General features: G+C 44.8%; 1 protein-coding gene across 1 annotated transcript; it reads left to right on the top strand.

Annotated features, from left to right (window-relative positions):
* Positions 1 to 45,541: 45,541 nt before the first annotated feature.
* LOC134929594 (general transcription factor II-I repeat domain-containing protein 2-like) lies at positions 45,542 to 110,335 on the top strand. The gene is made up of 5 exons (XM_063925182.1): positions 45,542 to 45,731; positions 46,038 to 47,960; positions 66,401 to 66,797; positions 104,281 to 104,356; positions 110,286 to 110,335. Exons 2-5 carry the CDS (start codon positions 46,351 to 46,353, stop codon positions 110,333 to 110,335), a joined length of 2,133 nt encoding a protein of 710 aa, XP_063781252.1. The 5' UTR covers positions 45,542 to 45,731; positions 46,038 to 46,350.
* The last annotated feature ends 33,844 nt before the right edge of the window (positions 110,336 to 144,179 follow it).

Below are 144,179 nucleotides of genomic sequence, written 5' to 3'. Positions count from 1 at the left end.
AGTCAAAGAGATGGACGAGGACAGTCTCTCGGTGGGTAGGGACCACCGTTTAACATAAGCTTCGGTTATGAAATTCCCAGCTGCTCCGGAATCAAGGAGGGCAATGACGTTCCTGTAACGTTGAGAAATTTGGAGCGACACTGGGAGGTTACAGTCATGAGGAGATGGAGAGGAGATCATTACTCCTAGCCGGCCCTCTCCTTGGCGAGCTAGGATCTGGAGTTTCCCGGACGTTTGGGACAGGCATTGATAGTGTGCGACGGAGCTGCACAGTAGAGACAGAGAGACTCAGAGAGACGTCTTCGGCGCTCAGCGGGAGATAGACGGGAACGACTAATTTGCATAGGCTCATCCCTGAATGGAGATGGTTGACGAGGAGGAGGAGCAGAAGATTTAGGAGTAGATGATCTTCCTCGCTCAGTTGCTCTCTCTCTGAAACGTAGATCAACCTTCGTGCAAAGAGAAATTAGCTCATCCAACTTAGAGGGCAAGTCTCTGGTAGCTAACTCATCCTTGATGCGTTCTGATAAGCCATGCCAGAATGCAGCATACAGGGCCTCGTCGTTCCATGCCAGTTCGGATGCCAGGATTTTAAACTGTATAAGATACTGTCCCACAGTACGTGTTCCCTGGCGTAAACGGAGAATCTCAGATGAAGCAGATGTTATCCGGCCTGGCTCGTGGAAGATGCGCCTGAATGTAGCTACAATGTCAGTATAGGAGGATAGCAGGAGATCAGACTTCTCCCATAAAGGTGATGCCCAGTCAAGGGCTGAGCCACTGAGAAGGGAGATGATATAGGCAATTTTGGTACGGTCACTGAAGAAATTGCCAGGTAGAAGCTCAAAGTGGATTTCACATTGATTGAGAAATCCCCTGCAGAACCTTGGAGATCCATCAAATTTTGCTGGCGTTGGAAGATGAAGATGTGGACTGGTAATGGGTAAGGTGGGTGGGGTTACAGCTGGTGTCACTGTAGTGGACGCACCGGACGTGCCAGGTCCACGGAGGGTCGTTTGAATCTCATCCAGCCGTGTAGAGAGATCCTGGAGACAGCGGATGATGTGGCCCTGTGCAGCCTCCTGATGTTCAAGTCGGGCTGCCAGTTCTTGCATTGGCCTTGCCGCTTGATCCTGGTCTCCGGCTGGACTCATTAGGTCAGTGCTTACTGTCACAACTGAGGGCCTGAGCTGACGGGAGGCAGCCTCAGTTGTAGGGGCTGAGATGTAACGGAACCTGGGAGGTTGTATTAGACCCCTAGACATGTAAGTAACATGTAAAATAACTGCCCAAAGGCGTGACCACGACAACCAGGATAAAAGTCAATGATGTTTATTATGACAAACTCCGTAACACAGCAGCAGTAAAAGGAAACATAAAAGTCAACAGAGGATAAATACAATTCCTGGGTACTACAGGGTGGCAAGGGCCACAGGCACTGGTAGTGTGAGACAGTTCTTATAATCTTCTAGTTGGAAAGTCCTTACCAGGCCTGACTGTAGCAATGGAGAGAACCCAGGATCGTACCAGCCGGTGTTCCAGGAAAGGCTGGGCTGCTGAAGATAAAACGGCTGCTGTGGATACTGGCTGGAACCAGGCTGTTGTTGGTACGGAGTGGATACTGGCTGGGACCAGTTAAATAATAAACGAACTTGAGAGCGATGAAATAATAATACTGGTGGAGAGTGGTAAACTGCAGAAAAGGACACTGGCCCTTTAAGAGAAGCTGTACACTGCTGGAAGCTAGGCTGGAAGCAGGTGATTGTTTGAGAGCGGTGAAATAATAATACCGGTGGAGAGTGGTAAACTGCAGAAAAGGACACCGGCCCTTTAAGAGAAGCTGTACACTGCTGGAAGCTAGGCTGGAAGCAGGTGATTGTTTGAGAGCGGTGAAATAATAATACCGGTGGAGAGTGGTAAACTGCAGAAAAGGACACCGGCCCTTTAAGAGAAGCTGTACACTGCTGGAAGCTAGGCTGGAAGCAGGTGATTGTTTGAGAGCGGTGAAATAATAATACCGGTGGAGAGTGGTAAACTGCAGAAAAGGACACCGGCCCTTTAAGAGAAGCTGTACACTGCTGGAAGCTGGGCTGGAAGCAGGTGATTGTTGTAGCTGGAAACAGGTGAGTCCAGAATGGATCGGAGAGTCAGGCTACACCGCAGATGGAATGCTGGTGCGGGTCTCTAAAGCAGAAGTCTGGAGACAGGAGCTGGAACCTGGAAGACAACCACAGGAGAGAGACAAACTGGAACTAGGTTAGACAACCAAAGCACTGACGCCTTCCTTGCTCAGGCACAGCTTACTTATACCTGCAGCAAGGAAGGGGTTGGCTAGGCAATTATGCAAATCAACAATACAGACAGCAGATTGGTGGAAATGATCAGATGACAAAATCTAAGATGGCTGCGCCCATGCAGACACTTGGAGGGAAGTTTGGTTTGTAATCCATGTGAGAATTGAAACAGTAATGGCGACGCCGGCCACAGGAGACCGGAGACGCCAGACTGACAAGCGCACATTTAACCACGCGGGCACAGCGGAGGCCGCGGCTGATGAAATCACCACTCTGACATTCTGCATGTGGAAACTCAGGAACAGCGGGATCCGGTCCTGGAACGCTGAGCCAGCCTTAGGAGGCATCTGAAGGGTAAGTAATGGCGTCCAGATACCCGGATCGTGACATTAGGTATGTAATAAAAGCAAATTACTGTTAGCAATGTGGAGTGGATCATACCAGAAAGAAAGATGAGGAGGAGGAGGGTAGTCTGGATTTTACCCTTCTAATGGCTCCTGAGCGTTTCTAGTGGTAGAGTCCAAAAATAAGAATTTACTCACCGGTAATTCTATTTCTCATAGTCCGTAGTGGATGCTGGGGACTCCGTAAGGACCATGGGGATTAGCGGCTCCGCAGGAGACTGGGCACAACTATAAAGAAAGCTTTTAGACTACTGGTGTGCACTGGCTCCTCCCACTAATAACCTCCTCCAGACTTCAGTTAGGATACTGTGCCCGGAAGAGCTGACACAATTAGGAAGGATTTTGAATCCCGGGTAAGACTCATACCAGCCACACCAATCACACCGTATAACTCGTGATACAATACCCAGTTAACAGCATGATAACAACTGAGCCTCTCAACAGATGGCTCAACAATAACCCTTTAGTTAAGCAATAACTATATACAAGTTTTACAGACAATCCGCACTTGGGATGGGCGCCCAGCATCCACTACGGATTATGAGAAATAGAATTACCGGTGAGTAAATTCTTATTTTCTCTAACGTCCTAAGTGGATGCTGGGGACTCCGTAAGGACCATGGATATTATACCAAAGCTCCCAAACGGGCGGGAGAGTGCGGATGACTCTGCAGCACCGAATGAGCAAACTCAAGGTCCTCCTCAGCCAGGGTGTCAAACTTGTAGAATTTAGCAAACGTGTTTGACCCCGACCAAGTAGCTGCTCGGCAAAGTTGAAGAGCCGAGACCCCTCGGGCAGCCGTCCAAGAAGAGCCCACCTTCCTCGTGGAATGGGCTTTTACTGATTTAGGATGCGGCAGTCCAGCCACAGAATGTGCAAGCTGAATCGTACTACAGATCCAGCGAGCAATAGTCTGCTTTGAAGCAGGTGCACCCAACTTGTTGGGCGCATACAGGATAAAGAGCGAGTCAGTCTTTCTGACTCCAGCTGTCCTGGAAACATAGATTTTTAGGGCCCTGACTACATCCAACAACTTGGAAGCCTCCAAGTCATTTGTAGCCGCAGGCACCACGATAGGTTGGTTCAGATGAAAAGCTGATACCACTTTGGGGAGTAACTGGGGACGAGTCCTCAATTCTGCCCTATCCATATGGAAAATCAGATAAGGGCTTTTACATGACAAAGCCGCCAATTCTGATACACGCCTGGCCGAAGCCAAGGCCAACAACATGACCACTTTCCACGTGAGATATTTCAAATCCACGGTTTTCAGTGGCTCAAACCAATGTGACTTTAGGAAATCCAACACCACGTTGAGATCCCAAGGTGCCACTGGAGGCACAAAAGGGGGCTGAATATGCAGCACTCCCTTAACAAAAGTCTGAACTTCAGGTAGTGAAGCCAGTTCTCTCTGGAAGAAAATCGATAGAGCCGAAATCTGGACCTTAATGGAACCCAATTTAAGGCCCATAGTCACCCCTGACTGTAGGAAGTGCAGGAAACGGCCCAGCTGAAATTCTTCCGTTGGGGCCTTCCTGGCCTCACACCACGCAACATATTTTCGCCATATGCGGTGATAAGGGTTTGCGGTTACTTCTTTCCTAGCTTTAATCAGCGTAGGAATGACTTCCTCCGGAATGCCCTTTTCCTTCAGGATCCGGTGTTCAACCGCCATGCCGTCAAACGCAGCCGCGGTAAGTCTTGGAACAGACAGGGCCCCTGCTGCAGCAGGTCTTGTCTGAGCGGTAGAGGCCATGGGTCCTCTGACATCATTTCTTGAAGTTCCGGGTACCACGCTCTTCTTGGCCAATCCGGAACAATGAGTATAGTTCTTACTACTCTTCTCCTTATTATCCTCAGTACCTTTGGTATGAGAGGCAGAGGAGGGAACACATAAACCGATCGGTACACCCACGGTGTTACCAGAGCGTCCACAGCTATCACCTGCGGGTCTCTCGACCTGGCGCAATATTTTTCTAGCTTTTTGTTTAGGCGGGACGCCATCATGTCCACCTGTGGCCTTTCCCACCGGTTTACAATCATTTGAAAGACTTCTGGATGAAGTACCCACTCTCCCGGGTGGAGGTCGTGCCTGCTGAGGAAGTCTGCTTCCCAGTTGTCCACTCCCGGAATGAACACTGCTGACACTGCTAACACGTGATTTTCCGCCCATCGGAGAATCCTTGTGGCTTCTGCCATCGCCGTCCTGCTTCTCGTGCCGCCCTGTCGATTTACATGGGCGACCGCCGTGATGTTGTCTGACTGGATCAGTACCGGCTGGTTTTGAAGCAGGGGTTTTGCCTGACTTAGGGCATTGTAAATGGCCCTCAGTTCCAGAATATTTATGTGCAGGGAAGTCTCCTGACTTGACCATAGTCCTTGGAAGTTTCTTCCCTGTGTGACTGCTCCCCAGCCTCGAAGGCTGGCATCCATGGTCACCAGGACCCAGTCCTGTATGCCGAATCTGCGGCCCTCTTGAAGATGAGCACTCTGCAGCCACCACAGCAGAGACACCCGTGTCCTCGGAGACAGGGTTATCAGACGATGCATCTGAAGATGCGATCCGGACCACTTGTCCAACAGGTCCCACTGAAAGGTTCTTGCATGAAACCTGCCGAATGGAATTGCTTCGTAGGAAGCTACCATTTTTCCCAGGATCCGCGTGCAGTGATGCACCGACACCTGTTTTGGTTTTAGGAGGCCTCTGACTAGAGATGACAGCTCCTTGGCCTTCTCCTCCGGGAGAAACACTTTTCTCTGTTCTGTGTCCAGAACCATCCCTAGGAACAGCAGGCGTGTCGTAGGGACCAGCTGTGACTTTGGAATGTTTAGAATCCAGCCGTGCTGTTGTAGCACTTCCCGAGATAGTGCTACCCCTACCAACAACTGCTCTCTGGACCTCGCCTTTATCAGGAGATAGTCCAAGTACGGGATAATTAAAACTCCCTTCTTTCGAAGGAGTATCATCATTTCGGCCATTACCTTGGTAAAGACCCTCGGAGCCGTGGATAGACCGAACGGCAACGTCTGGAATTGGTAATGACAATCTTGTACCACAAATCTGAGGTACTCCTGGTGAGAATGGTAAATGGGGACATGTAGGTAAGCATCCTTGATGTCCAGTGATACCATGTAATCCCCCTCGTCCAGGCTTGCAATAACCGCCCTGAGCGATTCCATCTTGAACTTGAATTTTTTTATATATGTGTTCAAGGATTTCAAATTTAAAATGGGTCTCACCGAACCGTCCGGTTTCGGTACCACAAACATTGTGGAATAGTAACCCCTTCCTTGTTGAAGTAGGGGCACTTTTACTATCACTTGTTGTGAATACAGCTTGTAAATTGCCTGTAACACTGCCTCCCTGCCTGAGGGAGTGGTTGGCAAGGCAGATTTGAGGAAACGGCGGGGGGGAGACGTCTCGAATTCCAGCTTGTACCCCTGAGATACTACTTGAAGGATCCAGGGATCCACCCGTGAGCGAGCCTACTGATTGCTGAAGTTTTTGAGACGGGCCCCCACCGTACCTGGCTCCGCCTGTGAAGCCCCAGCGTCATGCTGTGGACTTAGAGGAAGCGGGGGAGGACTTTTGCTCCTGGGAACTGGCTGTATGCTGCAGCTTTTTTCCCCTACCTCTGCCTCTGGGCAGAAAGGACGCGCCTTTAACCCGCTTGCCCCTATTGGGCCGAAAGGACTGCACCTGATAATACGGTGCTTTCTTTGGTTGTGAGGGAACATGGGGTAAAAATGTAGACTTCCCAGCTGTTGCTGTGGAAACGAGGTCCGAGAGACCATCCCCGAACAATTCCTCACCCTTATAAGGCAGAACTTCCATGTGTCGTTTGGAATCTGCATCTCCTGTCCACTGCCGAGTCCATAACCCTCTCCTGGCAGAAATAGACATTGCACTAATTTTGGATGCCAGTCAGCAAATATCCCTCTGTGCATCCCTCATGTATAAAAGTGCGTCTTTTATATGCTCTACGTTTAGCAATATAGTGTCCCTGTCTAGGGTATCTATATTTTCTGACAGGGAATCTGACCATGCAGCAGCAGCACTGCACATCCAGGCTGAAGCTATAGCCGGTCTCAGTATAACACCTGTGTGTGTATATATAGATTTCAGGATAGCCTCCTGTTTTCTATCAGCAGATTCCTTCAGGGCGGCCGTATCCGGAGACGGTAGTGCCACCTTCTTTGACAAGCGTGTGAGCGCTTTATCCACCCTAGGGGATGTTTCCCAGCGTGACCTATCCTCTGGCGGGAAAGGGTACGCCATTAGTAACCTCTTAGAAATTACCAGCTTTTTATCAGGGGAAGCCCACGCTTCTTCACACACTTCATTTAACTCTTCAGATGGAGGAAAAGCTACTGGTAGTTTTTTCTCTCCAAACATTATACCCTTTTTTGTGGTACCGGGGGTAACATCAGAAATGTTCAACACATTTTTCATTGCCTCAATCATGTAACGTGTGGCCCTACTGGAAGTTACATTAGTCTCATCATCGTCGACACTGGAGTCAGTATCCGTGTCGACATCTTTGTCAGCCATCTGAGGTAGCGGGCGTTTTAGAGCCCCTGATGGCTTTTGAGACGCCTGGGCAGGCACAGGCTGAGAAGCCGGCTGTCCCACATTTGGTATGTTGTCAAACCTTTTATGTAAGGAGTCGACACTATCACGTAATTCCTTCCACAGCACCATCCACTCAGGTGTCGACCCCGCAGGGGGTGACATCACATTTACAGGCATCTGCTCCGCCTCCACATAAGCCTTCTCATCAAACATGTCGACACAGCCGTACCGACACACCGCAAACACACAGGGAATGCTTTGACAGAGGACAGGACCCCACAAAGCCCTTTGGGGAGACAGAGAGAGAGTATGCCAGCACACACCAGAGCGCTATATAACACTGGGATCCCACTATCAATGAGTGTTTTCCCTTATAGCTGCTTTTTTATATATATCTTATATATATATATCTATACTGCGCCTAAATTTAGTGCCCCCCCTCTCTTTTTTACCCTTCTGTAGCGTTCAGACTGCAGGGGAGAGCCAGGGAGCTTCCTTCCAGCGGAACTGTGAGGGAAAAATGGCGCCAGTGTGCTGAGGGAGAAGCCCCGCCCCCTTTTCGGCTGACTTTCTCCCGCTTTTTCTGGAATACTGGCAGGGGTAATTTTACATCTATATAGCCTCTAGGACTATATATGATGTAGATTTGCCAGCAGGTGTCATATATTGCCCTCAGGGCGCCCCCCCCCAGCGCCCTGCACCCATCAGTGACCGGAGTGTGAGGTGTACATGAGGAGCAATGGCGCACAGCTGCAGTGCTGTGCGCTACCTTGGTGAAGACCGAAGTCTTCTGCCGCCGATTTTCCGGACCTCTTCGTTGCTTCTGGCTCTGTAAGGGGGACGGTGCCGCGGCTCCGGGAACGAACACCAAGGTCGGGTCCTGCGGTCGATCCCTCTGGAGCTAATGGTGTCCAGTAGCCTAAGAAGCCCAAACTACCACCTGTTAGGTAGGTTCGCTTCTTCTCCCCTTAGTCCCTCGCTGCAGTGAGTCTGTTGCCAGCAGATCTCACTGTAAAATAAAAAACCTAAATATACTTTCTTTCTAGGTGCACAGGAGAGCCCCTAGTGTGCATCCAGCTCAGCCGGGCACAAGAATCTAACTGAAGTTTGGAGGAGGGTCTTAGTGGGAGGAGCCAGTGCACACCAGTAGTCTAAAAGCTTTCTTTATAGTTGTGCCCAGTCTCCTGCGGAGCCGCTAATCCCCATGGTCCTTACGGAGTCCCCAGCATCCACTTAGGACGTTAGAGAAAGGATAATGACCACACAATGTGGGTCATTCCAAAATGATCATAGCTGTGCTAAATTTAGCACAGCTACGATCATTCACACTGACATGCGGGGGGACGCCCTGCACAGGGCTATCCCGCCCCACATGTCAGTGCCGCCCTCCCTCCCCGCAGAAGTGCAAAGGCATCGCACAGTGGCGATGCCTTTGCACTTCAAGAGTAGCTCCCGACCAGCGCAGCTTTAGCGTGCTGGCCGGGAGCTACTCATCGCTCCCTGGCCCGCAGCGGCTGCGTGTGACGTCAGGAAGCCTCTGCGGCCCGCCCCCCGTTCGGTCCAGCCACGCCTGCATTGGCCGTCCCGCCCAGCGACCGCCTCTGCCTGTCAATCAGCCGTCTGGCATGCGCCGGCACACTGCAGCGCATGCGCAGTTCTGACCCGATCGCACCGCTGCGATAAACTGCAGCGTGTGATCGGGTCAGAATGACCCCCAATGTTCAGATATGGTCCTGTGGTGAATAAGCAACGTGTTTCGTATCCACTAGATACAGGGTCCAAACTGATTGAATGATTGAAGAAACGGGTTGTTCATCCTACACACCACTTCAAGCCCATATCGTTTTCTTTTAGTATACCTTTCTATTCAATAGTCTTTCATTATATTGTAATTCAAATCATGCACCGCTCCAAAAACATTTGTTTTTCATCATAGTTTCCATTTGAATTAACTTTTCCTTAAGGGGAATTTTTTTTAGGACACCCCCCTTTTTTTCACATGAGATCCAAAAACATGTCAACTTAAAAATAAAAAAAACAACCTTTGTCTACCTTATTTTATGTCGACCATTTTCATGTCGACCTTTCGACCCTGTCGATTTTATGTCTGTCTAACATATGGTGTCTATCTATTGACAGTCTAACTAGACACTGTCTATCTATCATCTGGATACCATACATCTGATGGTAGTGATTCTCAGACATCAATATATATATATACCAAAGCAATGTCCTGAACCGTGCTTAAAACTGCAGAGCAGCTCTTCTATAAGGACACTCTGTTAGGAGGAACCCAAATGTTCAAAATATGTAAAATACTGTAGATCTTATTGAGCACTAGCTGACCACATCCAATAATTAGATATCTATTAGTGGATTGTTAGGATATATAAATTCCTATACTTGAATTACATATAATAATCAATAAAAAAATAAAAAAACTTTTGATTAAAACCTATTATGTATTGCTTCCTTTGCTTGAATTATTAATCTATTAAACGTATGATATTTAGTTGGTCCAATAGGTCTTCCCACTCGCCAATTTCACCCGACACAAAGTGACCAAATGCCTCACATTAATTGGAATCAGGTTTAATTTTTTCTAAATATTTTAGTCTATATTTCTATATAAATGCGAAAGCACTCACTCAAACGGACAATCGGATCAACATTTGGATTGCACCTCTAGTGTCTATAATTTAATAAACTACAAAAATGCAAAAGCCCTCACACTCTCACTGACTGACTGACTCATCATTAAGGGGCCTATTTATCACCATCAGCATCCAGGATGCGGATGACAGGTGATAAAATCGCCCCAACTCGCACTGCGATAATTGACTACATCGCAGGGATGTAACATAGTATCTGAGGTTGAAAAAAGACAATTGTCCATCGAGTTCAACCTATTTGTGGTCTCCTATGCATGATGATTTGACTAAAATTTCTGACTGATGCTGCTGTCAGCCGTTGCATTTTATCCCTATTTATAGTAACTATAATGCATGACTATGCACCATACCCCTGGATATCCTTATCCATTAGGAATTTATCTAACCCATTCTTAAAGGTGTTGACAGATTCCGCCATTACAACTCCCTCGGGCAGGGAATTCCAAACACGTATTGTCCTTACCGTGAAAAAGCCTTTACGCCGTATTGTGCGGAATCTCCTCTCCTCTAACCTGAGCGAGTGTCCACGAGTCCTCTGTGTTGATCTAACCAAAAACAGGTCCCGCGCAAGCTCTGTGTATTATCCCCTTATATATTTGTAGATGTTGATCATATCCCCTCTTAGTCTCCGCTTTTCCAATGTAAACATGCCTAGTCTTTCAAGCCTTTCCTTGTATTCCATCGTCTCCATGCCCTTAATTAGTTTGGTCGCCCTCCTCTGTACCTTTTCAAGCTCCAGGATATCCTTTTTGTAGTACGGTGCCCAGAATTGTACACAGTATTGAAGGTGTGGTCTCACTAGTGATTTATATAACGGGAGTATAATACTCTCGTCCCTAGCATCAATACCCCGTTTTATGCATGCTAATATCTTATTAGCCTTCTTTGCTGCAGTCCTACTTTGGGTACTACTGCTTAGCTTGCTATCTATGAGGACACCTAAGTCCTTTTCCAGTACAGAATCCCCTAATTTTACCCCATTTAGTAGGTAGGTGTAATTTTTGTTGTTGTTACCACAGTGCATTACCTTACACTTGTCTGTGTTGAAGCGCATTCTCCATTTGGCTGCCCATGCTTCTAATTTAACTAAGTCGTTCTGAAGAGACTCGGCATCCTCCTCTGTATTTATAGCCTTACACAATTTGGTATCATCTGCAAAAATTGACACCATGCTCTCTAGACCTTCTGTTAGGTCGTTAATGAAAATATTGAACAATAGCGGTCCTAATACTGAGCCTTGCGACACACCACTTAGCACTTCAGTCCAAGTTGAAAAAGATCCATTAACCACAACGCGCTGCTCCCTATTATCTAACCAGTTTTTGACCCAAGTGCATATTGTGCTTCCTAGCCCTGATTCTTGTAGCTTGTAGATAAGTCTCATGTGTGGTACAGTATCGAACGCTTTGGCAAAGTCTAAAAAGATTACATCCACGTCTTTACCCTGATCTAGGTTTGCGCTTACTGTTTCATAAAAGCCAAGTAAGTTGGTTTGACAGGATCTGTCCTTCATAAACCCATGTTGATTCCTTTTAATGACCTTATTGGTTTCAAGGAACTTCTGAATACTATCTCTTAGAATACCTTCCAATACTTTCCCCACTATAGATGTAAGACTAACTGGTCTATAATTACCTGGTTCAGCTTTACTTCCCTTTTTGAATATAGGCACTACTTCCGCTATACGCCAGTCTTTGGGAACCATACCTGATATAACTGAATCCTTAAAGATCAAAGATAGCGGTTTTGCCAGTTCAGAGTGAAGCTCCATTAGAACCCTTGGATGAATGCCATCGGGCCCTGGTGATTTATTAATCTTTAAATGTTTTAATCGGTCACAGACTACTTCCTCGCTTAAATAAGTACCTATCAGTGTGATATTCTCATTATTGAGATTGTGTGTCAGTCCCTGAATTGGGTCCTCTCTAGTGAATACTGTTGAAAAAAACTCATTTAGTGTGTCCACTATGTCATTATCATTTTTGCTTAAGACTCCCAACTTGTCTTTTAAAGGGCCTATACTCTCCTTCTTTAATCTCTTGCTATTAATGTATTTAAATAATTTTTTGGGATTCGCTTTGCTTTCCTTTGCTACTAGTTTTTCAGTTTCTACTTTAGCCGCTCTTATTTCCTTTTTGCAAATTTTGTTACATTCCTTATAGTGCTGAAATGACTCTGCTTCCCCGTCAGATTTGTATTTTTTAAATGCTCGCCTTTTCTTGCCCATAAGTTCCTTAATCTTTTTGTTAAGCCACATCGGTTTATGATTTTTATTTCTTTTTTTGCTACTTATAGGAATACATTTGAGTGTATTTTTAGCTAGCAGGAATTTTAGTACCTCCCATTTCTCCGTAGTATTTTTTCCTAAAAACAAACCTTCCCATTCAATATCCCTGAAAAATACTCTCATCTTTTCAAAATTTGCTTTGCTAAAGTTTAAAGTCCTAGTTGAGCCAGTATAGGGCTGTTTATAGAAACTGATATTGAATGTGACCATATTGTGGTCGCTGTTTCCTATGGGTTCCCCTACTATAATACCTGATACCAAATCCCCATTGTTTGTTAATACCAGGTCTAAGATTGCATTGTACCTAGTTGGTTCCTCAATTAGTTGGACTAAGTAGTTATCATTAAGTGTGTTTAAAAACATATTGCCCCTAGCAGTATCACATAAGTCGTTTTTCCAGTTTATCTCTGGATAGTTAAAATCTCCCATCACTACTATGTCTCCTACTCCTGCTGCTCTTTCAATTTGCTTTAGTAACAATTCATCATCAGATGTGTTGATACCAGGCGGCCTATAGCATACACCCAATACTAACTTTTTTATTCCTTTTTCCCCGCATGCAATTTCTACCCATAATGTCTCGACAGTGTCTACAGTCCCCTCCTGAATATCTTCCCATATATTAGGTTTTAAAAACGGCTTTACGTAAAGACACACCCCTCCACCCTTTTTATTTAGTCTGTCTCTCCTAAACAGTGTATAGCCCTCTAGATTGACTGTCCAATCATGAGATTCATCCCACCAAGTTTCAGTAATGCCTTTAATATCATACTGTTTGCTTGCTGCAAGTATTTCTAGTTCCCCCTTTTTACCAGTAATGCTTCTGGCGTTTACATACATACAACTAAGATAAGTATTTTCCCTTGCGTTAGGGACATCTTTCACCTTATGTAGCAAGGATGACCTGTAATCGTCATTGGTTGGTGCTTTGGTAAAATCCCTTTTAGTACCCATGTTAGTAACCTTACCGCCTGCTCTTACCCTCCCCCCAACTTCTCCCCCATTTCGTTTACTACCGCCATCCCCACTATTCTCACTGCATGACCCGTAGTTTCTAGCTAAACCCTCCCCCCAGGCTCCTAGTTTAAAATCTCCTCCAATCTTCTAACCATCCTTCCCCCCAGCACCGCTGCCCCCTCCTCAGTCAGGTGCAATCCGTCACGACAAAAGAGATGGCGCCTGACTGAGAAGTCCGCCCAGTGTTCCAGGAACACAAACCCCTCTTTCCTGCACCAATCCCTAAGCCACACATTTACCTCCCTAATCTCCCTCTGCCTCCCTGGACTAGCGCGTGGCACGGGTAATAATTCCGAGAATATTACCTTAGATGTCCTTGCCTTCAGTTTCTTTCCTAAGTCCCTATAGTCTATCAATTATTGTGTGCAGGAACAGAGCTTATGGTCAAGCTCTGTCCCTGCGATGCCTCTTTGCAGCATCATCGAGGTATAAATACCCCAATGACCTGCTGCGCATGCGCCGACATCGCCGCTGCCCTGTCGACCCGTCCCCCCCCGTCGTGACTACCAGCGTGCCACGGACCCCCCTCCCCCCCCCCCCCCCCCCCGAAAATCAATATACACACCTGTCCAGGGAGCCGGTCCGCGCTGCTTCAGGAGGCTGCCGGGCGCCGGGTCCTTCTCCTGCACTGTGATTCCCCGATGCTGTAAAGTGCGCTGCCGTTTTGCAGCGTCACTTTACTGCATCGGGGTCACAGCACAGCATATGGGGGACCCAGCAGCGGACACCGGCTCCCTGGACAGGTGAGTATGTTTTGGGGTTTTTTTTTTACTTTTTTTTGTTTTTTTGCACTGTGATCAGCTTGTGTGTCCACACATAGCTGATCACTCTGCCAGGTCCCCGCTCAGCTTTCTCTGCCAGGGACAGAGAAAGCTGGGTAAAAGGGTGCATATCGCAGTGCTGCCCTGTGAACTCGCCGGCCTGAGCTGGAGAGATTATCACAGGGCACACTGCGTTATTTTTTCACTTTTTTTTTTTTTTGTAAATTTGGCCACATCACATTTCCCATTATAAGTATGGGGAATGCGAGGTGGGTTACTAAAAAAAAAAAAAAGTGAATTAAAGGGTTTGGAGCAGTTTTTCATGAAAACTGCTCCAAATGCCCTTTAATACATTCAGGTGATACTAAAATAATGTGAAAAAGGGTGTTTTCACACCCTTTTGACATTTTTAGTAAAAATAATTTTAATAAATAGACCCCTAATTCTCTTGCTTCCCTATATGTTAAGAAGATGAAATTTAGCATACAGTAGATATTCTGCAGGTGGGAAATATAAAAACGATGTAATTAGAATTTTAATAAACCTCCCCTAAGGGAATAAAAAATAGGATTTTAATAACCTACCGGTAAATCCTTTTCTCGTAGTCCGTAGAGGATGCTGGGGTACATTTTAGTACCATGGGGTATAGACGGTTCCGCAGGAGCCTTCGGCACTTTAAGACTTTTTTACAGTGTGAACTGGCTCCTCCCTCTATGCCCCTCCTCCATACTTCGGTATAGGAACTGTGCCCAAGGAGACGTACATATTCGAGAGAGGATTTACTAATAAACTTGTGGCGAGATTCACACCAGCTCACACCATACACAAGAAACATGTCGGCTAACATGGCCTTTAAAATAACTCATGCCAACCAGCATGTATAATTCAACAGCAACAGCTGTCAACATGTAAACACGTGTGCAAAAAATTAAACGTTAGCAGGAAAAATGGAGCACTGGGCGGGCGCCCAGCATCCTCTACTGACTACGAGAAAAGGATTTACCGGTAGGTTATTAAAATCCTATTTTCTCTTACGTCTAGAGGATGCTGGGGTCCATTTTAGTACCATGGGGATATACCAAAGCTCCCAGTACGGGCGGCAAAGTGCTAATGTTCCTGCAGAACTGACTGACCAAATTTTAGGTTGTCAGCAGCCAAGGCGTCAAACTTATAAAACTTAGCAAACGTGTTTGCACCTGACCAAGTAGCAGCTCGGCAGATTTGCAAAGCTGAGACACCCCGGGCAGCCGCCCAGGACGAACCCACTTTCCTAGTAGAGTGGGCATTCACCGAAGTCGGTAACGGCAATCCTGCCGTGGAATGAGCGTGCTGAATGGTACCCCTGATCCAGCGCGCAATAGTCTGCTTAGAAGCAGGACTCCCAATCTTGTTGGGGTCATAGAGGACAAACAAAGATTCTGTTTTCCTTATCCTAGCCGTTCTTGCAACATAAGTCCTCGATGCTCTGACGACATCCAAGGACTTTGGGACGGCTGAGGTGTCATAAGCCACTGGCACCACCACTGGTTGGTTGATATGAAAAGAAGACACAACTTTCGGAAGAAAGTGCTGACGTTTTCTCAGTTCAGCCCTATCTTCATGAAATATTAAGTAAGGACTCTTGTGTGACAGAGCTCCTAACTCAGACACTCGTCTGCCTGAGGCCAAGGCCAACAGCATGACCACTTTCCAAGTGAGAAACTTCAACTCTACCTCTTGTAGAGGCTCAAACCAGTCCGATTTAAGGAACTGCAACACCACATTAAGATCCCATGGCACCGCAGGAGGCACAAAGGGAGATTGGATGTGCAGAACCCCCTTCACGAACGTCTGGACTTCAGGAAGAGAAGCCAATTGTTTCTGAAAGAAAACTGACAAGGCCGAAATCTGTACCTTAATAGATCCTAATCTCAATCCAGCATCCACAACCGCCTGTAGAAATAGGAGAAGTTGTCCTAATTGAAACTCCACCGCAGGAGACTTCTTGGATTCACACCAAGATACATATTTTCTCCAAATACGATGGTAATGTTTGGACGTTACCCCTTTACTGGCCAGAATAAGTGTGGGAATATCTTCCTTGGGAATATCCTTACGGGCTAGGATCTGGCGCTCAACAGCCATGCCGTCAAATGCAGCCATGGTAAGTCCTGATAAACTAACGGCCCCTGCTGAAGCAGGTCCTCGCGAAGAGGAAGAGGCCGAGGATCTTCCAGTAATAACTCTAGAAGATCTGGGTACCAAGCCCTCCTTGGCCAATCTGGAGCAATGAGTATTGCTCAAACTCTTGTTCTTCTGATGATCTTGAGATCTTTTGGAATAAGTGGAAGTGGAGGGAATAGATACACCGACTGAAACACCCACTGGGTCACCAGTGCATCTATCGCTATTGCTTGTGGGTCTCTCGACCTGGAACAATTTCTGAAACTTCTTGTTGAGGCGTGATGCCATCATATCCACTTGAGGAACGGCCCAACGACTTGCCACCTCCGCAAAGACTTCTGGGTGGAGGCCCCATTCTCCTGGATGTAGATCGTGTCTGCTGAGGAAGTCTGCTTCCCAGTTGTCCACTCCCGAAATGAAAATTGCTGACAGAGCTTTTGCATGTCTTTCTGCCCAGAGGAGTATCTTTGTCACCTCTGCCATTGCCGCTCTGCTTTCTGTTCCGCCTTAACGGTTTATGTAAGCTACTGCCGTTACATTTATCAATAAGGTGCAATGAATAAAGTGCCAGCTGCAATTTAGAAAGACCAATGTCCCTTTACATTCACAGACAATTCATGGCAGGCAGAGAGATATATTTCTCCAATGAAGGTGTATTACCGGCTGTGTGTTCCAATAAGTGGGATCCTATAGCGGTAGTCCTTAAAGCAATAGGGCTTCACGCAGATGGTATTAGAATCCCTGGTCCACATTAGCTTGAGTCAGCCTGGTGAAAGCCTGATCCTCGAACTTGTCCAAAAACCCTCGGGTAGCTACCGTACGGGAAGGTTCAAGTCCCTGATCAGCAGCGTGTGCACTATCTTCTGATGCGTTTCGCTGCGTCCATGCAGTTTTATCAAAGGTGGATGATTTGTGTCCTTATCCCATCTTTTATATGACACATATTAGCATTATCACATCCTATTGGCTGCTTGTTAATAATTTAATTAAGGAACAAACAATACCTAGAAATCATCAAATACAATAGAAGCAAACCGAGGCATTACAATTATTTAAAATATCTATTCTAGCTGGACCGCCCTACCTAAACGGTCACATGATCGGAGGATTGCATGACACTTAAATGAATTAAAGACTCCATAGATCTACAACCTTAAAAATATTTATTATAGGCGACTGAAATATTCCAAACTTACATTAGAGTAATTTACAATTTTATCATTTGACACTAGTATGATATATAGAAAAAGTACTTCCTATGTGAATAGCTGGCTATAGAAACATCAAAGAGTCCTCAAGGAGACATCATTAGTGTTGGCTAATTTGCCCACACCTATAATAATAAATAATAATAAATATTATTAAGGTTGTAGATCTATGGAGTCTTTAATTCATTAAGTGTCATGCAATCCTCCGATCATGGTAGGGCGGTCCAGTCTTTGATGACAGACAATTTAAGTGAACAGCCTTATACAATTTCGTGACCAATTCCGATCACGTGATCTAAACCGGGAAGTGAGTTTCCGGAAAAGAAAACAAACACGTGTCAAAACATACGATCACGTGTTCAGTTTGCTATTGGTCGATAGGAGGACACATGTCCAATCTAGGATTGGCTGTCAGAAAAGTGTGTCATTAGGCTCGTCATAGAAGATGAGCACGTGATAAAAACAACCAATAGATTGAATGAAGTGTGTTCCGATACTTGATAATAAACACACTACCGGTCACATGATCGGGTCTGTATAGAAATATAACTTGTGCTAATGATTGTTTTCCTTATATCGCTATCCAGCCAGAATAGATATTTTAAATAATTGTAATGCCTCGGTTTGCTTCTATTGTATTTGATGATTTCTAGGTATTGTTTGTTCCTTAATTAAATTATTACCAAGCAGCCAATGGGATGTGATAATGCTAATATGTGTCATATAAAAGATGGGATAAGGACACTAATCATCCACCTTTGATAAAGCTGCATGGACGCAGCGAAACGCATCAGAAGATAGTGCACACGCTGCTGATCAGGGACTTGAACCTTCCCGTACGGTAGCTACCCGAGGGTTTTTGGACAAGTTCGAGGATCAGGCTTTCACCAGGCTGACTCAAGCTAATGTGGACCAGGGATTCTAATACCATCTGCGTGAAGCCCTATTGCTTTAAGGACTACCACTATAGGATCCTACTAATTGGAACACACAGCCGGTAATACACCTTAAATCGAGAAATATATCTCTCTGACTGCCATGAACTGTCTGTGAATGTAAAGGGACATTGGTCTTTCTAAATTGCAGCTGGCACTTTATTCATTGCACCTTATTTATATATCCCCTATCATTGAGCTTGTGATTTGATTTAATTGCATGAGATTTGTATTTTTTATTATATTAAATTGTGATTTAATTTAGCGCGGTTTTCTTGTCCTATAATATACTTGTATCTTTTGGGGAGACCTACTACCTCCCATCATACAGCAGCTAGAGAAACCCCCATTCCAGCGCTTGAATATATATACATTTGTTCAGGGGTGTATCTAGGGGTCCGAGCGCCCCTGGCAAAGTAAGGGCCTGGCGCCTCCCCCCCCAAAAAAAAAAAAAATTTGAAATAGGGGGGCCACACCAACTGCGTCCCACAAATGCTGCCAAACATTGCTGTTTGGGACTCACTGTCAACGGGAACTGGCTGGTAGCAACAGCAGACAGGAAACCAAGCAGCATTGGATCATGAACTGCCCAGTGAGGTGCGGTGAGGTCAGTGGCTGAGTAGAGGCACTGGCTAGTATCAGAGCCAGAGTTACATACACATATATGAATGGGTGTGTTAGGAAATGGTGATGTTCGGGATGCTGGCGGTCAGTTGACAAACTGCGACATCATGATTTTTAGAATGCTGACAGGGGACAAGGTAATTAATTTACCCCTCCTCTGCCCCCTACCCTAACCACCCTGGGTAGGTGGCTAGGGCTAAAACTCAGGGGGGGCAGCTATGGCTAATCGCAGGGGGAAGATGCTAAAACTCACATCCCATATGAACCGTAGGGTTCATGTAGGCATTAAACATGGTTGTACATATTTTGTTACCCTATATATGTTATTTATAGTAAAAGAAAAATGGAGAATACTCGAGTATAACAGGTGAGGCTCTGCCTCCCCTGCCTGCCTCCCCTCACTGGATCAGTCCACCCCCCCCCCCCCCCAACCTCTATCAACAGACTTCTATAGGCTAGCTAACCTGCCTGCCCCAGACTATGTGTCATGGTGTCCCACCCACCCCAGACTATGGAACATCTCAGTTTAACATAATGCTATGTGGCGCAAGGCATGGCGTTGGTCACTCTTATTAACCTCTGCCTTTTCCTTTTTTTCTTTGACCCAGATTGCATACTTTTTCCTGCAGTTTGTGTTTTCATTTATTAAGTGTAGTAAGTACTTGGGATTAGTATATTTACTGACCCCTCTATATCCTACACTACATCACTGACCTCTCTACACCCTATACTACATCACTGATGCCTCTACACCCTACACTTCATCACTGACGCCTCTACACCCTACACTACATAACTGACCTCCCTACACTACATCACTGACGCCTCTACACCCTACACTACATTGCTGACCCTTCTATAGGTTACACTACACTGTAAAACATCACTGTACTATCTCTCTGCACTACATCAGAGACAGAGAAATACTGCGAAAAATAAGACAAAGGGTACAGTGGATAACAGACACTGACACGCTAGACCAGTGGTTCCCAAACTCGGTCCTGAAGGATCCCTAACAAGTCACGTTTTCCAAGTCACATGGCATGTGTACTGTGTATCACCAACTGCCACATTTTAAAAATCCACAGGTGACCTGGAACTGTCGAGTACCGAGTTTGGGAACCACTGCAGTCTAGACAGAGGAGAGAGTCTAAGGCAGAGGTTCTCAAACTCGGTCCTCGAGGGCACACACAGTGCATGTTTTGCAGGTCTCCTCACAGAATCGCAAGTGAAATAATTAGCTCCACCTGTGGACCTTTTAAAATGTGTCAGTGAGTAATTAATACACCTGTGCACCTGCTGGGTTACCTGCAAAACATGCACTGTGTGTGCCCCCGAGGACCGAGTTTGAGAACCTCTGGTCTAAGGGGTACATTTACTAAGCAGTGATAAGAGCGGAGAAGTGAGCCAGTGGAGAAGTGCCCATGGCAACCAATCAGCACTGAAGTAACATCTATAATTTGCATACTATAAAATTATACAGAGCTGCTGATTGGTTGATGGGGAAATTTCTCCACTGGCTCACTTCTACGTGTGTGTGTGTGTGTGTGTGTGTGTGTGTGTGTGTGCGCGCGTGTGTGTGGAGGGGTGGAGGTAGGTGTCTAGTAGCGAGTGGTAGGATAGGGAAAAAATACTTTAAGCAGCCTTAGAACTGAGTTGGGAAACTGGTGCTGGCATTGTAGTGTCGACATAAGGACTGTTGACTTGCTGACTACATTCAACAACCCATTATTAGTATAACAGCTGTAACTATCTCCCTCTAGGAAGACGGAGGTGGGTGCAATTACATTTGGGGGTGGTTCAGTGATATGTGGCAGCCCAACCGGCAAACATATGCACTGGAAAAATGCCGTACTGTACAGCTCTCCCTTAAAAGCAATAAGCGTTTTAAACTTTTTGATAAAGATTATTAACATCTCCAGCCCGCTGCAGATGCTGGGGGATGTAGTTCTCCTTGTCAAAACAATTATGAACAATGTGCCCTCCCCCTGAAAACTCTCTAACACACATTACCCTCATACGCACAAATCTAAACACAAACATACCTCCCCCACTGACAACTCTTACCACACCCACACTGACACCTCCTTCACGCCAATCCCCCCTTCCCCCCCTCCACACTGACGCCTCCATCACACCAATCCCCCCTTCCTCCCATCCATGATGACACCTCCATCACACCAATCCCATCTTCCCCCCTCCACACTGACACCTCCATCACACCAATCCCCCCTTCCTCCCCTCCACACTGACACCTCCATCACACCAATCCCCCCTCCCCCCCCCCTCCACACTGACACCTCCATCACATCAATCCTCCCTTCCTCCCATCCATGCTGACACCTCCATCACACCAATACCCCCTTCCTCCCCTCCACACTGACACCTCCATCACACCAATCCCCCCTTCCTCCCATCCATGCTGACACCTCCATCACACCAATCCCCCCTTTCCCCCCCTCCACACTGACAGCTCCATCACACCAATCCCCCCTTCCTCCCCTCCACACTGACACCTCCATCACACCAATCCCCCCTCCCCCCCCTCCACACTGACAGCTCCATCACACCAATCCCCCCTTCCTCCCATCCATGCTGACACCTTCATCACACCAATCCCCCCTTCCTCCCCTCCACACTGACACCTCCATCACACCAATTCCCCCTCCCCCCCCCTCCACACTGACAGCTCCATCACACCAATCCCCCCTTCCTCCCATCCATGCTGACACCTTCATCACACCAATCCCCCCTTCCTCCCCTCCACACTGACACCTCCATCACACCAATTCCCCCTCCCCCCCCTCCACACTGACAGCTCCATCACACCAATCCCCCCTTCCTCCCATCCATGCTGACACCTCCATCACACCAATCCCCCCTTCCTCCCCTCCACACTGACAGCTCCCATATACACATGCCCCAGTACCAATACTGATAATTCTCTCAGCCGTCCCCCCCCCCCCACACACACACACACACACACACTGACAGCACACATACTGTGCAGAAGAAACGATTATTGTTATGTGGATGGTATTACTGTAATGATGGGGAGGGGTGTCTAAAATGTGGGATATTTGCAGGTATTGATGTACTGTGTATGTCACATATACAGATCTCCCCTTCCTCCCTTGCCCACCAACAGCTCCCTCACAGGCTCACACACATCCATCACCCACCCCCATACTGACATCTTTCTCACTCTTCACCTACTTCCCACCCACACAAATCTCCTCCTCCAGACAGACAGACAGCTGTCACGGACTTCTTGGGACATGGACTCACCATGGTGTCTCAGCACTTCAAGGGGTCTTTCCATCAGTCTCCAGCCATAGTCTCTCCTCCTCCCGCAGTGTGATTCCTTGCAGGCATCCCCAGTAATCCTCCTCACACTGCCCTGGTAATCATGGGCCTGGGCCGGATCTCCGCCTCCAGGGGGCGGGGCTAACTGCTTAGAAAGGAACAGAGGAGGAAGGGAGTGACTCAGAGGTGCAGGAGCTGAGGGGAGCGATATGCTCAGCTGTAGCAGAAACTGCTGCAGCCAGGACTTTAAGTCAGGACTCGGCAGCACACAGCTTCTGTCTCCTCCCCTTGCCGCTGATTAAACTCTGTGTAAGTTGTGCAACCTTTGCTTCACTCCCTGCCCATCCGGACTGCTCTATCACTTGGCCGCGGGTGGCACCTCCGGGCGGCGCCCCCCTTCTACGGGCGCCCCTGGCGAGTGCCATCCTGGCCAAATGGTAGATACGCCCCTGCATTTGTTATATATTCTTCTGCATCTACTGCCATTACATTGTCTGACTGGATCTGTATGGGACGACCTTGAAGAAGGTGTGCCGCATGATGAAGACTATTGTACACAGTTCTCAACTCCAGAATGTTTATGTGAAGGCAAGTTTCTTGACTTGACCACCTTCCTTGGAAGCTTTCGCCTTGCGTGACTGCTCCCCATCCTCTGAGACTTGCATCCGTGGTCACCAGGATCCAGGTCTGAATCCCGAACCTGCGTCCCTCCAGGAGGTGAGACATTTGTAGCCACCACAGGAGCGAAATTCTGGCTTTTGCTGACAAGATTATCTTTTGAGGCATGTGGAGATGCGACCCGGACCACTTGTCCAGTAGGTCCCACTGGAAGACCCTGGCATGAAATCGGCCATATTGTAGCGCCTCATAAGCCGCTACCATTTTCCCCAGCAGGGGAAACCAGCAGGGGAAACCATTCTTGGTCTTAAAAGTTGTTTGACCATGCTCTGGATCTCCTGAGCCTTTTCCACCGGTAGAAATACTTTCTGTACCTCGGTGTCCAGTATCATTCCCAAAAATGATAACCTCATTGTCGGTTCCAACTGAGATTTTGGAAAGTTGATGTTCCAACCGTGCTGTTGAAGTACCGTCAGGGATAACGCATGTTCTGGATTAGCTTGTCCCTGGATCTCGCTTTTATGAGGAGATCGTCCAAGTATGGAATTATGTTGACTCCTTGTTTGCGAAGGAGAGCCATCATCTCTGCCATCACCTTGGTGAATATTCTCGGAGCCGTGGAGAGCCCGAACGTTAATGTCTGGAATTGGTAGTGGCAATCCTGAACTGCAAACCTCAGGTATGCTTGATGTGGCGGGTAAATGGGGACATGCAAGTAAGCATCCTTGATGTCTACTGACACCAGAAATTCCTTTTCTTCCAAGCTGGAAATCACCGCTCTAAAGGATTCCATCTTGAATTTGAATCTTTTAAATAAAGATTCAGAGATTTTAGGTTTAAAATCGGCCTGACCGAGCCATCTGGCTTCGGTGCTACAAACAGGCTTGAATAAAAGCCTTGATTCCTTTGTTCGGCAGGAACCAAGGCAATTACTTTGTCTTGACATAATTTGTGTATTGCATTCAGGACATTTGCGCTGTCCTGAGCAGAAACTGGTAAGGCTGATTTGAAAAATCGGCATGGGGAAGGTCTTGAAATTCCAACTTGTAATCTTGGGATATTATCTGTAAAATCCAAGGATCCAGGTCTGAGCGAAGCCAGACCTGGCTGAAAAATAGTAGATGTGCCCCCCCCCCCTCCGCTCGCACTCCCGCAGAGGAGCCCCAGCGTCATGCTGTGGTTTTTGCAGAAATAGTTGCTGACTTCTGCTCTTGGGAGCCTGAGGGTGTTCTACCTTTTCCTCTCACTTTTCCTGTGAAAAAAGGGGTACTTTTAGCCTTTTTGTACTTGTTGGGCCGAAAGGACTGCATAGTATGAGAATTATATACTTTTTTAGCCGGTGTAGTTGCTGACGGCAGAAATGCTGACTTGCCAGATGTAGTAGTTGATATCATGGCATCTAATTTCTCTCCAAAGAGGGCCTCACCATTGTATGAGAGTGCCTCAATATTTTTTTAGGATTCTGCGTCAGCATTCCATTGGCGTATCCAGAGCGCCCTGTGGGCCGAAACCACCATAGCAGAGGCACGTGAGCCCAGTAAGCCTACATCCTTCATAGCCTCAACCAAATAACCTGCCGAATCTTTGATATGACCTAGAATTTGCAGCATGTCATCTTTATCGACCGTGTCAATATTAACAATCAAGTTATCTGCCCACTTTTCGACTGCGTTACCTACCCACGCAGAAGCAATTGTGGGCCTGAGTAACGTACCCGTAGCAACATAGATGGACTTTAAAGTCGTCTCTAATTTGCGGTCAGCAGGTTCTTTTAAAGAAGCTGACCCTGGGGCAGGTAAAATGATTTTCTTTGACAACCTAGAAACTGAGGTGTCTATCATTGGGGGTGACTCCCACTTACGCCTATCCTCTTCTGGGAAAGGGTACGCTACCCGCAACCTTTTAGGGATAGCAAATTTCTTTTCCGGGTTAGCCCAGGATTCCTCAAAAAATGTAAGTCCTTAGACGGAGGAAAAGTCACCACCTGTTTTTTATTTAATTTAAAATAATCTTTTTCCTCAGGTGGAGGTGTTGTGTCAGGAAATTCCAACACCTCTTTTATAGCGACCATCATACATTGAATGCTCTTAGCCAGTTTAGGGTCTGCCCCCCTCAAATCTCCATTGTCGACTTCAGTGTCGGAATCTAATTTGTGCCAGGGACCTTTTCTGGTAACTGGAGGGGTCCCGAGTGGATGATGTGGAACAATCAGCAAATAGAGCATCTTCCACAGACGGTCTCCAATGATTTGTCTGTTCCTCAGACTCAGAGAATTTCTTTGCTACTCTGCAGCTTTCTCACCCACACAGACTCAGAACACTCTTGTGCCTCTAAAATGGGTTACTCTGGGGAAGAGCTTTTTCTAGACATGTTACATGCGTGTACAGTCACACCACTCACACACACACACATGGGAGCTAATGGGGACAGACCTACACTAATGTCTGTCAGGGAATTGCCAGTCCACACTGTGATGTTAGTGTATTAGAATGCTTAATATTTGTAGACACTCCCTTACTAATATGTGTAAGCCTGAATCTTCAGTGATGGTCCCTGGGACCAGGGGGATGCTGGGAAGTGGGTAGTCCAGTGTGCAGTGTGCCTGGAGTTGGTTATGGAATAAAACAGCACAGCAGTGAACTTGCATGTCTCTGTCCTTATGACTGGATTTACAAACATATGAACAAAACATGGTGTCAGAAGAAGTTTAACTTGGACTGCTAGTGCTCTCAGAGTGTGACAGAATCTTGCAGAAGTCTGTAAGGCTGTGATACTCAGTGTCTGCAAAGCCTGCCGTGTGCTCCTCTCTTCAAACAGTGAGTAACCATGGATAAACTAGCTCCTCCAACCGGCATTCTGATGTCTGGTAACTTGTCTGAAAACTGGAAAAGATTTAAGCAACGGTTTAATATATATCTTGCTGCATGTGGAGCTGATACAGAGGCTGACAAAACTAAGGCATCCATTTTCCTCCATGTGATAGGAGAGGATGTGCTGGACATTTATAATAGTTTTCAGTTTGATGAGGGGCACAAAATGTTCCTATCTTCTATAATGCAAAAGTTTGAAGATTACTTTGTGCCAAGGAAAAATGTGACATATGAAAGATATGTTTTTCACATGTGATCAGAAGTCTGTAGATGGATTTGATCAGTATGTTACAGAGCTGCAATCACTCAGTAAAACCTGTGAGTTTGGTGATTTAAAGGATTCACTGATTAGAGATCGTATTGTCTGTGGAATACCTGATAATGGACTCAGAGAGAGACTGCTGAGAGAGCAAGACCTAACACTAGACAAGGCAGTGACTATGGGGGTAATTCCAAGTTGATAGCAGCAGGAAATTTTTTAGCAGTTGGGCAAAACCATGTGCACTGCAAGGGGGGGGGGCAGATATAACATTTGCAGAGAGAGTTAGATTTGGGTGGGTTATTTTGTTTCTGTGCAGGGTAAATACTGGCTGCTTTATTTTTACACTGCAATTTAGATTTCAGTTTGAACACACCCCACCCAAATCTAACTTTCTCTGCACATGTTATATCTGCCTCCCCTGCAGTACACATGGGGGGTAATTCCAAGTTGATCGCAGCAGGAATTTAGTTAGCAATTGGGCAAAACCATGTGCACTGCAGGGGAGGCAGATTTAACATGTGCAGAGAGAGTTAGATTTGGGTGGGTTATTTTATTTCTGTGCAGGGTAAATACTGGCTGCTTTATTTTTACACTGCAAATTAGATTGCAGGTTGAACACACCACACCCATATCTAACTCTCTCTGCACATGTTAAAGCTGCCTCCCCTGCAGTGCACATGGTTTTGCCCAATTGCTAACTAAATTCCTGCTGCGATCAACTTGGAATTACCCCCATGGTTTTGCCCAACTGCTAACAAAAATCCTGCTGCGATCAACTCAGAATTACCCCCAATGTGCAGATCTGCAGAAATAACTAGATTTCAAGCCAAAAAAGTACACAAGGACGCTGATGGTGCTGTCCATGTAGTGCAGAAAACAGAGCCAAGCAAACCTCCATTCTCAAGAATGAAGCAGTCTAAGCCACAGTCTAATAAGGAAATGTGTAGTAGATGTGGAAATGCTCACAATCCTAAAATGTGCCCGGCTTATGGTAAAACCTGCATGAAATGTTGTAGACTTAATCACTTTGCCAAATGCTGTAAAATGAAAAGTGAAACAACCAATGTTCATGCTGTTAAACAAACAGAGGAATTCTTTGTGGATTGCATTGAACTTTGCAGTGCAGATAAGAAAGAATGGATTGTCCCTTTAACTGTGAACGAGATTGTCATTCCCTTTAAGCTTGATACTGGCGCACAGGTGAATTTAATATCGTTTAAAGACTATAAAACTTTTAGAGTAAAACCTAAAATTCATCCAGCCAAAGTGAAAGTTACAGGGTACACTGGGGAGGAAATTCCTGTGAAAGGTACATGCTTAGTGACACTGAAATATAAGGGACAACAGTTTAAAACATCTCTACAGATTGTGGATAAAAATGTGCAACCGATTCTAGGATTAAGTTCCTGTGAGAAACTTAGCTTGCTAAAGAAAGTTTTTATGGTGACATCACAAGTAGAAGATGACTGCAAATTGATGTTTACAGAGACTTGTTTGAAGGTCTAGGTTGTTTGCCTGGAGAGCATAAAATAAATATACACACGCAAGTTTCTTCAGTGATACACCCCTGTAGAAAAGTGCCGTTTGCACTGAGAGAAAAACTGAAACAAGAGTTAAATCGCATGGAAGCCTTGGGTGTGATACAGAAAGTTGATGAGCCTACTGAATGGGTAAGCTCCTTAGTAATTGTTGAAAAGAAAAATGGACAACTCAGAATATGTCTAGACCCCAGAGATTTAAACAAAGCTATTAAACGAGAACATTTCAAACAGCCAACCAGAGATGAAATCATGTCGCAATTTGCGGGAGCAAAATGGTTCAGTAAATTGGACGCATCTTCAGGATTCTGGCAAATGAAGCTAGATGAGGCCAGCTCAAAGCTTTGTACATTTAATACACCAGAAGGTCGATACAGATTTCTTCGACTACCATATGGAATATTGTCTGCTCCAGAAGTATATCACAAAAAGATACACATGATTTTTGAACATATTCCAGGTGTTGAAACAATGATGGATGACATTATTGTCTTGGGATCTACAAAGGAAGAACATGATTCTAGATTGAGACAAGTAATGGAACTTGTCAAGAAAGTGAATCTAAAATGTGAATTTGGCGTGAATACACTTACCTTTATGCGCGACATGGTCTCTGATCAAGGTGTAAAACCAGATTCAAGGAAAATATCAGCCATAGTGAACATGGAACGTCCTAACAACAAAGACGACATCAGAAGATTCCTAGGAATGATTACTTAGGAAAGTTTATTTCTCAACTCTCTGAACGAACAGCCTCTTTTAGATGGTTGTTGGACAAAGATAACGAGTGGATGTGGTCACATGAACAAGAAGAAAGTTGGCAAAACTTGAAACAGATCATTACAGAGCAACTAGTGCTAAAATTCTTTGATCCTGCGAAAAGAATAAGAATTTTAGCAGATGCTTCAGTATTTGGCCTAGGCTCAGTGCTGTTACAAGAACATGAGGATACATGGCAACCAGTAATCTATGCATCAAGAGCACTGACAAGTGCTGAAACAAGGTATGCTCAGATAGAAAAAGAACTTCTAGCGATCACATATGCATGTGAGCGATTTCATCAGTTTGTGTATGGTCAAACATTTACAGTGGAAACTGACCACAAGCCATTGGTAGCTATCATGACTAAATCATTACATGACTGTCCCATGAGAATTCAACGAATGCTTATCAGACTACAGAAATATGATTTACACTTGCTGTACTGTCCCGGCAAATACATGTACATTGCTGATGCACTTTCTCGTGCTGTGGACAAAAGTGAAGGTTCCAAAAGTCTGAAGGATGAAGAGGTAGAAGCCTATGTTAATTTGATCGTAGCTTCTCTACCAGTGTCTCTTGCAAGACAAGAACAGATTAGGAAAGAAAAAGAGACAGATGACACAATGAAAGTGTTGAAAGATATCATTCTGAAAGGTTGGCCAGCAGAAAAACATGCGTGCCAGCGGTCTATCCATGATTATTGGATGTACCGCAGTGACCTCACAGTTGTCGATGGTATTATTTACAAAGGCAATAGGTTTGTCATACCTGCACGACTAAGAAAAATTATGCTATGCAAGATACATGAAGGCCACTTAGGAGAAGAAAAATGTAAGCGGAGAGCGCGTGAAGTTATGTATTGGCCAAGAATGAACCAAGACATAGCACAGACTACAGCTACATGTGAATTATGTCTTATGTATAGACCAAAACAACAAGTCAAGGTACTGAGTCCTCACGCAGTGCCAGAGAGAGCGTACCAGAAAGTTGGCGCAGATTTGTTTGATTGTAATGGGAAAACGTACATTGTCGTGACTGATTATTACTCTAACTACCCTGAGGTGAAGACACTACATACAACTACTAGTAAAGCCGTAATCAATTGCATGAAGTCAATCTTTGCAAGGCATGGTGTTCCTATGGAAGTGTTCACTGACAATGGTCCTCCGTTTTCCAGTGCTGAATTTAGACAATTTGCTGATGAGTGGGAATTTGTCCATACTACGTCAAGTCCCCACTATCCACGCTCAAATGGGTTGATGGAAAGTTCAATAAAAACTGTAACGAGTCACGTGAATAAAGCTCAAGAAGGTAAAGAAGATTTCTACAAAAGTCTTTTAATCTACCGCAGTACACCTTTACAGAATGGACTTTCTCCTGCACAAATGCTGATGGGAAGGAGGATTAGAGCAATCTCCCGATACATGATGAACTGCTTAATACACATAACTCAGCATTGGTCAGACTGAGTAAGGAACGTCAACAGGTGAAACAGAAACTGTTCCATGACAGGCGAGCAAAAAGCTTATCTGATCTAAAATCGGGTGACCAGTTCCGTCTCAGAGATCAGGAGAAAGGTATTTGGGTGCAGAAAGGTATTGTGCAAGCACAAGTAGCACCAAGATCTTATACTATACGTACAGAGCGTGGAACGGAAGTAAGAAGAAATCGGGTGGATTTAAGATCTCAACCTAACCATAATGAAGACAACATGACTGAAGAATACCCTTCATCTGACATGGATGATGATCCTGATAATGGTGAACAAACCACGATTCTAGAAAGGTCCAACATGGTTGATGAAACACAGACTGTGTATGAAAGACCCAAAAGGGAAATACGCAGACCTGAGAGACTCATTGAAACGCGTTAGTTGATGTTCTTAATATGACGTTGTTAATTGTTGCATTGAAGCGTACAGGGCTTATCTTTAAAGAAAAGAGGATGTGATGTTAGTGTATTAGAATGCTTAATATTTGTAGAAACTCCCTTACTAATATGTGTAAGCCTGAATCTTCAGTGATGGTCCCTGGGACCAGGGGGATGCTGGGAAGTGGGTGGTCCAGTGTGCAGTGTGCCTGGAGTTGGTTATGGAATAAAACAGCACAGCAGTGAACTCGCATGTCTCTGTGTCCTTATGACTGGATTTACAAACATGAACAAAACACACACCACGCGCCCTATATGTATTACATACAATTAATATACATATATACCAAAACAGCGCTTTATATCCAATGTGAAGCCAGCAGACTTCAATAAATGATGTGCTCCCCTCCCCTTCTATAACTCCCTGGTACTTGTATCAGCAATGTGTGAGGAGAAGCAGTCTGCAGGATCAGCGCTCCGGCGTCTCTGTGAGGAGAAAATGGCGCCAAATGAGGTTACAAGCAATTCTGAGGTGAAGCCCCGCCCCCTGTAATGATGCGGTTCAGCCACAGTAATATTTATACTGGCGGGGGTAGTGTACATCAGCAGCTCACATGTATGTACATTTTGCCAGTGAGGGTAAAGATTTCTCATGTCCCTCAGAGCGCGCCCCCCCCCCCCCCCCCCCCCGCGCTCTGCGACATGTTGCTGCGCAGCGTCCCACGCTGCGCTGGTACCTTTATGCCGCCACGATGACCGGAGGGCCTCTCTCTGCAGGTCTCCGGTAAATACTCACCAGCCTTCTGACTTCTGGCTCTGTTAGAGGGTGGCGGCAGTGCTGTGGGAGTGAGCAGCAGCCAGGCAAGGGCTGTGTTCAGTACCCTTCAGGAGCTAATGGTGTCCTGTCAGCGGAAGCAGAGCCATTAAACTAACTGAGAAATTGGTTCCTCCTCCCCCCCCCCCACCCCTAAGTCCCACAAAGCAGGGAAGCTGTTGCCAGCAGCTTCCCTGTAAAATAAAAAACCTAACAAAGTCTTTTCCAGCAGAACTCTGTAGAGCTTCACTGGTGTGCATCCAGTCTCCCAGGCACATTTTCTAAACTGAGGTCTGGAGGAGGGGCATAGAGGGTGGAGCCAGTTCACACTGTTAAAAAGTCTTAAAGTGACGAAGGCTCCTGCGGAACCGTCTATACACCATGGTACTAAAATGGACCCCAGCATCCTTTAGGACGTAAGAGAAAAGAGGTTGACATAATTACGTTATTACCGATGTGTGGCTTGTGTTGCATGAACGATAACGCCCAAACGGACAATCGTATAAAAATTTGAATTGCACCTCCAGTGTGTAGAATTTAATCAACTATAAAAATGGCCCTGTCACTTTTTATCGTATCTGCTACAGGTGCTCCTCAGGTAACACCAAGAACCATGGATTAATATTTACTTACATTAAAATGTCTAGAATTTACATCTCAATAGATTTACCAAATTTTTAACACTCCTTTATATTTACAATCATGAAAATCTGAAACTACCGTGCAAAGAACGGGTAGAACAACTGGTGAATTATAAAAATGATCAATTCAAAAAAAAATATTGTGTGGCTTGCAAATATAATATGGTGTCTATGAAACTGCCATTAAAGGAGAGAGTACATACAGTATGTAAATAAAAGAGTTTTTTTACAAGAGACGTAAAAAAAGAAACAGACTATATGCCTATTATACACTTATAAATTCATTATTAAAAATAACCTTTTAATGATTTTAATATTAAAAATACTAGGCTTTATGTGACATATAAATGTTAATTCTTAACCGGGTAACACATCTAGCATCAAATTGCTATCTAATATGGCGAAAATATGAAATTGGGTATCTGGTAATGAATTTCCCACCATTCATCTATCAGTAGTTTTAATATCAGGAAATGGGGACGCTCTATTTCCCACCTTTTGTTGTAGATATACATGCAGTTTATCAATTTCTATTACATGAAAAAAAATGTATATGTTGGAGTTTGTATGCACTCCCTTTTTTGGGTTTTGCCACTTTAAATAAGTTTCTGCAGCGGGGTACACTGGTATTCCACAGGGAATAACATCGGGGTGTAGAGTTGGATCTTGAGCCAAAGCACCAACAGGCTAAAGCTTTGACTTTTCCCAGGATGCCTTGCACCGCCTCCTCTATAACCATGCCTCCAGGCACTGGAGCTCAGTTTGTAAGTTGGTGCCTGCAGAGCAGGCAGCTAATAGGTGGGGCTGCGCTAGGCAACACTGAAAAGAGCTTTTTTTTTTAGAAGAATTCAAGGGCTGGAGCACTATTTATGTCAGTCTGACATTCTGTGCTGTGGCTCCATCACCTCCCCCAGCAGTGCTGCATACTCCCGCGGCCTGGTTCCCGGGTACATGCAGCAGAGGCACACCGGACTTCAGGCACACACCACTGACGCTCTCCTGGATCACATGGCTGCACATCAGAGAGGAGGTAAGAGGGTCCTCCAGGTGGGACCCGCCGGTAAATAGCGATCCGGACGGGGCCCCAGGAGACTGACCGCGCCGCTGGCATGGACACTGTACTGCACAGGGACCCCACTATATCCACCAGGGCAAGGGAGCACAGGACGGATTAACTAAAATCCATTTGTTATAGGCTCCACAGTACCCGGTGGTAAGGACCAGCATAGGGGATAAGGCCCCTCCCCCAGCTCTGGACGCCATCTACTGCTGGTGTTCCTGCTCTGGAGCTGCATTTCACTCTCCCTCACTTCCTGACAGATTTTGGCACCATCTTAACTACTAGATGGGCTGATCTCCGGGACTGCAGGGCTCTGTCTCCTCTGTAAAGCCACCTGCCTCATCATCGCTGTGCTTTTACAGACACTTAAGTATTCTACATGTCATTTAGACAGTGTTAGTGAAGAACAAGTGTACTGCTATCTGAATATATGGTACAAGTATTCTGCGATCTACATCCAGTATCTACTGTGCATTGTTATATATATACTCATACGTAGTTATATGTAAATTACCAGTCCAATGCAGTTTTATTGTTTATATGTAATAACTTCTGCATTGTACATGTGACTGAGTGAGCCTGTAGCTGTTGTGTGCGAATCCATCCTCCTGTATCACATATTGCTATCACTATATTCTGTACCCTGAGGGGCTATGTGCGTCAGGGTTCCATATATATATATATATATATATATATATATATATATATATGTATATGTATATATATATATATATATATATATATATGTATATATATTGTTACACAGAATATTCAATTTGGTATTTTTGCTGTGTGTTTCAGTCACTTCATATCGCTTAATCCTCTGTTTTGTGTCCTGTGTTTACTGTCACATAACATAAGGTGTTTTTGCAGATATTGTGTTTGGCTATATTGTACCGTTACGCCCTTCGGCTATGTTCCCTATAATGTCTGCCACACAGGGCGGGAAATCCGCGGACGCTTCTGCATCCTGCAGTACTGGCACCACGGATTTACCTGAGGGGGAACCACCTTGGGCAGCGTTCTCAAGTATGCTGAGTACACGTGTGACACGTCTTGCGCCCCCTGTGGGACCTCCTGTGCCATTGCAGCCACATATTGTCCCTGTAGTTAATCCGCCCTGGGCGGATACTCTGTCTACCCAATTACAACAATTAAATCAATCTTTGGTTAGACAAAAGTCTACCCCATGCCTCTCTGGGCCAAGGGGTCATCTAAGCGGGCCATTTCTTCCTCACAATCCACTAATATTTTGGATAATTCTTCCGAGGAGGATGGGGAATATAATGATCCGTCGGACACTGATGCAGTTGCTTCTGATCAGGAATCTGCAACCCAGGTTGATGTTCCTGACCTGGTGGAGGCTATTAAGTTAATTCTTCAAATAGATGATGACATTGAGCCTACTACTGCGTTTAACAAACCTGATGAGTTTAAACGTCAGAAGGCTGCTAAGGTAGTCTTACCGCATTCTGACAACTTAATTGACATACGTCAGGAATCCTGGTCGTCGCCAGGAAATACATTTTCCCTATCTAAAATGATGCTAGCTCATTATCTTATCCCTGCGGAGTTGAGTAACAAGTGGGAAACTCCACCGCCGGTGGACTCTCATGTCGCCCGTCTTGTGGTGTCATCTACTCTGCCTGTCACCACTGTCACCTCACTGAAGGAACCAATGGATAAGTGTGTGGAATGATGCCTGAAGTCTATTTACTCCCTTACTGGCGCTGTACATAGACCCACTATGGCAGCCTCCAGGGCTGCGAAAGGCATTAAAGCATGGGTTCAGGCAATTGAGGATGAGCTGCCTCAGGATTTTTCTGACACCGCCAGACAATATCTGTCTTTTACTACCACTATATTCAGGAGGTGGCCTCTGATGCAGGTGTAATGGCGGCCAAGGCATCTACTACATCCATCCTGGCTCATCGGATTCTGTGTTTGAGGTCCTGGAAGGTGGACCTGGACTCCAAAAAGACCTTGGAGGTGCTCCCTATTAAGGGAGACATCCTATTTGGGGAGGGTCTGAACAAGATTGTAACTGACTTGGCTACTGCCAAGACTGCGTGTTTCCCAAATACTAATCCTTCTGTTCCGAAGGCTAAGAGTACCACCTTTCGTTCCTTTCAACCTCTAGGAAAAGCAAAGGGTCAGGCGTATCTGCTTCCAAAACCACTAAACCTAAATCTAAACAATCCTGGGCCGCCCATCAGCCTGCTTCCAAACAAGACAAGCCTGACAGGGCAGGCCTCCCCCTGGGGGACCCCAGGGTGGGATGCCGACTTCTGCAGTTTGCCTAGGCCTGGTTAAAGACCACTTTGGACACCTGGGTGCGGGAAGTTGTCTCTCACGGGTACGCTATCTCTTTCAAGAGACGTCCCCCTCGCCAGTTTTGCACAACAGTTATCCCTGCAGATCCATTAAAAGCGCAAGCTCTATACTTGGTTGTACAATCCCTCCTGGATGCAGGAGTGGTGGTGCCGGTACCCCTGTCTCAGAGAGGCAGGGGATATTATTCGACACTGTTTCTAGTTCTGAAACCAAATGGGTCCTTCCGGCCTAAACTCAACCTCAAATCATTGAACAAGTTTGTGAGAGTATCCAAATTCCGCATGGAAACTCTACGCTCTATAGTACTGGCCATGGAACCCGAAGATTATAAGGTATCCCTGGACATACAGGATGCTTACCTGCACATACCTATTGCCATGTCGCATCAGCAATATCTGCGGTTTGCTATTGGCAACCTACATTATCAATTCCAGGCACTGCCTTTTGGATTGGCCACGGCCACTTGGATCTTCACCAAGGTCATGGCCGTGATGACGGCTCTGCTCTGCCATTGGGGAATCAGGATCCTGCCATATCTGGACGACTTGCTGATCCTGGCGAACTCCCAAGAGATTCTCCTCAGTCATCTGGAACTGACGGTCCAATTACTACAAGCCCACGGGTGGCTCATCAACTGGAAAAAGTCCTCGCTGGTCCCTGCTCGTAGCATGGTGCACCTGGGGGCACTCCTGGACACACACAATCAACGATTGTTTTTGTCTCCAGAGAAAGTCCTGAAACTTCAGGACAGGATCAGATGTTTCCTTCCTTGAGGGAGGCCTTCGTCTGGCCTCCCTCAAGGTTCATATTTCTGCCTTGTCGGTGTGGTTTCAGAGGAAAATTGCATCTCTTCCTGGCATTCATACTTTCACTCAGGGGTTTTACGGTTTCAGCCTCCCTATGTCCCTCCTGTGGCTCCATGGGATCTGTCTGTTGTTTTGAATGCCCTACAAAAGTTCCCATTTGAACCTCTTGAGTCTGTGGACCTTAAATACCTTACGCTTAAGGTCATGTTTCTGCTGGCTATTGACTCTGCTAGGAGGGTGTCGGACTTAGGCGCTTTGTGCTGTCGTCCACCTTTTCTGATTTTTCACCGTGACCGAGCAGTTCTTAGGACTCGCCCTGGTTATCTACCTAAGGTGTTGTCATCTTTTCATCTTAACCAGGAGATTGTGGTTCCAGCCTTTATCTCTCCTGGTTTGTCCTCCAAAGAGCGGTCTTTGGATGTGGTACGGGCTCTCCGTATTTACGTAGAGAGGACTGCCTCCCTCAGGAGGTCAGATACCCTTTTTGTACTTTTTGGTTTTCACAAACGTGGCTGGCCTGCGAATAAGCAAACCTTGGACAGATGGATTAGAATGGTGATTGCACAAGCTTATGCGCAGGCTAGTCTCCCAGCTCCTGCTGCTATCAAAGCACATTCTACTCGGTCTGTTGGACCTTCTTGGGTGGCCCGCTGAGGCACGTCCGCAGAACAATTGTGCAAGACGGCTACGTGGTCCTTTGTGAACACGTTCATCAGGTTCTATGCCTTTGATACTGCCGCCTCCCAGGAGGCTTCCTTTGGACGCCGGGTTCTTGTACTCACTACATTGCGTCCCCACCCATGTGGAACTGCTTTAGGACATCCCCAATGTTATTCCCTGTGGAATACAAGTATACCTCGCTGCAGAAAAGGAGATTTATGGTAGACTTACCATAGTTAAATTTCTTTCTGCGAGGTACACTGGATTCCACAGGGTGCCGCCCCTGATGCACTTAGCTTCTTTTGGTTTGTATGGCATTAGCCGCTAGTCCCTTCTCCTCTCGTGAGAATGTGGTTCTATGTGATTAACATCTACCGTCTCTTTTGCCTGCTACTGCATTGGACTGGTTATCGAAACTGAGCTCCAGTGCCTGGAGGAGGGGTTATAGAGGAGGCGGTGCAATGCATCCTGGGAACAGTCAAAGCTTTAGCCTGTTGGTGCCTCGTATCAAGATCCAACGCTACACCCCGATGTTATTCCCTGTAGAATCTAGTGTACCGTGGGTGTCTCCGTGGGTGTTCCAGTCAGTGTACATGTTTCCACCACTCCCACTCATCCCAAGAATCCTAAAGCTCCTAAGGAGAACAAGGGTTCAAGCGATCCTCATTGCTCCAGACAGGCCAAGAAGGGCTTGGTACGCGGACCTTCTGAATCTACTGCAAGAAGAACCAAGGCCTCTTCCTCTTCGGGAGGACCTGCTGCAGCAAGGGTCGTTTGCCTATCAAGACTTACCGCAGCTACGTTTGACGGCATGGACGTTGAGCGCCTGATTCTTGCTCGGAAGGGCATGCCGAAGAAGGTAATTCCTACCCTGATACAGGCTAGGAAAGGGGTAACGTCTAAACATTACCATCGTATTTGGAAGAAATATGTCTCTTGGTGTGAATCCAAGAAGTTTCCTACGGTGGAGTTTCAACTCGAACGTTTTCTCCTCTTCATGCAGGCAGGTGTGGATATGGGCCTGAGGTTGGGATCTGTGAAGGTCCAGATTTCGGCCCTATCCATTTTCTTCCAGAAACAATTGGCTGCCCTCCCTGAGGTTCAGACTTTTTTTTAAACTGAGTTCTGCACATCCAACCTCCCTTTGTACCGCCTACGGCACCTTGGGACCTTAACGTGGTGCTGCAGTTCCTCCAGTCGGATTGGTTTGAGCCTCTACAGGAGGTTGAGGTAAAATTTCTTACATGGAAGGCGGTCACGTTGTTGGCCTTAGCTTCTGCTAGACACGTGTCCGAATTGGCGGCTTTATCCTGTAAAAGCCCTTACTTGATCTTCCACGAAGATAGAGCTGAGCTCCGGACACGTCAGCAGTTTCTTCCGAAGGTTGTGTTGGCATTTCATATCAACCAACCTATTGTGGTGCCAGTGGCTACTGACTCCTCAATCACATCAAAGTACTTGGATGTTGTAAGGGCTCTGAAGATATATGTGAAGAGAACTTCTCGTCACAGAAAGTCGGACTCTCTGTTTGTTCTATATGATCCCAAGAAAATTGGGTGTCCTGCTTCTAAACAGACTATTTCTCACTGGATTTGGTTCACTATCCAGCATGCTTATTCTACGGCAGGACTGCCGTGTCTGAGATCTGTTAAGGCCCACTCTACTCGTAAGGTGGGGTCTTCCTGGGTGGCTGCCCGGGGTGTGTCGGCACTGCAACTTTGCCTAGCTGCAACTTGGTCTGGGTCGTACACGTTTGCAAAGTTTTACAAGTGCGATACTTTGGCCACTGATGATCTGAAATTCAGTCAATCAGTTCTGCAGGATCCTCCGCGCTCTCCCTCCCATTCTGGGAGCTTTGGTACATCCCCATGGTACTAATGTGGACCCCAGCATCCTCTAGGACGTAAGAGAAAATAGGATTTTGCTTACCTGCCGGTAAATCCTTTTCTCGTAGTCCGTAGAGGATGGTGGGGGTGCCTTCCCAGCGCTTCGTTTTCCTGCAACCGTTATCTGGTTTAGTACAACTTTGTTTAGTTATGTACTGCATTGTTACTTGGTAAGTAATGTTACAGCAGTTGCTGAGTTTTTCAAGCTGGTTAGCTTGATGTGCCTTGTATGTGTGAGCTGGTATGAATCTCGCCACTATCTGTGTTAAATCCTTCTCTCAAAGATGTCCGTCTCCTCGGACACAGTTTCTAGACTGAGTCTGGTAGGAGGGGCATAAAGGGAGGAGCCAGCCCACACTCTCAAACTCTTAAAGTGCCAATGGCTCCTGGTGGACCCATCTATGCTCCATGGTACTAATGTGGACCCCAGCATCCTCTACGGACTACGAGAAATGGATTTACCGGTAGGTAACCAAAATCCTATTTTTTCCTTTCCTTATCTCTACCGACCCATCTTTTTGAGGATGATAAACTGAGGTTCTCAGGTGAGTAACTTTAAACAATTTGCATATTTCCTTCATAATTCTAGGCAAAAAGTGTTATCTTGGTCAGGCAATATTTCTTTTGGAATTCCCACCCTACTAAAGACATGCACCTAGGGAGGCCAATCCTGAACCGGTTTTTCAATCCCGGGATTGAAAAATACTCAATCCCAGGATTCCCGGGATCCCCAGGATTGAGTTGGTCAATGAAAATATTATTTATTCTGTACTTTTTCTAAGATAAAAATGAATAAACAGTATAAATAAAAAGGTGTGAAAATTACTTGCTTTTATTAACCTTATAAAAATAGAAAATACAGGTATTAAATCCTTAAAAGGCAAGCTTAAATTATTCAAGTATCAACAGAATGGTGAATGGACCTTGATAGGAGCCAGACTATCAAATATCTAAATCAGACACTGAGCACAGCAGCAAGTATTAAAGGCTATTATTATTTTATTATTAGCCTTTATTTATATGGCGCCACAAGGGTTCCGCAGCACCCAATTACAGAGTACATAAACAAATATTAAAAACAGGAAAACAGCAGTTTACAGTTGATGACAGTATAGGACAAGTAAAGGGTATATAACATAGCTACAGCATCAGATGACACTGAAATAAGTATCAGGGTGGCAGAAAACCCGCAGGATTTGTGCCATCGAAGATGGTTTAAGTAAGAGAAGGATATGCACATGAGGGTTGAGGGCCCTGCTAGTGAGAGCTTACATTCTAAAGGATATAGGGCAGATGTACTAAGCCTTGGAGAGTAATAATGTGGTAGTTAGGAGCTGATTGGTACTTTATATCTGTCCATTCTCTCCAAGGCTTATTACATCTGCCCCTATTTGCCTTTAAAAGTCAAACTTAACAGAATGGCGTGGACCCACACTCCTTGGCCTGAGTCTGACTATTACTATCTGGCAGTCAGCACTCCAGGCTGTCACTGCGTCAGCAGCACACAATATAGTATTATTATCCACAGGAATAACATAACATTTACGGACCAGCAGCACAGGTCCACAGAAAAATAATAACTCTTCAGAGACCCACGGCCGTGCCTAGGGTTGTTGTCACCTCATCCCCTTAATTCTGGACACACAATAATTACACAGGTTCTGTGGCTGTTTAAAAGCAGGTGAAATGGAGTCTTTAAGTCATCCAGCCACAGAACCTGTGAAATTAATGTGTGTCCAGAATTAAGGGGATGAGGTGGCAACCCTAGCCGTGCCCCAACTACATCACAGAATAAAACAGCATTTATGGCCCAGTGCAGCACAGGCCCATACAAAAATCTAAAACTATATATATTTTTTCTTGTGGGCCTGTGTTGGGCCATGAATGATATTTTATTCCTGTGGTGTTAGGGCTCAGACTGGAGCCCCAACACCACAGGTATTAAAAAATAAAATAAAAAAAATTCTTGGCCCAACAAAGGCCCACAGGAAAAAAATATAATTTTCATGGTCTCAGCCAGGCCCCAACAGTACCCACAGGAATAAATTAACATTCATGGCCCACACTTACCCCAGACCCCCACAGGAATAAAATAACTTTCAGGGCCCCCAGTCGAACCCTGTCCCAGCCACCCCTACACACCACAAGAATCAAATTAAATATACATGGCCAGCCCCACAGTAAATAAAATTGTCATGCTGCACCATTGCACTCCCTTGGAATAAAATAATTTCACTGACTTGCCCTCTTCCAGTGTGACTCCAGTGCCAGTCTTTTTTTTTGTTCCCAAAAGAGCAGCAACAGGGGGGTGCCCACAGTGTGATGGAAGCAGGACCCAGGCAGCGGGCACTGTCTTACTGAACGTGGGGGTGAGCGGTGTGGTGCTGGTCACTGCAGGCAGAAGCAGGGATCCCTCCTCCTCTCATCCCTCAGGGTCCCGACTCCATCCTATCTATAGTCTCCAGTCCAGGGCCGGCCGGGCCAACCCAATACTGATCTTGGCAGGGCAGCAGTGCACAGACGGCTGGCATGAGTGAAGGGGCGTCCCATCGCAGGGCTGCGCTGTGCGGCTGGCATGGCTGTAGGGGCGTCCCAGCGCGGGGCTGTGCTGTGCAGATGGCGGGCTGGTAAGGCTGGAGGGACGTCCCGGCGCGGGGCTGTGTGCGCAGTGACCGCTGACATCACGCGGCGCCGTGCACGGCCGTGCAGCTTCTGAGCAGAGTGCTCAAGATACTCAGCGCTACCCGGCAGAAAGAGAAACCACGCATGCGCAGCTCAATGCCAAAATCCCGGGATTGGAAGCTCCAATCCCAGGATTGAAATCCCGGCAATTTTGGCCCCAAATCCCGGGATCCCGATCCCGGGATTGGCCACCCTACATGCACCAGCTCTATAGCTATTGACTGGTTGACATATTATGCAAAGGGGTTACCTCAGGATATTGAGTACCATAATCCACTACTACAAGAATACACTGATGACCCCAAACAGACCTTAACAAGAGCCCAACCAGATCCATGGCAATTCTGTCAAAGGGGACCTCTATAACAGCCATGGCTACTAGGGGGCTTTGGAAATAGGGTCTTGGAGTATGATACTGGCACTCGGGCAGGAAGAACAATATTCAGACACATCTTTATACACCCAGGGCAAAAAGAATCTTTGCAAACTCCTCTCAGTGATCTTTTCAGCCCCTAAGTGTCCTTCTGTTATGTGACAATGAGCTAGATCCAACATTGTTCTCCTATATGGTTTGGGAACCATGAGCTGTTCTACCACATTGTCACCCCTTTTAGTCATTTGGTAGAAGAGCTCATTGTGGAGGGCCATGTGTGAGTTCATAAGTCTATTATCAGCATCTACTGGTTCCCTATTGATAACTTTCACATTTTCTCTGGCTCTTAACATGGTGGGGTCCCATAACTGTTCTGATGCAAACAGATCCTTTCTTACTTAATGATGATGCATACTTTCAGCACCATCTACAGCTTCTCTTTCTCCTGGAAGAGGTACCTAATTTACTTCCTCAGCCATAATAGCAAAAGGACAAGGGTTTGAGGTCACACCTGTGGCCATCAATTACCTATTTGGTCTACTGACTCTATACCATTCACACCTGTGACCATACGGATTTTCCATAATTTCCAAAAATGGGGAAAGTCCTTATTATAGCATCATGTACTAAGAAATGGACCACTCCCACATTAACAATAGCTGAACCACAAGGAGTCTCAATATTCACTTCAGCAGTATGATAGTGGTGAGTGTCACCATGTATGTAAGTTACACCATCAGTTGTTCACTGGAACTTTAAAATATTTGCCAACCCATTTTTCACAAGGGTAATTAAGTTCCCAAGTCTAACAATGCCTCTTTACGGTTACCTTTCATAAATATTTCACACATTTGTTTTTCGGACTCAGCCAAAGGTGGAAAAGTACAGGCTAAACTGGCAAATTAAAACATTCTGCTACATTCAAAGACAGCATTACATTGCATGGGTTCTTGAACAACTGGGCAATTAGCAACAACATATCCTGGCATACCACACTTAAAACATTTAATCACATGTCTGTCAAGTCCTTTAGGTGGTTGAAGCCTTCCTGGCCCACCTTTGGATCAAGCACTCAGTCTCTTAATTTTTGAGTTCTCTTAATAGTCCAGGACCATTTTCCCACAGAGCAGTCTTACCAGGTTTCACAGGATCAAAGCATCTACAATGCTTAAATCAAAATAAGCTTTTTGAGGCTCGCTTGAGAGAAAGGGTGCCAGCAGGCCAGCACACTGGGCTTTAGGCCTACTCTCCCGCTCGGCCATCCTCTCAAAGGTGGTCAGATAACCCTTTACATCAGTCTCTCATTTTTTAAGAAAATTACTTGTCCATATGGAGGTGGAACTGGTTGGGACATTTGGGGAAGCATTTCCAGGCTGTGCTGCGAGATACTGCACCATCTCTTTAAGAATCTCACAGTCCTGGTGCTGTTGCCTCCTTATCTCCTCCACCTCCGATTGATGTTGCCTTGTGTCTTCTTGCTTTACCCTGGTGGCTTCCTGCTGCACTGCTGTCACTTGTAGCAAGGCCTTAATTGTGCCCTCCATGTTGTCAGGATTTTCCAGCAATTTTGTAGCCACTTTCACACAGGACTTGTATCCGTAATGGTTTCCAAAAGGGTGGGTCTGGCCCTTTAACTGTACATATTTCCAAAATCATGCAGACAAAGCACCACTTGGATTTGCTTCTGTGTGTGAGGCAGCACAGTTTTCAGCATGTCCCACTGTGAAAAAGCCTCAGCAGAGTATTGCACTTGCAGTTCTACTCACTGTCCTATTTGTAACTTCAGTCATGAAATTTCAGTAAGCGTGTTCATGTGTGGATGGCATGGATTTTTGCTGAAATTTGGTGAAAATTTCATTATAATATCCCCATTACAAATATATTTACTGAGAAAAATGTTGATATGTTCAATACTTATTTTACCTGCTGCATATATATACAAAATTGGTATGAGAAGGCACTCAAATGTTTTATGGACAGTCAAAATCAATGTTGCATGGTGCAGAAGCAATGGATATAGCACTCACCTCATCCAGACAGATAAAGTAGAAGACCAGCACTCGCATTCGGCTTAGGTATTTATTCACATAAGAGACAAATACATATCATGGTGTGTTGGCAAATCTGACAGCCATTTCAACTGACTGTCATATACCCCTGTTGAAATACCAACATGCCATGACATTTACAATGCTTCTGGAAAGTATTCACAGCACTTCACTTTTTCCACATTTTGTTATGTTACAGCCTTAATCCAAAATAGAATAAATACATTTTTCCCCTCAAAATTCTACACACAATGCCCCATAATGACAACGTGAAAAAAAGTTTTCTTTGAGATTTTTGCAAATTTATTAAAAATAAAAAAATAAAAATCACATGTACATATGAGGCATCTGGACACGAAAGGTTTACACATAGATCTAGAGCAGGGGTCTTCAACCCGTGGCCCGCGGGCCACAGGTGGCCCGCTGCTATGGTTTCCATGGCCCGCCGACGCGCCCGCCCGCAGCGCACATATGAACACAAAAAAAATAAAATAATTTTTTTCCCTTTCCCGGAGTCATGTGACTCCCCCGCACTGTCACTGGTTGCCTGTGAAGAAGGGGAGTAGCTCCTCTTAGGCTGGTCAGTGGTCTGGTCACCCTTACTGTGTCTCCCTCCCTGTGTCTCCCTCCGCCTGCAGTGTTGAATAGGTGGGTGAGAGCGGCGGGGACCCGGCTGGGGGGGGTGCGGCAAGTTACCATTGAGAGCAGGGGGCAGTGCGGGAACCCGGCGGGCGGGAGCGGAGGGGGTGCGGCAGCATGTATGCAGCCTGAGCATGGCTGTGTGCGGCGGGGACCCGGCGCGGGGGGGGGGGGGGGGGCTGCGGCAGGAGAATAAAAGTGTATAAGTGTTGAGGGCAGGGGGCAGTGCAGGAACCCGGCGTGCGGGAGCGGCGGGGACGGGGGTGCGGCAGCCTGAGCATGGCAGTGAATAAATTAGTATTGAGGGCAGGGGGCGTGGCGAGGGACCCAGCAGGGGGTGTATTAAGTATTAAGAGCCGAGATGGCAGGGAGCATGCTTTGACAATGCTGCTGTCTGTCTGTGATGGGGAGGAGGGAGGGTATGATAGCACCTATGTCTTGACATAGGCGCTATCATACCCTCCCTCCCCCCATCACAGACAGACAGCAGCAATATTGTGAAAGCATGCCCACATTATACCCACCAGTCCAGTGATACTGCCGTATGAGTCCAGTTCAGTGATACAGCCGTATAAGTCCAGTGGTAGTGCCATATAAGTCCAGTGGTACTGCCGTATAAGTCCAGTCCATTGATACAGCCGTATAAGTTCAGTGGTACAGCCGTATAAGTCCAGTGGTACTGCCGTATAAGTCCAGTCCAGTGATATAGCCGAATAAGTCCAGTGGTACAGCCATATAAGTCCAGTCCTATTCTGGACTATATATGGATTATAGGCCCTATGTGGTGGTGGAGCTGGGGAGAGAATGATAATGGCAGATTTAATGTCTGTATGGGGGTGGGGTTGGGAATAATGGGGGCTGTGATTCCTGTATATGTGGTGGGTGCTGGGGTGGGAATGACAATGGCAGATGTAATGTCTGTGTATGGGGGTGGGGATGGGAATAATGGGGGCTGTGATTTCTGAGATGTGTTTCTACCACCTATGATACATTGTGTGTGTGTATATATATATTTAAAAAAAGGCCAGCAAACATCCATTTATCATGCAAAAGTATTTTAGTAGCACAAAAGTACATTTATATGTGCATAAAAACAGGCATAGACCGGTAGATAGAATATTCAAAATGTAGAAGGGGTACTTAGCCACAAGTGTCATCATAAGAAAGGTCCGATCATAATGCCAAACAGATTCACAGCACACCCGACAGCTGTTTCGGTGTTACTCCTACACCTTACTTACTCACTCACCCATGACTAAGGTGTAGGAGTAACACCATCGATGGGTCTGGTGAATATTGACAATGTTATCAGTCTGGCAAAAAGTGTTCAGTTAATCTCGGTTGGTATTTCTCTGTATTAACTACTGCTATCTATGCTCTTTTTATTATTTCTGTAACTATTTTCATTGGTGTTTTGTTTATATTATAGCCCCCACCTATATTGTCCCCAGCGATTGTCAGCCGTCAGAGCGGAACTCCGTGGCTGGTCTCTCGAACGCGGAAGTTGGATCCCTGGTGGAACGCATGCTATGCGTTTTCCCTGGTTACCAGCTCTGTAATGACAGAGACACGTGATGTTTCCAGCTGTACAGGCAGGTGACGCAAGCAGGAATCAAGGTGGCGGGTAAGTCAGTGTGCGGGGGGTATTTAAATTGGATTTGTGTGTGTGTCTGTTGTGGTCTGTATTGAGGTCCTGAGGAAGGGGGAGACCCTGAAAACGTTAGGTTAGACCTACATCTTGAAATACAGCGTTTTTATCTGCTGCATGTCTCCTTGAGTGCCTCATTTTGGATATATATATATATATATATATATATATATATTGTCCCATCTATAGAATGTATTCTGTGGCTGTACCCATGCTATATGCCCCAGTAACCTATCAGGATTATTTTATATATGCTTACATTTCTTTATTGATTGTTTTTAGCTTGACATAAAGCTACACGCCAGAAGCCTCCATACCAAAGAACTAGTGTTGAGTTGGATTTTGTTTCATGCTTCAAAATGGCAGCTTCCATTGTGAGCTGGTGACAGGGGAATTTTAAAGGCAAGCTCACAGGGATCTGAGGAGTACTTCTCATACAAATCTGTCCTACAAGCACACACGGGCTGGAGTGTATACTTCATTGAGTCTTTATTACTTATTTTTTCTATAGTCAGCTATAAATAGAAGCAGATTTTATTCTACAGTCACTCAGTCGTGAACAGTGGGATCATTGTTTAGGTTCATCTGCTTTGCCATGGCGTCTACAAGTAAAAAGCATAAAACAAGTGAATGTTCCCGGCTTTTTAATCAAAGGTGGACCAATTTGTACTTTTTTGTGGAGATTGACGATAAGCCAGTGTGTTTAGTTTGTCGTGAGTCATTGTCAGTATTAAAAGAATACAATATAAAGCGACACTATGAGACAAAACATGCGTCCAAGTTCAATCACCTTCAAGGGCAACCTCGTGTGGATAAAGTGAACGATCTCCAAAAAGATCTAAAACGCCAGCAGGGTACTTTTAAAAGGCATATGGAAGAGAGTGAAGCGTGCGTCAAAGCAAGTTATGTAATAGCTGAAAAAATTGCTAAAAAAACAAAAGCCTTCTTGGACGGTGAGTTCGTAAAAGAGTGTCTCATCGCTGCTGGGGAAATTCTCTATCCAAAGAATAACGAACTGTTTAAAAAATTGAGTTTGTCTGGTGTAACTGTAGCACGACGTGTCGAAGAACTTGCCAATGACATTGAAGGAACTTTAAAAAAACGGCTGTACGCATTTAAGTCATATTCACTTGCTTTAGATGAGAGCACAGATGTGAAGGATACAGCACAACTGGCTATCTTTGTCCGTGGCATTGATCAACACTTCAATGTGACAGAAGAGCTGCTAGCGCTTGTACCTATGAAGGGAACGACGAAAGGCACTGATATTCTGGAAGCCACCAAGAAAACACTCCAGCGTTTCGACTTCAGCTTATCCAACCTTGTGGGAGTGGTAACTGATGGTGCCCCTGCTATGGTGGGAAGGAATGAAGGGTTTGTTGCACTTTTAAAAAAAGAACCGGAACTAGAAGGAAAAGATCTCATCCAGTACCACTGTTTAATCCACCAGGAGAATTTGTGTGCGAAAACGATTGGATTTGAGAATGTAATGAAAGTTATTGTGTCTGTAGTCAACTTTATTAGGGCACGAGGATTGAATCATCGTCAATTCCAAGAATTTTTGACACAAGAGTGCCAAGCGGATCACGGCGACGTGGTTTATTATAGTGAGGTGCGTTGGTTGAGCAGAGGGAAGGTACTTAAGAGAGTCTTTGACTTAAGAAGTGAAATAGAAGAGTTCATGCAAACCAAGGGGAAGCCGATTGCAGAATTTAATGATCCAAAGTGGATTTCAGATTTTGCCTTTGTGACCGACATCTCCTTGCATATGAATGACCTAAATACGCGGCTACAATCCAAGGATCAGCTGGTGCACGCTCTGTTTGATCACATTAAAACTTTTGTAGAAAAGCTCAAACTTTGGGAGGCACAACTCACGAAAAAAGACTTTACACATTTTAAGCTTCTCGGTGAGTCCAACTGTTTGTCTCCTGGTGATTACGCTACAAAATTAAGCATGATGCGAAGTGAGTTTGAAGACAGATTTAGTGATTTCCGTAATCAACAGTCTTTTTTCGATTTATTTTCTGTGCCTTTTACTGTCAATGCTGCCAATATGCCAGGCTCAGTACAAATGGAGCTGCTTGATCTCCAAAACAACTCATCTTTGCGAGAAAAATTCTTCAATGTGCCCTTGTTTACGTTTTACAAAGACTACATTTCTCAGGACATATTCCCTTATCTCTGGCAGCACGCTTTGAAGATGTGTGCTTTGTTAGGAAGCACATACTTATGTGAGCAATTCTTCCCAAGGATGAAGAACGCAAAGTCCAAGACAAGAACTCAGCTTACAGACCAACATCTTGAGAATACTCTGCGCATAGCGACTTCTAACATTGATGCCAACATCGACAAGCTGGCCAAGCAAAAACAATGCCAAGTTTCCCACTGATATGAACTTATTATAATAACAAAGGTAAAGTAGACCATGTTTCATTCATTAAATTACAATAATTATCTTTTGAAGTCTTTTTTATGGTCTTATGAGTCTAGAAAAGGTCTCATTACAATCATAAATTAAAATTTAGATTCTAAATACCGCAGTATAGCTTAGTGGCCCTCGGCTTCGTTTCATTTTTTTATGTGGCCCACACTGTCTTAAAGGTTGAAGACCCCTGGTCTAGAGGGACCCTGCTACATTATCTCAAGAAGTGGGGCAGGTGGAACACCTCCCGTCTAGCTACGGCGATTCCAGCTTAACTCTCTCTGATTGATATTACTATATGTGAGATTAAAGACCACAAAACCCTTGTGTATTGATATAAACATGGCACTCTTTATTGATATGTATATGACATTGTGACATGGATTGCATATGTTTATTCATTGTATGTTTGTGTTTTTTTTCCTTGTTTATATGTTTTTTGCTTTCCTTGAAAAAGAAAATAAAAAAATTAATCAAGTAAAAAAAGAAAAAAAATCACATGTACATAAGTATTCACAGCTTTTGCCATGAAGCTCAAAATTAAGCTCAGGTGCATCCTGTTTTCACTGATCATCCTTGAGATGTTCCTACAGCTATTTTGGAGTCCACCTATGGTAAATTCAGTTGATTGTACATGATTTGAAAAGGCACACACCTGTCTATATAAGGTCCCACACTTGACAGTGCATGTCTGAGCACAAACCAAGCATGAAGTCAAAGGATTTGTCTGTAGACCTCCGAGACAGGATTGTCTCAAGGCACAAATCTGGGAAAGGGTACAGAAAAATATCTGCTGCTTTGAAGGTCCCAGTAAGCACAGTGTCCTCCATCATCCATAAATGGAAGAAGTTCGGAATCACGAGAACTCTTTTTAGAGCTGGCTGGCCGTCTAAACTGAGCAATCTGGGGAGAAAGGCCCTAGTCAGGGAGGTGACCAAGAACCCAATGGTCACTCTGTCAGAGCAGCATTCCTCTGTGGAGACAGGAGAACCTTCCAGAAAGACAACCATCTCTGCAGCAATCCACCAATCAGGCCTGTATGGTAGAGTGGCCAGACGGAAGCCACTCCTTAGTAAAAAGCACATGGCAGCCTGCCTGGAGTTTTCCAAAATGCACCTGAAGGACTCTCACACCATGAGAAAAAAAATTCTCTAGTCTGATGAGACAAAGATTGAACGCTTTGGCTTGAATGCCAGATGTCATGTTTGGAGGAAACCAGGCACGGCTCATCACCAGACCAATTCCATCCCTGGTGGCACCATCATGCTGTGGGGATGTTTTTCAGTGGCAGGAACTGGGAGACTAGTCAGGATAGAGGGAAAGATGAATGCAGCAATGTACAGAGACATTCTGGATGAAAACCTGCTCCAGAGCGCTCTTGACATCAGACTGGGGCGACGATTCATATTTCAGCAGGACAAAGACCCTAAGCACACAGCCAAGATATCAAAGGAGTGGCTTCAGCACTACTTTGTGAATGTCCTTGAGTGGCCCAGCCGGAGCCCAGACTTGAATCTGATTTGATTGAACATCTCTGGAGAGATCTGAAAATGGCTGTGCACCAACGCTTCCCATCCAACCTGATAGAGCTTGAGAGATGCTGCAAAGAGGAATGGGCAAATCTGGCCAAAGATAGGTGTGCCAAGCTTGTGGCATCATATTCAAACAGACTTGAGGCTGTAATTGCTGCCAAAGGTGCATCAATAAAGTATTGAGCAAAATCTGTGAATACTTATGTACATGTGATTTCTTAGTTTCTTATTTTTAATAAATTTGCAAAAATCTGAAAAAATATTTTTTCACGTTGTCATTATGAGTTTATTCCATTTTGGAATAAGGCTATAACATAACAAAATGTTGAAAAAGTGAAGCTCTGTGAATACTTTCCGGATGCACTGTATCTGTCTCGGGTGTGCTATACAAGTTAGACAGTCATTAGGTCGACAGTCAAAAGTCCATCAGGGTCAAAAGGTAGACACAAAAAATATTTTTTTTCACAAATTTGTTAAAATTTGCTGCCCACACGGGCAAGGTTACTAAAGGTAATAGTTTGTGACATGGATGGTAAATGAAAAAAAAAAGTTGTAAAAGCATGAAAAAACCCAAAAAAACATGTGTCGGCCCTGTCAACCTAATGACTGTCCATCCATCAACCGCCTCCCGTCTGTCTCTTATCTGAATAAATACCTACTGTACACTGAATGTGAGTGCTGCTCTTCTACTTTATCTGTCTGAATGAGGTGAGTGATAGATATATATTGGTCCGCAGGTGGTCCGGCACCATTCTTTTCCTCAGAGCGGCTGCGTGTGGCATCACGCAGTCACCCCAAAAACGTTCCTGACATGTCCCCATTTCACCCGCTACACCTGCGAAATGCCATGTTGACGCCAGCCCCCGAGGGCCACCACTGTCAATCACCTTGCAGCCTCATCCTTCTGTGATGCGGCTGCATAGTGAAGTGCGCTGAAAGTGCGCAGACCCCCTGGATGAGGCTGCTGCATGCAAACGCGTGGCTGCATCCATGTCTGAATAGACCCCAAAGTCCGGTGCCCTCCATAGGTGCTCCAAGCTTGGAGCCCAAAAATAGCAGAGAAAATCGGCGGCACTCGGTATCAACTTAAGCAGACATTATGTAGATATCAATATTTTGATTATTTATTTTATCGTCATCAAGACATAAAAACATATAAACCAGCTCACCCTTTTAAGCTCCCACCATCCCGCATGCATCCCCGGCATCCGGAAACTGAACACTCCCTCTCCTCTCCCTCAGGGGGTAACACTCTTGTGCTGCCTCTGTTCAGGCCCCTTCACCAGAGGCGGATTGGCCACAGGGCTTACAGCGAAAATCCCCGGTGGGCCGATGCATCTGTGGGGCCTGTTTTGTTTGAGGACATGTGGTCCTTTTTATAGACATAATGAATAAGATGCAAAATAATTTGCATATATGAAAATTACTTTGCCACTTAGCCTGTGATTGCAGATGATCTAGTGTATGCTCAGTCTGCCTGCTTGGCTGACATATAAGATTGAGTGAATAGTGATTGGGATACGGTTGGTGTAATAAGCGAGAAAATATATCTTTCTAAAGAATAATATAGTTTCCTAAATTCTGAAGGTGTATCATATAATGTGCTCATAATATTTAATTTTATTTCCCCCTTGATGCTGGACATGCCCACTATCTGGAAAGTCTTGGTGGGAGGGTGCTGCTGCCACGGCCCATGGCTAGACGTTACACCTCTGGTACTGCCCATGTGGGGCCACTAGTACAAATTTTTCCAGGGCCGCTTTTTATTCCCAATCCGCCCCTGCCCTTCACTAAGTCCTTATGTGAAGGTCTGGCTACTTTATTTTGGCCTCCTTCATCACCTCTTTGCCAGCCAACATTCAGCTCCAGCTGCAGACACACAGCAATGCCTCATCTTTCCTAGTGAGAGCACGGGTTTCTGTCTCTCACTTACAGGTATCTCACAACTCTCCCTCTGAAGAGCATGGTAGTCTTTTTATAGAGTCATCACAGGTACCTCATACTTTTCTCTTCTCTCTCACTTCTCCCCACTTTCACTGACTGGACAAATCGCTCCGAGCTGTAAGCGGCTCTACTGTGGCGTAACATGTATAAGCGGCTCTACTGTGGTGTAATGTGTAATGTAATGGTGTAATGTGTAATGTAATGGTGTAATGTGTATAAGGGGCTTTAGTGTGGTGTAACATGTATACATTTTACTTTGGCATAATGTGTAAAAAAGATTCTATTGTGGCATAACATGTATAAGGGGCTCTACTGTGGTGTAACATGTATAAGGGGCTCTACTAGGTGGTGTAACATGTATAATGGGTACTACTGTGTGGTGTAATGTGAATAGCGGACACTACTCTGTGGTTTAATGTGACTAACAGACACCACTGTGTAATGTGAATTGGTAGTATTCTGTGGCCAAGCCCCTTCCCCATGAAGCCGTGCACCTATATATTCCACTAAGGGGCGCCAAAGTATATATTTGCTTACCAAAAAAAATTGGCTCAGACCAGCTCTGTATACATGTTTAAAAACATGCACATTCATTATATTTTGTTTATACATTTACAGTTAACATAGGGTATGATATTTTAATACAGGCACTTTAACCAGGTGTTATATACAGAGGCGTAGCTAGGGTTTTCGGAGCCCAGGGCAAGCTGGAAAATGCCCCCCCCCCCAAAAAAAAAAAAGAAGCATGTGCGCGCGTCGAAAAAATGGGCGTGGCCACGCTCCAGAAGGGTTGTGGCCACGCTCCAGAAGGGGTGTGGCCACTGAAAATGGCTCACAGTGCAAGTTACAATGCCCCACAGTGCCAGTTACATTGCCCCACAGTGCCAGGCCCCACTCAAAGCCAGTTACATATGCCCCATTTGGTGCCAGATACATGCCCCACTGTGCCGCCAAGCCCGCCGCCACCCCCGCCCCCCGTCACTCACCGCTTGCTCTATATGAGGGGAGGAGAGCGCAGCGCAGCGCCTCTCCTTCCCCTCACTGCTCCAGGTCTCCGGCGGCTGTCTGGCGTCTGTTCGCTAGCCAATCAGAGCTCGCGGACCGGCAGCCAATCAGGAGCCGGTCCGCAAGCTCTGATTGGCTAGCACCGGAGACCGGACACAGCAGCGCTGCTAGTGCTGTCAGCGGCGGTAAGGGGAGGGAGAGACGCTGCGCTCTCCTCCCCTCACATTTAGGGTTGACGGGGGCGAGTGGGGCATGATGCCCTGGTCGCCGGCGGCGCCCCCCTCTCCTGGGCCTGCCAAGGCGCCCAGGGCACGTGCCCCACCCTAGGTTATATAAAGGGCATTTTTTGTCAGTTTCAGCATTTAATGCAGTAGTGACATGCTGATGGTAGGTCTGTTCATACTATAAGAGAAAACATTGATATAGGGGCATTGTCCGCCTCAAGGGCATGGCGATTGACCTTTCTTTTCTGACAATGGGAGGAGTAGAAGGCAAATCCACTTCCCCAGTATCACCACCCTCTCTGGTTGGGTAGCTTGTCCCTCCTGTCTCATTTGTTTACACATCTCAAAAAGTTCAGTTGTTGGTAACCCATCTAGTTTTTTTTCTTGGGGGTACCACATTTTGATGAATAAAAAATATATATTTTTGTGTCAGTATTATCTGTTGTCTATTTACGTGATTGCAACTTGTACCATCCTTTACATTATATTTCCAATTGAACTAATTCAACAATATTGCCAATTTACATTTTGATGTGGAATGAAATAACATTATGACAAATACTTCCTGCTCCAATACATTATACAGATTATTCTCATTCCCCAATTTCTTCACTCTCCATGTGGTCACACATTCTTATTCTGTACCCCCTAGGGTTACAGTATATGCATGTAGTCAATTGGATTAGTTTGCTCTCAGTAATACACAGTGGCTCTACTCTATTTAATAAGCAAACATATGGCTTTTCTCCAGCACTTTAGCTGGAGAATGCCATAGTTTTTTTTTTTTTTTCCCGTCTGTATTTAGTTACATGAAAGTGTGGAGAAATCACTGACTTATCTGTCCTTTCATTTCTACTTACACATTCCTGCGGTCCCCATTTGATAAACATGATGTCATGTCATCTATAGACAGTATTATGGGGGTTATTCTGAGTTGTTCGCTCGCTAGCAGATTTTAGCAGCATTGCACACGCTAGGCCGCCGCCCTCTGGGAGTGTATCTTAGCCATACTTGCCTACCTGACCCTCTTCATGAGGGAGAAAATGCTCTGTTCCTGGTCTTTCCTGGTAATGTATGATTGCCATCACCTGTGGTGAAACACCTTTCTTCTCAATTACCCAGCTCACCACAGGTGATGGCAATCATACATTACCAGGAAAGACCAGGAACAGAGCATTTTCTCCCTCATGGAGAGGGTCAGGTAGGCAAGTATGATCTTAGCATAGCAGAATTGCGAACGAAAGATTAGCAGAATTGCGAATAGAAAATTCTTAGCAGTTTCTGAGTAGCTCGAGACTTACTCCTACACTGCGATCAGCTCAGCCCGTTTCGTTCCTGGTTTGACATCACAAACACGCCCTACGTTCGGCCAGCCACTCCCCCGTTCCTCCAGACACTCCCGCGTTTTTCCCTGACACGCCTGCGTTTTTTAGCAAACGCCAGGAAAACACTGAGTTGCTGCCCATAAATGCCCCTTTCCTGTTAATCATTTACGGAACACCAGTGCGACTGAAAAGCGCCGCAGACGCTACAGCAAAACTGCTAAGTTTATAGTAAAATAACTAAGCGCATGCGCTCTGCGTACCATGCGCATGTGCAGTTAGCGACTAATCGCAGTATAACGAAAATCGGCAACGAGCGAACAACTCGGAATGACCCCCTATGTGCCTTCTCATATGTAGAAATGGAGATAACATGGGAAGAGGCATTCTCTTCCTGCTTTCCTCTGACGCTATGGCTGTCACTTTCACCTCTGTTCCCCCTATGGCTCCCTCTCACACTGCTGGCTTCTTCTCTGCTCCCCTTGCCACTTCTCAGATAAGTGTCGGTCTGACATTACTAGCGCTGATCAGTGCATGAGCAGACCATGCAAACAGCTTTCTCAAATTCAAAAGATGTTTGTAGTCTCATCACAGGGACACCCCTTGCAGTAAAGGGCTGTCCTCCGGCATTAAAAAAAAAAAATAATTATTATATACAGTATCTATCCATCTATCTATCTAGTAGAGAGAGAGAGAACAGATAAATTTTTTGGGCTGCACTTTTATTTTTTATTTTTTTTAATAGATGCCTAGTTGTATAGCCTCAGTAGGAGGGGTACTTTGATTATCACCTGCTGGATATACAGCTTGTGAATTGTTTCCAATGCTGCCTCCCTGTCGGAGGGAGCCGTTGGTAAAGCAGACTTCAGGAACCTGCGAGGAGAAGATGTCTCGACTCTCCAATCTTTACCCCTGGGATAATACTCGTACGATCTAGGGGTCAACTTGCGAGTGATCCCACTGCGCCCTGAGACTCTTGAGACTACCCCCCCACCTTGAGTCCGCTTGCACGGCCCCAGCGTCATGCTGAGGACTTGGCAGACGCGGTGGAGGGCTTCTTTTCCTGGGAAAGGGCTGCCTGCTGCAGTCTACTTCCCTTACCTCTATGTCTGGGCAGATATGACTGGCCTTTTGCCTGCATGCCCTCATGGGAAAGGAAAGATTGAGGCTGAAAAGACGGTGTCTTTTTTAGCTGAGATGTAACTTGGGGTAAAAAAGGTTGGATTTCCCAGCTGTTGCTGTGGTCCCCAGGTCCGATGGACCGACCCCCAATGGACCTGCTACAACAGGGTCCCTGTCTCTTTCAAGACTTACCGCGGCTGCGTTTGACGGCATGGCGGTTGAACGCCAGATCCTAAAAGGGAAAGGCATTCCAGAAGAAGTCATTCCTACCTTGATTAAGGCAAGGAAGGAAGTCACCGCGAAACATTATCACCGCATTTGGCGAAAATATGTCGCGTGGTGCGAGGATCGGAGTGTTCCGACGGAGGAATTTCAACTGGGTCGTTTCCTACATTTCCTACAATCAGGATTGTCTATGGGTCTCAAATTGAGATCTATTAAGGTTCAAATTTCGGCCCTGTCAATATTCTTCCAAAAAGAATTGGCCTCAGTTCCTGAGGTACAGACTTTTGTTAAAGGAGTACTGCATATACAGCCTCCTGTGGTGCCTCCGGTGGCACCGTGGGATCTAAATGTAGTTTTAGATTTCCTCAAATCCCATTGGTTTGAACCATTGAAAAAGGTGGATTTTAAATATCTCACATGGAAAGTGACTATGTTACTGGCCCTGGCTTCCGCCAGGAGAGTATCTGAATTGGCGGCTTTATCTTATAAAAGCCCTTATCTAATCTTCCATTCGGATAGGGCAGAACTGAGGACTCGTCCGCATTTTCTCCCTAAGGTGGTATCAGCGTTTCACCTGAACCAACCTATTGTGGTGCCTGCGGCCACTGGCGACTTGGAGGACTCCAAGTTGTTGGACGTTGTCAGAGCCTTAAAAATATACATTTCAAGGACGGCTGAAGTCAGAAAATCTGACTCGCTGTTGATACTATATGCACCCAACAAGTTGGGTGCCCCTGCTTCTAAGCAGACGATTGCTCGTTGGATTTGTAACACAATTCAACTTGCTCATTCTGTGGCAGGCCTGCCACAGCCTAAATCTGTTAAGGCCCATTCCACAAGGAAGGTGGGCTCATCTTGGGCGGCTGCCCGAGGGGTCTCGGCATTACAATTCTGCCGAGCAGCTACGTGGTCGGGGGAAAACACGTTTGTAAAATTCTACAAATTTGATACCCTGGCAAAAGAGGACTTGGAATTCTCTCATTCGGTGCTGCAGAGTCATCCGCACTCTCCCGCCCATTTGGGAGCTTTGGTATAATCCCCATGGTCCTTTCAGGAACCCCAGCATCCACTTAGGACGATAGAGAAAATAAGAATTTACTTACCGATAATTCTATTTCTCGGAGTCCGTAGTGGATGCTGGGCGCCCATCCCAAGTGCGGATTATCTGCAATACTGTACATAGTTATTGTTAACAAATTCGGGTTATATTGTTAAGGAGCCATCTTTAAGAGGCTCTTTCTGTTATCAAACCACTGTGATTGCAAAACTTTCCTTTTAACTTCATTTTGCAGTTGCAAAAGCGTGGACAATGGCACCAGAACTCGCATGCCTTGCGACCAGTGGTGCCGAGAGAGGGATGGAAAGGGTACAAATTACCCGGGCCCAGGTCTGATGGAGGGGCCCAGTGGGGGCCTCCGAGCTTCCTCACCCTTAACTGGTAGCAGCAGCTACTGCTCTTCTCCTAAGCCCAGCAATACAATTTTTTGGGTATTTTTTCACAGGGTGCATGGCCACGCCTCCTATGAATAGACCACGCCCCTGACAAGTACCTGGGCCCAGCCAGACTCTCTACTGCCCTGCTTGCAGCTCAATCTTACCCAGACTCCCAGAATTTTGTACTCGGCCATATGTAGCTGCGAACAAAATTCTGTGAGTCCAGAGGTACAGTAACCGTCTCATACAGCTGCACCCGCTCACGCCGTGAGGAGACTGGCACTTAATTGGACTGAGACCATAATCTTTCATCTGAATCTGTCCCTGACAACCAAGCAAGCGTTCGCAAATCACTCTGCTGTGTCAGCGACTTGTACCAGAATAGTCAGTATGTCAGTATGTAATTTACCAGAATATTCAGTATGCTACTGCCCAAGATGTTTCTGCATTGTTTTTTTCCTTATACAGGGTTAACAACATAGTTTACAAAGTGCTCTAGTATTTCCTGTCTGTGGGTGTCTACGGAACACATACTTTTTACCGGTTTCCGGGATCCCAGCTCTCATGATCCTGACAGCCAGTATGACAATAGATAGCCAACCAGGGGTGTTTCAACAGAGGAGGCGGCCCGTGTGCACCTCCGGGTGGGCCCCTTCCTCTGTACAGCGCTGTAGACGCCAACATTGTGCCGGAGTCTACTGCGCATGCGCAGGTCTCCAGAAACATGGCGGCCGCCATGATCCAGAGACCAATTTGGCTACCACACATGCGTGGTGGGCATTTTGGTGGCGATTTCCACCACGATCGCAGCGCCCGACACTGGACTCCGGAACGGTAAGTATTAAAATGGGTGCAGTGTGTGTGGTATGGGCCCCCCCTGGACCCAGGGGCCCATGTGCACCACACACATTGCACCCATTATAGAAACGCCAATGCAGCTGACCAGTATGCTGGCAGCGGGGCAAATGCTAGAAAGCCCCTTGCTGGCTCGGTACGCTTACCAAACTGCTCTTGCCACAGGTTATAGTCTCCCTTTATGGGTGTCGTGGACACTCACAGAGGGAGAAAGGCCTGTGGCGCCGGTATTCCAGTGGCAGCATTTCACCACCTGTCTGGATTCCGGAGGGATCCCGACAGGCAGTCTCGTGATTGCCTCCTGTTTCTACATTTCTTACACGAGTACATAAGAGTTCCAGTTGTTAAGTGAATTGGTTAGTTTCTCATTCTTTTTGTCAATACAAATATATCCCACAATTGCAGCGGCTTTTTATTTACTTTTGCTATATTGACATATTTCCAAATCAGGCTTTGTAGTACTGTAGCAAGTATTTACTGGATCAGATGCTATTTCATGGAGCTTAGGTCCCTTGTCTCTTTCTGTCTGCCTACGTGATTGGCATTGATGTCCAGTTCTGTATCCGCTCTTTTTTATTCTCATACACTCAGTAAGATGATCAATGATATCAGAGTGGGCAGAAGATATGAATTATGTTCCTATAACACCTGACCTCTGGAAAGAGATGTTTGCCAGGGTATTAGGCCTAACACCCATTCCCAGTGTTCCTGTGTCTGACAGATATACATGTATGATCCAACTAATCTCTATTCTGCTTTTCACTACATCCTTTAGCACCGATCTCATATTCCGGGGTATGACCTTGGCTTGTAAACTACTATTCTGCTTTATCCTATTGGTTCTACTGCGTCAGCTCTGTGTACCAGACCTTGTTACTACTGTATTACAGATATGCACCTATGAGTTTCACCTTTTGTCATGTCTGTACACATTTGATTCTTCACCGTCATGATGTAATGGGAGTGATGTGTCGCATACATACAATGGATACAGATCTTACATTTTATTTCAGTGATTAGCTGTACTCTTATGAATCACAGTATATTTTCATGAAAAGGTTGTAGACATTACTGAATTATTGCTCTGATCTGAACGATTATATTTCCTAAAGGTCATCAAAGATGACATTTTATCAGACAGAAATGTCGGACAGCTCATGTACAAAGTCAAACTACATGATCTCGGCTTATTGCTGTGGATAAATGTAGTATAGCAGGCCAGGTCAGAGGAGCAGATCTGACCGGTTTATAATTTGTGTGTTTGTGCAATAATCGGACGGAGAAGATGAAACGCAGCTGCTCGCCCCTGTTCCTACACAGTGTGTACCTAGGGCCTAATTCGTATTTGTAAGGAATTGTGCAGGTGCAAAGAAGCTACTGTGCAATTCTGTGTAATTATTAAAATGTTAATGCACCAGGGGCGTCTGTAGGAGATTTATATGCGCCTCCTGCGTGCATTTGCGAAATCTGCTGCATCCGAAGATGTTTTTAGGCATCTTCGTGATGTTTTTAGGCACCAGTCAGCCGGTGTAAGCTGTAGCTTACTCAAGCTGGCTGTCAGATCTGAACACCCGGGTTCAATAAGTCTGCATCCAACGACGTAGACCCTTCAAGCCCATTTCACCCCCGTTTTGTAGAAAGGTGCCATGGGATGTCCACCCAAATGCCACAGCAGGTCAATCATGCTGCAGCTGACAGGGGGCTGCGAGCGATATCGCAAGATCCATTCTGCACATGTGCTTGCGATGACGGCACACCACACACATCTGAATTAGGCCCCTTTAGGCACTTGAATAAGTTGCCATGGTTTAGTGACATCTGGACTTCAAGTAGTGTTTAAACTGTTATAATTCCCTGCTAATGTATTCCATAGACCACACTAAATTTTCTTCAGTGTGTTACAGCACTGCTTTTTATGCTGCTTACCGCTGGTATTGATTAATATCAAAAGTTACAGAAAAATTAAAATAAAAATGTACAATTTTATTTTGCCACCAGGTGGCAGACAAGTACTTTTATGGAAAAAAAGGCCTCAAATACATCAGATTGCATTATTATATGTTTCTTGGTGAATATGTCATTTTCTTATATGAAAAGCAGCAATTTAAATTTCAAGTTGCTTTTAAACATAAGTGCATAGCAAAATAAAATAATTAAACTAATGACAGTATCATTAATTAAACAACTCAGATGAGGAAGCAAATCAATCCCATGATTTGCTGATTTATATCTGATCTGAATATTACTTTTATTTACTAAAAATTACATTGGATACCCTATAAACCTTTACCACAATCACTTAGGTTCACAATGTTAGTATAATTGTTAAAAACGTGGTATGTATGAACCAGGGGCGTATGGTGAGCTAAATGGCATGTTATACACTCAGTCACCTCTGTAACACCTTTTCCTTCACTTAAGTTTCTCCAAATGCATTTGCCTGACCCCACTCTGATGTGCTGTATAAGCTTGTTTCCTGTTATATACAGAGAGGGAGTGTATATAGGCATGGGGGATAAGGGGGGGAATTTTATTGAAGCTCAGAAATGATGCTGCACATACAGGGCTGCCACCAGAAATTGTGGGGCCCGGGACTGGCAAAATAGGCAGGGCCCCCCACACACACACTTTTACAAAAAATATTTAACACCTTATAAAAAAATAAAAAAAATGTATACATTATCAAACGTGATGGGGGCTCATGAATTGTTCAAGAGTGGTGGAATCATTAAATATTTATGAGGCGGGTTAACATTAAATAAGGTGATTCACCCCTATACACCGCACTACATAACTACACTACATCCCCCCTACATGCTGCACTACATCACTACGCTACCACCCTCCCTATATGCCACACTACATCACTACGCTATAACCCCCCCATATGCTGCACTACATCACTACACTATAACCCCCCCCATATGCTGCACTACATCACTACACTATACCCCCCCATACAGCATACTATATCACCACACTGCACTACGCTACTCACAATAAAATTACAACATCTCATTTACTCTTTCTAAATGAGCTCACCGTGAGTTCTCTCCCCAACGGAGCTCCAGACCGAGTAGAGTGAGAGCAGCAGACTGGAGTGTAAGGAGGGAGAAGGCTAGATCTACTTTCACGGGAGAGAGAGTGGAGGGGAAGAAGGGGGCGGGGCCTAGTTCTACAGACAGGAGAGAGCACAGAGGGGAGAGAGCTAGGCACAGGGAAAGAAGGGCTGAGGAGATAAAGGGGGTGGGGCCTAGTCCTACAGAGGGGAGAGAGCAAGGCACAGGGGATGAAGGGAGTGGGCTGAGGGGAAGGGGGCGGTGCTCATTCCTACAGACGGGAGAGCAGGGATGGCAGAGAGCAAGGTACAGGGGAAGGGGCGGACTGAGTGAAGAAGGGGGCGGGGCCTATTGATACAGACGGTAGACATCACGGATGGCAGAGAGCAAGGTACAGGGGAAGAAGGGGGTGGGCAGAGTGAAGGGGGCGGGGCCTATTCCTATAGACGGGGGAGGGCACGGATGGCAGAGAGCAAAGTACAGGAGAAGATCGGTGGCAGGCGGCGTGGATCTGCGGCGGGCGGAGGGGAAGAGCCTGCGGCCCGCCGATGACAGCCTCAGGGGAAGGGGAGTGGTGGTGGCCGCCGCCGGGCATAGCTATGACAGGCTGTTAGAGCATCCCGGGCCCTCCACTCTCTGTGGCCGGGACAAGTGTACACAGGGCACCCCCTTGATGGTGGCCCTGTGCACATATGTTGCCTGCTGTCTATGTCATCTGCTGAGTAAATATATTCCTGCAGATGAAAAGCTGGGGTTCTAAATTAGTCTTTTCTGATTACTTTGCTGAATGAAAATCCCACCGTTTTTTCCACTTACAGTTTTTGTAAGCTCAGGTAGGGTATATACCTTCTAAATAGATATGTTCTATTTTATCACACTGTAGACAGAGCCATTAGGTAGAATGGCACACTAACCATAGTGTCTGACTATTCCTGGTCACCACAACCATTTATGTTCAGATGTTTCTATGCTCCTGTACCAGTATTCTGTTTCACTTTATAGTTGGTTTGAGATCTGTATATGTTTTTCTGTGTTTATTTACGGCACTGTCATGGTGAGTGTATGGTCTGCTGCCTGTATGTCATCCGTGGCTCACCGCAATCAATTATTGCCATTTCCGTCTCTGTAACATATCTAAGATAAGGCCCTTTCTCACACGTGATGCCACTAAAACCCTTATGCTCAAACTCAGCATCTTCCACTACTCCTCTCTAGCCTCTACCTTGCTTGCCTTTCTCTACTTCAATCTGCCATGAACTCTTCTTCCCATCTAATTTCCTTCCTAACCACTCTGCATCATATTCCCCCGATAAAACCTGCTTCACTGACTCCCCACCACCCATCAAAATCCAATTCAAACTCCTGGCACTCACTTACAAAGTACTTAATCACTTTGAACCCTATTTAAACCTAATCTCTGTCCACACTCCATCCCGCTCCCTCCACTCCTTTTCCGATTGCTTCCTCCACTCCACTTTTGATACTTCCTTTAATGCCTTCCTCCACATTCAGTATACAGGCATACACTATAAATTACACCCCTCATCTACTCTTGACTGGCTTTGGAAATGTGTTTCAAATTCTCATTGATCTCCCATAAGGTGTTTATTGATTTATTGTGATTCACCTTTGCAATAACCAATTAAGCTAGCTTAACATTACAATAAGGACAAAATAAGACGAGGACAACCACTGCGTAAGTTAAAAAGGTCATTAAGTATTTATTAAGTGGAAATGACCTTTCTGTTAAGGGATGGCAAAGAAAACGCTTGATGACCAGCTCTAGACAATTAATGTTATAATAATGGTGGCAACTTAAATGCCCCAACTTAAAATGGTGCACACACACTACACACGCCCCAACTCTATAAAATGAAACGACTAAAACGCCTCATCCAGCCACTACATTGAGAAGGCAACACAACCCCTCACTATGGCATAGCGTACCATTTGCTATAGAAAATGCCCATTGTCCCCCCATACGGGCAGAACTCACTAGCCGTCCCTGGAAAGGGTAGGTGCCCCTCAAAGACCACTTATGCCCCATGTTGCCACTGGTCAAAAGCGCCTTCCCACCACTGCCAGGTTCTAACACCATTACGAATTGGCCTAACAGAACCGCAGCCCGTCATCCAGCAGAAAAAACGTCAAACTAGAACTAGCCCAAACTGGCAAAAATAGCCCTCAGAAAACCGTCTAAACCTGATTCAGACAAATTAACCCCATCCCGCCTAAAATACAGAGGATTCTCAGTCAACAGCAATGGATGCCGCACCGCAAAACCACCGCTAGCCTTAACAAATTGCGACACTGCCTTGTCAACGGCAAGCAGGCTGACAGAACCCCTCCAATGCATTCTAGGAACTATGCCAGACCATACAAGACAAACCTCAGGCCACCTGGCGTGCAATCCTCCTTGACTTGAATCGTCAGATCAATAACTTTCCTCTGGCCTATGTCATAACCCCCGAGATGTATGATAACATCTGGACGACCCCAGCACCACTCTTTGCCAAAAAGCAACAACAATAAACCAGACCACCGTAAACTCTGCACTTCAAGCCACCTAACACTTTGAATGCCCAGCAACTCAGAGACCCGTGCAGTTAAAGGGTGACACTCTGCCCAAAAAATGTAGGAATGGCCTACCACCCAAACCTGGGAAGATGAAAAATGTGGTGCTGAAAAAGAAATACAACCTAATCAGCATGCATGAGAAACAGAAACCGTAGACACAACCAAAACAACAACAAGTGTAGAAACCCAAGTGAAGGTGAAAACTTAAAAAAAAAACCTCCAGTGAACTTGTAGGACAGCCAATTATAATTAGCCCACCACCAGAGGGAAAAAAATGAATTCCTTCACGCCCCCAGTTCCGTAACGCTAGCTGTTCCAAAACTGGCCCGCAAACTACGTTTTTGGGTTAACGGCAATGGTGAAAGCCCGCTGGTGGTGGCCCAAGTAGCCGCCCCTATCCGAAATGAATGCGTCCCGTAGTCCGCCACATTGAGCCCTAAATACTTCAAACAACTTTTAAAAACAGCAATGAACTGGAAACGAATAAGAGGCAAATAGTCAGAGTGCAGCAAAAATTGAATACCGTCTACTGGCCTGGTGGGCAAATAAACCTCTCCCAAGCCAACGGGGCACAAGGCGGGCCTCAGTGTATGCCTTCAGTGACACCCATCTGCCCCGGCCTAACTGATCCATCTTGAACTGGGCAGTTTTACACATGATCAGCCCGTCCTGGCAGACCACGTTTTTAAAAAGAAGCACAGTGTCAGACAAAGTTTTGTTCACAACCACCAGCTCGCTAATCCAGAAGGTGCCAAAAAAGGCAAAAGAAAACGCCACTCGAAACAAAGATGCCTCCAACTCGTTCCCAGCCACCATAGCAAGTGCAGCCAACACCTCAAGCAACAACCGCAGGTCAACGGGCCCTGCGCGTGTCTGCAACTAAGGGCTCTCCCTAGCCCACCCTCTCAAAACCTTATCCAGTATGAACAACTTTGTGGGGTCAACCGTCCCTAGCAATCTAGTGTGGAAGGAGATCCTAGCGATGGACTTGGTCATAGCCGCCCTGGATCTGCCCCACGAGTAATGGCCCCACACGAAACCAAGGAAGCAATCCTCGACTGATTTACCAGCAACTAAGTGAGAAGTCTGGTAAAATTCCCAATCCTGCAAAGCTGCAGAGTGGGCCTGCGAGGTCAAATATGCCAATGATCTCAACACCAAACCCCTCAGGCCTGTTCTACAATAAGCCAGACAGAATGCAGACAAGTTAGACCGAAAGCCGAGGCTCCCGGGACTAACTCCCGAAACTTTTCAGAAATTGAAATGCGATAAAGCATCTGCAATACTGTTGCTAACACGGGGAACGTGCCTGGCCGTGAAGCTGATGTTAAATTGTAAACATTTCAAAACCAGATGGCACAGCAAACGTAAAGCCTGAGGGGAGGAGGACCGTTGATTATTCACTGCTTGAACCACCCCCAAATTTTCGCACCAAAAAATGATCGTCTGATTAGCTAATCGAGGCGACCACAAATCGACCGCCACAATGATTGGGAACAATTCCAGCAAAAGCAAACTCGCAGTGAAACCCCGCGCTACCGAAGACTGGCGCCAAGGAGCAACACACCACTTCCCCTGGAAATATGTACCAAAGCCCGAGGAACCCACAGCATCAGTAAAGAGCTGCAGATGGGAACTGGATACCGGGGAAAGGGGCCATAACTCCCAATTAAATTGCTCTAAAAATGATGCCCAAGTTCTTAGGTCGTCCTTGATCTCCCGGGACAGGTGAATGGTGTGATGCGGCTTGTTCACCCCAGCGGTGGCCCTCTTCAATTGCGGCAAAAGACCCTGCCCATTGGTATGACCCTACAGGCGAAATTGAAGGAACCTAAGAGAGACTGAACCTGACAAAGCCTGGCTCTGTTCCTGCCCAAACAATCTCTGATCAAAATCAACAGCTTATTGATCTTGTCCTCGGTAGTACAACAACAACCCAAAGCTGTGTCGACATCAATACCGAGATAGGAAAGGCAACACGTAGGGCCCTCAGTCTTGTCCGCCACAATGGGAACTCCCAAACTCTGAAACAAACCAGACGCAGACAGCAATACGCTCTTGCAAACTTCACTATCTCTGGGGCCTATAAAGAGAAAGTCGTCTAAATAGTGAGCAATAGTGGCATGGTCCGTGCTCTCCTAGATGCACCAGTGTAAAAAAACTACTGAATTTCGCAAAATAGGCACAGGAAATAGAACACCCCATGGGCAGGCACTTGTCAATGTAATAGGCCCCATCTAACTGGAAACCTATAAACCGAAAGGAACCAGAGTGTAAAGGGAGGAGCTGGAAAGCCGACTCAATGTCAAGATTAGCCAGCAAGCAACACTCACCAAATCCCCGAACCAGCTCAAGAGCTTCGTTGAAGATTTGATAACGCACCCTACAGTAATCATCAGGAATTGCGTCATTAATGGATCCGTCGCACGGGTAAGACAAATGCTGGATCAAACGGAACTTGCCCGGAACTTTCTTGGGCACTACTCCGAAAGGGGAGATGCACAAGTCGGGCAAAGGTAAAAAAGGAAAAAAGACGCACATTCGGCCCAATTCCACTTCTGCGACCACCTTCTGCCTAACCATATGCGGCAAATTCAGAGCAGACTGCAAGTTCCTGCAGGACACTACCAAGACTGAGTCGGGAATGGGAAACTTGAAACCGTAACAGAAAGCATCAAACAGAACCCAACATCAACAGGATGTGGCTAACGCACCAGCCATTTCGACAGTTCTGACACGATTATGGGTGAAGGGGCTTAACTTTACTTTACTATTGGCGTGGTCTCCCTGGTCAGTGTGGCAGCCGCAGGGATTGGACTTACAGTCCTTGGCTGGGTGGACCTACCGGAGTGGCGAAAACGGCATTTCTCCCCCCCCCCAGTCGCACTTGGAATCATTAAATGCGAAACATTTACCCTTAGCCGAAGAGCATGTACCCCTCTTGCTACCAGCAAAAACCTTTTTGCCAGGGGTTTCTACCTGCTGTCTGACCTGGTTGATGACCTCCAACCAAACCTCAACATCCCTACAACCCAAAGGCAAAACCTTCCCATCGTACTTCTCCCTGAACTTGGTATCGTAATCCCTCCTCGCGTAACCTTTATACGTGATGAGGGTTTTGTTAACCAAGAACAAATACTTGATTACATTCTTTTATTCTCCAGGCCTGCTGTCGAAGTAGCAGGCCAGGAAAAACTAAGAAACCATTTAACCAGTGATGGTAGCTACGAAAGGAATTCTCATCTCAGCCGTTATGGTGAAGATATCTACAAATTTGCCCTTCCTGATCCTATCTTTCAAACTTTTTCTCAAACCCTGGTAACCGCTGTGATAGCGCAGTGTACCATGTCAGAAAAACCCAGAGTCTCGGGCAGAGTGTCGACTCTCCGCGGATGCTTAGTCCCACCCAGCTTTTTTTTGGAACCGCCTGAACTACCAGCTTAGCCATCTTGCGCGGACGCTTAGGAGAACTGGAATGGTCGCTGCCAGCAGAAGACCCAGAGGAAGAAACAACAGAGGAGGATTCAGAAATGTCATTCTCACCATCAGCCAAAGGGCGAGCTGGCGGATCCGGAGCCGACACCATCACCAAACCAGTCACCACGCCTTCTTATCCAGAACTGGCACCCGAAGCCGACACCGCATCTGAAACCGAGACCTCTGCAGCCACCTCCGTGTCTGTCAAATGATCCCCACCGTGAACCTGCTGCAACTCATAAGACCCGTGACCTTCACTGCCTGCCACTTCAGGAGAGAAATATGAGTTAAGTACCTGGTGTTCCGTAACAGCGCCAACCTGGACACCCGCCAACGCTGGCGATCCCGCAAGCAAAACAGGCCAAGGCGGCATCACAATTGCGGGGGTTGGGAGAGTGGACCTAGAGATGTTACCTATGGGAGTATGGGAAGCGCCAGTAGCCATATTGTAAGCCAGTGCCCACAGACTGAGCCCAAAACCAGTGGGCGGCCACCCTGCCTGATAGGGACCTCCCTGTAATGTAAAGGGGGTAAAGGGTTGCTGGTAAAAGGGGGGAATGGCAAACTGGGAACTGCCCACTCGTGGCAAACACGCATAATACACACACTGCCCTAAAGCCTGTGACGTATTAAATGACCACGTGGGCTGCACCACTTGCCCAGGAGGGACCATGGCCGGAAAAAAGGGGGAACGGACGGTGGCATAGACCCAGAGAAAACCTGCTGCCAGGACGTGCTAATGACAGGGAAAGCCTGAGTAGAAGGCATCCCCGCAGGCAAAATAGTCTGATAGACCAACCCAGGATTGTGTACTAGAGGGGGTTGTACAGGCAGGGATTCGAACATTAGAGTATACCACTGATTGAGTGGACACAAAACACACCACACTGGTATGGCCAGCAGGTTGAGCAGCTGAACTACCCATCATGCCCCCCGCCCGCCGAGGCAGCCACTGCACTAACACCTGGCATGCAGGGGGGATAACAGGGCCAAAAGAGATGCCGAAGCCAGGACACCCGCCAGCGCTGCGGGCGCAGCCATCCCAGGAGCACAGATGTTGCTCGCCGGGTCATCCGGCACCATGCGCCATGCCGCAGGGCACCAGGCCGCACTGACATCAGTCAAGAAGCAAGACGCACCGGGGAGGCATGCGGGTGCCCGGAGGGAGGGGAGACACTATGGGCAGTGGCTGGAGCAGCAGGCGGCGGACCACCCGCCGACTGGGAATCCATAGGAGGGGACTGGAATCCAGATTTATGGCCACTTCAGCCAGCCAGCGGGTGGGTGGGGGGACACAGAGCACCTCGGCCATGGCATTATCGCACACTCCAACAAGATAAGGCCAGAAAAAAAGCAGAGATGGGAAACCAGGAGGTAAAGAGTTGAGGAGGAGATAAATAAAGTAAAGACCAGAGGTGACCACTTACCTGCTCTTTCCAAGCACTCAAAAGGAAGTGCTGATGATGAAACTGCCTATAAATACCCCTCTTATGTTACCTTCCCCAACTACCGTGATAGGCTAAGCTAAACCTACAACCAAAACCCCTCGAAGGGAGAGCTAATCTACCTAGCAACAGTTCCCTTTCTTTAACCCATCACAAACCAAAGACTCATATAATTTTGTGCCTATGCAGCCCTCATTTAATCTTCCTTCCCCTTAACAGATTACCCATCCTTAACTCATATCCATGTATTAACTTCTCTTGTCACCCTTGGGATTATTGCTCTTAACACTTAAACTTCTTTCTCTCCCTTACCTGCTTAGGCCTCTGTGGGATAACCCTAGCTTCTCTCCTGGCCTGTCCTCCACACGCTCCCTACCCTGGCTCCATCAAGGCATCCATGTGGCACTAGGTGGTTCAGTGAATGGCTCATGCATTTCCCTTCCTGTTATTCAATAAAGATTTGCATTCCTTGAGTCAAATCCCTTTACATACCTGCAGGTGGACACACTATGGTTTGTTAATCTACCCTCCGTACCTTAACCTCCCTTGAATCAGTTTTCAACCATAGACCCTGGCTAAAGGAATGATATCACTGCTTTATAATGTTCTCACTCCCAAATTATGAGCTCCAGTGGGAAACTGACCTGGGCCTGCTCCTGATGACAATGCATGGTACACCATTAGAGACAGAGTTTCCAGAGCTTCTATTTCCACACTAGTGAAGGAAAATGCTTACAATGTGTATTGTAGCTGGTATCTGACCCCCACTAGATTGCATAGGGTCTTTAGATCTGTGTACCCTAGTAGTTGGAAATGACATAGAGAACAGAGTTCCTTCATCCATATCTGGTGGACCTGCCCCCAAATCACACAAGTTTGAGACATAATTGCAGGTCACAACAGCAGGGTAGTACAAGTTCCTATTGTTAAAAACCCATTTGAGGACCTTGATCACTCAAATTATGGAAGTAGCTAGATGCTTGATTGCTACTCACTGGAAGCACTTTGAAGTACCTTCTTGCATGGTGTGGTGCCCAAAATGTATTACCTAGCACCAATGGAAAAAAGCACAGCATACCTACATGATACGTTCCAACAGGTATGGGGTCTATGCTATTCTTTTCACAAGTTCTTCCCACATCCTACCTCTTCCTCTGGACTGTAGGACCTTTTGTTCTAGTTTACTGAGTTTTCTTGATCATGTTTCTAATGTCACTTTCTAACGCCTTTATTAAATGATTCCATTAGTGGGCTCACGTATTTACATTCCCACTTTTCTTCTCCCTCTTAACCTCCTACTTTTCATTTACTTGTTTTGATCTTATTATTGAAATTTATAGACACAGCTGTGAATTTTATGTTTGCACTCTTGGCCATTATCGGGCTTGTGGATTGCCTACCACTATGTTATTTCTTTGTTTTTCTAGTGTCATACTTCATGTTGCATATTAAAGCTACAATTAGCATATACTGTATATACGATAAATATTCAGTTCAATACCATAACTTTAATTGGCGTAAAAAGAAAGTAAAACATTTAGGTATCTAACTATCCACATAATGAGCAATTATAGCGCTCAGTACAATGACAACTTCTCTTCTATATTTATGGGCATTAAACCAGATTTACATGTGTTAGTTAAAACAGTGTTTTATTATCTGGTAAAGGTGTATAGTGGCCATTTAAATTAATATTCCTCCAAGAATTTTGTATGTTTTTCAAATAGCTCATATTCTGTGAAAACTTTGGAAACAAGTTCAACAATATATCTCTAGATTCTTCTGCAATGGTTAAATAGCCCAGGTTTTTTACTATTCTCTATTCTAATAAGAATCACTAGTGCTGGGGAAGAGGAATACCAAAAATGAGTCACTGTTACTAAGCTACCTACTGTACCTATGTCTGCTTCTTGCATAGTTTCACCTCCAGAAATCTTATGATACATTTAACTCAAAACATTTAGTACAAATCTGACTTTATAATTAAGTATCAGTTTTGGATCCCACTAGATATGGCAGAATATGGACAATCACAGAAATTCTAAGTTTTCATGCCTTCCTTGGAATTCTTGTATCAGACTACTTGGGCTGATGATTTATCCAACTCCTCTGATCCATATATACATCTCCTCTGATCCCATTTATCCATCCCTTCTGACCACACTTATCCATCTCTTCTTACCCCACTATTTGACAACCCAGACTTTATTCTACAGTAGCTTATCTCCTTACAAAACCCATTAATCGAAGATTCTATCACATGGACCTTTAATAATTGACATGGTTTCTTAAAGTATCTGAACTTTTTTTCTAATCTGAAAGCTACTTCTTCATTTAAGTTTTATGAGTACTTACAAGTACTTTTATTATTAGATACAATTCCAAAAGACCAGCTATTGTGGACAGTTGCTCCTATTTATAGATTGCATTACTACTCTTCCCTGAGAAAAAGGTTTATCTCTATAACTTAAAGTTCCTGTATGGTAAGGTATACTCGTTGTATTATCGTATTAAGCCAGAATTTCCTATGAAATGCGAGAATAAATATCAAAGAGTTTTTGGCCCCTCAGCAGAGGATGAGGCATAGGGAGATATTGAGCACAAAGTAGTTATATCTTTTAACCTTAATTAATGGAAAAAGTTATACTGTATTAGCTTTATGTTAACGAAAATGTGAACAAATAGGAGTTTAGAGTCCACATTCTATAGATGTAAATCCAGTCATAACACGAGAACATTCCAAAGTACTACCAATTACTCAACATTCTACTATCTTTATATCAATAAATATATCTGGAGTCCAGGATTGGTTATTTATGCATAATTAAAAAGCATTTCTCGCACCTTACACAACATTCTATCATGTGTTCTCTCACCCGCGCCATACAAAACAATTCCTCTGATAGTTCCCTCAAAATTGTGGTGCCCTGGTTAGCTAATTTCTGGAACTCCCTCTTCAATTTCACTTGTAAGGTATTTTCCCCTTCTGTGACTAAACACAGGACTGGTACTGGTGGTTCTGATAACTAGGTATTGCTGGGTAGTGCTACGGCTGGCTGACCCAGCCAATATGATGTGTACGTGGCTGTGCAGAGTGCCAGATTGTTGACGGTGCTGCTGGAGTGACATTGAGTCACAGTCACTCCCTCTGTACCTCGCTGCCCACTCTGGACACTAACAGACTCCTCTAACAAGTGCACAGCTGTGCCGTTGTACAGAGGAGGCTTGCAACTGACTGCTCAGTCTTCCAGGAGACTCCCATGGCTATGGCAGCCATGAGTACACAGGGAACATGGGGAGGGAGACAGTGAAGCATCTGGTGATGAGGGGGAGTTTATCTAGAGCCCTGTCTGAATATTTATAAATCAGCTATTAAGCTTTCTTATTACATTCCATTCTGTAGCATTTTTTGCGGCGGGCAATGTGTAATGTATATAAGGGGCTCTACCATGGCATAATATGTTAGGCAGCTCTACTGTGTGGTGTAACGTGTATAAGAGGTACTACTGTGAGGTGTAATGTGAATAACAGACACTAATGTGTGGTGTAATGTGAATAAGGGACACTGATATGAATTGTTACTATTCTGTGCCTTCCCCTTGAATTCACGCCCCTATATATTCCACTAAGGGGAGCCAAAATAGTCAGTGGAGGTATGACAGTCACGTAGTACAAGCAGAGGTGTAGCTAGATGGCATGGTGCCTGGAGCAAGGGTATGTTTTGGCACCCCCTCCCCTTCACTGGATTGGGTGAATGTTACATTTGAAAAGAAAACATATTTAAAAATCCTAAATTGGAGAGAGGGACGGTTCTCGACTTTGTGGAACTCAGGGTGAAAGTTTTCTTTGGGCGCTCCTATGATTAACATAGGGAAGCCCAAAATTATAAGGGTGTGGCTTCATGGGGAAGGGGTGTGGCCACAGAATAGTACCAATTCAGATTACACAGCATTGTCCATTATTCACATTACACCGCACATTACTGTCCGTTATTCACATTACACCACACAGTACTGTTCGTTATTCACATTACACCGCACAGTACTCTCCATTATTCACATTACACCACACAGTAGTGTCGAAGTCAAAATATTACATAGAGAGAACATACAGACTCCACACATATGAATCGCTATGCTTGCAAATACTTACCACGAGCACAGCAATATATGGTAACATACGCATTTACACAGACATGCCACAGAGATAGATTCAACACATATTTCATACAGCACATAATTATAACATATCAAGCGCCAGACATAATGTTTTAAATGTATTTAATGGAGTAACGTCATGTATGTGTATTATTGGAATGAAGCAAGATAGACATGTCGTATTTGGTATTAAAGCAACGAGATTAATGTGTATATCAATTTGATGCCTGATATTAAGTTGTAGCTCATTGCAACAAGTAGATATGATTAAATGTATGAAAGCTAAAGTCACTCTTATTAGAACAATGGATTTCCTGAAAGACAGCATGATTGTAGCCAGACCAGTTGCTATCTCCTGTAATTACACCATCAGGGCTGGACCTTGTTTGCATATGAACGGACCAGTGACTCATCATGAATGAGAAAGTTCCCTCCACTAGACTAGTCTGTGCACTCCCCTAAACTATATAGTGTATTGCTGAAGAGACACACAGAAGTCTCTGTCCTTTTTCCCCTGGGTCCTAAGCGAGATGGAGTGTTGGTAATATTTTGCTTCTGTTAGCTGGAGTTGAGATACAGCTAAAGATGGAGGAACTGGAGCGTAGAAAGCATTGAGCAAAATATGGTAATTGTATCGCTAGCCATGTATGTATTTGATTTAGTTTGTATTAACTGCTTACTGATTAAATTGTAACCATGTAACTATATATATACTGTACATTGTGATATATTGAGTACATATCCTTTTAATAACAAATATATACATCAATGAGCTTTGGAACTCAGACAATGTATGCGTGTATTGTTTTCTCTTAAGGGATGTAGTGTTTTGCGACGTACAGCGCACTTTTATCGTATATGGTAATAAGATGCACCTGGCGTCCGTAGTATATATTAGAGCGGGCATTTTAAATATTTGTTAGAAAGCAATTTGGCATTTACAGTAGTACCCCTCTTATACACTTTATACCTCACAGTAGTACCCCTTATGTACGTTATGCTGCAGTAAAGATGCTTATACATGTTACTCTGCAGCTTCTAATACAGAGAGAGGTGCTTTAGCAGCCAGAGCAGAGAGGGGTGCTGCAACAGCCGGGGCAGAGATAGGTGCTACAGCAGCCGGGACATAGAAAGAGGTGCTGCAGCAGCTGGGGCATAAAGAGGTGATGTAGCAGCTTGTAAAGAGAGAGGTGCTACAGCAGCTGGGACAGAGAGAGGTGCTGCAGCAGCTGGGGCAGAAAGAGATACTGCAGCATCGGGGGCAGAGAGTGGTGTAACAGGACCGAAGTAACCCTGCTTCACAGCTACAAGCAGACTATAATGAGACATATAAAGAGAGCAGCAGAGATCCAGCATGTTCTGGCAGTCAGTGTCTGCTGCTGTCGCCTCTGGCTTGCCCTGTTCCCTACCTAGTCTCCAAGTCCAAATCAGTGTGCGCCCCTCTGCTTCTCCTCTTCCTGCTCTGCGGCTGCCTGTAAAGCGGCACACGGTATAGCGGGTGAAGGGAGGGTGAGTCAGACGGCAACGCGCCCTCTAACTTTTCCAGCACCTGGAGCTCGTGCTCCACGGGAGCCAACCTTGCTACACCCCTGAGTACAAGTGTACTGTATGTGTAAACATACACTTGTACTTCTCCGTTCTGGTCCAGGTCTTTTGCGTTTTGTTATTTTTTAACACTGTAGATCACTGTAGATGGAATGGCCATAAATGGCTACGTGAGATGTAGGTAAGTATATGTGATTGTGATTGTATAATTATGTTTTTTTTAAGTTTCACTGTCTAAGGTGTCTTTATTGTAATATTTATTCTACAGTAGAACTACAGGTACCATTGGGCCCTTTAATGCTGATACTTGTGATTCTCCAAGTACCAGCATGAGGGGTAGACTTGTTGGGACCTATAGTTCCACTGTAAAAGACAATATTTTATCTGAATCTAACTTAATGGCTATCAAGCCTGCACCCACAGGCAACGGGTGCTAGGGACAGCCTTGGCCTTCAGCCGTGGCCTTCGGTGTCTGGAGGGGGGGGTCCCCTTTATTGAGGAATCCCCACTCTCTCAGGGAATCTCGGCCAGGGATGACTAGTTTGGGGGGGTTGCAAGGACCTGTTGCCATGGCCGCAGGGACCTGTATAACTGTGTCCCCGGTCTGTGGCATTATCTTCTTGACTAGTGCCCGGTGCTGGTTCTTAAAACAGTGGGGACCACTACGCAATTTCCCCCCGGTATTATTAGAACCAGGACCAGCTTAAAGGCTGGTTATGCTTAGGAGTGGGAGCCCCATGCAATTTTTTTTCTTCATTTTTACTTTTTCAGACCCTTTACACAATGAAGCCCTGCATGGATCTCACTGATCCAGCTGAGCTTCATGTGTCATAATCAGCAGTGGTTTACAAAACTCACCCATAAAACACTGGTCTGGATTAAGAATGACATTGGAAAACTCGAATTGAACAAACACTGTAGTTTAGTAAATTACCCAGAGGCATATCTAAAGAGGAGGCGGCCCGTGTGCAGGCTCCATCTGGGCAGCGCTGTAGCTCTGGGCACTAGGGTCGCTAGGGGACCCTAGCACTGTCCCAGAGCCGAGAGCCCATATGAAGATCTCCGGGAAAATGGTGGGATGGCCATTTTCCCATTGAATTTCCTACTGTGCATGCGCAAAACACCAGGAAAATGGCGCTGCACCATTTTCCCAGGGATTTCTTGAGTGCTGCTGCTGTGCCGTGGGTCTTTGGAGGGTAAGTATTAAAAATAATGGGTGCAGAGTATGTGGTGTGCCCCCCCGGTACCTCAGGGGCCCGTGTGTACTGCATACACTGCATCCATTATAAATACGCCAGTGAAATTACCGAATATGTTTTAAAAAAATTGCAATTTTAAACGGCTGATTGATCTTGGCTGAAATCAGCTGAAACACAAATTTTTGTAAATTTACCCCTGAGTCTGTGTTTCAGGTGCTTGTACTGTGGTAGGAAGCTGAGGAAATGCACTCACAATAATATATGCTTGTGTGGCACCCCGGAAAAATTATGTGTCCCCTTTAACAGAGTCTTGCTTGCAGATCTGCAGCAGCAGGAGAAATCCTGGCACAAGAGTAGTTAAGTGTAGCTCATGGTCCGTTCACGTGGTCTCTGGGAGAAGAGCTGATTGGACAGGGGCAGCTGGGAAAAGCAGGGCCTGTTGTGAGGAAGAAGGTGGAGCAAGGAGGTGCTGGAAACCAGGGAAACGCAGAGCAGAGTGGTAGCTGAGTTCAGGAGACAGCCACAGGATGCTTGGTGGTGAAAGAAGCGCTGCTTAAGGAGAGCAGCAGAGTGTTGCCAGGGATCCAAGTGCTGGAGAGCGGGCGTTGAGATGCCGCAGCCAGGAACTCTCCTCTGCCAGGCCTGGGGGTATATTTACTAAGGTCTCGATTTTGTCCGATTGGTTTTTTTTTCTAAGTGTCATCTCGGGAATTTACCAAACACAAATCTCTGCAGTGTTATGGCTATTCATATTGAGATACACGGCTGAACACACACATACGAATCAATAGACCATCGGTCAAACACGGCTGTTATTTTATACAACTCTGTAATTTACTAAGAATTTGTATTCTCAATCACTGCCGACAATAGCCAAACACTGCCGGGAAAACATAGAATTTGTAAAAGAAAGCAGAAAAAAAATAGACCTGCTTTTTCCTGGCGTGTTTGGATAGTCATGCACGGATCAGGGAGATCCGTGCATGCTTATTTGTGGGAAAGGGTCTGTTTGGCTTAAAAATCTTTAAAAAAATAAGATTTTAAACCTACCGGTAAATCTTTTTCTCCTAGTCCGTAGAGGATGCTGGGGACTCCGTAAGGACTATGGGGTATAGACAGGCTCCGCAGGAGACATGGGCACTGTAAAGAACTTTTAGTATGGGTGTGCACTGGCTCCTCCCTCTATGCCCCTCCTCCAGGCCTCAGTTAGAGAACTGTGCCCAGAGGAGATGGACAATATGAGGAAAGGATGTTGTTAATCTAAGGGCAAGATTCATACCAGCCCACACCAATCATACCATATAACCTGGAATACACGCAACCAGTTAACAGTATGAACAAAAAACAGTATCAGTCAAAGACCGATTCCAACTGTAACATAACCCTTATGAAAGCAACAACTATATACAAGTCTTGCAGATGCAGTCCACACTGGGACGAGCGCCCAGCATCCTCCATGGACTAGGAGAAAAAGATTTACCGGTAGGTTTAAAATCTTATTTTCTGTTACGTCCTAGAAGATGCTGGGGACTCCGTAAGGACCATGGGGATTATACCAAAGCTCCCAACCGGGCGGGAGAGTGCGGATGACTCTGCAGCACCGACTGAGCAAACGCAAGGTCCTCATCAGCTAGGGTATCAAACTTGTAGAATTTAGCAAAAGTGTTTGAACCCGACCAAGTAGCTGCTCGGCAAAGCTGTAATGCCGAGACGCCTCGGGCAGCCACCCAAGAAGAGCCGACCTTCCTAGTGGAATGGTCCTTTACCGAATTTGGTAATGGCAATCCAGCCGTCGAATGAGCCTGCTGAATTGTGTTACAGATCCAGCGAGCAATAGTCTGCTTAGAAGCAGGAGCGCCAACCTTGTTGGCTGCATACAGGACAAACAGAGCCTCTGTTTTCCTAACCCTAGCCGTCCTGGCTACCTAAATCTTTAAGGCCCTGACTACATCCAGGGACTTGGAGTCCTCCCAGTCCCCCGTAGCCACAGGCACCACAATAGGTTGGTTCATATGAAATGAAGAAACCACTTTAGGCAAAAATTGAGGACGTGTCCTCAACTCCGCTCTATCCACATGGAAAATCAAATAGGGGCTCTTGTGGGACAAGGCCACCAATTCGGACACCGCCTTGCAGATGCAAAGGCCAATAACATGACCACCTTTCACGTGAGAAATTTTAATTCCACTGTTTGAAGAGGTTCAAACCAGTGAGAGTTCAGGAAACTTAACACCACGTTAAGGTCCCACGGTGCCACAGGGGGCACAAAGGGGGGCTGGATGTGCAGCACTCCCTTCACAAACGTCTGGCTTCACACCAAGATACACTCTTCCTCCAGATACGGTGATAATGCTTTGCCGTCACCTCCTTCCTAGCCTTTATCAGAGTAGGGTTAACTTCCTCCGGAATACCTTTCCCAGCTAGGATTCGGTGTTCAACCGCCATGCCATCAAACGTAACCGCGTTAAGTCTTGGAACACACATGGCCCCTGCTGTAACAGGTCCTCCCTGAGAGGAAGAGGCCACGGATCTTCTGTGAGCATTTCCTGAAGATCTGAGTACCAGGCCCTTCGAGGCCAATCTGGGACAATGAGTATTGTCTGCACTCTTCTTTGTCTTATGATTCTCAATATTTTTGAGATGAGAGGAAGAGGAGGAAATACATAGACCGACTGAAACACCCATGGTGTCACCAGGGCGTCTACTGCTACTGCCTGAGGGTCCCGAGACCTGGCACAATACCTCCGAAGCTTCTTGTTGAGGTGTGACGCCATCATGTCTATTTGAGGAATTCCCCAAAGACTTGTTATCTCTGCAAAAACTTCTTGATGAAGTCCCCACTCTCCCGGATGGAAATCGTGTTTGCTGAGGAAGTCTGCTTCCCAGTTGTCCACTCCCGGAATGAAGACAGCTGACAGAGTGCTTACGTGATTTTCCGCCCAGTAAAGAATCCTGGCGGCTTCCGCCATCGCCGCTCTGCTCCTTGTCCCGCCTTGGCGGTTTACATGAGCCACGGCTGTGATGTTGTCTGATTGAATCAGGTCCGGTAGGTCGCGAAGAAGATTCTCCGCTAGTCGTAGGCCGTTGTATATGGCCCTCAATTCCAGTATGTTGATGTGTAGACAAGCCTCCTGGCTTGACCATAGTCGCTGAAAATTTCTTCCTTGTGTGACTGCTCTTCATCCTCGGAGGCTCGCGTCCGTGGTCACCAGAACCCAGTCTTGAATGCCGAATCTGTGACCCTCTAGAAGGTGAGCACTCTGCAGCCACCACAGGAGAGACACCCTGGCCCTGGGGGGACAGGGTTATTTTCTGATGTATTTGTAGATGGGACCCGGACCACTTGTCCAGAAGGTCCCACTGAAAAGTCCTCGCATGAAAACTGCCAAAGGGTATGGCCTTGTAGGCTGCCACCATTTTCCCCAGAACTCGAGTGCATTGATGAACAGACACTCTTTTTGGTTTTAGCAGGTCTCTGACCATGTTCTGGAGATCCTGGGGTTTTTCCAATGGGAGAAAAACCCTCTTTTGTTCCGTGTCCAGAATCATGCCTAGGAATGATAGCCGAGTCGTTGGAACCAATTGTGACTTTGGCAGATTCAGAATCCAACCGTGCTGTTGTAGCACTTTTAGGGAGAGCGACACGCTCTTCAGCAACTGGTCTCTCGATCTCGCCTTTATCAGGAGATCATCCAAGTATGGGATAATTGTGACTCCCTGCTTGCGCAGGAGCACCATCATCTCTGCCAATACCTTGGTGAAAATCCCCGGGGCCGTGGAAAGCCCAAACGGCAACGTCTGAAACTGGTAATGACAGTCCTGTACAGCGAATCTCAGGTACTCCTGATGAGGGGGGAATATGTGGACATGAAGGTATGCATCCTTTATGTCCAGTGACACCAACAATCCCCCCCTTCCAGGCTGGATATTACAGCTCGGAGTGATTCCATCTTGAATTTGAACTTTTTCAAGTACAGGTTTAGGGATTTTAGATTTCAAATGGGTCTGACCGAACCATCCGGCTTCGGGACCACAAACAGGGTTGAATAATACCCTTTTCCCTGTTGGACCAGGGGAACCTTGACCACCACTTGCTGTTGACACAGCTTTTGAATTTCAGCTAACACTACTTCCCTGTCCTGGGGTGAAGCTGGCAAGGCCGAATTGAAAAATCGGCGAGGGGGCACCTCTTCGAATTCCAGCTTGTAGCCTTGGGAAACAATTTCCATCACCCAAGGATCCACGTCTGAAAGAATCCAGATATGGCTGAAAAGTCGAAGGCGCGCCCCCACTGGTGCGGACTCCCTTAGGGGAGCCCCAGCGTCATGCGGTGGATTTTGTAGAAGCCGGGGAGGACTTCTGCTCCTGGGAACTAGCCGAAGCAGGTGTTCTCTTTCCTCTACCCTTACCTCTGGCAAGGAAGGAGGAGCCCCGACCTCTTCTGGATTTATGCGACCGAAAGGACTGCATCTGATACTGTGGAGTTTTCTTTTGCTGTTGGGGAACAAAAGGTAAAAAGGTAGATTTACCCGCGGTAGCTGTGGCAACCAGGTCCGCGAGCCCCTCCCCAAACAACACTTCACCCATGTAAGGTAAAATCTCCATATGCTTCTTCGAGTCTGCATCACCCGTCCATTGGCGGGTCCATAGAGCTCGTCTCGCAGAAATAGCCATGGCATTGGCTCTGGAACCCAGCAGCCCAACGTCTCTTTGTGCGTCCCTCATATATAAGACTGCGTCTTTAATGTGGGCTAAGGTTAATAAAATGGTATCCCTGTCTAGGGTATCAAGGTCAGCTGACAAGGTCCATGCTGCAACTGCGCTACATACCCATGCCGATGCTATTGCCGGTCTGAGCAAAGCACCCGTATGCGCATAAATAGACTTTAAAGTAGTCTCCTGTCTGCGATCAGCAGGATCCTTGAGGGCTGCCGTGTCCAGAGACGGCAGCGCCACCTTCTTGGACAGGCGCGTTAAAGCCTTGTCCACCCTGGGAGAGGATTCCCAACGTACCCTGTCCTGTGCAGGGAAAGGATACGCCATAAGAACCCTTTTGGGAATCTGCAGTTTTTTATCTGGAGTTTCCCAAGCTTTTTCAAATAACTCGTTAAGCTCATGAGATGGGGGAAAGGTTACCTCAGGTTTCTTTTCCTTATACATGTGCACCCTCATATCAGGGACAGAGGGGTCATCAGTGATATGCAAAACATCTTTTATTGCAATAATCATACATTGAATACTTTTTGCCACCCTTGAGTGTAATTTTGCATCATCGTAGTCGACACTGGAGTCAGAATCCGTGTCGGTACCAGTGTCCACTATTTGGGATAGGGGACGTTTTTGAGATCCAGAAGGGCCCTGTGACCCAGTCCAATCCGTGGATTGACTCCCTGCTTTCTCCCTGGACTCTGCTTTATCCAGTCTTTTATGTAATGAGGCCACACTCGCATTTAACATATGCCACATGTCCATCCAATCATGAGTCGGTGTTGCCGACGGAGACACACCACACATTTGCTCCACCTTCTCCTTGGACGAGCCTTCCGCTTCAGACATGCCGACACGCATGTAGCAACACCCCCCACACACAGGGATATATCTATAAGGGGACAATTCCCCAACAAGGCCCTTTGGGGAGACAGAGAGAGAGAGTATGCCAGCACACACCCAGCGCCAAACTGACACTGGAATAACCCAGATAGCGCTTTTTATATATATAATCAATGTTATACACTCACTGCGCCTAAAACATGCCCCCCCCCCTCTTTTCAGCCCTCTGTCACCGAGTTCAGCAGGGGAGAGTCCGGGGAGCCAGCTTCTCTGCAGCGTTCTGTGGAGAAAATGGCGCTGTTAGTGCTGAGGGATCAAGCTCCACCCCCTCCAGCGGCGGGCTTCGGTCCCGCTTCAATATTCAAAAAATGGCGGGGGATATCTTTATTTACTGCCTCCGCATCCTAATGTACCCTTTTTAGCCAGACCAGAGGTTTATTGCTGCCCAGGGCGCCCCCCCCTGCGCTCTGCACCCATCAGTGCCCGTTCTGTGTGTGTAGCGTGTGGGAGCAATTGCGTGCAGCGTTACCGCTGCACGCTTACCTCAGTGAAGATCTGAAGTCTTCTGCCGTCTTGAAGTCTTCTTTTCTTCTTATACTCACCCGGCTTCTATCTTCCGGCTCTGCGAGGAGGACGGCGGCGCGGCTCTGGGACGAACGGCGGGGTGAGACCTGCGTTCCGACTCCCTCTGGAGCTAATGGTGTCCCGTAGCCTAAGAAGCAGAGCCTATCATTTAAGTAGGTCTGCTTCTCTCTCCTCAGTCCAACGATGCAGGGAGCCTGTTGCCAGCAGTGCTCCCTGAAAATAAAAAACCTAACAAAATTATTTTTCAGAGAAACTCTGGAAAGCTCCTCTGTAATGCACCCTATCTCCTCTGGGCACAAAATCTAACTGAGGTCTGTAGGAGGGGCATAGAGGGAGGAGCCAGTGCACACCCATACTAAAAGTTCTTTATAGTGCCCATGTCTCCTGCGGAGCCTGTCTATACCCCATGGTCCTTACGGAGTCCCCAGCATCCTCTAGGACGTAAGAGACAAATTGTGTGGTGTCCCCCCACCTAAGCATAACCAGCCTTGGGCTCTTTGAGCTGGCCTCCCTAATACACTCAGCGCAGAAAACAAGAAAAAGGAATAGGAATACGTCCTTGATGTTGGTGTATAGATTCGGATGTTCCTGTCCAGGTTCTTCAGGTAAGTAATGTCCAATGTGTGCACTCCAAATATGAAAAGTGAAGCAGAAAAAAGGACAACCAATGTGTAGTAAATTTCAATATCCACTAAGAAATGTCTCTAAAGAGTTGCAGACGTCAAATTCCAGCATACCCCACTCACTCAATTAAAGGTGAATATGTACCCATCAAGTTATCTTTGCACACTTTTAGCACTCTTCTGCCGTATTTATACACCCTCAAAGTGTGGAGTGAAGGTGAGTATAGAACAGAATGATTCGTAAGATGTGGAGTGTACCCTGAAACTCGCAACAGAAAGGAAGGTGTGAAGCACATCAAGGTATCTTTAGGGTATAATGGTGCTCACACACAATGCCGACTCACACTTGGCAATGTAGGATGAATCCTATCAAGGTATCTTTTGTGCAGATGGTGAGTATCCTTCCTCATACTCCTCTTCCTCAAAAGGTTCCTTATATCCTCGATTTCCCGCAAAAGAAACAAGGAGAGGAACCAATGTGTAGTATGTATCCAAAATTTTTTAAATAAATACAAAGGCTACACTGAAATATGCCCCCTTTGCAAAAGGTAAGTATATATATTTCCAGTAACCTTGCACTCTTTCAATCATCCAATAATGTGATCTAATCCACCTCCCGGTATGGTAAAAGGGTGGTTTCTATTAGGGGTTTTGCGGAGAGCAATTTAATAAATGGAAGGGCGTACCCCAACACTCACAGGGACATCACAGGTGTCAAGCATATCATGGTACCTTTAGGGTGCAACAAACTTCATACACTGCGTACCCTGACTCACACGTGAAGATGGGAAGCTGCTCCTATCAAGGTATCTTTATACAGTGTACCGGATGCTCCTACTCCAAACCACGATTTTTCACAAAAACACAGGTTTATTGGATTATACAGAATCCATATATACACAAAAAATCCACAATGGAGTGTACAAACAGCATACAAAAATTGATAGATAAAAAATTGATCCAATAAAAACCAAAACAAACCTAAAACATGCAAGAATGTCCATATAAGTTGAAAAAAAGATGGCTACTCACACTCCTGGAAACAATTATCAACGCGTTTCTGTCACAAAAGACCTTTATCAAGATAAGCTGTAGTGTGCAGGAGCTAGATATTTATAGTACAGGTAGGCAATAGAAAAACCACAGGAAATGACATCATCTAATTGGTAAATGGATATTTATTAAAGCTATCAAATAAACAATCAGTAGTACCAACTATACATACAATTCTCTATTGTTTAGCAATATCCATCACTATTTAATTAGTTACATTCCATTTTATACATGAACAGATATTTCATAGAACTAAATAAAGCCACGCTAAGCGGAAGTTCCAGTCCGCCAGGTGCTGATGGGAAATGTAGTTCATTCCCTCTGTATTGTGTCTGGCGCAACTCCCGGAAGTATATTCTTGCGTCATCGGTAAAGCCGGAACTTGACAATAGGTTCATGGGAGATGTAGTTTGGACAGCCCGCAAGCGGAAACCAGATATGACGATTCCGTCTAGGGATTATGGGAAATGTAGTTATAATTATTTTAGCCAAAAAACATAAATCCACAATGGTACTAGCTCGAGTTATATAATTTAAAACCAGATTCAAATATGGATTTTTCATCACAATATAAAAATACATAAAAATAAGCAAACACATTGAAACCCATATAGGGACATAAATATGAGTATTGCACCTGGATCAATAAAACTGTCGTAATTAATATATGTACAGGTTATAGAAGTCACAATTTGGTCCATGAGGACTAACACATAAAAACTCATGCAGGGACATAAATATGAGTATTGCACCTAGACCAATAAAACTGCCGTAATTAATATATGTGCAGGTTATAGAAACCACTTAAGTTCAAAGTCACAATTTAGTCCATGAGAACTAAGTGTATTGTAATTGTAGATGCAACTCATTTCAGTTTTTGCTAGAGAACGTACTGTATCCCTATCCCTTAATGAGCCTTTAACATGTCTTATACCAAAAAAAACGGTAATGTCCGAAATGGAACAGCCATGCTTGTTTTTAAAATGCATGGATAGGGAGTGAGTGTCTAACCCCTTTTTAATATTTCTAATATGTTCCACCATTCGCACTTTAAGGGGACGCAATGTTCTTCCAATATAAAATAAATTTCACTTACATCTAATGGCATATATAATGTTTTTGGTATCACATTTCATAAAATCTCTAATCTCAACATTTATACTATTAATAGAGATATTAGTAATCTTACTAGTGCCTTCACGCCTTATGTTTTTACAACCGATACAACATCCACACCTGTAAAAACCCTTTGAAGTGGTTATTACCCTAGAGAATGAAGATGGAAGAGCACTGGAAACTAGCTTGGTTTTTAAGTTAGGAACTCTCCGGTAAATGTGAACCGGTCTCTCGGGTACGAGAATCCCGATTACCGGATCTTTTTTTAACAGTCCCCAGTGTCTTTTAAACACATGTTCAATCGATTTATGTTGGGTGGTGAATTCCGTGATGATGATGAATGCCCATTCATAACTGTCATCTTTCTTTTTCTGATATTTATTACATATTAAAAGATCTTTTTGGTCTACCTCATTGGTCCTGTTTCTCGCTTCATTTATTTTCTCTCTATTATAGCCAAAAACAGAAAAAGAAAAAACCCCGAACCCACTCACTAAAGGGGTTCCGTGTTTACACATGAAACCCCTTTTTCCAAATGCCGGGACCCCCCGTGACTACTGTCACTGGACAAGAGTGACCCCAATTAACTTTGCGGTTAACTACAGACCGCAAAGTTCCCATCGTAGGCTACAATGGAGGATCGCGATCCTCCATTCTAGCCGCGTGCTTCGCCTGATTAACAGGCCAGGAGCACACAGCCTATCAGGAGAGCGCCATGACGTGGCGCTCCCTGATTGGCTGGCAGGATCTCCAGTGACAGTAGTCACGGGGGGGTCCCGGCATTCGGAAAAAGGGGTTTCATGTGTAAACATGGAACCCCTTTAGTGCGTGGGTTCGGGTTTTTTCCATTTTTTTTAAACCCTCTGGATGCTACATGGACTGAAGAGGACCAAACTTCACTGGATAATAGGTGAGTATTTTGGGCATTTTTTGACAGGTCCACCATGGATTCTACTGGACAAGGGGACCGAGGATCTCCTTGGGCCACTAGGTAAGTATGTGTGTGTAAGTGTACATGTATGTTAATTAAAGCTTTACTTTCACAGTGTATGTGTTGTGTTTTTATTTGGGTATTTTTTTGTTGTAGAACTACAGGTACCAGCTGGCCCGTTATTTCCCTGCATGCTGGTACTTGTAGTTCTCCAAGTACCAGCTTGCAGGGAGGCTTGCTGGGACTTGTAGCTCTACGACAAAAAAAATACTTTTTTTTTACACAAAGGTTATCAGCCCCCCATCCACTCCTCCAGGGAACCCCGGCCAGGGGTGACTAGTTGGGGTGGTAATGCCACAGCCGCAGGGACCTATATAAAAGTGTCCCCTGGCTGTGGCATTATCTCTCTGGCTAGTGGAGCTCGGTGCTGGTTTAAAAAATACACGGGATCCCTACTTCTTTTGTCCCCCATATGTTTTGAGCCAGGACTGGACGCAGAGGCTGGTGCTGCTTGTATAAATATGGGGGGACCCTACGCATTTCCCCCCCTGTATTTTTACAACCAGGGCCGGTTCAAAGAGCCTGAGGCTGGTTATGCTTAGGAGGGGGGACCCGACACAATTTTTTTTTAAACTTTTAACTCTTTAAACACTACTCAGAATGTACACATTGAAGCCCTGCAGGGATCTTACTGATCCGACTGGCCTTCATTGTGTTATGTCCGGCAGTGTTTAACTCATCACTCCCGTAAACACTGCCCGACAATGCGAATCATGTTGACATCGGAAAACATGAAAAATGAAAACCCGGCAGCTTAGTAAATTTCCAAAAATGTATTAAAAAAGATGCAGTAAAATACGTCCGATAAAAATCGAGATTAAACTCCCAGCAAATGGGCACAAACAAGACTTTTAGTAAATATACCCCATGGTGAGAGGTGTGGATACTGCAGCCATTTTGAGACAGCAAGGAGCATTTGCAGCAAGTGCAGCCAGCATATACCTCTGTTCCCTGGGTCTGAGTACTGTAGGGAATTGACAGCCGAGTCACAGGCAAGTGTGCCCTTCAGCTTCCGCCACCCTTGTCACAGACTGAGCAGTATTTAAAAGGACGCAGCCAGCAGTGCCAAAAGACTGAGTTTAATGCAGATCCAAGGGATATATTTGTACTAAAAACACTGAGTTTTACACAAATACAAGGGAGATATTTGTTCTGAAAGACTGAGTTTTATGCAAGTGCAGATAGACAGTTATTGGTGGAAATTACTTATGCAAATACAGATCAAGCCCTGCAACTGAGATACTGAGTTTGTTCTTTCCAAAAGCCCCTCATTGTGAGTGAGTTGCTGTTGTTAGAGGACCCTACCATTCCTTTGCTAGTTACAACCTCTTTGAATAAAGAACTGAGTATCATATAAAAAAATTTAATACAGGATTTCCCCAATATCTGTGTGCCCATTCCCCCATAGACACACAGTGGTGCAGCAGACTTCAACCTAAGCTCCAACGATATTTGTCCATGAAGATATTTGTTACATTGGCTAGGGAAAGGTAGAAAATTATTATTTATTATTACTGAGTATATTGCTATTATTATTATTATTATTATTATTATTATCATCATCATCATCATCATCATCACATTATAGGATGGAATGCACAGCATCTGTTATTATTGTATGATTCCAATGATTGTATGTTAATTTGTGATTCCAATTACGTGTCCTTTGCATACCGGTGTGAACTGTAGTGAATTGTATATTCCTGTTCTTCTTGTATGCCAAATTCTTTTTTTGCGATTTCCAACAAGCAATGTCCCTTAATCAACCAATCATCCCAAATCTAGAGTTTATTGCAGATCAATAAAAATACTTCCTGTTGGCATTGCTTACTCAGTTTTAATTCATATAAATCTATTCTACCTCTCTGAGCATGGTACTATGAAACATGGCATGGGGAACAACATTTCAGGGGAAAGGTCCATCACATGGGTATGGGTCATTAGGTTGACCACACTCAGTTTGACAGTCATTAGGTCGACCACTATTAGTCGACATGTATCAGGCTGACATGGTCAATAGGTCGACATGGTCAATAGGTCGACGTGTACTAGGTTGACATGAGTTTTTTGACTGTTTTTGGTGTTGTTTTCTTCGTAAGTGACGAGGAGCCTAATTTAGTGCACCGTATCCCCTTGCATGGCTCACTTTGCTCACCATGCTTTGGGCAAGGTGCCTCACTATGCTACTGCTGCGCTCGGCACAGGTTACTGTTCCCAATTGTAGTCCACGTGGATCGTAAAGTATGAAAAAGTTCTAAAAATGAAAAATTTTTGAAAAACTCATGTCGACCTTTTTCAAAGTCGACCTAGTACATGTCAACCTATTGACCATGTCGACCAATAGTGGTCGACCTAAATGCTGTTGACCTAATGACCGTAACCCCATCAAATAGTCACCCAACACCTGTGATACCTCTCTCAACCACTTAGACATACCTTACCAACCCCCGGGGTGTTACACTTGCTGCACGAGAATGCTGGAGAAATCATGAAAAGTGTACTAGCAGCACAGAACTGAGATATCAATGTCCTTTAACATTCAGTAGAAGAATGGAACTTGCACATTAAGAAGATGAATAGCTTGCTTGAATATATGAAGCTCTCAGGTGGAAACACAATCTGGAGAGAGAGTCAGAGTGGAACACTAGCCAGAGGCATCACTTACTTTTATAACACCCAGGGCGGTCGCGGGTGAAAAGGAAGTGTAGCTTCGCGGAAGGGGCGTGGCTTCGCGTCCCGACCCCCGTTTTCGGCACATTGTGGGTCGGGGGATACGGCCTTCACCCGGAGGCTGCTGAATCTGCAGTGCTGGCTTCTGCACTGTGACAGGAGCCGGGTTGCAGCATCCAGCTCCTGTCACTGAGCAGGAGCCGGCACTTTGGTGTCACCCCTCAGAGGGTAACACCCGGGTGCGGGCCGCACCCCCCGCACCCACGTTGTGACGCCACTGACACTAGACTTAAGCTGGGTACACACTGGAGCAATGTCGTTCTAAAATCAGTTTTTGGATGACATATTGCTTACAACACTTAGTGTGTATGCACACCCTCCAACATTTTGCACATAAAAAACGGTACAAATTAGAAAAGGGTGTGTGGCCACGGGCAAAGGGGGCATAGTCACACCCCTTCTCCTATACTTTCAATGGAAGTTTGGAGAGCCAAAAATCGGTGCAGACCATAAAAAAAGGTACTGTACCTATTAAAAAGGTACAGTTGGAGGGTATGCGTATGCAGGATTGAGCACTACCACGAACCAGAGGCGGAACTACTGCCAGTGCAACCAGTGCGTTGCGCTGGGGCCCGCCACTGTCCAGGGGCCCAAAGCATGTAATGAGTCAAACTGACTCATTACATACCGCTGTGTGCTGCGGGCAACCGCTGCCCGCAGCACACAGCCGGCCGCAGGACACAGGAGAGGAGCGCAGCGGTCACGGGGGGAAGGAGGAGGAAGGAGCCGCAGCAGCGCTTTGTTACTGGTTGAGTCGCTGCTGCTGCTGTCCCTCTGCTTCACTATAGGCTGTCTTCCGCCGCTGTGAAGCGAATCCCAGCCATTCACAGCGGTGGAGAACAGCCTATAGGGAAGCAGAGGGACAGCAGCAGCGCCTCCACCAATAACACAGCGCTGCTGCGGCTCGCTCCTCCACCTCCCTCCTCCTCCTTCTCTCCTACCCGGGAATCGTGATCCATCTCTGCCAGAAGCTGCACCGAGGAGCCTGAGCCAGCAGAGAGGGTAAGTATAATTCATTCTTTCTTTCTTTCTTTCTTTCTTTCTTTCTTTCTCTTTGTGCAAAAAGGGTGACTGTCTGCCGTAATGTGTAAATAAGGGGGAATCTGCCTGCCGTGATGTGTAAAAAGGGGACGCTGTCTGCCGCAATGTGTAAAAAGGGGGAATCTGCCTGACGTAATGTGTAAAAAGGGGGAATCTGCCTGCCGTGATGTGTAAAAAGGGGAAGCTGTCTACCACAATGTGTAAAAAAGGGGACGCTGTCTGCCGTAAAGTGTAACAAGGGCACGCTGTCTGCCGTAATGTGTAAAAAGGATGAAATCTGCCTGCAGTAATGTGTAAAAAGGGGGACGCGGTCTGCCGTAATGTGTAACAAGGGCACGCTGTCTGCCGTAATGTGTAAAAAGGGGGAATCTGCCTGTCGTAATGTGTAAAAAGGGGGAATCTGCCTGCCGTGATGTGTAAAAAGGGGACGCTGTCTGCCGCAATGTGTAAAAAGGGGGAATCTGCCTGCCATAATGTGTAAAAAGGGGGACGCTGTCTGACGTAATGTGTAAAAAGGGCACGCTGTCTGACGTAATGTGTAAAAAGGGCACGCTGTCTGCCATAATGTGTAAAAAGGGGACGCTGTCTGCCGTTATGTGTAAAAAGGGCACGCTGTCTGCCGTTATGTGTAAAAAGTGTACGCTGTCTGCCGCTATGTGTAAAAAGGGCACGCTGTCTGCCGTTATGTGTAAAATGGGGACGCTGTCTGCCGTTATGTGTAAAAAGGGGACGCTGTCTGCCGTTATGTGTAAAAAGGGGGTGCTGTCTGTCGCTATGTGTAAAAAGGGCAGGCTGTCTGCTGTTATGTGTAAAAAGGGGGATGTTGTCTGCCGTAATGTGTAAAAAGGGGGTGCTGTCTGCAGTAATGTGTAAAAAGGGGAATCTGTCCGCCGTAAGGTGTAAAAGGGTCTCTACCTGGTGTAGTGGTGCTACTGTGCGGCGTAATTTGAATAATGGAGACTACTGTGCACCGTTTTATGAATTGGTATTATTTTGTGGCCACACCCCTTCCCCACAAAGCCACACCCCTATGTATTTTTGCGCTCGCCTACGGCGCGCACTGCCCCTGTTTTGCATGCAGGGGTGGGGCTCCGATGCCATTTCTTGCACACAGTGCTAAAATGTCTAGTTAAGGCACTGTTGTATCCATTTCTTTGGCCCTGAGCAGGTCCCCCTCACCAGATCCTCTCCAGGGCTGAGGGGGTGGACTTGGATGGGATGGGGGGGGCAAAGCATTTTGTCGCACCTGGGCCCAGCGCTCACTAGTTCCACCACTGCCACGAACAGTTGCGACAGTTACTAGGTTTGATGTGCTGCACAGCAAACCTAGCAATATTGCTAACGTCCTTGTTTATGCTAATGAAGGGTGGATCATGATCGCTCCGACCTTCATTAACATCACTACATTGTGTATGGGCAATCTGTGTTTACAGGCATTTTTTTCCAATATTGGAACAAATTCCCGTCATCCCAGTGTGTACCCAGCTTAAGATGCAAGCTTACATACAAAGCTGTTGCATTCAGGAGCTGATTACAGCAGAGCTGTTAATTGAGAATACTGGAGAAATTTGTAATTAGTGAAGTGCAGCTGGAAACAATACAGACAAAACAGGTAATATCAATTAGTCTTAGCTGATTACATGTACTTGGAAAGATTGTAGAAACAGGCTTGGAAAGCTGCAGCGGCACTGATACTTGCAGAGATAGAACCCAGCAATAATGAGGCACTGAAAGATACTGTATACTAGGAATTGTAGACTTGCTGCTGAACAGGAGCCAGGATTTCAGCAATATGAATTGTTCTGACAGTGAGCTAATGAACAGGGAAGGTTTATATAGGAGCTTCAGGTCACAGTTTAGCTGCCAGAGTCAGCTGAGGCAAAGAGCACTCTTACTGGAGGAGGTGTGGTCAGCTGACTAGATCAGTCATGGTGACATCCATGAATCAGCCCAACAACACAAGTGTAACAAGAAAACCTGGCCTGCAGAACAGGAATGTGATGAATCACTTGCTGTAGTACATGAAATGAAAGTTGAACGTCAGATTCCTGACACTTTTCACTGGTCCCTTTTATTCACTCCTCCCCAACCTCTCTTCTCTTGCGTGGTCACTGTAGATAAATAGCTGTAACTCCTGAAAACCCATAAAATAGCCATAACTCATGAAAAAAGCTAATATTATATATTTGATTGCATTCATGTTGAACATGTCAATATAACTAACTATTTATACACTGTGTGACCTTATACATTTGTTTTATTATGGTTGTAAAATTTTAGTTAACTGCCTTTTCCCCTTTGCCTCCTTCTCGTTCTATATTTACCCCACTCCCTCTTCCAATGAATTGTAAAAATCTTGAAAAACAGCAATCTTCCAAAGATAAATCACTAAAACAATTCATGTGTTTTATGAATGTAAGCTACAGTAATGTAAATAAAACTACTTTAGTGGTTTTTTGCTTAACCGGAGGAAAATTTTTTTTTTTTTTTTTTTAAATACTGGGGTTTTTCAATTAACATTGTTTGAACTTCTGAACTATTGAGCTGCTCTATCTATTGGGGCATCATTTATCTCAAGCACAAAGTATTTTTTCATCTTCCTTCTAGGCAGCTGAGATTAAGAAACAGTGAATTAGATATACTATCCTTTCGAATGCTAATACTGTACAATGCAAGATATGGGTTTGAGATTTCAAAGCCTGTAGTTGTCAAGGGATGTGGTAATGCCTCACATGTGGGAGGCTAGTTAAGGGATTTAAATACGGAATGTCGGATAAGAAACCCACTGTTTTTGTAGCATAAATATTCAATACTGTGCTACGACTGTTCTTTTAAGTGTCAGCTCTTGCTAATGAAGCTCTTGGGGTTATCTCTGTATACAAAGAAAATGATGTGAAACAAACAAGAGACCATTAGGGCTGATGCCATGCATACAGAAGTCACAGTCCAGTTAAGAATCTTATTTCATATGTCAGTCAGACAAGGTATACAGCATATTTGTCTGTGCTTAGAATGCTTTCTCTCAATAGAATCATGCATTTCACAATCTGTTTGTTTCATATTGCATGAATAAAATTTATATGTCATTGATTCCATCAAATATTTTTCATTATCATGCTTTTGTAGTTAGACAGAATGCAATCTTGGTATAAAGGCTACTTCTTTTGAATGGTATCCTCATTTGGTTAGGACAAGAGTTGTCAATCAAATGTAATTCACCCCCTTCTTTTTTATCTTTTAAAACAATGGTTTAATTACTGTATATATATATATATATATATATATATATATATATAAAAAAAACTATGGCAGTTTTAACTTTCAGGATGTGCCAACTGGTACGCATCTCACATGTTATGGTCGTATGAGTTATGTATATATTAGTTGATGAGCCTTCTGTCATTAGGTGCATTGTACAGTACCTTTCTTGCTACCGTATTTTGTAAGTATATTCTACATTATTACAGTAGGAACAAGAAAAGTTCTTGAGTTTCAAATAGTGAACTAAAGAGATGAAATAGAGTATGAATGCCTAGCAATTGGCAACAGTTAGAAAAGGATAGCGCAGTGTACCATTACTATAATCAGAGTATGAATCCATTTGTGAGATTTTTTTTTTATAAATTCTTTATTTTGAAATTTTCAAAAGTGATAGCAATCACCAGTTGTAAAAAAGTCAACAGTCAACATTGTGTCCACCATATGATGATATTGTTGTACAAAAAAAGATATACAGATGGAGCCTCCATTATCTTTGCTCCGTCTGTGACTAGGCGCACCCGCCTGGGTGTGCCTAGTCACTGTGAGCATCTCCGTCTGGACCGGTGCGTGCGCCAGAACGGAGACGCTCCCCATTCACTTGAATGGAGAGCGTCTCCGTCTGGGCACACGTGCGCGCCCAGACAGAGACGCTTACAATGGGAAGCGGCTCTGTGCACTCCTGGCATGACTAGGCGGACGGATCGCCTATTCACGCCGGGAGTGCACGCCTGCGCCTCAGCCAGCAAAGATAACGGAGGTGCCATCTGTACATAGCCAGTCACATGACGGTATGACCAAGAGAATAAAATCATGTACAAAGATATCAGACTGCGGAACACAATAATCAAATATTGTGACCTGCTAACAAAAATAATAACTCTAACATATAAAAACAGTATTATAACAATGGGGGGAGACAAGGGGAAGATGAGGGAGGAAAAGTGGGATTGGGGAAAGCACAGGCACTACACAGTGAACATCTCATGAAAATGTCAGTGTATCAAAAGCCTATTGTAAATTATGAGACGCATGAGCAGCATAGGTCCTAGTTGTCTTAAATTCCATCCAACTAAACCAAGTGGCCACGTAGTCCGAATATTTCTCTAGGGCAGCATAATAAATATCTTCCATGTTCATATAGAAGTCTATGCTTTGGAACCATTCCCACAATGATGGCGGTTCCGTTGAACACCAATGTACTGGAACTACAGCTCTTGCTGCATTGTTCAAATGCTTAAGAAGTGACTTTTTATATTTTGCCACAGGAATGTTGGAGTGGGAGAGCAGCCAGAAATCAGGTCACTTTGGAACCTGAAAACCTACAATGTTTGTCGACAATTCTATGACCTTATTCCAAACAGGAACAATTGAGGGACAATCCCACCAAATGTGAATCAGTGTGCCTCTATCTCTCCCACAGTGCCAGCACAACGGGGAGACTGAGGGATAATATCTGTGTAGTAGGGAAGGGCATCTATACCATCTAGTCAAAATTTTGTACTGTGTTCCCACTACTTCCATGCTTGTTGAACAATGTATCATAGCTGCAGTGTTTTTCCCAGTTAACCCTGATACCCCAATGTACCAAGTCTTTATCCCAAGATTCACAGAAAGAGGGGATTTCAGGGAAATATCCATGCAAGATAATTTTGTAAATACCCGATATTGTATGTGTGGGGGCTAAGGGTTGACCTCAAAAGGTGTAAAGGCTTTTTGCAGATCAATTACACTCTTCTGTGAGGAAACAAAAAAGGTGTACTTGAAGATAAAAGCAGTAGTTCTTTGCTAGAATATTCTCATTTTTGCGTATCTCTAGAAAAGTTTTGAGTCTACCATTTACAGTCATATGGGTTACTCTTGTCATACTCGCCCTCTCCCCCCCCCCCCCCCCCCCCCCATCTAGAAGCTATTGCATTTGAAATCCCTGAAGGGAACATCTGATTATCAAATATGGACCAAAATGATATCTTTCCTGAGGAGATTCATGGTCTGTAACAAATTGTCTTCCGTAAAGCTAAAGTGGGGCCTACTGTCGGGTGTAATGAATGCCTAATTTTGAGAGACCTTGGTAAGGCATTTAGGTTAAGATTTGTGGATGAAGCCTCCAACTCAACCCACAATTTCCTGTTTGAGCCTGGGCAGGACCAATCAAGAATCCTGTGCAATACAGTAGCTTGATAATACGCTGAAATCATAGTCAGTTGTTGGCCCCCCTGAGACTTTTGTCTAAACAAATTGCTGTGCTTGAATCTAGGTTTTCGCCCTCCCCAGACAAAGTGACGTATCGCTTTTATGTGCCTCTGATAAGAACAGAGGATGGCGTTTTAAAGGGACTGTCTGGAAAAGATATAATAAAAATCTGGGGAGTATATTCATTTTCACTGTTTATATGTCCAAGCCAAGAAAACCTCTGCGCAAGACGCCATTTCCCATCGCAATTTACGAAGAAGAGGGACATGATTAATAGTGACCATTGTGGAGGAGGGAATCAGGATCCCTAGGTACTTGATGTGAGAAGGGAGCCATGTAAACGGAAATGACGCAGCAAGAGCTGAGACTGTTGACGTAGAAAGTGTGATATTCAGTGCTGTGGATTTAGGATAATTAATTTTATAATTAGATCATTTACCAAATCTGGTAATTTCCTCCAATAGATTAGGTAGGGAAACCACAGGGTTGGTTATGGTTGACAAACAAATAGTCTGCAAAGAGAGCTAAGCGGTGGCCTGTTTTACCAACTTGCAGGCCAGTAAAATTGGTATTTCCCCTAATTGCTTTCGCCAAGGTTTCCATACATAATACAAAAATCAAGGGCATGAGCGGACAGCCCTGCTGTGTACCATTGGATATTTGTATTGATTCAGAAAGAATACCGTTAACCCTCATCTGTGCTGAAGGAGCTCTATATAAAAATAAATTTTTCTGTAAAAAATTATGTCCTAATCCCAAACGCATTAAAACCGCCTCCATGAAGTTCCAGTCCACCTGGTCAAATGCTTTTTCCGCATCTGTCGAGAGAAGCATTAGAAGGGTCCTTACTGATTGGGTGTGTGCTATCAAGCCAAATACCTTAATGGTATTATCCCTTCCTTCTCTGCCCGGAACAAAGCCAACCTGATCAGGGTGGACCACCCTGGACAGTGGGGGTGATTCCTAATCGTAAATGTGCTAAATTTAGCACATCTACGATCAGCTTCCCTGACATACGGGGTACGCCCAGCACAGGGCTAGTCTGCCCCGCATGTCAGGGCCAACCCCCCTGCACAAGTACGAAAGCATTGCACACAGATGATGATTTTGTACTGGAAGAGTAGCTCCCAGCCAGCGCAGCTCCTGCACACTGGCAGGGAGCTACTCGTCGCAGCCCAGGTCGCAGCGGCTGCATGTGATGTAACGCAACCGCAGCGGCCCGCCCCCCCAACAGTCCAGGCACGCCTGCGTTGCCTGGACCGCACCCACTAAACGGCAGCTAAATGCCACTGGCCCGCCCCCTCCCACCCAGTGACCACCTCTGCCTGTCAATCAGGCAGAGGCGATCGCAGGGCTAAGACAGCCGTCGGCTGTCTGCCATATGTCGGCGCACTGCGACGCCGGCACATGTGCAGTTCAGGCCTGAACGCTGCTGTGTGAAAATGCACAGCACCGATGAGGTCTGAATTAACCCCTGTAGCGGCCCCAGGCGGTTGGCCATAAGTTTTGCATATAATTTAACGTCTACACTTAGTAGAGATATCGGTCTATAGATAAATGGGAGTGTCTGGTCTTTACCTTCTTTCGGGATTAACGTAATGTGAGCCCCAAGGGATTGGTTAGAAAAGGGAGTCTCGGATGAAACAGCATTGAAAGCCCACAATAAAAGGGGGATAAGTTTATCTTGAAAGGCTTTGTAATACATTATAGGAAAACCATCAGGGCCTGGACTTTTGCCGTTAGGAGACTATTTTATAGCATGCACAAGTTCCTGTTCTGTGAAGGGATCTTGAATAACTCCCTCAGGTAGAGATCGATTTGGTCAGATAGGGAGCGTTTTGAGTTTAAGCTACTGTATATTGGCCCTCATTCCGAGTTGTTCGCTCGGTAAAAATCTTCGCATCGCAGCGATTTTCCGCTTAATGCGCATGCGCAATGTCCGCACTGCGACTGCGCCAAGTAAATTTGCTATGCACTTAGTAATTTTACTCACGGCTTTTTCATCGGTCTGGCGATCGTAATGTGATTGACAGGAAATGGGTGTTACTGGGCGGAAACAGGCCGTTTTATGGGCGTGTGGGAAAAAACGCTACCGTTTCCAGAAAAAACGCAGGAGTGGCCGGAGAAACGGAGGAGTGTGTGGGCGAACGCTGGGAGTGTTTGTGACGTCAAACCAGGAACGACAAGCACTGAACTGATCGCAGATGCCGAGTAAGTCTGAAGCTACTCAGAAACTGCTACGAGGTGTGTAATCGCAATATTGCGAATACTTCGTTCGCAATTTTAAGATCTAAGATTCACTCCCAGTAGGCGGCGGCTTAGCGTGAGCAACTCTGCTAAAATCGCCTTGCGAGCGAACAACTCGGAATGACCTCCATAGTTCTGAGTAATATGTGTGAAAGATTTCATCAATCGCTGCGTCAGTGGCGTAAGACACTCCATTTACATCTTTAAGTTTGGAAATGTATGTCAGCGATCTTTGAGCTCTCAGGGCACGAGCTAAGAGAAGAGTTTTCCTAGTTTGTTTCCCCATCTATGGTATTTGTGAGGACACTAACGAAATGCCCTCCGAGTTCCATCATTCAGTAAACTGTTAAGGTTTAAGGCTTTTTGGAGTTCTACAAGAGTGTCGGAGGCAAGTGTAGATTTGTAGATTTGTGGGAGAATTCCAAGTTTTTTATTTTTGTTAGTAGGGCATTTCTACACTCTGCTTTTTGTTTCCATAAATATGTGCCTGGTTGAATACATTTTCCCCATATCACACACTTGTGTGCCTCCCACAATGTTACTTGAGATATGTCGACGGTTGTGTTTGAGATGATATAATCATCTATTGCCTTTTCAATCTGAGCTCGACAATCCGAGTCCCTAAGGAGTTGTTCAATGCCGCAATGGGGGATACCGAAGAGAGAGAGAGTGTGAGCGTGATAGGAGCATGATCCGATCCCACAATTTAGCCAATGGTTGATTCCATTAGAAGATCAAGATGTGCATGGCTTACGCAGAGGTAATCTATTTGGGAGTATGAATTGTGTGGGGGTGAATGAAAAGTAAATTCTGGATCTGTGGGGTGCAAAAGGTACCAGTTGTCCACCAATTGGAATTCTTGGAGAATAGATCAAAATTTTTTGGATTCCTGTAGTGTGTGCCTCAGTAACCCAGTAAAGGAATCCAACTGGGGTTCTAGTACCCAGTTAAAATCCCCTCCCACCATTAAAATACTTTCCATATTTTGTTCTATTAGTTCCAGAGAATATTTAAGGAAATTGGTTTGACCTTGGTTAGGGACATAAAGGTTAATCAAGGTAAATTTCTGGTGAGCTACGGTGGCCTTATCCATTATCCCTCTCCCATCACCTATTAACATTTCGGACACTTCACTTAATCTCAGGTGTTTAGCAAAAAGTATGGTTTCTACCCTAGCCTTTGCACCTGAAAAATCATTAAAATTACCACGAGGGAAGTGGTGCGAACTGAGATCTGGGTATGCCCCTTTCTTAAAGTTTGTTTCCTGTAGAAATACTGCTTACTTCAGCCTTCTCAGTACATTTGCTGTGTAAGAGACCCGACCTCTTCTCTGGTATGTTTAAACCCTTTATATTAAGAAGTAAAGAAATACATTTTATATTAGCCATTACAATAGGGGTTATAATGACAGTCTGATCATATGCTGGTCCCTCATAGTCCTATCTGTACACGGGGGCAATTGGAATAGTCATACATGTTGGAAAAGGGAGAAGGAAAGGAAAGGGAAGGGTAGCACAAAAGAGTAAAGATGGGTAGACAAGGACAAGAAAGTATGCAAGATATGAATTGCAATAAAACATTGTACCTCTATCTGGAAAAGCACATTGAAGAAAGAAAGAAAGAAAGAAAGAAAGAAAGAAAGAAAGATAAAATAAAATAAAAACTAACAACCTCTGCATTGAAAGCCATGGGAGAATCAAAACATCCCATGGACTTCAAAATATACAGCAGAGAGTGGGGGTTCAGAGGATACATGTGGATGCAACAATCTTTGGAACCCCCTCCCCCCCAAGAAAGTATTTATGGAGGATATGACAACCTAGAACTCTGCCATATAAGTATCAAATGTAATGACCTGTGATTAAACACGCATCTCCTGCTAAATAAGGAACAAAAAACTAGCCTATAATAGGTAACTGGCATAAGGATATCGAGGAGAGAAACAAATCTATTATAAGAAAAAAAATTCTCTCTGTAACTTAAATATCAAGGGCAGTCAAGATAATTACCACAGTTGTTTATCATAAAAATTCCTCAAACAACATATGACCTGGTATATATTAGTCTGCATGACAAATTTATATCAAAAGGATATGTAAAGTAGGAGAAAAGTCTCTGGTCAGTGGACTTCGGAGGTGTTGTCAGTTGGACCTGCACGGTTGCGTCTTCTTGAGTTATAAACTTTTTTACAAGCCTCTCTGCGAGGCAGGGATGAAGTAGGTAACGCAAGGGACTCCATCCAGTTTGGAAGAGTTAGTGACAGCAGTCCCAGCAAATAACAAAATGACAGAACAACTTCATATTCCTGAAGTAGGTATCGAGTTCCCTCATGGACCACTTGGATACTTAATGGAAATCTCTAACGAAACCTGATATCCTTTTTCTGAAGTGCTTCAGTGAGAGAGCGAAGCAGACGCCTCTGCTGTACAGTAGTCCATGAAAGGTCTTGGAACATTTGTATTTTATGGCCATTAAAGTCAATATCTGAGACCTGAAAAAAAAGGGAATACAACCTTTCTTTGCGCTTCCCAAACAAACAATAAATGTATGTGGTATAACAAAGGATGTCATTCAAGAGTCCATCAATCGTCCATAAGAATGATAGGATTCCCAAGATCAAAGTCCCACAGTTCTCAAATTTTGATATTCCAAAATCACCAGTCATATGAATGGTCACACTGTCCAGAAAGTTCTGAAATGAGCGATCGAAAGATGAAAAGAGAGAGAGGACCAATGGTGTAGTACTTCCAGAGCTACATAACAAATGGCTACACAAGGGGAGATGTGTTCACTATCTTCTAAAGAGGTAATCACTAACGTACCATACTTACGCAGTGTGTAGGTCTTCTTATAAAGGTATCTTTATGGGGTGGTTAGATTCTATAGTAAACCAATATTGAATGGTAAAGCATACCCCAACTGACATTTCAAAGACTGTAAGTATGCCCATAAAGGTTTCTTTGAGGTGCCTCCTCCTTTTCATCCTGTCCTCAATGGTCCATACTTCTGATTCTCATATACCAGACCAGGTAAGGAAAAACGTGGAGAAGGACTTATTAGGAGTGGCATAAAAATCCAAATTAAAACATGTAAAATTGTGGTGAATTGTCTGATCTTCACCACACTCCAGGTTCTGTGCACAATTTATATCTTTCCCTTCTGAGTTGTAGTTTCCCTCTCTCGTTTGTTTTAATGTGAATTTTATGTTATAACCACATATATTTATTATTTGTTTGGGTAGCGCAAAGAGAGGTTGTATTCCTTTTTTTTCTGAAACCACACGGGGATAGAGTGATATCTCCTTATACACACCCATTGCATCCACCCATTAGCACAGTAGCTTCTCCTCCACCACCATTTACCCTTCCATTAATATCTGAGACCTGTCTGGATCTTTTCAATATGTCCTCTTTCACTTGAAAGTAGTGGAGTCAGCAAGAAACATATCAAGGCTTTTCAGTAGGAGCACCTTTGGGGTGCAGGGCCCAATGCGCTCTATCAAATACAATTTGGGAGTCCAAAGCAGCGTCCAGGAGTTCATTGAATATTTTGATCAGGTCATCTACAATGCCCTGAAAAGGCACGTCCTCTGGCAAGGCTTTTAACCCTTAGATTATTTCGTCTACCTCTATTGTTGATATCTTCTAATCTGTGTCTCATATCAATTGAGGCACGAGAGTGACGGGAGATAAGATCATGCAAATCAGCATTTTAGAGTCCGTCTCTACCCTATGTTCCTCAAGGACCTCCACCATATGTGCCACCTGAGTAAGATCGTATTGTATGGTGGAAAGACATGTCTGGATGGAATCTTGAATCCGTTGTTACATGTTTAACAGGTCTTGTTGACTGTCCTGTCGAGTCAGGAGAGAGCATAACAGGGATAAAACCGCAGCCATATAAAATGTTTCCTTGTTGACTGGACTGGAATGGCTTTTAGAGGGGAAACCTTGTTCATTGTCCTCCTCCATGGAGTTTGAGGCCATAGACGGTGAGGAAGGAGCAGATTTTTTTTATTATTATTATTATTATTATTATTATTATCCTTTATATGGCAACACAAGGGTTCCGCAGCGCCCAATTACAGAGTACATATGCACATAATCAAAACGGGAAAACAGTGACTTACAGTTGTAGACAATATAGGACAAGTACAGGGTAACTAAGCATAACTACACTAGTAAACGACATAGAGATAAGTTCCAAGGTGGCCAATGAAAATGATGAAAATGACAGGTTTGTGAGAGGTGCTGAATGTGTGGTTTGAATGAGAGGGAGGAGTCAAGCATTACACCAAGACAGCGTACCTGGGGGCTAGAGGAGATAGTTGTGCCATCAATGGATAATGAGATTGTGGGAGGTGAGGTTGTGCGGGAGGGTGGGAAGATGATCAGCTCAATCTTAGACATGTTGAGTTTAAGAAAGCGCTGGGACATCCAGGAAGAGATAGCAGAAAGACAGTTGGAGGTACGAGTGAGGAGAGCGGGGGAGAGATCAGGGGAGGAGAGGTAGATTTGAGTGTCATCAGCATAGAGGTGGTATTGGAAGTTAAAAGAACTAATGAGTTCACCTAAAGAGGACGTATAGAGAGAGAAAAGGAGAGGACCAAGAACAGAGCCTTGGGGGACACCAACAGTTAGTGGAAGTGGGGGGGAGGTGGCATCATGAGAGGAGTCAGAGAAGGAACGATCAGAGGACAGCCAGGAGAGGGCAGTATCACACAGACCAAGAGAGTGAAGGATTTGCAGAAGGAGAGGGTGATCCACAGTGTCAAAAGCAGCAGAGAGGTCAAGAAGAATAAGCAGAGAGTAGTGGCCCTTAGCGTTGGCTGCATGGAGGTCATTGCATACTTTTGTGAGGGCAGTTTCAGTGGAGTGGAGAGAACTGAAACCAGACTGGAATGAGTCAAGCAGTGAGTGAGAGGAAAGAAAGGCAGTGAGGAGAGAGATGGGTCGATAGTTGGAGAGAGTGTTTGGATCAAGGGTAGATTTTTTTAAGAATAGGGGAGACAAGAGCATGCTTAAAAGCAGAGGGCACAGTGCCTGATGAGAGGGAGAGATTGAGAAGGTGAGCAAGATTGGAACAGGCCGAAGGAGAGAGGTAGCGGAGGAGGTGGGAGGGGATAGGGTCAAGTGGGGAGGTTGTGGGGTGGGGGGGGACGGATGAGGGCCATGACTTCCTCACCAGATACATGTGAGAAAGATGTCAGAGTTGGTAAGAGGGAAGGGGAGGGGTGGCAAGGGAAAGGTGGTGGCTGGTTGCTGGTCTGGTGGGATGTGATGTCCTGACGTATGGAGTCAATCTTGGATGTGAAATAAGTGGCAAAGTCAAGCGCAGACAATGAGGAAGGGAGAGGAGGTGGTGGTGGGCAGAGGAGGGAGTTAAGAGTGGCAAAGAGGCGCCGGGGGTTGGAAGACTGAGTAGAGATGAGGATTTTGAAGTATGATTGTTTAGCGAGGGAAAGGGCAGTACTGAAGGATGAGAGCATAAACTTGAAATGGAGGAAGTCTGCTTTAGAGCGTGATTTCCTCCACTGTCGCACGGCAGTACGTGAGCATTTTTGAAGATATCTGGTGATAGCGAGGGTGAATAGTGGTTGGCGGAGCTACAGAGTCAAGGACAGAAGTAAGAGATGCATTGTATAGGGTTGTGGCTTGTTCAGGGCATGTGAGAGAGAGAAGCGAGTCAAACAGGGAGGATAGGGATGAGGTGTCAAGAACAGATTCTGAGGTGGAAGCACCAAACAAAGAATGAAAGGCTTCAACTTGTGAGGACTTAGCTTGAGTATTTGTAGATTTCCTGGAGGTGCGGTGTTTTGTCATCCAGATCAGGGTCTACACAGATGAGTTGTTAAGGTACATCAAACATATCCAGATAGACTTTGCATACAACCTCCTCTGCATGGCCTAGTTATGTTATATCACTGCCACCAGGGATCTTTTACATCTATTTGGGCAGACATCAGAACTGGCATATAGCAGAAGTGTGTCCGCAGAGATGTAAAAAGGTTTTATGGTTATAATGGAAGAATATCTGAAATAGGAGGGTGTAATTTTGAAATTCACCACTGGAGGGAGTCTCAGTTTCAGTATTCACACAAGGAATAGAAAGAGTGTGCCTTGGTATTTCTTATTTGATGCTTTCGAGAATGAGAGCAAATGAGTAAATAACAAAACAATCAGTCTTTACACAGCAAAAGTATAAGTCTGCCAGCAGGGCTGATATTGAGTGCTTACAAGACACTAATATTACAGAGGAGGACAGCAGCTTCCTATCCTGTTCTCTGTGTATTCACTGATTTCCTGAAAGCCAAGGGGGAGGGGGCTGGGGGGAGCACAATAGACACAGCGTCTCTCTGCCTGTACTACTAGGTACGGACCTGTCTCTTACATTGGTAGCTAAGGCCCAGAACGTCCAGTGCAATTATGTAAGTCGAAAAGACCAGTGCCCCACCAGTGCGGCCCAGGCACCCAGATACCGCACTCCACCTGATCCTGTAGCCACATGTCTCCCATCAAAGATGGCCGCCGGATGCCAAGAAGAGCTCCGGTAAGCGCAGTCTCCCAGCGTTCCTTTATCACCTGCATCTTGGGGGCTGTCAGGGAGGTAGATGGGCAGCAGGGCAGGACTCTCAGGACTGATTACGGCTATGCTCGGCAGCTGGGTCCCACCGTGGGTCTCACGAGTGGCTGCACCCAAGGCCAGGGCTCCACACAGCAGGGGAGGCCACAAAATGCAGAGACCTGAGAACAGGTTCCCTGGCTCAGCGACTCACCCCTCTGCACTCGGAATGGTTCGGGGGAGGCTTGGGGGTACTTCAGAAGGGGTGGTCTTCAGTTTGCCGGTGGCCGGACTCCCGACGACCAGCATACCGGCGCTGCAATCCCGACTGCCGGCATACTGACAGCTTTTCTCCCTCTTGGGGGTCCACGAGGGGCTCATTTGCGCTCGCCCAGCTGTTGGTATGCCGGCGGTCGGGATTCCGTTGTCGTTATGCTGGCCGCCTGGAGCCCGACCGCCGGCATAACTTACTACACCCCTTCAGGAGCGCGGATGGAAGGGTAAGCACCCGTAATTTATATATTAATAGGGTGGCCTGCAAGAGCTCAGGGAGAGCATGTCCTTCCACTGATCCATTCATGCCACGTCCCCCGTGAGAGATGTTTATAATAAGTTATATGTATCTGTCACAAACCATGACATTAATGATAAATGTATAACCAGAAGCTTAGGTTAGTGTATACTGTTCAGACTTGCATTTACTGTCAAGTGCAATTCACATACGCTTTCATTGTTGGCATCCAGTATGTGCCACAAAGGGAGCAGGAAGGCTGACTCCAGGAATCAATAATGCTCTCCATCATTGATTTATATAGTGTTGATGGCAGATCGAAGAAAAAAGATTTTTGTTAGGTTGTGAAGCCATCAGGAGCACCTGGCACTTGTAAAATGACATAAAACATAAGTTATATATGGGGAGAAAACAAAATGTGAAACAGAAAGTACAGTATATGAGGGGTGTGCATTAAGTTTCCGGATGCACAAAAAGTATTATATTTATAAACAAAATGAATATTATATTTTCTTAAAGTATTCACCAGAGGAGTCTATGCAAAGTTGCATGCGCTCAAACCACTTGGAGAAGCAGCTGGACCAGTCCAAAGCAGGTATGTCTTCTACATGCTAGGTGAAGGCCTCCACTGCACCTTCCAGTGACTAAAAATGAATCCCATGCATCTTGCGCTTGATTTGTGGTAACATGAAGAAGTCACAGGGGGCCAGGTCTGGACTGTACACAGATGATCAAGCTCCTGAATGTGTTCATGGGCCAGAAAATCCACCACATTCCTGGATTTGTCTGCAGGTGCATGGTCATGATGGAGAAGGGCAACATGAGCACAATTTCTTGGATGGCACCTGGAAATGTTTTCCAGCACTTTTAGCAGGCAATTAGTTGGCGTACCAGTCCCCAGTGATGGTGCGCTGCTGCATGAGTGGTACAGTAGCTATGTGAGCAGTCTTGGCACAAAAACAGTCACACTGTTCTCACATTGGAACTTCTGTGGTAGTGTACCCCCCAACTGGGGTCCACTGGGCCGACTGTTGTTTGGTCTCAGGGTCAAAACTGTAAATCCAGGATTCATCACCACTGATGATCTCCCAGAGTTTGAGTGATCGCCATCAAACCTGGCCAGCATGTTGTGGTTCCAAATCACTGAGCCTTCTCTTGCTCTCAAGTCAGATGATGGGGCACCCAGCATTTAGAAATCTTGCTCAGGCCAAGCGTTTTGTGGAGCATCCAATGGATTGATCCCGATGAGATGCCTATCACCTGCTCTAACTGGGCCATGGTCACCCTGGCATCCACCTCCACTATGACCTGCATATTAGCAATGTTTTCTTGGTGATATTGGGCACTGGTCGGCCGCTCCAAAATTCACACATGGTTCCGGATGGTACTTCCTCCCCAAAAGCAGCTTGCAGTTTGTAAAAACTCTCCTGCTTTTGCAGATCACTCTTGTAGTCATATAAGATCATGAGTTTGTGAAGGAAGTGAACATGCTAACTGTTTCGGTGTGCAGTGCTGCTTATATACGGTACTGTGCCTTGACATTTCACAAGAACTTTAGTCAGAGATTACAGTCCACAAAGAGACAGTCAGATTGTTCAAGTCTACCTATACACTGCACATCCAGAAATGTATTGCACATCCCTTGTATGTAGCCATGAGCAAGTGGTTATACATTAAAATAATAATGCAGAGCAGCATTTATGGATACTGAAGGCTATTCATGTTTCTGGACCCTGCACAAGAAGTTGATAATCACAGGCACTTGCTCTGAACAGTTGGTTATTATTGGCACTGCACCAGTTTCTACCAACAGGCATTTAATAATTATACGCATTGTCTAGTTCAGAGCTTCAAGCAGCTGATAATACAGTGTTAGTTCCTGGCTTTTGGGATCAGGGTTGTTGAGACATCAGCAGGGAAACTGAACTCATCCTAGGATTATATTGGCTTGTCAAAGGGAACTGAAATAGAGTATGAATTTATCAGAGCTGGAATACTATAAATATGAAGTGTAAGGCATATGGAAGTGTGAGGTCCATGGCTCCCCTGTTTTGATAAAAGTCGTGGAGGAATCATGTGGAATGCTGTTCATATATTATATTGAGAAATAAAACATTCCCCTTTTACAAATATTATACTTCTTAAATAAACCCCTTAGTGTCATTGAGTAACACATCCAGAGTAAGTACAATTTATAATCTTTTATATTAACTTATTGAATTCACCAAACACTATTCTTTTAAATTCTGGTAGAGTTCTTCTTTAACCCTGTCCTTCTGAACACAAATATAATATTACCGTATTATCCCTTTAAACCGGGACGCTCATGGATTACACAGGTTGATTAAATGCTGGTGAAGTGCAGGCTTGAAGTCAGCCAGCCACAGAACCTGTATAATTCATGAGTGTTTCGGTTTAAAGGATTAGGGGTCTGTCTATTCATGAAGCAGTGAAGAGTGGAATAAAGGACAAGTGGAGGAGTTGCCCATAGCATCCAATCAGCTTTGAAGGAAGCCTTTATCAAATTCATGCTATAAAATATAAAGGGAGATGCTGATTGGTTGCCATGGGCAACTTTTCCACTGGTCTGTTTCTCCACTGTTTCATGAATAAGACCCCTTAGTATGGTAAGCCTACACAAATAGCTTTTTATTTTTGACATTGCATTGTGTAACCCTTTGCATTAACATTTTAAATTCTGGAGGGAAAAACAATTTTTCTACAGTATCTACTTTGAGATTTGCTTTGATTAAAAAAAGAAAATGCTGAATTTCCCTATGGCAATACAGGCAATATTCTTCAAGTATACTTTAAATGACATAAGAGGGAGCATAATTCCATCCTCATATCACAAATAACTCATTACATCTCTTTATTGATGCTGAAGACTTTTCAAAAACTCAAGAATGCTGAAAATGTGAACTTGTTTAGCTCAAGTGTGTCATGTGATGCAATACATTTCTTTCTGCTGCTTTATAGTTATTTAGAAAAGCACATCTGGTCAGTGAGATAGAACGGATTACATATCTTGTGACAGGTGCACTCATATTTTAGATCATTTAGTTGAAGGCCAGCATATGACAATTGCGGAGAGGAACATGTTGGGGTTCTCATGTCTGACTCTCCATTGTCACGGATACACAAATATGACATACCAATTCTACAGTATAAGGTTTGGAATGACAAATGTTTTTCAGTCTTGGGTCTTAAATCTTGAAATCTATATACACTGGATGTCACCATGGTTAGGACGGAATATCATAGTGTCAGCAGTATATTTATTAGTGATGAGCGGGTTCGGTTCTCGGAATCCGAACCCCCCTGAACTTCACCCTTTTTACACGGGTCCGAGGCAGACTCGGATCCTCCCGCCTTGCTCGGTTAACCCGCTGTCGGATTCTCGCGAGATTCGGATTCTATATAAGGAGCCGCGCGTCGCCGCCATTTTTAACTTGTGCATTGGAAATGATAGTGAGAGGACGTGGCTGGCGTCCTCTCACTTTGTTTCAGGGGGCTGCAGTGCAAATATCTTTATTCTGGGGACCAGCAGTATTATAGGAGGAGTACAGTGCAGAGTTTTGCTGACCAGTGACCACCAGTATTATACAGTCTCTGCCTGAAAATCGCTCCATATCTGTGCTGCATTGTAGTATATAGTAGGAGTACAGTGCATAATTTTGCTGACCACCAGTATATAATATATAGGAGTACGGTACAGAAGGTACAGAAGGCCACTATCAGCATTCAGCCACCTCGTGCCGAAGACTGGAGCACCAGCAAACACTCCTGAACCTGCCCCGCCATCATCTGAAGTAAGAGGTGGTAACGAGGTGGAATTCAACCCTCTATATGCTTCAGAGGATGGAGGAGCAGCAAAAGGCCATTCAAGCCTATACAGCTACCTACGATATAGGCAAAGGAGGGGGAATGCACCTGACTCAAGCGCAGTGGAGAATGATTTCAACGTTGTGCAAGGTTCTGCAACCCTTTGAACTTGCCACACGTGAAGTCAGTTCAGACACTGCCAGCCTGAGTCAGGTCATTCCCCTCATCAGGCTTTTGCAGAAGAAGCTGGAGAGATTGAAGGAGGAGCAAAACAGAGCGATTCCGCTAGGCATGTGGGACTTGTGGATGGAGCCCTTAATTTGCTTAACCAGGATTCACGGGTGGTCAATCTGTTGAAATCAGAGCACTACATTTTGGCCACCGTGCTCGATCCTAGATTTAAAACCTACGTTGGATCTCTCTTTCCGGCAGACACAAGTCTGCAGAGGTTCAAAGACCTGCTGGTGAGAAAATTGTCAAGTCAAGCGGAACGTGACCCGTCAACAGCTCCTCCTTCACATTCTCCCGCAACTGGGGTTGCGAGGAAAAGGCTAAGAATTCCAAGCCCACCCGCTGGCGGTGATGCAGGGCAGTCTGGAGTGAGTGCTGACATCTGGTCGGGACTGAAGGACCTGCCAACGATTACTGACATGTCATCTACTGTCACTGCATATGATTCTGTCACCATTGAAAGAATGGTGGAGGATTATATGAGTGACCGCATCCAAGTAGGCACGTCAGACAGTCCGTACGTATACTGGCAGGAAAAAGAGGCAATTTGGAGGCCCTTGCACAAACTTGCTTTATTTTACCTAAGTTGCCCCCCCTCCAGTGTGTACTCCGAAAGAGTGTTTAGTGCAGCCGCTCACCTTGTCAGCAATCGGCGTACGAGGTTACTTACAGAAAATGTGGAGAAGATGATGTTCATCAAAATGAATTATAATCAATTCCTCCGTGGAGACATTCACCAGCAATTGCCTCCAGAAAGTACACAGGGACCTGAGATGGTGGATTCCAGTGGGGACGAATTAATAATCTGTGAGGAGGGGGATGTACACAGTGAAAGGGGTGAGGAATCGGACGATGAGGAGGAGGAGGTGGACATCTTGCCTCTGTAGAGCCAGTTTGTGCAAGGAGAGATTGATTGCTTCTTTTTTGGTGGGGGCCCAAACCAACCAGTCATTTCAGTCACAGTTGTGTGGCAGACCCTGTCGCTGAAATGATGGGTTTGTTAAAGTGTGCATGTCCTGTTTAAACAACATAAGGGTGGGTGGGAGGGCCCAAGGACAATTCCATCTTGCACCTCTTTTTTCTTTCATTTTTCTTTGCATCATGTGCTGTTTGGGGACTATTTTTTTGAAGTGCCATCCTGCCTGACACTGCAGTGCCACTCCTAGATGGGCCAGGTGTTTGTGTCGGCCACTTGTGTCGCTTAGCTTAGCCATCCAGCGACCTTGGTGCACCTCTTTTTTTCTTTGCATCATGTGCTGTTTGGGGACTATTTTTTTGAAGTGCCATCCTGTCTGACACTGCAGTGCCACTCCTAGATGGGCCAGGTGTTTGTGTCGGCCACTTGTGTCGCTTAGCTTAGCCATCCAGCGACCTTGGTGCACCTCTTTTTTTCTTTGCATCATGTGCTGTTTGGGGACTATTTTTTTGAAGTGCCATCCTGTCTGACACTGCAGTGCCACTCCTAGATGGGCCAGGTGTTTGTGTCGGCCACTTGGGTCACTTTAGCTTAGTCATCCAGCGACCTCGGTGCAAATTTTAGGACTAAAAATAATATTGTGAGGTGTGAGGTGTTCAGAATAGACTGAAAATGAGTGGAAATTATGGTTATTGAGGTTAATAATACTATGGGATCAAAATGACCCCCAAATTCTATGATTTAAGCTGTTTTTTAGGGGTCTTTGTTAAAAAACACCCGAATCCAAAACACACCCGAATCCGACAAAAAAATTTCAGGGAGGTTTTGCCAAAACGCGTCCGAATCCAAAACATGGCCGCGGAACCAAATCCAAAACACAAAACCCGAAAAATGTCCGGTGCACATCACTAATATTTATATGATAGACGGACCTTTGTGTGGACAGGGAGATCATATGGGGCCTAGTAACTTAATTCCTTAAATAAAAAAGCGCAAATAAGTATAATTTCTTACACCACATAGAAACTAATTATTGGGGCACTATATTAAGAAAATGATCAAAAGACACAGGCTCCAGGAGTAGATCATCCCTGTAAAGTGTAATAAGCAGTGGCGCTAATAGGGTTCGGGGGGTGGGGAGAGGGGGCGGGTACAAATTACCCGGGCCTGAGCTGCTGGAGGAGCCCGGGTCTGATCCCCCCTTCTATACCTGTGCTGTTGCCAGCATCGGTGGCGCCATCTTCCCAGTGATCTCTTTGTTAAGCGGGCGCTGCACATAGGGCGGTATTCAAATAATATATTACAAATACAGATGGAGCACTGCGCTCTCTCAGCTTTTCATACGTGGGGTGCAATAGTGCTGATTATCGTAATGATCCTCTGCCCTTGAGTCTTGTTTAATAATGTGCCTCTAATGTTTTTCATTGACGTTTGTTTATCACTTGCTCAGGAGCACTGTGTCTCCATTTTTGAATACATAGTTTCTCATATATGCAGTGTGACTTATCATAGTTAACTTTTTACATTGTATACACTCATATTTCCTCTCCAGAGTGGCACATTATTAAACAAGACTCAAGGGCAGAGGATCATTATGATTAGCAGCACTATTGCACCCCATGTATGAATAGCTGAGCGCAATGCTCCATCTATATTTATTATAAGCTTACCAGTAGGGAAGGTCACCTACCGTCACGGCAGCTTGCTTACCCCATTAGCCTTACTTGTTCAGTGCGCAGGTAATATAACCCCTTACTCAAATGATATATCACGCTCAATCTCCTTTCTAAAGTGATCCCCGTTATCGTCCATATCGCGCCCATAGTAATCAGCTTTTGCTGCTTAAAGGGTTAAGCGCTTTGCTACCCCGGAGGTAGAGTGCTGAAATTATGAAACCACGCTCGTCACCAGAAACAGAACGGGTGTGGAAGAGGGAGGGGAGAATTGAATACTGCCCACAGAAATCAAAGAGTCTTTGCTCTCTAGTGGGGCTGGTTGGAGAGGAGGGACCCAATTCCTAATAAAGTAAGGTAGGACGCTGGTCCCATGCCACCACTTCATGTTGAAGATGCACCCATCGGAGGAGCGCGGCACCGCAATTATATCATTATTTAAATATTTTAATAGTAAACTTTATCATCATTACACCCCCCCCCCCCCCCCCCTCCTCCTTTACTGGGGCTCTGTACGGCCCTGGAGATACGTACCAGCACAGATAGTGCACATGCACATCCAGTCGTCCATGCATGTCTTTAGCTTTCTATGGCTGATGCTATCAAAACATGACTTTAGCCATCAGGAGGTACGCTCCAAAAAGCTAAGCTCTGATTTTTTTTCTAGCTTTATACATTGATCACAGCCTTTATAGACTTCTATGGGGGCTGAATTTATGCTGATATATATTTATGATACATTAATACATATGGGGGGGGAACACAAAATTTATGTGGAAATCCTCAGAAAACTTCAGTTTTTGGAGGATTGTTTGCTAAATGATTTGCTTCCTGATTTAATATAGTGAGTGTCTCAAGGCAAGCCTTTTAGCACATTACCTATTGTAGTGCTACAAAGTTTGCTTTTAAGGAATAATGGCCATCATTCGGAGTTGATCGCTCGCTAGTTGTTTTTAGCAGCCGTGCAAACGCATAGTCGCCGCCCACAGGGGAGTGTATTTTCGCTTTGTAAGTGTGCGAACGCTTGTGCAGCCGACCTCTACAAAAACATTTTGTGCAGTTTCAGAGTAGGTCTGAACTTACTCAGCCCTTGCAATCACTTCAGTCTTTTTACTGCCGGAATTGACGTCACACACCCGCCCTCCAAATGCCTGGACACGCATGCGTATTGCCTACCACTCCCAGAAAACGGTCAGTTGACACCCATAAATGCCCTCTTTCTGTAAATCTTGCGATTGGCTGAACATATGGATTCTTCGTTAAATCCATCGCTCAGCAACGATCCGCATTGTACCTGTACGACGCGCCTGCGCATTGTGGTGCATGCGCAGTAGAGACCTGATCGCAGTGCAGCGAAAATCGGCAGCGTGCGTTCAACTCAGAATGTCCCCCAATATCTAAAGAGGTGTGGATTATTAGATCTACACTAAAAAGGTCTACAGTCAGTAGGTCTACATGGTAGACATGCATTAGGTCAACAAGGTCAAAAGGTCGACAAAGAATAGGTAGACAGTAGAAAAGGTCGACAGGGTCAAAAGGTCAACATGGAAATGGTCAACATAAAAAAGGAAGACACCATTTGTTTTGTTTAGGTGGGTGTTTTATCACTTATCTGCCACAAATAAGCCCATTAGTGTACTGTGTGCCCTCATGTGGCTGCTGCGCTCACCATGCTTTGGGCAAGGTGCGTCAAACTGCTATCGCTGCTCTCGGTACAGGTTACTATTCCCAGTCATAGTTCACATGACTACGTTGAAAAAATGAAAATAAATAAATAAATAAAAGAACTTGTGTTGACCATACGTGCCTCGACCATTTCCACGTCGACCCCTTGACCATGTCGACCTTTTGAAATGTCTGCCTTTTACATGTCGACCTTTTGGCCCTGTCGACCTACAGATGTGTCTTCACATATTTTTGCTATTTTTACAGCCATGGCGTTCACATTGCGGGAATGTGTATCGCCATGGCTGTTTTGATATGCTAAAGATGGTGAGTGCGTGCATAAGCACACATGACGCGATCGCACACAGAATGGGCATTATAACTACAGGTAGCGGGAGCATATCCTCCTGTTACCCATCCCCACAGTGTCTCCCAGTCCCCCTGTCACTATACACAGCAGCAGGAGCCTCTTATTCTGTACTGCTCCCACAAGTATAACGCGTTTGCGAGAGCGCACGCATCTGCAAATGCCACAGCATGGTGCGCCTTTGTCCCGTGATGCAAACACATCGCGGGCAAAGATATAAAGCGGCACATCTGTAATGCACGTCTACCATTAGTGGTCAACCTATTGACTGTAGACCAGTAAAAATATATAGACCGGATACCATCTTATGAAGATTTCATCTGAACATGAATTATTGTCTACTAGATGGTAAATATTGCGACCAAAGTATTTCTTTTGGGAACAAAGTGTTTTCTCTTCATTTTATGTCAGAGTTTTTTACCCCTATGTGTCACCATGGATCTTTCATGTTCGGTATTAAATACACTTTTCATTATTTATTTTTTGAACCAGTGTAACACCTCCTTTTATTAGTAATAGTGTCTACTCACTATTCTTTACACTCACACCAGGTACAGGTGTTATTATTTTAAGCACTTGTTGTAGCATTCAGTGCCAATACTTTTCTCACACTCTGACCAATCAGGGCAAAGCCACTCTGATAGAAATGATAAACTCTGATAGAAAATGAAAAATAAAATAAATATAAATATAGACATAAGAAATCCAGGTAATATAGAGGTTAATTTAAAGCCACAATAATCCCAAAATCCATTACATTACACCAGGGGCGGATTGGGAACAAAAAGCGGCCCTGGAAAACTTTGTACTAGTGGCCCCACATGGGCAGCACCAGAGGTGTAAGGTCTAGCCATGGGCCATGGCAGCAGCACCCTCCCCCCAAGACTTTCCAGATAGTGGGCATGTCTAGCATCAAGGGGGAAGTTAAAAGGAAATAAAATTAAATGTTATGAGCACATTATATGATACACCTTCAGAATTTAGGAAACTATATCATTCTTTAGAAAGATATAGTTTCTTGCTTATTACACCAACCGTATCCCAATCACTATTCACTCAATCTTATATGTCAGCCAAGCAGGCAGACAGAGCATACACTAGATCATCTGCAATGACAGGCTAAGTGGCAAAGTAATTTTCATATATGCAAATTAATTTGCATCTTATTCATTATGTCTATAAATAGGACCACATGTCCTCAAACAAAACAGGCCCCACTGGTGCGTCGGCCCACCGGGAATCTTCCCTGTAAACCCTATGGCCAATCCGCCTCTGCATTACACTGTTGGAGTTCCCTTCTTGCTTCTAACTGCTTGTTTTCTCATTGTCTTCATTGCAATACCTGCATATAGACAATGTCCCTGTCTCACTCTCATTCAGCCCTGTCCCTGTCTCATTCAGCCCTGTCCCTGCCTCATCCAGCCCTGTCCTCACATGGGGGAGATTTAACAAATCTTTGAGAGATAAAGTGGGGAGTGTTAAAATACTAACCAATCAGCTTCTGTCATTTTACAGGCTCTGCTACAAAAATTATGGTTACTGTACAAGCTGATTGGTTGCTATAGGCAGAGAGCGTTAGATTTGGGTTGGTTATATTGTTTCTGTGCAGGGTAAATATTGGATGCTTTAGTTTTACACTGCAATTTGATAAATCTCCTCTATGATCATACTAGTGAACAAGTCGCTGTCTCCACTGACTCAGCACAATTGCTTTCTATATACTATACTACTGTCAAAATTAAGTCAATACTACTGTAAAGAAATTTATATCCACCTTAATCCAATAAAGGTAGTCATTACTACTAAGGATATAGACTACTAGAAATTATTGGATATTGTCATTGCACGTTTTGCTGCTTAAAAAAAGGTGTAGTTGTGCTGGATTCTTGATGTAACAAAGCTGTGGTGATCTTTTTTCAGATAATTTTATTTCATATTCTAATGGCACACTTATGATCTGCATAGATATTATCCTAATATCTCTTGATTAGCACTCCATGACATCAATTAGGTGTATTTAAAGGGACAGTACAAAGATTTTTGGGAGTACCATACAACAGCCAATACAGGTGCAAGAAGAGTCTCCTACCACTGACAGCATTATAAAAACCCACAACATATAGAAATAGTGTTTATCTATATTATCACAACAGTGACAGTGATTTATTTAGACTACAAGCGTGCATACTGGAAAGTGATACAGTGATACGTTGTTCAAGTAGTGGTGGTCAGACCCCTGACAAAACAGGGAAGTGATCTATTCTTAGGTGGGTGCATTTGATCTTCCATCAGTATGCTGGTGACCTGCGCAGGTACTGTTTAACACTTGACTCCCTAATATTTGGATTTACCTTGAGAAGCTTTTTGTTAGACTACTCTATCCACTTGATTTCTTGCTGCTTCCTTTTTTCAGTGCTCTCTCATTGGCCCCATTTAGTGGTTACATTGTATGGCAGCTGACAACAGAAGCACTCTTGTTTCACGTAGAGATGCCGAGGGATCGTCTCATCCACAATTCGATGTCTTAGATATGATTGAGGAAAGCAGAAATTCCTGGCGTCATTCTGCGTGAAAGCTTCCTTCTACTTACCTTACCTTTTTGGGTAAGCTCTATCCAATATAGTCATTGTACTTTAAATAAGTCCAGTTTATATATTTCCTTGGGCAGAGTATACACACATTAGTGTTCTTGTCATTAATATTATTTTACCAGTATAGAACAGTCCAACCTCTCCCCTGCACTCTCATTTACCCTGTGCCATTTGTGCGGCACTGTGAGAGTTAACAGCAAATGCAGGCCCTTTGGGACATATCATTTTTGTACCGTTAAAAGTCTCTCATTGAGAATTGGATGCCCATCTGGCAGAAGCCTGGTATAGAGTATATGTCTCGCTTCCTTCAGATCTTTTTGTTTCCAAGTCTATCTAGTTATTTACATCATGATTCACTGAGGTTTTAGATAGGCAAACTTATACAGGCTTAAGGGCCCTGCCGGTCTCATACGACCGGCGGGGTGCACAATTGCGCATACACACTGGACGATGTAGACGATTTGTCGTTACAATATGGCAAATCAGTCCAATATCGTTGTGGTGTATACCCATCCTAAAAATGGCATAGATGTTCCAAATAGATAAACACAAATATAAACAAATATACTATAGATACATATCTTTTTTTAATATTTATAACCATCAGCATAGTAATTTGTTTAAAATTTGATATCCACATAACAATTATTTTTATTTGGCTAATTTAAGTAAAACTATGTGATGTTAAAATATTAAGCTACTTGTCTGAAGTGACCAGAACTTTGAAAACTAAAGACTTTTTTTCAGAGCCGTAACTAGGTGTGGGCAGATGGTGCTTTGCCCACAGCACCGCCCGCATCCATCCTGATTAGCAGGCTGCCTATCTTCAGACACCTGCTGCGCTTCTCGCTGTGTATAATACAGCAGGCAGCGCTGATCACGCAGTCTTTACCCATGTGCTTTGCCCCCCTCACCTGCTCTTGCAAAGTATGTGAACACTTTGCAGAGGGCAGCAGCGGAGACCTGCCACTTAGGGTGCAGCAAGTCTCAGGGGATACACTGTGCTGGACTTATATGGCAGTACCACTGGACTTATACGGCAGTACCCCAGGACTTATACGGAAGTACCACTGGACTTATACGGAAGTACCACTGGACTTATACGGAAGTACCACTGGACTTATATGGCAGTACCCCTGGACTTAAATAGCTGCACCACTGGACTGGACTTATACGGCAGTACCCCTGGACCTATATGGCTGCTCCACTGGACAGGACTTATACGGCAGTACCCCTGGACTTATACGGCAGTACCCTGGATTTATACGGCAGTACTCCTGGACTGGACTTATATGGCAGTACCCCTGGACTTATAAGGCAGTACCCCTGGACTTATACGGCTGCACCACTGGACTGGACTTATACGGTAGTACCCCATGACTTATACGGCAGTACCCCATGACTTATACGGCAGTACACCTGGATTTATACGGCAGTACCCCTGAACTTATACGGCTGCAACACTGGACTGGACTTATACGGCAGTACCCCTGGACATATATGGCAGTACCCCTGGACTTATACGGCAGCACCACTGGACTTATGGCAGCACAGGACACCACCACTGGACTGATGCAGCACAACACAGCACTGAACTGGACTTATACAGCAGCACTTTACTTATGGCAGCACAGGACACCACCACTGTGACTGGACTGATGCAGCACAAGACACAACCATTGGACTGATGCAGCACAAGACAGCATTGGAATGACACAAAAAAGCAGGTTGCCACCCCATGCGCCAAACCACTTTCCCGCACAGACACTGATGAGACACGTCCTCTTGCTGCACTCTCCAATTCCGGAGTGAAAATGGTGGCGACGTGCGGCTCCTTATATGGAATCCAGAACCCGTGAGAATCTGACAGCGGGATAATGATGTTTTGCCTCGTTCTGGTTTTAAGTCTGGTGGGAAGTTCCAAGCCAGGCTCGGAACGTGATGTTCGGGTGGGTTCGGTTCTCAGGGAACCGAACCCGCTCATCCCTAGTATAAAAGTTATTTCACAGTAGTGGATATATTAAAGTATCTGGGGAGAGGGTAGCGGGAAACAAATCTATCCTCTACTAGGAGTTTGAAAATGATTGCAAGATACTGATACATACTTGCCTACCTGACCCTCTCCATGAGGGAGAAAATGCTCTGTTCCTGGAATTTCCTGGTAATGTATGATTGCCATCACACGTGCTGAGGTAGTTAATTGATAAGAAAGGTGTTTCACCACAGGTGATGGCAATCATACATTACCAGGAAAGTCCAGGAACAGAGCATTTTCTCCCTCATGGAGAGGGTGAGGTAGGCAAGTATGTACTGATAGTATATATAGTATATGTAGGGCACCCCGGCCCTAGCCAAAATATAAACTTTCATGAACTTTTTTTTAACTTTTCCTGACAGTGTCACTGCAGGAAGACCATCTGACTCATAGAAAATAAGGAAACAATACATTCTGCTGCATACTAGAGATGAGCGGGTTCGGTTCGTCGAGATCCGAACCCTCCCGAACTTCACCCATTTTATACGGTTCCGAGGCAGACTCGGATTCTCCCGCCTTGCTCGGTTAACCCGAGCGCGCCCGAACTTCATCATCCCGCTGTCGGATTCTCTTGAGATTCGTATTCTATATAAGGAGCCGCGCGTCGCAGCCATTTTCACTCGTGCATTGGAGATGATAGGGAGAGGACGTGCATCGTTCTCTCAGTTGTGTTCAGTGTGCTGCAAATATCTGTACTCAGTGTGCTGCAAATCTCTGTGCTCAGTGTTCTTGCAAATATCTGTGCTCAGTGTGCTGAAAATATCTACGTTCTCTGACTGAAAAACGCTCCATATCTGTGCTGCATTGTAGTATATAGTAGGAGGACAGTGCAGAATTTTGCTGACCAGTGACCACCAGTATTATATCAGTACGGTACAGTAGTCCACTGCTCTACCTACCTCTGTGTCGTCAAGTATACTATCCATCCATACCTGTGGTGCATTTTAGTTGTGCGCAGTATATATAGTAGGAGGACAGTGCAGAATTTTGCTGACCACCAGTATATAATATATAGCAGTACGGTACAGTAGTCCACTGCTCTACCTACCTCTGTGTCGTCAAGTATACTATCCATCCATACCTGTGGTGCATTTTAGTTGTGCGCAGTATATATAGTAGGAGGACAGTGCAGAATTTTGCTGACCACCAGTATATAATATATTGCAGTACGGTACAGTAGTCCACTGCTCTACCTCTGTGTCGTCAAGTATACTACAAAAGTTCAGTAAAATTACCCAAAAATCAAAATTAAAAGCGTCTGATGAGAAGCGTAAACTTGCCAATATGCCATTTACGACACGGAGTGGCAAGGAACGGCTGAGGCCCTAGCCTATGTTCATGGCTAGTGGTTCAGATTCACATGAGGATGGAAGCACTCATCCTCTCGCTAGAAAACTGCAGTGCCACTCCTAGATGGGCCAGGTGTTTGTGTCGGCCACTTGTGTCGCTTAACTTAGCCATCCAGCGACCTTGGTGCACCTCTTTTTTTCTTTGCATCATGTGCTGTTTGGGGACTATTTTTAAATCTGCCATCCTGTCTGACACTGCAGTGCCACTCCTAGATGGGCTAGGTGTTTGTGTCGGCCACTTGTGTCGCTTAGCTTAGCCACCCAGCGACCTTGGTGCACCTCTTTTTTTCTTTGCATCATGTGCTGTTTGGGGACTATTTTTTAAATCTGCCATCCTGTCTGACACTGCAGTGCCACTCCTAGATGGGCCAGGTGTTTGTGTCGGCCACTTGTGTCGCTTAGCTTAGCCATCCAGCGACCTTGGTGCACCTCTTTTTTCTTTGCATCATGTGCTGTTTGGGGACTATTTTTTAAATCTGCCATCCTGTCTGACACTGCAGTGCCACTCTTAGATGGGCCAGGTGTTTGTGTCGGCCACTTGTGTTGCTTAGCTTAGCCATCTAGCGACCTTGGTGCACCTCTTTTTTTCTTTGCATCATGTGCTGTTTGGGGACTATTTTTTAAATCTGCCATCCTGTCTGACACTGCAGTGCCACTTCTAGATGGGCCAGGTGTTTGTGTCGGCCACTTGTGTCGCTTAGCTTAACCATCCAGCGACCTTGGTGCACCTCTTTTTTTCTTTGCATCATGTGCTGTTTGGGGACTATTTTTTAAATCTGCCATCCTGTCTCACACTGCAGTGCCACTCCTAGATGGGCCAGGTGTTTGTGTCGGCCACTTGGGTCGCTTAGCTTAGCCATCCAGCGACCTCGGTGCAAATTTTATGACTAAAAATAATATTGTGAGGTGTGAGGTGTGAGATGTTCAGAAAAGACTGGAAATGAGTGGAAATTATGGTTATTGAGGTTAATAATACTATGGGATCAAAATTACCCCCAAATTCTATGATTTAAGCTGTTTTTGAGGGTTTTTTTGTAAAAATACTCCCGCATCCAAAACACACCCGAATCCGACAAAAAAATTTCAGGGAGGTTTTGCCAAAACGCGTCCGAATCCAAAACACGGCCGCGGAACCGAATCCAAAACCAAAACACAAAACCCGAAAAATTTCCGATGCACATCACTACTGCATACCTCCCAACATGACCCTCTCCAGGAGGGACAGAATGCTCTGCTCCTGGACTTCCCTCATAATTTATGATTGCCATCACCTGTGCTTAAAACACCTTTCTTATCCATTAACCTGCTCAGAACAGGTGCAAGCAATCATACATTAAGAGAAAAGTCCAGAAGCAGAGCATTCTGTCCCTCCTGGAGAGGGTCATGTTGGGAGGTATGCTGCTGCGTCTCACTGATGTCCCACAAATGCAGATCATTTCAAAGGTTTTACAGCTAAATGTATTGGCATGTATCTATACAGCATTGCAGGCCAATAGTGCGCTTTTAGATTTTATTTTTTTAAACCACTGGAATCTTAATTACTTCTAAAGTGCTGCAACTGCAATGGTAGTGCTAATAAAATATAATTTTGTCTTTCAGTAAAAAAGTAAATATAAAAACCTACTAACAGTTACATGGCATATTGCTTAAAATAGAGGTTCCCAAACTCCACCATTATAGTCCAGGTTTTAAGGATATCCATGCTTGAGACCAGTTGGTTAAACCAAACTGACTGATGTACTTATTAAGTCACCCTTTCTCAAACATGGATATCCTTAAAACCTGAACTGTAATGCATACCTCAGAACATGACCCTCTCCAGGAGGGACAGAATGCTCTGCTCCTGGATTTCCCTCTTAATTTATGATTGCCATCACCTGTGCTGAAACACCTTTCTTTATTCATTTACCTGTTCAAAATAGGTGCTGGCAATCACAAATTAAGAAAAAAGTCCAGAAGCAGAGCATTGTGTCCCTCTTGGAGAGGGTTATGTTGGGAGGTATGGTAATGGTAGAGTTTGGGAAACTCTGGCTTTAAAGATAGTGACTAAAGACTAGTTGTTTCCATCTAAGTGGTCTGTTGTATGCTGTCGAAGTCAAAAATATTACATAAAGAGAACATACAAACTACACACATTTAAGTCGCTATACTTGCAAATACGCGCAGCGAGCACAGCCATATATGGTAACACACACATTTACACGGACATGCCACAGAGATGGATTTGACACTTATTTCATACAGTACATAATTATAATAATATCAAGCGCCAGACATCATGATGATTTAAAATTACCTAATGAATTAATGTCATGAATGTGTATTATTTGAACGGAACCAGATACACCTGTCATGTTTACTATTAAAACAAAAAGATTTGTGTGTAGATTAATTTGATACTTGTTATTAAGTTGTGGGACATTGCAGCGGATAATTATGATTACATGTATAAAAGCTAAAATCACTTTGTTAGAACAATGAATGTTACAGTGGACAGGGAACTCAGGCCAGCCCTTTGGCAGTCTTCAAGGCTGAACCTGATCAGCATATACAAAGAGAATAGTGACTCATCATGAACCCCTCCCCCAGAAACTAGTTAACACATTTTGCTGGTCACACAGGAAGGTAGTTCCTGTTTCTTTTGGTCTCAGAGTTACTTGCTTTTTGGTCTCAGAGGAAGATGGAGGTCTTGCATGATTTTACAAAGAGAGAGAAAGAGAGTCATATGGAGGGACAAATTTATATGAGAAAGATATGGTAATTGTATCGCTGGCATGTAACTGAAATTGTATGTAATTGTATGTAATTGCATGTTTTAACTGCCTACTGTGTGAGTGTAACCATGTAACTATAGGTATACTGTACTTTGTAATATATATTGAATCCATATCCCTTTTTAATAGCAAATATATACTTCAATGAGTTTGGAACTCAGATAATGTGTGGGTGTATTGTTTTCTCTCACGGGATACAGTGTTTTGCGATGTACAGCGCACTTTTATCGTGTATGGTAATAAGAGGTGCAGGCATTTACAATATATATTGGAGCGGGCATTTTAAATATTTGTGAGAAATCAATTTGGCATTCTTAGATGAGGCCTCTTACGGGATATCAGGGTCTTAATGATGCACTGTACATTACAAATGTGGCTGTAATTAACCGGCTCCAATGGATGCATTAAGAAGCTGATGAAAATAACATTCACGTTAATGTATTTTTGTGTTATCAGTAAGCCAATGATATGAAATTCAAGGGACAATGCATTTCTCATAACATTTCAGATGCTAAAATGTATTTTTATTGTTGCATAACAAGGTCCAAATAAGTCATATTGTGTTTGATTCAGATTGGATTGTTTATCTGTTTAAGTAGGTTTAAAAGTACATTTAAAAGTTGCTGCATAGCCTTGATATAGTGGTTTTTTTTTAACTCAGGCCTAAAATAACTTCAGGTGCTGTATGATGTGTGATTTCTTTGTGACAAAGGAAGCCGCATGGTCTGTCCTCCATTTTGGACTAACCACATGGCCTGTCCACCATTTTGTGTAACCCTCATGGATGTGGAAGGGGGAGGAGCAGCGGCCATTTTGGGAAGGTTATTTTTCTAAATGGCTGATTTTCACTGCTCAGAATAATCAGCTTTCCTTGGTCACATAAAACACCATTTATGAGTTACCAATGCATTTATTTAACCCATGCCATAGTCAATTACAAATAGTTTCAGCTGGGCCTAGTGAAAGTTAATAGTGAGATGAATACTTAGTGTAAGAATTACACACAGATATAAAAAAAAGTTTTTTTTTCTTTTACCTCTAGGATTCAGTTAAATCTGCTTGCTAGTTTAGGATAGCCATTGAAATGTTAATTAACCTGTCCCACTACCCTCTTGAACAGGCATATGAACCTCTGTTGATATGCAAATTACAGACTTTAAAGGAAATGCATTCATTCAGTAGGTGTGTACTGTGTGGGGGGTCTATGAGAGTCAAGTGATATATATTATATAAATATATATTATATATAATATTATAATAATTATGTGTATATTTATATCAGTGTATGTTTTGCAAGATAGCTATCCAATCTGAATCATATCATTTAAATTATTGATTATTGCTAGAGTCATTATAGATCTGTGTGAAATAGGATACATTTGTTGGTATAAAGTTAAAACTAAAATAAATATTTAAGGAAGTAAGCGTAAAGCACAAACACAGTCTGGCCTAGCTGTAAAGGTTATACGGAACAAGTGTGTGTTGTGTTTAGTGGGCAATAGTAGTTTTTATTGCTCACATTTATAGAAGCTGTGTGATTTGTTTTATTGCAGACGCAGGGTTTTGTACACGTGTCTCGGGCAAAGTAAAGGACTGTGCACGCAGCGTAAGAGACACGCACGGTCGCGTGTTTACGCAAATTGCGTAAGAATATGGGCGCTAAGTACAAATTACACAATAATTCATTTAGTTTAAAGGTGGGACAGTAGCCATGCTACAATAGCACAAAACTACCCGGTTTCTAAAAATTTTTTAGTATAAAAACAAAATTTAGTATAAATAATTTTTTACAAAATTGCCTCTGGGGTAAAGCTGCCTATCTGAATGAATTTAAATTTTCTGTACAGAAAAACAAAGTGTATTTGAGTGAGCGAACGCAGGAGTGAGTGGATACTGAACCCAAGAACTGAAGTGGTCTGAAGTGGTCTGAAGTGGTAACACTGGGTTAGTAGAGGCCCAGGGGCGTAGGGTTCGCTACCCTGCGTTATTAGGAACTGAAGTGGTCGCAAGTGGTCTGAAGTGGTATCCCATACAACTGAAGTGGTCTAAAGTGGTCTGGAGTGGTCTAGGCTAAAGTGGTCTACAGCAATTGTAGGGCATATAGACAACTAGTATCTATAAGCTGTACTATTGCATTGCATGTCCGTGTGTTCTGCACAGCACAACGTGATACCATTGTGTCACATGCGCTGTGGAAGAGCATACGCAGACGTGATTGAATAGACAAAAGGGGTTTTTCTTTGACAACGTCGGGAAATCTCCCTGGTGGGCTTCACTAGAAAGGGTGAAGGATAGTTATCTAATTTCTCTGTTTTTCACCCTGCAAACAATTCCAGTTGAAAGATACCGAAAAGGAATTTTTCGCTGCCTCTCTCAGGAAAATATTCCAAACAGAACTTCCGCCGAAAGAAATTACGGTGTTGTAAGGTCTGATAGGGGCCCTAGGTTGGGTACATTGCCTTCGCTATCGATAGTGTATGGTAGTACTGGTCAACGTGGGCGGTGAGCGGGTGGAAGTGCTCGGAGAACTTTCACCATCGCCTTATATTGAGTATTTTGGTGTTTGTGGGAAAAGGCCCACAATTATGGGAGCCAGTTGCTCAAGTAAGGGACGTTTAACCAGGGTTCAGGTTGTATAGCCGCGGCCCAGGGGGTCAGCGTAATTTAAAGGAAAAAGTATTATGTGTGGGAAATATGGTCCACACGCTGAAGACTTTTTGTCTGAATGGGAATGTATGACTGACAAAGATAGGGAACCATTCCCTAAGGTGAGCAGCTGTGAACCAGAGGTATTGCAGAACTTAAGGATAAGAATATGTCTGATAAAATCCCGAAAACAAAGAGTCAGACATACAAATTGTTTAAACCTGTGACAGCAAGAGGGGTTGGCGAGTTTGATCCTAAGGTATTGCAGGTGGTATGTTTAACCAAAGTCATATAAGACAAGAATTGAAATATAAGAACTGTTTGAACTTGTAGCAACAATAAATAAGTAGGAAGAAAAAAAAAGAGAGAATGCAAGTACACCGCCTTATGTAGATGTGGAAGCAGTTACGGCCAGCATACAAACTAAAGAAAATAATAAAAATATGAAAAATATGACTGTAACCTATATATGTACTAATGAATGTTGAAGTTTTATTTAGGAGGAGAAGGTGACCTGATTGTTTTCAGCCATTTCTCATGCACCCAGAGGAGTATCCAACCGGTAAAAGAAGAGCAGTAGCCTGTGGGGAAGTGGCTGAGATCAGTGGAACAGGTAAGTATGGTATCATTTGTGTACATATATAGTAAAACCCCCCAAAAAATAAAAAATCAAGAAAGTAACGTCAGAAATGGAGAAAAATCTGTCCGCACATTAGTATTTGCCAGTAGGAAAGCGGACAGAGACAAGGTAACCCCAGGGTATTTCTTTCAGTTACCATATAAGAAGTATTCATTCCTAGTAATGCCCCTAGTAAAGATGAGCTTGGAAATGTTTGTAGGATCACGTACAGTCCCTTAATACGGGATGAGAAGGATTGAATGAAATACTTTGCATGACCTAGAAGCTTGTTACATTTTTTTTTTTTTTTGTCTCTTGCAGAAATAGAAAAACTCTCCACAGGATAAGATCACTGGTAAACACTAATTCGGCAAGTGGGAGGTGGCTGTCTCTGTGCAAATGGACGGGCTCAATAAGGCATTGAGTGTCAGGGTGCAGACTTCTTTGCAAAATTGGAAAGGTCACAGTAGCTAATTTTAGATAGTGTGCTATTGAACATCAGAAGAATAGTGCTAGGCACAGAGAACAACAGGTGGAGAGGTTGAGGATGGTAAGTATACTGGCACATACAGGAAAGACCCATCAGTCCAAACCCCAGATCCCAAATGGTCAATAATATGTTACACTTGTAGGAAGGAAGGGCATTTTGCCAGAGATTGTAGGAGTAGTAGGACACATAGTCAATATAGATCCCCTAGACAGAAAACACAAGCCACATTATTAAACACATAGACGGGACCAAGGGACATATAGTAAGGAATCATAAGCCATATAGAAAACACAGATTTGGTTAATGGGAAGAACAGAATAAATGCAACTTACTAATGTTACATTTCACTGTTCTAGATGCATGTCCATCACAGGTAGAGGAAATTAACTCACAGATACCGGGTTCCCTATGAACTTAGGATGGACAGGACAAGATACAAAAATTTGTGTTCCCTGCAGGAAGAGGCAGTCTGGAGGACAAAGGGGTATGGCCAGGAGTCCTCAGGACCGTGGGCAGGTGTACACAGCAAGCCAGTAGCCCTCAGTGCCTACCTTCCAAGTCTAGCTGAGGTGGCACACGGTCTGACTCATCTAGGCAAAGACGGTAGGTGCAGGCTGATGAGAGCCTACTGGTGTGCGCCAGGATTCTATTCTCATGCAGGTAAGAGAGCAATGACCTGTCTTACTTGCTTGAGGAAGAATATTGGTAAAGCAATACCAACAGAGCCATCCCATATCCCTCCTGCAGACAGATCTTTGCAGGAAATACAAATCGACTTCGTACAGTTAACACCTCTTAGGAATTATTGTTATGTATTGGTGTGCACTGATGTTTTCTTAAACTGGGTAGAGGCATTTCCTGCCACCACGGATGCTGCTGTGTTTACCGCAAAGAAAAATTGCGCAGAAATTTGTGTGTAGATAATGGTACCCCTAGAAGTAGGAGCAAAGCTTGAAATTGTACTGTGGTGATCATAGATACTGTCACTAGTATTATGTAGCTTCGGAACCACTCCCAGATCTTTACTCAACGAATCACCCTCTTCGAAATTTGTTTTTGTTTTTGTTTTGGTATTTGTGTCTTTTTTGGGTTGTTTTTGGAAGACAACCTCATGTCATGATTGATCCGCACAATGATCAGAAATACAACAATGAGGTGACAGTACAGTACCTTGTTGAGATGAGCCAGCATTTGAGAACTTGACAAAAGAACTTGAAACTGTTGATTGCTGGTATGCCAAATGCTAACTGTATTGATTATGAACCAGGAGACTGTGTGATTGCCCTTACGCTCAGGTTGCCTAATAGACAGGTGGGAAGGACCATACCAAGATTTGTTGACAGCACTAAAGGTCGCCGAAAGAGACTTGGGTCCACTCGTCCCACTGCAAGAAGGTCGCTGACCCGGAGAGAACTCGTGACAAAGTAGTTTATTGCTCACATTCATCGAGTTTGTGAACTGTGTGTTCGTAGTGAACTGTGTGTTCCAAGTGAACTGTGTGTTCAAAGAGCAAGGCGGAGAGCAAAGTGAACTGTGTGTTCCAAGTGAACTGTGTATTCAAAGAGCAAGGCAAAGAGATCGCAAAAGTATCACCAGAGACTCTGTTCCGTGAAGACTGAGAGGCGGCACTGTTGGACACTACCTGAGCATACTAAAGGACTGCAGAAAGACAAGTCATTATAATTGATTTGTTATGAACAAGAGTTGTTTTGTTCTATTTCTCTTTTCTCTCTTTCCCGCTGACAAACATTTTCTTTCAAGATTTTCTATTTTTGCAAGGTTTTTTTATGAGGAGTCGAGTGTGAGACTGGAACTGGTTCTGTAGGAAGGAGTGATTTCCTTATAGGATCCCAGGATTAGCCGATCAGTTTGTTAAAATCAGAGAAAAATCAAAGTTCTAGTAGTTATGGAGTTCAGAGGTAATCAGGAACAGCCAGACAATGGCTATTCACACATTGCAGATAAAGAGCTCATTAATATATGTGGAAGAAAGGTTTATGAGTGGCTCTCCCCGAACTCCGAAGGTTTATGTTATTTAAGAAGGACACTACTTATAACCCTTGTTCAATTATTAAACAGACCTAGCATACATTCCAGAAATGGAAACAATGTTCAGAAAATTATAGGAATATGTAGATCATGAAAATTTTATATGTCACTGTCACGATTTGTTTGGGTCTTCTTCATCTACCCAACAGAACCTCAATCGAATCCAAACATCAGTGTACAGAGACGTAGGTACATGTATGTGTGAAATGTTCGTCGCAAATCAGACATTATAGGCCAAAGCACTGTCCCAGCATACTCTATAGGTTGAATGTTGTCCCACACCCAACCAGTGGTCCTGTGACCGCCGAGTGCATATAGAGGATGTCTCGTCCTCCTCCCTGTCTTCCCTAAATATAGTCAAGTGTCTGATTTGCGAAATGCATACATACTTGTGTCTAGGTCACCGATTATGGTATGAAATATTTTTTTCTTATGTTAATAATTGATGGCAGTTATTGTTTACTGCCAAAGGGTGGACTGTCAAAGTAAAAAATATTACATAAAGAGAACATACAAACTACACACATTTAAGTCGCTATACTTGCAAATACGCGCAGCGAGCACAGCCATATATGGTAACACGCGCATTTACACGGACATGCCACAGAGATGGATTCGACACTTATTTCATACAGTACATAATTATAATAATATCAAGCGCCAGACATCATGATGATTTAAAATTACCTAATGAATTAATGTCATGAATGTGTATTATTTGAACGGAACCAGATACACCTGTCATGTTTACTATTAAAACAAGCAGATTGGTGTGTAGTTTAATTTGATACTTGTTATTAAGTTGTGGGACATTGCAGCGGATAATTATGATTACATATATAAAAGCTAAAATCACTTTGCTAGAACAATGAATGTTACAGTGGACAGGGAACTCAGGCCAGCCCTTTGGCAGTCTTCAAGGCTGAACCTGATCAGCATATACAAAGAGAATAGTGACTCATCATGAACCCCTCCCCCAGAAACTAGTTAACACATTTTGCTGGTCACACAGGAAGGTAGTTCCTGTTTCTTTTGGTCTCAGAGTTACTTGCTTTTTGGTCTCAGAGGAAGATGGAGGTCTTGCATGATTTTACAGAGAGAGAGAGAGAGTCATATGGAGGGACAAATGTATATGAGAAAGATATCGTAATTGTATCGCTGGCATGTAACTGAAATTGTATGTAATTGTATGTTTTAACTGCCTACTGTGTGAGTGTAACCATGTAACTATAGGTATACTGTACTTTGTAATATATATTGAATCCATATCCCTTTTTAATAGCAAATATATACTTCAATGAGCTTTGGAACTCAGATAATGTGTGGGTGTATTGTTTTCTCTTACGGGATACAGTGTTTTGCGATGTACAGCGCACTTTTATCGTATATGGTAATAAGAGGTGCAGGCATTTACAATATATATTAGAGCGGGCATTTTAAATATTTGTGAGAAATCAATTTGGCATTCTTAATGCTAACAGAGCGGAGCAGTCATGTGATGGCCCAATAAGATGTAAAAATAGGAGCTCATTGGGCTAACTGCCCAAATTAACATCAATACTCATAGGGCATCCTTATGTCATGAAATGTTCTACCAGTCACTGGCGTATCTATAATGGGTGCCGAGTGTTATGACCGCTGCACCCATTTTTTAAATGCTTACCCCTCCGGAGTCCCACGCTGACGTCAGCAGCGCTCTGGAATCACAGTGAAAATGGCGCAGCCGCCATTTTCATGGTGTTCTCACATGCGCAGTAAATAATTCACTGGGAAAATGCCCACTGCGCCATTTTTCTTGGTGATCGGCACATGCATAGTAGAGCCTGAGCCCTTTAGTGCTCAGACTCTCCAGCTCTGGCAACAGGGAAGAGGGGGCCTGAATGGAGTAGGCAGCACACGGGCCTCCTTCTCTTCTAGAGCGCCCCTGCTTCCAGTGATAGGATTAGGAGCACTAATCTGGAGATTCTACTCCTTTGAAACATGACATTGGGGGTCATTCCGAGTTGTTTGCTCATTGCTGATTTTCGCTATGCTGCGATTTGTTGCAAAATGCGCATGCGCAAGGCACGCAGGGCGCATGCACTTAGTTATTTAACTAAAATCTTAGTAGATTTGCTGTGGATCCTGTGGCGCTTTTCAGTCGCTCTGCTGATCGGTGAGTGATTCACAGGAAAGGAGCGTTTCTGGGTGGTAACTGAGTGTTTTCTGGGAGTGTGCTACAAAACACAGGCGTGTCAGGGAAAAACGCGGGAGTGTCTGAAAAAACGGGGGAGTGGCTGGCCGAACGCAGGGCGTGTTTGTGACGTCAAACCAGGATCTAAAACGGACCGAGCTGATCGCAATCCAGGAGTAGGTCTGGAGCTACTCAGAAACTGCAAAGAATTATTTAGTAGCAATTCTGCTAATCTTTCGTTCGCTATTCTGCTAAGCTAAGATACACTCCCAGAGGGCGGCGGCCTAGCGTTTGCAATGCTGCTAAAAGCAGCTAGCGAGCTAACAACTCGGAATGAGGGCCATTATTCCCAACATACCAGGTATTGTTTTCACAGATGCACCAAACTTGTAATAAGCTTTATCCCTCATTACAACGTACAGAAGACATGGCTACGAAAGAACACAATGAAATACTGTACAATAAAATCATCTAATCTTTATTGCAGGGGTGCACAACATGTGACCCTCTAGCTGCTGTGGAACTACACATCCTAGCATGCCCTGCCATAGTTTTAGCATTCCCTAATAGCAAAACTGTAGCATTGCATGTGGGGGTGTGTAGTTCCACAACAGCTGAATGGTTGCATGTTGAAAACCCCTGCTTTATACAGTACAGTAGGTATAATGAGAAAATAGGATGATCCTATTTTTTAAATAATTATGTTTAAAATATAGATGTGAAAGTCAGAAATACAGCGAATATGAATTTAAAAAGAATAAATTAATATCATATGGGTTAGAACACCTTGTTAAAGATTTTTCTTAATAATTATGTCATAATAAATCTATTATCCCATCTAAAAAACCTGCGTTTCTTAGTATTCTATTTCATATTGGTAATTAGGCATATATCTTTGTATATTCTCATTTCCCACTTTTGTGGTTCTGACTTGATTTATTAATCGGTAGACTGTAATATTATGATTTAAAAACCAACAATATGCAGTTAATACAGTTAGCGACTTCATACCTTATTTCATAGATTGCAGTTCAAAAGAGTCATCTAGGTGATCACATATACAGTACAGTACATGTGGCACAGGCTATAACCACTTTATAGGCCCTATTCAGGTGGATCGCAACTCGCGAGTCAACCACAAAATATATGATGGTGAACCGGGTGCATGAGCAAGGCCCTTCCTGCGCATGCGCCCGCATATAATGCGGATGCCCTGCAGTAAATGCAAATGCCTCTGCCTTTCATCCAGGCAGAGGCGTTTGCGGGGCAGGAGGGGAGCGGCAAAGCTCCATTTCCTAGGCAGAGACGGAGTGTTGCGGCGGCATTACTTGAATGGAGGCGTGGAGGGGCAAACGGGTGCATGATGTGGGCGTGGCATGGTCGGGCAGCTGTGTGACATCACATGCAGCCGCTTCGATCTCAAAGATGCCAGCGGCATTGACAAATTCTGCAATCATGCTGAAATTGCAGAGTGACTGCAGTTTCAGTGTGGTTGCAGAGGGGAGGGCGGTGGTTAGCGTGTTGGTCGGCCTTGCCCTGCGATGGGCGGCCCCCAGCATGTAATCAAAAGGATTGCAAATTCTGCTAAAAAGGGACCTATGAGAGGGTAAAGGCACTTGGGGCGGGATGTAATGCTGCCCGAGTCTGGCGGCCATGCGGGGTGCTGGCGAACTCGTACATCCAAATTTGGCCAGCATCCTGCACAGCCGCCGGACTCAGGCCGCATTACATCCCGCCTTTTAAGTTTAGTACATATTATAATTAGCTACAAATCTAGTTATTATTGCTTTCCCTAATTAATAATAGTGGTAGGGAAGATATTCTCTAATTAATAATAGTGGTGGCTGAAGTTGAGACAGATCTTTCTTATGTTACAAATTTAGACTATGGCGGTAATTCAGAGTTGATCGCAGCAGCAAATTTGTTAGCAGTTGGGCAAAACCATGGGGGGAATTCAGACCTGATTGCTAGGCTGCGTTTTCATACAGCGAGAGATCAGGTCTAAACTGCGCATGCATATGCACCGCAATGCGTAGGTGCATCGCACGGGTACAAAGCGGATCGACGCTCAGAGATGGGTTTGTGTGAAGGATCCATTCGCACGGGCGTTCGCAAGGAGATTGACAGGAAGAAGCCATTTATGGGTGGTAAACCAAAAATATATACAAAAGATTGGCGCTCTACAGTACACACACTATATCTTGTTGGATTCAGACGGCTGCTCACCAGTTGTGGGCGGGCTGCCCCAACAATAGATCAAAATGGATATACAAAAAGAAAGAATGGGAGCGCAGGATGAATCCAATAAGTATTTTTTATTAAAATATTGTTATAACAATATTTTAATAAAAAATACTTATTGGATTCATCCTGCGCTCCCATTCTTTCTTTTTTCATATCCATATATGGGTGGTGACTGACCGTTTTTTGGGAGTGTTTGGAAAAACGTAGGTGTGTTCAAGCATTTGCAGGGAGGTTTCCTGATGTCACTTCCGGTCCCGGACAGGCTGAAGTGTTCGCAGCGGCTGAGTAAGTCCTGGGCTACTCAGAGACTGCACCAAATCTATTTGTACAGCTCTGTTACACATGCGTTCGCACACTTGCACAGCTAAAATACACTCTCCTGTAGGCAGTGACTATCTGATCGCAGCAGTGCAAAAATTGCTTGCTAGCAATCAAGTCTGAATTAGGCACCATGTGCACTGCAGGAGGGGCAGATATAACATGTGCAGAGAGAGTTAGATTTGGGTGGGGTGTGTTCAAACTGAAATCTAAATTGCAGTGTCAAAATATAGCAGCCAGTTTTTACCCTGTACAGAAACAAAATAACCCACCCAAATCTAACTCTCTCTCTGCAAATATTATATCTATCCCATTTGCAGTGCACATAGGTGGTCATTCCGAGTTGATCGCTAGCTGCATTTGTTCACAGCGCAGCGATCAGGCTAAAAAACGGCAGTTCTGCGCATGCGGTGCACGGGCACAACGAACGATGCAGTTTTGCACAGGGTTTAGCCATGCATTTCAGTCGCACTGGTTGCCGCAGAGTGATTGACATGAAGTGGGCGTTTCTGGGTGGCAACTGACCGTTTTCAGGGAGTGTTCGGAAAAACGCAGGCGTGCCAGAGAAAACGCAGGCGTGGCTGGGCGAACGCTGGTCGGGTGTGTGGCATCAAATCCGGAACTGAATAGTCTAAAGTGATCACAAGCGCTGAGTAGGTTTTGAGCTACTCTGAGACTACACACAAATTTTTTGCAGACGCTCTGCGATAAAAACATTCACACTTCTGCTAAGCTAAAATACACTCCCAGTGGGAGGCGGCATAGCGTTTGCATGGCTGCTAAAAACTGCTAGAGAGCGAACAACTCGGAATGACTCCCATGGTTTTCCCCAACTGCTAACAAATTTGCTGCTGCGATCAACCCTGAATTACCCCCTGTTTTATGTCAATCAAACAGCAATCAGCCATACCGCTTATAGCTCTATACTGTATGAGACATCCAATATATTCTAATCCAGCAATGGTGGATCTTTCCCACTGTATTTTCAGTACCCCACTATATCTGCTGGTATTGCCTAATCACTTTCCTACTCCATTCTCAGTATTATTCAAGCAAACTGCATAATGTACACAGGGTTTAGATCATATTTCATTTAAAGGGTTAACAATGTAAAGCAAATTAACCACTTGCGGTATATACTGCAAGTATACAACTTATTGTCGATCATGAATGCTCTCAGAAAATTTCAGTTTGAGCACTCGCGTTGCTTAAATGCATTTTAAATGCTGTTTCAATATCTCTGCTCATATTTATTAATGTTAGATTACAACAGAAAGAAGTTTATTTGTTGGCCTCACCAAATGCATGCGCCAACTTATGCAATATTAGATCATAATTAAATGTATCATTGCCATGGGTTACCTGTATACTTTGTGAAGATAAAACTATTCCTCTGTTTATTTATTTAATATTACTTTCAGTTATAGATTAGAATCAAGATATTAAATAATTAAGTGAACACTCATTTAAAATGAGTTGTCAGACATTCGAACATGTTGTAGAATGTAATTGATATTCCATTACTGTACTTTCAAAACTTTAGTGTTTTCACTTGTTAGAAATTTTCAAAACTCCTATGATTGATTCATTATCTTTTCTTTTCTTTCCAATGTTACTTGTATCGCTTCTTAGGAAAGCTATACATAAGAGATGCAAGGTATTGCAATGGCACATGTTCAAAACAGGGACAAAATGCTATGCACATGAGAATGCATATGAATAAATAGGAAAAGCAGAGGTATGTAACACACACACACACACACACACACACACACACACACACACACACACACACACACACACACACACACGTTGGGTATGAAATCCCGGCAGTCAGGATCCCAACAATCTGAATACCAACAGTGAGATCCCGGTGGTCAGAATGTTGATGGATCGCAGTAAGTGTTTTTACCCTACCCCTAATCCTACTCATAACCTTAATCCACCCCTCCCGTTGCTTAACCCTAACCTCCCCCTCCCACATTCTAACCCTAAACGTCCCCTCCCAAGCTACCTAACCCTGGCCTTCCCCTCCCGCACCTCACCCTAACATCCCCCACCCCTGCAGCCTAACCCCAATTCTCCCCCTAGTGCCTAAAATCCGAGGCCAGTACTTACCTTAGGGATATGTCAGAATTCTGACCATCCGGATCCCGCTGTTGGTATTCTGACTTTATCCTGACAGCATTCCATCCTGGATGTAGAGATCTGGCTCTTTCAGTAAATGTCCTACCTATGGCATATTAGAGTTCTTGGTTTGTTTGTTCTTCTGAGGGGAAAACATAATTCTGGAATTTGGGTACCCTAGACTGGTTATAATCTTACTCAAATTCAACTATTTAAGCATACATTTAAATAATATCTACAGCACAATCTCCCCATTTATCAACTTTTTAATCAACAGAAACAGAGTACTAAAAGCATAGGCAGGGTTGGCAAAACTATGCTTAAGGACACCTAACAGTCCATGTTTTCCAGACCATCTGCAGATCTTGGCCACGACTGGATTTTAGACTAGTGATAGCCAATCAGAGGTCCCATATCAATATTCCAAATTGACATGGAATTGGCATGTGCGAATCTATCAGGAAGTATGTCATGAAAATAATTTTGATAATATCAATATTCAATACTGCACATGCGCAGTTGCAGGCTGTACCAGGTCTGGGGCAGGGGCTGTTGCGCTGAGATTCTCTAAGAAGCTGAGAGAGCCTATCAGAAGACATAAAGAACTACCTGATGTCTTCTCTCAGCCTCCCACAGAATCTCAACATGCTGCTTTCAATGGGCTTAAGGGAGAGCAGGGATGGGAGACGCTGCTGCCTCCACTGGGGATTCTGGGGGAAATTATATATTTTTACTCCCGAATCGATTCACATTATATATTGTGTGACTCATACTGACCAAAATATATTGTATCAGGCTGAATTAGCGATATGCTACATATAGCGAATATTGATGCCCATACACATGGGTACACATTAGATGATGTGCAAATGACGTGATGTCGTCAACGATTTTCCTTACTTTTACTCCCTTGGATGATGTAGTGTGTACACACTGTGCAATCTTGCAAAAGATATCAGGCGGAATGTAATGAATTCCGAGTCTGGCGGCTGTGCAGGATGCCGGGCGAACTCAGACTTTTTTTTAAAGGGGCAATCATGTACAAAGCATGGTTTAGCCTTGTACATGATTGCCCCTTTAAAAACACGGTAAAGTTCAGCTGGCATCCCGCACAGCTGCCGGACTCGGAGTTCATTACATCCCACCCATCGTCAGTGGCCACATCCAAGTGTATGCTGTCGTTGATGATATCCTCAGATTGAGCTGCATGTAGGGCTGACCAGAAGTCATCACTAACAACTGCAGGTGCTCGCAAATAGTGCATACACACTGGACGACTTGAACAATTTGTTGTTCTGATCAGTCGGAATTGGCCAAATAATTGAAAAAAATCATCTAGTGTGTACCTAGCTTTAAACTCTAAGGGGCTGATCTTAAGCTATACAATATTTCTCTATCATCCATAAGGGACAGTGACACTGGGGTCACTAAGTACGATAGGGGATATAGATAGGGTCCAAAGGAGCCAGTGCACTTTAAATTCTTCAAACAGGGTGTGCTGGCGCCTCCCCTCTATGCCCTCCCCCATAGCTTAGTTTAGAAAAATGTGCCCTCAGGAGAGGATGCACACTCTGGAGCTCCAGAGGATTTTTCTTCAGTTTATTTTAAACGTTTATTATTTTCAGGTAGGCTGTTGGGCAACAGCATCCCTGCACCGAGGGACACTGTGGGGTGGGGGGGGGGGGGGAGGGGAAGGGGGCGACTGACACCGGCCTCCTGGGGGTGCTGAGTTGGATCCTGTTGACAGGACAATGGTCCTGAGGGACAGTGTACTGCAGGCATTGCGGTCTCACACACACACCTGCAGCACGCCACACAACCCCAGTACAGAGTCTGAAGGTCATCAGAGTGTTGAGTGACAACCGGGGACCCCACTTGCGGGGGCCCCAATACTATGTGTGGTGCGATCGTGGGACAGGCATACGGACTCCCCGTGAGGTGATCCCATAGCCCTCCTACATTGACTGGCCAGTGGTTGTGAAAATAGGTGTTGGTGCCTCATTTTGCACACATTGGGAGACTTCGCCATTCTCTGCATCCTCAGCGCTGCAGCAAAATTGCAAGCTCCTCCAGGCATACTCTGGCAACCTAAAACTTGATAAAGGGGAGTTGTAAGGGGGAGAGCCCACTGTAGGAACCTTAAACTGGCTCCTGACACAATATTAAATACTTATGATAGCCTAACAGTCTTACTGAGTCCGTTCAGGCTGGTGTGCTGGTCCTTCCTCTATGGGTCTTCTCCACACATACTAGGCAGGGCAGGCTTGCTTGTACCTGTGTCTGTGTGTGTATGTGGATGTTATAGTTCCCTGTCAAAATGGTGAAAAAGGCTGTGTGTAATGTCTGTCACATCAGGTTTTCCCCTCCCCCTGCAGATTCTCTCAAATGTGAACAATGTGGCCAGCCTTCACTAGCCAGCCTTCACAGAACAGTGAGGCTTCAGGGATGATTTACCAGACCAGCTTGGCTGCTCTCTCTATATGTAATCCATTTGGGATATATATATATATATATATATATACATACAGTATATAGATAAAATTCATGTTGGAATCCATGTGGGATGTCTCCACAAAACTGGGTAAGACTGGCTCAGACTTGTTTTTCCTCTGTGGGTGTGTGTAGTCTTGCTGTCAGCTACCATCCTCCACCTTGTATTTGAAACATTGTTGTCTACCAAGGCTGCAGTGGAAGGGGGAAAATTCAATACACAGTGTACCTACTGTCCTTGAATATTATGATGTCTGACATGTATCCTTCCTTGCTTCTCCTATACAGGAGCTTAGGAAGTCTGTTGCTGGTCTAATGTATAAAGACAGTGTACAGCAAGGCGTCTCACCCTCCTAATCTAACACGCAGAGACGCGCGTTATCCCCTGTCCTCATCTAAATATCAGATGAGGAGATGCCAGAGATTGAAGGGGGGAGAAATTTGTCCTCTTTAAAAATAGTGAACAGTACTCTACCTTAGGGGGTTGAGTCAATTATTTCTGATTTAAGGGATGTGTTAAATATTTCAGATAATTTTCTACAGGAGATCTCTATTAAGGAGTTTAAATGATCTTTTCAGACCTTCCCTTCCCAACCGTGGATAAAAAGGTCTGGGAAATTCCCCTACAATACATACCTTGGTATCAATACTGTCCAAGAACACAGTACTACCTGTTTAAGGGGTTATCTATCTATGGGAGCCTGCTAACCACAACATAGAAAATACCTTGATGTATATTTTCATGGCCACAGGGGCAGTTCAGAAACCCTTCCCTGTTTGCTGCTGGATTACACAGGCCATTTGTACATGGGCAGGTGACCTTTAGCATGGTTTTAATAAGGAAGGATCACCAGTTGACACTGGGCCCTGCCTATTTTGTCAGTCCTGGGCCCTACAATTTCTGATGGCAACCCTGGTGATACTTGTGCAGTGTATACAAGAGTTGGCTAACTTCCTATGCGGGGCAATTAAGAAAATTGTCATTATATATGCCTGAGCTACTACTACGGCTGTCTCTGCTCGCAGAGCTCATGGTTATGTCAGCGGTTTGTGGACGCTGAGTCCAGGATAGGAGTGGGAGGATTACCTTTCACAGGTGAGATCGTATTCGAAAGTGGATCTCACGGATCACTGCCGGTAAGTACCTACTGTCCGCAGCTAAGCCCGCCAGTAGTGCTTGCCGGGGCCATCACTGCAGTCCTTCGGGTTGCATGATTTAAGGGCAGCACCAGTGGGGCCTCATTCGCAGCAAGAGGCACTAGAGGTGAATCACGCAGTCCTGTTACACAGGATCACAGGAACAGAACACTAGTTCTGTTTCCACAAGGACTTCAGCACAATGGTGGTCCTCCACTCCTGAGGGTTCTCAGGGTAGGAGCCGTCTAAATTATTTCAATAGTTGGAGAAGATCCTGCTTGGATTTCTGGGTTAAAGATCTGGTTTCCCAGAGATACAAGTGAGTGTTCATATTCGCTACACTGCATCCACCTCATCTAAGGAAAAGGGGATGCTGCTCCAACTGATGTGTTGGTACCGAAACTGGATGGTTCGGTAAGACCAACTTTGACTCTCATATCACAAAACCCATATCTGACGGTTTTCAAATATTCCAGATGGAATCTCTGAGAGCAGTGGTCTCAGGACTAGGAAAAGGGGACTACCTAGTTTCACTGGATATCAAGGCTGTTTACCCCCCACGTTCCGATATGGCCATGTCATCAAACTTAGCTTTGTTTTGCGCTGCAAGACAGGCACTACCAATTTTGGGTATGGCCTTTCGGTCTCTCCATGACACTGAGGGTTTTCTCATGGTTCATGGCAGTAAGGATGTTTCTACTCTGTACAAGGGAACTGAACTATGGGGCAATTCAGAGTTGATCGCAGCAGCTAATTTGTTAGCAGTTGGGCAAACCATGTGCACTGCAGGGGGGGGGGCAGACATAACATTTACAGAGAGAGTTAGATTTAGGTGGGATATTTTGTTTCCGTGCAGGGTAAATACTGACTGATTTATTTTTACACTGCAATTTAGATTTCAGTTTGAATACACAACACCCAAATCTAAATCTCTCTGCAAATGTTGCCACCCCTGCAGTGCACATGGGGGATCATTCCGAGTTGATTGCTCGCTAGCTAGTTTTAGCAGCCGTGCAAACGCTATGCTGCTGCCCACTGGGGAGTGTATTTTAGCTTAGCAGAAGTGCGAACGCATGTGCAGCCAAGCTCTGCAAAAACACTTTGTGCAGTTTAAGAGTAGCTCTGAACCTACTCAGCGCTTGCAATCACTTCAGCCTATTCGTGTCCAGATTTGACGTCATACACCCGCCCAGCAAACGCCCTGCCACACCTGCATTTTTTCAGACACGCCTGCGTTTTTGCAAACACTCCCTGAAAACGGTCATTTGACACCCAGAAATGCCCCCTTCCTGTCAATCTTCTTGCGGCCGTCAGTGCGACTGATAACTTCGCTAGAACCTGTGCAAAACAAAAACGGGCTTTGTACCCGTATGACGTGCGTGTGCATTGCGGTGCATACGCATGCGCAGAAATTCCATTTTTTAGCCTGATCGCTGTGTTGCGAACAACGTCAGTTAGCGATCAACTCGGAATGACCCCCAAGGTTTTGCCAAACTGCTAACAAATTTGCTACTGCGATGAACTCTGAATTACCCCCTTTGTCCCATACCTGGCCGATCTGTTGCTGACAGCAGTGTCCAGCGAAAAGCTGATGAACAGCATCAGCCTCACTACATCATGGGTGGATTCTCCATCGACAGAAATTTCACCTAGAGCCTACACAGAGGCTTTAGTCTCTGGACTAGATCCTGTCTCTGGACAAGGTAAAGACAATTCAGATGTGGGTTTGCTCAGTACGGAAGCCGTACCGGATCTCGGTACATCTTTGCATACGCCTACTGCAATGGATGGTGGCCTCCTACGAGGAAATTAAGTATGGATGATTCCACTCGCTGACTTTCCAGCTGTATCTTCTAAAATGGTCAGGTTCACACTTATAGATGCACTGGATTATACGCCTCTCACCGCATACAAGGATTTCTCTACTGCGGTGGTTGCAGACCTCCCACCTAATAGAAGGTCATAGCTTTGCAACTTAGGACTGGATTCTGTTTACAACAGATGCGAGACTCAGTGGTTGGCGAGCAGTAGCCCAAGGGGCTCAGTTTCAGGGAAGGTGGTCAGGCCTTCCGATAGATATCCTAGATTTCAGAGGGATCTATAATGCTCTACTACAAGCCTCCCATCTGCTTCGGATGATCATACAGTTTCAGTTGGATAATGCTGTGGTGGTGGCATACATAATCCGACAAGGAGGAACAAAGTGTTGAGCTGCCATGAGAAATTCTAGGCGGAAAGGAAAGCTGGGCGATATAGGCCATATTCCTTCCGGGTGTGGACGACTGGGAAGCGAGCTTCCTAGGCCGGCACGACCTGCACCCGGAAGAGTGGGGTCTCCACCCACGGGTTTCCACAACAGCATTGTGGGGTTGTCTACAGGTAGGTCTTTGGCCTCTCTCCTCAACAAGACACCTCCTCTTTATTGTTCCAGATCGAGGAACCCTCAGGTGAAGCGGTGGATTTACCAGTCGGTATATCTGTTTCCTCCCCTTTCACTACTTCACAGAATTCTGGGAGTGATAAGAAGGAGTTAGTTCAGGCAATTCTAATTGCCCAGGTTTTGACCACGAAGAGCTTGATATGCAGACCTTCTAGCCAAGTCACTAGAAGACCCCTTGCCTCTGCCAAAACGGGAGGATCTTCTTCTACAAGACCGTTCGTCTTGCCAGACTTAGCATGGCTTAGTTTGCCGGCATTGAGGTTGGATGGAGAATTCTAGCGAGGAACAGAATTCCAGACTCTACGATTCTTACAGGCAGTTTTGGACATGGGCCTACATTTAGGCTCCATAAAGGTTCTGATCTTTGCCATGTCTATACTTTTTCAAAGCCAATTAGATACACTCCCGGATGTCCAGATGTTCTTGGAAAGTGTCCTGGGCTTACAACCACTCTTTGTGCCTCTAACGGCACCTTGGGATCTGAATTTGGTTTTTGATTTCTATAATCCTCTAGGGTTGAGCCCTTGACAATGGCAGTAGAGAAATAACCTGCGTGCCAGACATTAAGGGGTGTTATCATGGACTAGTCCCTGCTTGGTCTTTTCCGTGGACAGGGAAGGGCTCAGAACTCGTTGGCAGTTCTTGAAAAGGAGGTCTCTGCATTTCCTGTCAACCCTCATATAGTGGTACCTGTCACTTTTGACTTCATCTAATCCAAGGCCCTTGGATGTAGTGTGAGCCCTGACGATCACAATCAAGAGGACGGCTCGTAACAGAATGTAGGACTCTCTCTTGGTGCTCTATGTTACCATAAGGGACGTTGTCCTGCTTCCGTGCAGTCTCTTGCATGTTGGATAAGCCTCATTTTCCTACAGGCCTATGCTTAGGTGGCCTTCCTAATTCGACATTACATTGAGGCTCATTCTACAGGGTAGGTGGGTTCTTCCTGGGAGCCTTCCCGTGGTGTCTCAGCTTGCAACTGTGCTGGACCGCTACCTGGTCAGGGCCAAATCATGTTTTGTTCAAGTTCTACGGGTTTGATATCCTGGCTACAATGGATGTTCATTTCGGACATTTGGTACTGCAGATGTTTCAGCACATTCCCACCTGTTCTGGGAGCTTTGGGACGCCCCTATCGTACTAAGTGACCCCAGTATCCCTTATGGATGATAGAGAAAATAGGATTTTAATTACCTACTGGTAAATCCTTTTCTCATAGTCCATAAGGGATACTGGGCGCTCCCGCCTCAGTGCTTCGGCTTTCTGCAAGTTTGTTCTTGTATGAAGTTTGTTTGCATCAGCTGTTGCTTTTCTGTTATGCCAACAGTTGCTGGTCTTGTTCATGTTCTATTGTGTGCTGGTTTGTTAATCTCACCACTTGTTGTCTTGTCATGCTTCCTCCTCTCAATTATGTCCATCAGGCATAGTTTTCCTAGACTGAGCTGTGGGGGAGGGCATAGAGGGGAGGATCCAGCACACCCTGTTTGAAGAATTTAAAGTGCACCGGCTCCTTTGGACCCCATCTATACCCTCTATTGTACTAAGTGACCCCAGTATCCCTTATGGACTACGAGAAAATGATTTACCAGTAGGTAATTAAAATTCTATTTTATAGTGATTTGGCCAATTCCAATGGATCAGAACATCAAAATCTTCAAATCATCCATTGTGTACACACTGTGCACTACCGCGGCATCGTTCGTTGCATCTTCAGATCTTTTGTACATGCAGGAAAATCTACCAATCTAGTTAACAACAGCATACTCCTGGATGTGGCCACTGACAATATTTTTTGTAAGATTGCACAGTGTGTAAGCACCATATCATTTGTTTGGGAGTTATGAGGAATTCATTGATGACATTGCATCATTTGGAAGTCATCTAATGTATACCTAGCATTAGTCACAGTCAGTACCAATGTTCCTGCAAATTAGCCATTTTTTTCTACAACTGTGCATCCATGTAAATTACGAAAAAGTCGCACAGGGTATGAGTCCCACGGTATCTGCATACAGGGTCTCGGGACCAATTGGAATGGATTGGTGTTCCAGGGAGGTGACTGGAAGGTGCCTAAACAGATGTATGAAGATATTCCATCTGATGGCTGTGTTATGGGAGTACCATGGGCATGCCACAGAACAGTTTACAAACAAAGATTCTTAATCAGGTACATTGGAGGCCATACTCTGATGGAGAATCTGCACCCAGCATGGAGCTGGTGCAAGTTTCAATGGTCCTTCCTCAGATGCTCAAAGTGGGCATCCCAGCCCTTGCAAATTCAGACACATGCTTCTACACCAGGGGAAGGGCTCTTATGGGCATTGGTATAAAGTCACAGATGCAACTGCGCCAAAGGACACTAAAGCTGTTGCAACAATGTGCGGCTCAGAATCAGCCTCTATATGAGAAAAAGTGCAAGTATATAAATACTAAAAGATTACACATAAAGAAATATTTTTAATAAAATTATATTTGGACCTCAAAATCTTCTGTATCAGGGTATATTGTATATACCTCTATAATGGCTACCTGTCTGTAAGTTAGACGATGTGTGTATGAATGCTGTAGAATAATTAACAGAGCACTATCAGCACTATATTCTCAAGTTCACTTGATTTTATTTCCCAAAGGTATGTGAATATAGGGAAATAGGATCCAGAGCAATCTAGTTATCTGCATTCAGAGATGAATATATTATTGTTGGAGAACTAGCATCGAATCTCTACGGAGTGTATTGTGCCTAAACATTCCTGAGATCTTAGATTTATTCATTCTTGAGTCTCACTTATAATTAGTCAGCCGGTGTTTCCTAAATGCTCTCAATAGAGGCCAGACGTGCTATGTGTGCCTAGGATTGCTACCGCTCCCGGAATTCTGGGAATCTCCAGGATTTGGTGGCAACCCTCCAGAAGGCTTTTCCCCTCAACTGGATTCTGGGATTCTCCCGGAATAAGGGGACCCTGATAGCGGAGCACAAGTGCAGCATGCGGCCGGCAACATACAGACCTGTCAGTCTTAGCGCGGAGAGCTCCGCCTCCATCTCCAGCCCACAAACCATTGATGAGGAGGGACTGCTGGGGGCGGCACATAGGGGAAGAACGTCACGTCAGCCCCCAGAATGTGCAGTGCAGGCGCACCCTGAGACTGAGCGGTGCCTCTCACTCACTGGCACTACACGACTGCACGTTACAGCCTCTCTGTAGCTGCTGAGCACAGCCTGGCATAGGTGGCATTTGCACCTGCACCGCAGGGCGCCAGCATTCTTTGTAAAGTTAATTACATTGTCCTGCTCCACCCGCGCTTCCCTAATTTACTTGATGTGTCTTATATACCATTCATCACGAGCTTCTCAATTTAGCATCCACTTGATGAGCTGCTTATAAGTTATCACGCCAGTTTGTCACACACTTGGGGAGGTTGTGCTCCATTTTCAGCTATTTTCTCTTCTCTTCCAATTTCATGTGCACCTCATTTATGTGTGACATCCTTCTGTGTCATTATGTCATAGCCATAAGTGTAGGTCTTGTTCCTAACACGCTGTGCATTGTCTCTTTAAAGATGCAGAGTATCGCTCCATTGTGTGGTGGAGAATCATAAACGAAAAACAGAAATAGAAAATGATGGTATAGTGCATCTCCATTAGTCAAACACCCATGTAGAAAGACCATAGAAAATTCCAAGGTGCGTACCATACTGTTCTGGACTTTTTGTCTATATGAAAGTAGTTTTTCAAAATTCGGTGTATTTCTAATAAAATACACATTTACTATTTTATAAATATGGTACATTATTTTATTTACAAGAATATTGCTTTATGTCGAGGGGGGGGGGGGGGTTGGGGCATCTCCAGGAATCAATGATGCATGAGGTGGCAACCCTATGTGTGCCTGTAGCACACTGCCAGCTATATCTCACTGTGACTGTAGATTGTATTGGTGGCACCTTTGGAATGCACTGAAAGTTCTGCCTCTATAATATGTGTCCATAGCGCACTGCTTGATAAATTAGTTGAGTTCTTATTGGTATTGCTTAAAATATTGCTCTGAGCCCACCAGCTATGATAAGCACCAAAGCACGCTGTTTTGGTAGTTATTGTTGGATTGTAATTAATTGCTATTAGAAACACTTAATAGTGCTGTTCTACCATGTACTACCATGACCAGCAGTTCCATTGTGCCTTTTACATACTTTTAGTTAATCACTTGTTGCGATTGTCAATCATATTTTGAGCTCTGAATGATTTATGTTGTAATGTCAGT

The sequence above is a fragment of the Pseudophryne corroboree genome, chromosome 5 (genome assembly GCF_028390025.1).
Source record: "Pseudophryne corroboree isolate aPseCor3 chromosome 5, aPseCor3.hap2, whole genome shotgun sequence".
Taxonomy (NCBI): domain Eukaryota; kingdom Metazoa; phylum Chordata; class Amphibia; order Anura; family Myobatrachidae; genus Pseudophryne; species Pseudophryne corroboree.
The sequence above is the reverse complement of the archived record's forward strand: the minus strand, read 5'-3'. Positions and strand labels throughout refer to the sequence as shown.

Coding starts and splice junctions, on each gene's coding strand:
- LOC134929594 (XM_063925182.1), top strand. CDS start 46,351: ATGGCGTCTACAAGTAAAAAGCATAAAACAAGTGAATGTTCCCGGCTT. Junction 47,961..66,400: donor TGGCAGCACGCTTTGAAGAT/GTGTGCTTTGTT, acceptor ATTTACCCTTAG/CCGAAGAGCATGTACCCCTC. Junction 66,798..104,280: donor AAACTTTTTCTCAAACCCTG/GTAACCGCTGTG, acceptor ATTTTCTTAAAG/TATTCACCAGAGGAGTCTAT.